Source organism: Phascolarctos cinereus, unplaced genomic scaffold, assembly GCF_003287225.1.
Source record: "Phascolarctos cinereus isolate Bilbo 61053 unplaced genomic scaffold, phaCin_HiC Scaffold_2;HRSCAF=192, whole genome shotgun sequence".
NCBI lineage: Eukaryota > Metazoa > Chordata > Mammalia > Diprotodontia > Phascolarctidae > Phascolarctos > Phascolarctos cinereus.
In genome coordinates, this window is record NW_027555625.1 from 11,603,061 (window position 1) to 11,743,707 (window position 140,647).

The 140,647-nt window shown below is 49.7% G+C and overlaps 3 protein-coding genes across 4 annotated transcripts; 1 reads left to right on the top strand and 2 right to left on the bottom strand.

Moving 5' to 3' along the window:
* Positions 1-268: 268 nt before the first annotated feature.
* Positions 269-30,557, bottom strand: STAMBP (STAM binding protein). Of its 2 annotated transcripts, XM_021007730.2 has the most exons (10): positions 30,449-30,556; positions 23,893-24,110; positions 13,842-13,917; positions 13,263-13,358; positions 11,595-11,952; positions 8,733-8,857; positions 7,655-7,792; positions 3,165-3,277; positions 2,602-2,701; positions 269-2,081 (listed from the first exon to the last, which is right to left on the bottom strand). In XM_021007730.2, exons 2-10 carry the CDS (start codon positions 24,093-24,095, stop codon positions 2,025-2,027), a joined length of 1,266 nt encoding a protein of 421 aa, XP_020863389.1. In that variant the 5' UTR covers positions 24,096-24,110; positions 30,449-30,556; the 3' UTR covers positions 269-2,024. The 2 variants fall into 2 exon arrangements, 1 of the variants encoding a protein (XP_020863389.1); XR_013484414.1 differs by lacking the exons at positions 269-2,081; positions 2,602-2,701 and adding an exon at positions 6,940-7,247 and having other exon boundaries at positions 3,196-3,277; positions 30,449-30,557.
* Positions 30,558-38,787: 8,230 nt separating this feature from the next.
* Positions 38,788-53,928, bottom strand: DUSP11 (dual specificity phosphatase 11). Its single transcript, XM_021007751.2, has 9 exons — positions 53,748-53,928; positions 50,975-51,050; positions 49,579-49,710; positions 47,550-47,673; positions 44,368-44,428; positions 44,157-44,203; positions 43,839-43,914; positions 43,441-43,689; positions 38,788-41,577 (listed from the first exon to the last, which is right to left on the bottom strand). Exons 1-9 carry the CDS (start codon positions 53,849-53,851, stop codon positions 41,316-41,318), a joined length of 1,131 nt encoding a protein of 376 aa, XP_020863410.1. The 5' UTR covers positions 53,852-53,928; the 3' UTR covers positions 38,788-41,315.
* Positions 53,929-66,411: 12,483 nt separating this feature from the next.
* CUNH2orf78 (chromosome unknown C2orf78 homolog) lies at positions 66,412-77,409 on the top strand. The gene is made up of 3 exons (XM_021007714.2): positions 66,412-67,013; positions 71,957-72,724; positions 75,354-77,409. The coding sequence occupies exons 1-3, from the start codon at positions 66,854-66,856 to the stop codon at positions 77,258-77,260; spliced, it is 2,835 nt and encodes a 944-aa protein (XP_020863373.1). The 5' UTR covers positions 66,412-66,853; the 3' UTR covers positions 77,261-77,409.
* Positions 77,410-140,647: the final 63,238 nt, after the last annotated feature.

Here is a 140,647-nt window from a genome sequence, read left to right on the forward strand (position 1 = left end):
GTGAGCAGGGAAGTCTGGTCAGGAGGCTGTTGTGACAGTTTAGACAACACACAATTGTGGGCTCGCAATGAACACTGGCAAAAATGGTAGAAATGGCAACAGCCAATGCTGAAGGGGCTGCAGGTGTGAACTGGCCCAGCGATCCTGGACAAGCACGCCGAGCTGTGCCAAAACCCCCGACGGTACTGCTCAGCCTCTTCAACACGGCGAGCCCAGAACTGGGCACGGACACCCTAAGGAAGTCAAAGAGGAAGAGGAAATCTCTCTGTAGTCTAGAAAACAAATCTGTTTATTAAGGGCATTTGTTCTGTGAAGCTTGGATTCAGTCAAAGGGCCACATTTGAGGATCTAGAGGGCCACGTGTGGCCGTGAGGCTGCAGGTTCCCCACCCCTGGAAGCTAGAATATTATGAGCAATGCTTTTTGTAGTAGCAAAGAAGTGTAAGCAAAGGGGGTGCCCACGAACAGCGAGGGGTGGCTGAACAAACTGGTATATCAATGTCATGGAATACTATGGGACTAGAAGTGACAAGTACGAGAATTTCAGAGAAAACCGAAGCTTTTTATGAAATGATGCACAGTGGAAGAAAGAGAACCAAAATAAGAGTGCATGCAATGACTAACACCAGTGTAAATGAAACCATTGGTAAAAGGAAGGCAGACTGTGAAGACAACCCCAGCCAAAGCAGACAAGACCAGAGCCCAGCAACAGTCCTGGAGCCCTCCTCTTAGCAGGGAGGTGGACAATGGCCAGGGCCGAAGGCTGGAGATGTCATCAGCTGAGCCACAGCACGGGTGCTTTTCATGAGCTTGTTCTTTGCTACAAGGGAAGGCTCAATTCCCAAGAAGTAGAGTTGGGGGAGCAGTACTCCCAGAAATAACTGCAATGTAAAAACAGAAGGCATCCAGAAAACTTTTTTTTTCTTTAAGAAAAAGGACAAAAAAACCAACAGCAGCTCTAAACTACCCCTTACTTGGGATACAATAAAGGTCAAGAGAAAAAAAGCCAAGGAAACGTGACCAAAGAGACGGCTGGGGCATGAGATGGTACAAGATGGTGCTTCTCGACAAAAGGTTAAATCTTGCTGACTGGGCATATGAAATCAACAAACAGAAGGATTCCTTGAGGCACAATAAAGGCTCCACATCTCAGGGAAAGGGCACCTCTCTTCCATCCTAGAACACACCTTCTGGCTCAGGAGAAAACAGAAGAAAGGGCATGACAGTGGGGGAAGTGACAGAGGACAAATGCCCCAGTTCTCTCCCAGCCCCGGGCCCAAGTCTTTCTTCCTAACAGTGTGTAAACACACTCCTGCTCTAGCTGGTTACTCCAGAGTGGAGGGTAATGGTTGAGTTTATTTAATCATTTTATTTTAGGGGGAAAAAAAAACTTCTCTGGAACCATTTGTTAAACAACAAAAATATCTCTGGCCAGCCACACAAAAGTGTTTTGTGAGCTATCCTGTTTTCCCTTGATCCACCTGGTCAGATTTCTCTGCCCTCCCCTTGCTCCGTCCTAGCCCTGAGTCAAGGCCAATCTCGGCAGGGAAGCAATCTCCCCAAAGGAAGTGACTCCCTGCCATGGGACACGGTATCATATTTTTAAAGTGTCCATGTGTTTAACCCTTTCAAAATCGCAGGAGGGTAGAAAAGACCCTTAAATGGGTCAGCACAGTTCTGCTCGTACACATGCCCTCAGTCTGTTCAACTGGAAACAAATCAACCAGTGACAATGAAAGAGAGAAGCAGGGAGCTAAGTTAGAGAAGTTAGATTAGTACTGTCAGTGAAAAACAGACTCCAACCCCCCCCTTGCACTGTGTTCTGGCATTTCTTTTTCAGCTCAAAGTACAGAACAGCCAGCTCTCCCTCGGCTGACGTCAGATTCCTTTTTGCAGTTAGAAGTCCCCGAAACCTAAAGGCAAACCTCCCCTGAAGCTCCCGAGCATTTCTGGAGGACAAAGAGAAGGGGCTACAGTGTGCGGAGAGCTCTTTTACAGTAACTGGAAGGTGTGAAGGTCGACATCTCATCGAAGGTCAGTGATGACGACTGCTCGGTCCACAACGGTCACATGACTGCAGGTCTACAAAGGAAGAAAGCACGAGCCTGAGAACACTGGAAAGCCCCTTTTCTCTAACAGCAGCAGGCCCAGGCCTCTGTTGTGGGCACACAGACTGAGCTCAGGCCCAGGCACCACAGAACTAGAGGCTGCTCTTGGCCCTGAGCTTCCCCGGGCTCCCAGACAGCCAGGCTCTGGAGGAGGAAGGAGAGCTGAAAACAGCTTTCCCAGCCCTTCTCAGGGAGCTCCTTGGGCCTTGCTGGTTTTAGAATAGCTGCATGCTCACGTGGCAGGGAAGCCTTCTCAGGAAGGCCACTGAAGCCATCCTACCTGTCAAGCTGGGAAATCCCAACCAGCTCAAACTAGCCTGGCCCCTGAGCCAGTCTACTGGCTGAGGGTCGTCCCCCCAGACCTCGGTGATTCAGGCATCGGCCCAGAACCGCTTCTACTGGCTGGGGGAAGGGGGCTGCAGAGGTAGCTCTTGAGCCTGTCCTCTCACTCCTTGCTAAGTCCCAGCCCCGCTCTGCTCAGCACTGCCACTCACACAGAACAGAGGGGGATCCTTGCAGTGTGGATGAAATCCTTTTTGGCGACAGGAAGAAATCTCCTCCAATCCATGGTCTGTCAGCCTAAAGAATCCTGTTCTGAAATGAGACAAGGGGGTCCTGGGTGAACTCCAACTGCCTGGACACACCCCACCTTCTCCTTGCTCACCGGCTCTGGTGCCACTCTGTACCCCCTTGGCTTGCTCCTGGCAAAGAGGGGCAAAGCCAGAGCCACGGGGCCCCTCCTGCCCCCACCTAAGCTGACCCTGCTTAGAGAAGCCAAGCCAAGGACAAATCCTGTGGGAAGAAAGGACGATGGGTGTACCGGATGCTTGGGGGAGGGGGCTGGTTCTCTCCCAGTCCTATCTCCAGCCCCTTTTCTGGCTTTCCTTTGGCTGAGCCTCCAAACTGCTGCTTATGGAAAGCCTCCCCAAAGGGGCTCCGTTATGGTACCCAAATATTCACAGGCAGAGCCAAGAGACACACCACAGGATGGAACCTATGGGCAGACCAGAGGGCCAGGGGCCCCTTCAGAGCCCGGAGCCCAATCTCCTCTACTCACTCCTGAAACTTGGGGGAGCAGACGATGGCAATCGACTCTGGCAGCATCATCTGATACGAGCAGTGTGTGTGCAGGTCCACGCTGGAGAGGAAGGCCGTCTGCGTGGGGTGAGTCTGTGAGCAAAGAGACAAAGCAGATAAGACCGGTGGGCCAAGGCACCGAGGTTGGCTGCTGCAGCAAGAGCCACACCCGGCTCTAGGTAAGTGGCCGGATATAGGGCCTCCTTCAAAAAGGGACCATCGCTTCTGCGCACGTACTCGGATATGCGGAGCACATCAGCACAGTGGATGAAGCACCGCCCTGGAGTCAGGAGCTGAGTTCAAATGCAGCCTCAGACACTTGACGCCTACTAGCTGTGTGACCCTGGGCAAGTTGCCTAACCCCAAATGCCCAGAAAAAAAAAAGTGGGTACCTGTACTCTAGTGCGTATAAGCCACTTGAAAAGAAAGAGGAAAAGCCTCAAACCCCAGAGAAGCTTCTTGTAAAGCTGAGATGTCCTGGGAGCCTCACAAGCTCCCTGACCTGGGCTCTGGAGCAAATGAATATCTGGCCACCAGAGTGGACCAACCAGGCTCCAGGAGCCAGCCACCCTGGCCTAGAGGCCTAGAAGGAAACTGAGGAGCTCCCTCATCCCTGGATGAGGGCGTAAGCCAAAGACCTAGAACACTAGAGAGAGGGATGAAGCTAAGGCTGGTCCAGACGGGGGGGGGGGGGGGGGGGGGGGGTGATGTCCTTCTAGAGAAAGGTTTCTAAAGGTTATTCATAAGCCTCAGGCAGCAGGGCACTACTGAGGAGGAATTCCTTAGGCCCGGGCTCACTTCAAGTCTGTAGTTAAAAGGAGCTACTTGAAGCTTTTCTGCCAACTTTTTTGACAAGTGCTGAAAGTGCATCATTGTCCTAGTCACGTGTGTGTGTGTGTGTGTGTGTGTGTGTGTGTGGTGTGTGTGTGTGTGTATCTGTTTCTGTGTGTAGCGGGGGAAGGGGGGAGTAGAGAGGGGTCAAGGTTGAAAGCTTCAAGCTCTGGAAGGTCTATTGTTTGGAAGAGGGATTTCAGCTGGGCCCCAGTGCAGAAATCAGGACAAAGGGGATTCTTGTTCAGGGCAGGCTGAACCAGATGGCCTTGAGGAGGGCTCTCCTTCTACCTGGGAGATTCTGGGTGTCACTGAGCACCGATGATGTCCAGAAGAAACAGCCCCTTGGGGCAGCTAGGTGGCGCAGTGAATAGAGCACCGGCCCTGAAGTCAGAATGACCTGAGTTCAAATCTGGCCTCAGACCAAACACTTGACATTTACTAGCTGTGTGACCCTGGGCAAGTCACTTAACCCCAATTGCCTAAAAGCAAAAAAAAAAAAAGAAGAAACAGCCCCTTCCGGGGAGATTTCTGGGTGAGACAGGGGAAGGGCCTATGGACATTGGCAGAATTCTAAGCCTGCCAGTGCATGACCTAGGGAGGAAGGGGAGAAAAAGAGCCTTAGGTCTCAAGGTCATGAAAACAATGCACCCCACTTTCTTTGTTACAAGAGAAGGCTCACTGTGTAGGTGAAAGGATATATTTGGAAATTAATATAAATAATAATGCTAGGAGTGATAACAGCTAACATTTACATGGTGTTTATTATGTGCCAGGCATTGGGCTAAGGGCTTTACAAGTATCATCTCATCTGATTCTCCCAACAACCTTGGGAGGAAGGCGCTATTATCATCCCCATTTTACAAATGAGGAAACTGAGGCAGGCAGAGGTTAGGTAACTTGCCCAGGGCTACCCTGCTAGTGAGTATCTGAGGTCGAATTTGAACTCAAGTCTTCCAGACTCCAGGCCTGGCGACGACTAGGTGCCCAGTAAAGGTGGTCCAAAATAAGAGACAGCAATACAGAGATTTTTAAAAGGAAAAAAGAATGCTCTCAGCCTCATTACAGACTTTTCTCAAAGCAGAATCTGCAGCTGCACCGAAAATCAATAGGGATGAAGGAAAATGCCCCGGAGGGCCTCATGTTCTCTTCTGATAGCACTTCAAATCCCTTTTCTAGGCTTTCCTCAGCTACGTCTCCAAACTGCTGGATATACAGTCTTTTAAGTGAGGAAATAACCCCACGGGGTGCAGGGCGCCCAAATATTCCCAGACGGGCTTGACTTGACAGAGAAAGCTAGCACGCACCAAGGGAGGGATGAGGTATTTGTAGGAGGGACGTGTCAGGCCCATGAGGAATGGATTCTCATAAAGTCTCTGTGAGCTGGGAGGGTGGACGTGAGGACCTCTGGCTACAAAGAGCCACCCTTACCTATGCTGGACAAGGGGAATGTGTGAGAAGGAGCAGGATTGGTCGGTCATCCTAAATGGGAGCAAAGCCAGGACTCAAACCCGGATCGCACCTTGAGCTGGGTCAGCCCAGATGGCAGAAAGACAGACGGACACAAGGGGATCAGAAACGGGAGGCAGCTGGGCCTTCGGAAAGGGCTGAGGCCCAAGGCCAGGGCCCAGGGGAGGATGCTGGCTACAGAGGGGGCTGCCTTCTGGGGAGCCTTGTCAAGTCCACTCGGCAGCCTGGGTCCATCCCCCAGGACACCTTGGCTCTCCGACTCATGGCTGGTCCCAGCTCCCACCTGCCCACCTCAAGCAGGGACAGGAAGGCCATAACAGAGGTCACCTGGAGGCCAAGTGTGCTGAACTACAGGGGTCATGGGAGGATAATAAGAAAGAAGGCTAGTAACCCAGGTTGTGAGGGACTCTGCACAGCAGCAGGCAGTCGGTTTTGTGATCCTCTTAAGGTTCATCCGGCAGCAGTGTGCCAAATGATTAGAGGAGGGGAGAGACTGAGGGCAGAAACATGGGGAACAGGCTACTGCAGCAGCCTGGGTAGGAAGTAAGAAAAGGCTGGTGTGCCAGGAGGGCGGCTGTGGGCCTGGAAAGAAAGGGCCACACACAAGAAGCGCTGAGGAGAAGATCAAAGACGTCAGGAGGGAAGCTCAAACATCCAGGAAGAAGCCACGTCTGGCGGGCTGGCAGAACAGTGGTGCCATTTGGAGAAATCGGGCAGTGAGAGGGCAGGTGACCCAGTTGAGTTCCACTTTAGGCCAGCAGGACATGGAGTGGAGGGTGGGGTGGCAGTGGGAATGGAGAGCCCAAGGACAGAGGCCAAAATCCAAGCACCATTAACCAGGACAGACAATTCAAACCCTGAGATCGATGAGATCCAATAGGAAAGAGTGACCTGAGCAAAGGGAAGGGCGGCTGAGGACGGAACCGGAGAGGATACCCACTCAGAAGGGATGAGAGGAAGCCACGTGGTGTTGCATCCCATGCCGGGAGAGTGAGAAAGACAGCCTGGACATAGGGGGAGGACCCGGGGCTGATCAGGAGACAATCAGGGAGTGGCCGCCTTCTATCTAGAACTCTTAGGGTCACCCAACATTTACTGTACCTGGGTTTTTTCTCAACAACTTTGTGAAGCAAGTACAGCTGGCATCATCATCCCCATTTTACAGATGAGGAAACTGAGCCTTAGAGAAGACAAGTGATGACAGAAGCACAGGCTGCCTGTGTCCCTGCCCAGCTTAACAAACTTGGGAGTGTCCCCCTGCCTCAGGACCCCTCCAAACTCCTTGGTCTGACATTTCCAGCCCATCCCCTTCTGGCTCTACTCTCTCCCTTCGGCCTCCATGACTCTGCCCAGACATCCCCCAGGCCTGGAGCTCCTTCTCATCTTGGCTACAGCGTCCCCCAGCTGCGAGGCTGCCTCTCCCCTCAGCCAGACTGAATGTCTTTTGTGTGTACCAGTATGCGCGCATCTCCCGCGAGCACACAGACTCCTTAAAGGCCAGGAGTGCTTTATCTTCATCTAGGTTCCCCAGCGCCCACAGTAGGTGCCTGACTGATGCCTGTGGCCTGACTGGCCCATGTTTCTAGAGCAGGGTGGGATTGGAATCCAGGTCTCTCCAGCCTCCAATTCAGTGCCTTCAGGGCTGTGGGGACAAACAACTGGAATGGAGGCAGGGAGGCCACAGGAAGAAGGCTGGAGGTCCACGTTGTAGGAGAAGCCAGATGCTGCTTGTGACAACGAAGGGAAGGCGTTATGTGCGAACCTGAAATGGACGAGCAGCTCGCTCAGACCGTGAGGAGGCGGCACCCCAAACACCACCTCCTTTACGTGGCCGTGTAACAAGCCCCCTGAAGAGGACAAACCGAGGAAGAGCCACAGAGAAGCCACACCAAGGCGCCAGGTCAGCGTGCACACTCCTCAGGACCGTCCGTCTTCATGTGGTGTCCCTGGAGTGGTTAGTAGCGCCCTTCACGGCCCTCCTGCCACCTCTGGATTTCTGAGTACAGTTCCTGAGAAATCCCCTAGTGTCACACTCCCAGGGAGAGAGGGACTGCGATACTCCAGCCAGCCCCAGCACCCCGTGAGCCCAGAAGCCTGCATGCCCCCAGGAAGGAAAGCGGTGTGAGCGTCTGCCACGGGGCAGGGTGGCACGCCGCGGGTGGCACTTACGTGTATCCAGCCCAGAGTGATGAGGCCCTGCTGATCCTGGATGAGGAACAGCTCCTCCTCGTTCTCTGTGTTGCAGTAATCAGGGCCTGAGCTCTGCTTGGGGATGAGGACGTGGGTGATGGTGAACTCATTCTTCATCTGTCACAGGGGAAGGAAGAAGCAGCGATTATGATTGGCAGAGCAACTAGCATGGCAGCTCCTGGGGCCTGGCGGAGGCGAGCTGTGCCAGTCTGGTGTCCTGACCCCCCAGTGCTCCTGTACAGACCCTGCGCTCCGGGCCAACTGGCCAACCCCAGACCTTAAAGCTGGACAAGACCTAAGAGACTGTCTGGCCCGGGATCTTAACAGTTTTGTGTCCTAGACCTCTCTGGATTCCTTCTCAGAAAAATGTTTTTAAATGCTTACAATAGAATACACTGGATTACAAGAGGAGCTAAATACACTGAAATGCAACTACCCAAATATTTTTTTAAAAACAAGTTCATGGACTCCAGGATAAGAGCCCCCAATCTAGTCCAAAGCCCCAGTTCACAGACAGGAAAACTGAGGCCCAGAGGAGGAAGGCCTTCTTGCACACGGTGCCCGCCCCCCAGTGTCTGATGCCCTGGGTGCCCGCCATCTTCACACATTTGTTCCCTGCCAAGTGCAAGGCATCAGCCTCGCACAGTACCCAAAGAAGAAATGTATAGGTGCACTCTTTGGGTATTCTTTATGCAGGCCACGGGCACTTGATAACCTTTGCTGACAATGCCAATGACTTGGTATTTTAAGAAAGAACTGGAGATTCAGTGTCCCTGACTAATGAGCACATCACGGCGGACGACTGTGATCGCACGAGGAGGATACATTTAAAATACGGAAAGGTGGACAACGGCAACATCTAGGAGCATCCACTTCTGAGGGGGGACCAGTGTGAAGGGAGGGAGGCCTCCGGGGGGAGGCCCCCATCGCTGCAGCTCTGTAAGCAGAGGCTGGGGGCCCTCACGACCAGCACATCTTTGGTCAGGCACAGGGTGGATTAGGTGACCTCTGGCAAAGGGCCACCGCTGAGGGGAGACCTGGGAGGAGTTTACTTTACCAGCTTCCCACAGAGGATCCCACACGTCTCCACACCACGGACGGTGTTGGCATCTGCCAACTGGAGAAACTGTGGGCAGAGCATCTGGGGCACCACCATATGGCGAAGTCCATCTACTGTGGGTACTGCAAAAGGTAAGAGGGGAAAGGTCAGAGGCTACAAGCCTAGGATGTTCTGAGGGATGTGCGGCCTTAGCCCCATTACTAAAGCCCCAAGCTAGGCTCTGCCTTACAAAAACAAAGGTTACTCAAAGGGGAGACCAGCTACTGAAACCTCTTCTTTCCACTCCTTGTCCATGGGCTCCCAGAGAACAGAAATGGAAACCGAAGGTCTGTTTTATCAGTCGATATCAACAAAGGGTTCAGCTACTTGTATCAATGGGAAAACAGTCCAGCTGCCCAGTGACCCCCAAGCCAAATCAGGTTGGCCTCATTTTGCTGGACAGCCACATGTTTATTTACTTTTCTTTTCCATTCTTGTTGAGGTTTAAATACTAGTGAAAGGGACTGCCTCCGTGGCAGCACGAGGTGACTGGGGGAGACGCCTATCTCCCGATTTAGTTATTTTGGGGAGCTCCAGGCAAGTTAGAAGATGGAGGGGCCCAGGTAAGTCACACAGTGCATCGAAGGCTGAAATCACTCCAGAGGTCGGGGCTCTGTTAATCTGAATTCAAGACTCCAAGACTGGCCAAGTCTCAGGCTCTGAAGAGAATTTCCCAGGGGAGTCAGCTTCAGGGAGACTTGGGGTCATGGAGGTATTGCTGGGGGATGGGGTGGGCAAGGATGGTCCCTCCAGGAAACGTGTTCAATGAGATTCGGCTTTCCCTTGGTTCTGACTCATCTGTTAGCACATAACCACGGATGTTTAGAAAGTGGTCCACGTTCTAAGTCTGCTTGTTTCTCGTGTGTGACTACGGAACCCCGAAGAACAAAATGCTACACTCAAAGCCACAGAAACAAGGAGGTGCCGCAGCCCTCACAAATCATACAATGAGGGGGCCTGGGCCTGAGAAGCTCCTGCAATGGCTCTGCCTCTGCCTCCCTTTTTCTCCTCCTCTTCTTCCTCTACCTCGCCCTCTGTTGCTACGCTGGCTGCTTCCTCCAAGACCTACTGGGTTCATGTTGCCAGTCTGCAAACTCTTCACCACGGATCCGCCTTCATGGTTCATTCTGCACTCACGACCTCTTGTTGCCTACAAGTTCTGTTGCTGGGACTAGACTGTAAGCTCCTCGAGGGGAGGGCTGTCTGCCTTCTTCTTCTTTGCATCTCTAGCACCCAACACAAGGCCTTGTGCCCAGAAGGTGCCTGGAAGATATCTGCAGAGGAAGTGATGCAGTGGCATGAGTGCTGGACTGGGATGCCAGGAAGATCTGCGTGTGAATCTGGTCTCAGATACTCACTGTCTGTGTTGTGTGACCCTGGGCAAGTCACTTTGCCCCCTCAGAGCCTCAGTTTCCACATCTGTAAAATGGGGATAATAAAAGCCCCTCTGTCCCAGGGCTGAGGACCACAGGAGATGTCATGTGTCAAGAGCTCTGCATCCAGTAAAGTTCTACACAAATGCTCGTGGTCTCTCCCACCTCGACCCTCATTCGCCTGCTGTGTGACCCTGGGCACACAACTTAGGGTCTCTGAACCTTAGCTTTCTCCTCTGAAAAATGGAGAAGACAACAGTTGCGGCAAGTACTTCATAGCACTGAAGGGTGGAAAACATCTTATCTTCTGTGAAGCAGCCACGCTGTGTCCACTATTACTCTTATCTAAGTCAGAGACGATCTCTACAAGATCAAACTCAGAGCCAGCTGGCCATTAGCCTGAAAAAGTACAAAAACAGGAGCCAGAAGCCAAGAGGGAAAAGGGAAACCTTGCTGTTTCTCGCCTTTTCTGCACAAATATCCGAACTGCTGTAAAATTCGAATGACCAGAAGTTCAGAAAATGAGAGTATGAGGAACAGAGCCCAATGCAGCCTGAACGATAGCCAGTTTGGGCACATGGAATGCAGAGTTCTTCCAGATTCCCCTCTCCTGAGCATCTCGCTGTAACTCATACAGTACTTCCTTAACTGGGGCTCCAGGACACCTGGCTCAGTCTGAATTTCATTGGATTTCCTTAAATGGCAGGTTGGAGGGAGGTTTCCACCAATCCTGGCTTCCATGCCAACGGCATGCCTGTGATTTCTGCACCTACTCAGGTAGCTGGGCCCGTGACCACCATGCAACAATGGGAATCTGTGAGGCCAGCATTGGACGGTCAAAAAATGGCAAGAGGCCGTGAGCTGTTTTCCTGAGCTGATCGTCCAGAATGTTTATTTTAGTTGAGGCCCTTAGGGATCAAAAGTGCTTTCAAGGGGAAAACAATTCTTTGGCCTCACCAAAAAAAAGTAAAACCAGTCAGGTGCTAGGAGGTACAGAATGATGGATGTAGTGAGAAAAACTCAAATCCCAGGGGCAGCTAGGTGGCGCAGTGGATAGAGCACTGGCCCTGAAGTCAGGAAGACCTGAGTTCAAATCTGGCCTCAGACCAAACACTTGACACTTACTAGCTGTGTGACCCTGGGCAAGTCACTTAACCCCAACTGCCTAAAAAAACCCCACCAAAAACAAAAAACTCAAAACCCCCCACAACCCTTAGGTTACTCCCCAACAGTGCTGGCTTTCATGCCAAGGATGCTGAGACTACCTAGAAAAACAACTGGGTTTCCCCCCAGCCACGTGGCCTAGAGTAAAGGCCTGTAGCCACAATGACTAGCGGCACAACAAGTCGCTGAACTTTTTCAAGTGGGTTTCTGTCACCTCCCTCTTAGCCAGTCCCTCTTTTGACACAAACCCAGGCTCTACCACAAAGGTTGGGGAAAGACTCACTATGCTCTGGGCTGCTCAGAGCTCCGGGCTTCAAGGACCTGTCCACCGCCGGGGGCTTGGCTGGCAGGGACCCCAGGCTAGGGAGGCCAGGCGCTGGAGGAAACACTTCTGTCGGGGGCCTCTCTACACCAGGTACCAGGGGACCACCCGGAACCTCGGGACCTGCGTCTGGCCTCCCAAACTCCTGCACTATCCGGAGGCGCTCCTTTTCCAGCTCCTGCCGACGGATCATTTCTTCAAAGGCATGAAACTGTTCCTGTTCTGCTTGCTGCTGCTTCTGCTGGGCTACTCTCTGTCGTTCCTCTTCCAGCTGCTGCTGGATGGCCAAGTTCCGAGCAAACTCCTCTGTTTCCCTCTTCTGCAAAGAAAGAAAGTGATCTGGGCTCACACTGCAGTGGTCCCAAACCTCAGGAAGACTACCCAATAGACACGCTCAACCGCAGCTGGACTGGCCTTCTTACTGTGCTCCGCCCCATCACCACCACGCACACATCTCGCCTACACCCTCCGTGTTTCTGGAGCTGGTCCTCATCATCGCTTGGCTGGCAACCTCTAATTGGCCTCTTCCCACTACACTCGTCTGCCAACGGGCTTTTCCTGAAGCACTTTCTGACCACGTCACCCCTTTCTCAATGAGGTTCCATGGCTCCCTATTACCTCTAGTGTCAACTATAAAGTTCTTTGGGGGGCATTTTACACTTTCCTCCCCTCTGTTTACTCCACGATTTAGCCAGTGGCAGCCTTGCTGTTCCCTGCCCACTACAATCCATCTCTCCTCTCTGTACCTTTGCCTTGAGGCTTCTCCCAGGCCTTCCTCCCCCATCCCCGCTCCAGGTCAGTGCTAGAGGCTTCCTCTTTAAAGCCACCTTCTCACTCAGTGTACCTAATGATTATCTCCTTCCCACTGGAATGTGAGCTCCTTGAGGGAAGGGACGGCTCATGCCTTTCTTTGCATCACTTACACTTCACACGAGGCTGGACACCCAGTCAGAGCCTCCTAACAGCTGCTCCCCCTCCCCGTTTGGGTTCATGGGGCCCATCGTGCTGCTAGTCCTCCGGGAGCAGCCCTCCCCTCTGCCAATCCAAGGCTTAGCGCAGAGTTCTGAGGACTCCATCCCTGCTTCCCTGAATTCCTATGGCGTTTCTTGTGGGTATTTATCCCCTATTTCAGCATTTTGCTGTCGACACACACCTTGGAAACAGGAAGCACAAATATTCTGTCCTCTTTTCTACAATCAAGGAAGCAGACTCAGAGAGGCGATTGCCCCCCAGTGTCCAAACAACCACTGGAATACCACCACTACCTGAAGACCCCACTGCCTTTTCCATAACATAGAGGAGGTCGTGGAGACAGCGCCAGACTTTGAATCAGGAAGACCTGGGTTCAAATCCAGCCTCAGAGAGTTACTGGCTGTGTGACCCCGTGCAAGGTACTTATCCTCTGCCTGCCTTGGTTTCCTTATCTATAAAATGGGAATAATGGGAACGCCTACCTGCCAGGGTTCTTGTGGAGCTCAAATGAGAAAACAGACCTTAAAGCGCAATAGAGATGTATGAGCTATTGTGACGACTACTGCATCATGGCCACCTCCTGGCAGAAGGAGGCAGCAGGCCAGGCTGAGCCACCATCCTGAGAGGTCAGCAGAGGCTCCCAGCTGCCACACTGACCTTTCTCCCATTGTATTCCACATACTCTTTGGTATATCTCTTTAGCAGCTCCTTCTTCAACTCTTCTGCTTTGGGAAAAGCGATCTCTTTTAGTTTCTGGGACACAACAAAGAGAACAAAGAGAAGGGATGTTAAGGGGCATTCTCGTCTTGTCTCATTGTGAAGCTGAGTGCACAGCATTAACAATGGATTACAGAAGGCATGAAGACATGAGTGCGACTACAAAAAAGCAACCAGAGACCTCTCCCCGGCTCCTCTGCAGAGCCAGGCAGCCCACTGGGAGGGGGACCTCAGCTTGTCACCATTCTGATCAGCTCTCCTTTTTGGCTTTTCCTCTTCCTCCTCTTTTTCTTTTTAAACTTCTTTGCTATGAGGGGTGGCCCTTGAGGAGGGGGAGGAAGAGTGACAGGGGGGAAATGAAAAGACCCCAGTGTGGATAAAAATAAACAGAAGGCCAGCCTGCTCCAGGATGGCTGTGGCAGGACAAAGCAGCCGCGGCAGACCCCACTTTGCAATGGCAGGCCGGAGCCTTTCACAGGGAGGGCAGTGCTGGGGGCCCTGCACGAGTGAGGAGCTCACCTTCACAGTTTCTTTCTTTTCAGGGATGACCGCCGTCTTGTAGTCTCTGTGCTTTGGTAGCTTCTCAAGAAAAAGCCTAGGAGAGAACAGAGCAGACTGAGTATGCCTCCAGGAGGAAGGCAGAGGGACCCAGACCTGCCGTGCCTCCGGTCTCTGTGGGTCAGCGTGAGCACTCAGCATCGGCACTGGTGGGCAAGAATGGGGACACGCAAGCAGGCGGCAGGCAAAGGCCCCCCTCGGCAACGCCTCCCTGTAGAAGGGCTCTCCTTCGGGCCCGGAAGGGTGAGCACAGCCCATCAGCCCAGGCCTGCCCCACACAAACACGCCACTGCCTGTTCTGAAGCAGCCAGACTCATGCCTGTCCAGTTGTGGTACTCTGGCCTCCAAGCCAAAGAGATGCATTTCTGAAAGGGAGAACTAACTGGCAAAAGGAATTTTCCCGGATATGGTTCTGTGGCTATGGGTGCTGGCTGGACTCTGGCCAGCCCTGGGTTCTGCGGCAACATGGGCCTTATGCGGGTCCCGCGCTCCTTCAGAGGCTTCCGTGGTCTGCACCACACACTGCTCCTTGTCTCGTTCCAATCTGGGGTCTGACCCCATGGGCTGGATGGGGTATTGAGCACATATTTGTCATGTGCTCTTCAAAGCAAGCCTGTCTCTCTTGAGGAACAAAAGCGGTAGAGAGTCCCTTCACCTCTCCTCCAAAGGGAGGCAAGGCGCTTACAGAGCCTCCTTAGCTGCGATCAAGTCCCAGCCTTGGGAAGCACTGTTTACTCCAGGCATCAGGAAGCGATTACGAAGGACTTACTTTGAAATGTTCAACAAGGGTCGCAATTTTGCTCCACATGGAAATCTGCCTCCAGCGGTTAGTGGACACGTTAGAGGACCTCAGAATGGAGATCGCTTTTAATAGGACTGAAGCCAAATGAACAGAAGCAGAGGCCAAAACAAACAGCTGGAGCATGAGCTGCCAACAGCCAGTGTACGTTGGCCAGCCAGCCTTCCCTCCATCCTCAGGAGTAGAAGCAGGGGAGGTGTGGGAGGAGCCTCGGCCCGGGCCAGCAGAGCAGGCAAGGAGCAAAGGCTCCCGCCCATCACCTCGAGAGCACAGACGCTGCCTCAAAGGAAACCAAAGCAAGGAACTGGGTCAGCGTGCCAGCCTCGGTGCCCCTACCCGCTGACCCACTTCCTTATCTCTGACTATGGCAGCTGCTGCCTCTCCAAAGACAGGTTTCAAAGAAAGGCAAAAACCTGGTCCCTGCCCTCAAGGGGCTCACAATTGAATGGGGAGACAAACAGCCATGTATGTATAAGATCCTTACACGTGAAATGGGAGATACTCTAGGCACTGAGGTGGTGTCAAGGAGATGAGGGGAGACCTAGAGTCAGAAAGACCCGAGTTCAAATGTAGTTGCAGACACTTACTGTCTCTGTGACCCTGGGAAGTCACTTGATCGCCATCTGCCTCAGTTTCCTCATCTGTAAAACAGGTATGGCAATAGGACCTACTGCCCAGAGCTCTTGTGAGGGGAGGGGCACCCCTCAGGCCGCTCCTTGCCTCTGACTGGACAGGGCAGACATCAGAGAGCTCCTTCCACAGCCTCCATTTAACAACAATAATATAATAATGATGATGAAGATGGTGACAGCTATCATTTATATGGTGCTTACTGTGTGCCAAGCACTTTACAATTATCTCACTTGGTCCTTACAACAACCCTGGAAGGCAGGTATGATCATTATCCCCATTTTACAGATGAGGAAACTGATGCAAACAGAGGTTAGGTGAATTGCCCAAGGTCATACAGCCAGTATGTGTGTGAGGTCACATTTGAACTCAGGTCTTCCCCACTCCAGGCCTGGAACTCTAACCACTATACCACCTGTCCAGCTGTCCCAAGGTACACCACTTGAGGAGTAGGCCCAGGCAGACACCTTGTCATTTCTCACTAGGCTGCTCCCCTGTCTCTAGAAACTCAGCATCCTGAAGGATCAAATAATTTCTGAAACTCATGTCCCTTCCTCTGACTGGAGGGGGTGGAGGGTGGACATCGAAGAGTTCCTCCCAAACCCTCAACTTCAGAACGGGGGCCAGGCTAGACATCTCATCATTTCTCCCCTGAAAGGGGGACTTTCTCATGCCTTTGTGCTGGGTACTGTCCCTCCCCTCAGATTCTTTTTGGGGTTCTCCTCCATCAGTTGGGAGCCCCTTAAGAGCAGGGACTCCTTCCTGGGTTTGAAGCCTGCAGGAAGCCTTGCCCAGCATTTTCACTTTCTCCTAGTAACCTCAACAGAATGGCTACCACATGCCACTGATGAAAACCATGAGCGGCTGCCCCCAGAAAGGTCGCATGCCTGGTGGAGGTGGGGTCCTTGACTTGCAACCCAGTCCTCTGAGGGGAGTATCCTACACACCGCTGTGTGTCCCTCAGGAAGGCCAATGGTAGACAAAGGCTTTAGGCTCGGGGTACTTGTTACTGACCAGCTGTCCTCCAGACAAACTGAACAGTCCTCACAGTTTCCCCAACAGTCCCTCTTCCACCTCTGCTCCTGCTTTTCAATCATCTTTCAGAATCCTATCAATCCTTCGATGCCACAACCTCACCTCCCAGGAACTTTCTGGAAAGCTCATACCTGAGAATGAGCTCCTCTTGCTCTGACTGGAGCACCTACTGTCTTCACTACTCCTGGAGCCTGTGGGGTAGACTAGACTCTAACACAGCGTACCGTTCATCTGCCCCACCACACCACTCCTTCACCCCCCTGGCATTGTGCATGGTGCAGGAACTCGGGAAGACACAAAGATAATGTGACAGTCTCCATCTTCAAGGAATCTAACATCTAGCCAGAGCAGATGAACATGCCACAAATGAGATTAGAAGCTCAGGAAGTTACAAACTGCTGTGAGGTTGGACAAGGAAGAAATCGATCCTTTCAAGCTAGGGGAAGCCAGGAAGGCTTCCTAGATCTGACAGGGCTTTTGACCTGGCAGTCTGCCAGCCTGAGAGGACAATGAGGTTATTATGAAGCCAAAATGAAGGGAAGGCAGTCTTGGAGTAGGGAACAGTGTAAGCAAAAGTCTGGAGGTGAGAAAGTGCAGGGCATGTTTAGAGAACAGCAAACAATCTGGTTTCATTCTAGTGTGGCACAGGTAAAGGAAGGGAATGTGAGATAGGGGTACAATGGAAGGCCAGAGTCAGAGGGTGAAGGGCCTTGAATGCCCTCCAAAGGAGACCCCCCAAAAGCATTTGGGTCACAGAGACCAATATGCAGCAGGAGGATGAATCAGAGGGGAAGAAGAGTGTTGGCATGGAAGGGTGGGTAATAAGGGCCTCGATGAGTCTGGTGGCAGGGCGGCTAGGGAGGCAGGAGTGACTCTGTAGGCAGATGCCCACTGAGCGGCGGAGGGACAATGGAAGGTCTCTGAGTGGTCCCAGGGAGGTCACTGGGAGAACAGCGAAAGTTAGGACAAGGAAGAAGATTCAGAGGGAAAATGAGGAGGTGGGCTGCTGGCAGAAGGAAGGAACCGAGGGCCTGGAAGGCAGGGATACCCCTTGCCACTCTGAGATCTTCCAGCATGCTCAGAGCTATTCCTTCACTGCAGCGGGCACCCAGAAAGGAGCAGCCGAAGGGATGTAGACTCTTGCCCCCCGCCAGAATCTGCCAATGCCGTGGATGGACCTTAGGGCTTGTTTGCTTAATCTCCATCTGAACAAGTCTAGAGGTTATTTCAATTCCACTTGAAACAGTCCCTTGGACAGGGATGCAAATAAGTGCCTACTATGTGCAAAGCAGTCCAATTGCCTGAGTTCAAATCCTGTCTTAGACACTTGCTCCCTGTATGACCTTGGACAACTCACCTCCTATTCCTGGGTCTCAGTTCCCTCATCTATAAAATGAGGAGGTTACTTTAGATGGTCTCTGAGGTTGCTTCCACCTCCAGAATCACAATCCTGTCAGACAAAGATACTGAAGGATCTGTGACTTCTCTGGGCACAAGTGTGAGGGAATGAAACACGAATCATGGAGCTCCCTCCCCTAACAGAACACAAGCCCTCTCCCACTTAGGAGATGTTCTTTGAGAATTGTTGTGGCTAAAAATGTGGTCAGCTCACAGCCGACACAGCCAGGAAGCTTGAATTTAGCAAAGATCTCTGGCCCAAAGCCACGCAGTCCATCTATGCCTGGGCCCAGACCTCAAAAGCTTACAGCCAGAACCTCTGCTGCAAAAGCCTTGGAGAAACCAAGCCCTATGAAGCCAGACCTTGTCCCTGCCTTTAAGGAGCTGAGGCTATGACAGGTCTGCCTACCTGGCCGTGCTAACAACAAAGAGAGGCCTAGGCAGCCCCTCGGGGCACCAGTGCACTGGGCAGGGCTTTGGAATGGGCAGAGTGGTCACTGCATACGTAAATATGTATGTCCATGTGTACACGTGTACACACACACATGTGTGTGTGCGTGCATATCACGCTTAGCAAACCCTTCTGACATCTGGGCAACCAAAGGACAATCTCCCTGAGGGGAGCAACCATGTCTCTGGCCTCTCTGTAGCCTCTACCATGCACAGCAGAAGATCACAAAGTGTTTCCAGCATGAACTAATAAATCTTTCAGCACAGTTCTGGCTTTCCTCCTGAGTGCCAGGTACGGGGAAAGAAAACCACAAGACGATCTCGTGCCCACTTTCAAGGCACTTCGACTCTAACTAGGGAAGTTTGGAAAAGGGTGGACAGTCAAGTTACAAAGGTAAAGCAGTTTTGATGTGGTGATAGCCAGAGAATGACTTGCCCAAGGCTACTAGAAGAGTCAGCTGTTAATGGGAAAATAGTACCCAAGAGTCTTGGGGCAGCCAGGCGGTGCAGGGGACAGGGCACTGGGCTCAGAGTCAGAAGGACTAGAGTTCACATCTGAGCTCAGACAAGTAATACTAGCTCTGTGACTGAGCATGTCACTTAACCCCCAACTAAAACTGGAGAAGGAATGGCAAAGCCCTCCTGCACCTCTGCATGGATAGCCGGTCCAGGGGACACAGGGAAGAGTCAGATAAGACTGAACTACAATGAGGATTAGCTCCCAGAGATTCACAGATTTAGAGGTAAGAGGAGCATCAGAAATCCCCTGATCCAACCTCTCCATCCCATAGATCCAGGAAACTGAGGCTCAGGGAGTGGAAGGCAACTGCTCAAGCTTATGTAACTAGTCAGTGGCAAAGCTGAGGCTCATAGTGGGAGGTGGCAGCTCCCCCTCCACAGAGATCTCCAAGCAGACCTTACAGCTGGGATGCCTTTTCCACATGGGTTGGACTACATGGTCACTGAGCTCCCATCCCCTGATGCCTAGGCCAGGACTCCACTGCTAAGCCATAGAGAAAGCGTCCTATGCAGGCAGCCTCCCTAGCCAGGGAACAGAGCACTCCAAGTTTCAGCCTCCCAGCCGCCCCCACCACAATGACGATCACCCTAAGAACGGGCCGATTCATGTTAGCAGTGCAGCAGGTACTGAATAGCTGCAGCCCAGATGTGTACAGAGAAGGCAGGGTCACGTCTGGCTGGGGCCCCGGGAGCGCAGACATGTCAAAGAGAAAAGAGCTTCATTAAAAGCAGCACCAAAGCAGCACGGGGCACCCTCCTCCACTGCAGACAGGGAGGGGAGGATGGGAGCCGGCCGGGCAGCAGAGCCCCAGCACGTTTGGATTAGGAGGCTTGGCTGTGAGAGGCTCTCAGAGCCCAGAGAGGAGCTGCCTAGGTACTTCATAGATCCCTTCCCTGTAGGCTCCCCCGATGCCCATAAAAAGCTCTGAAAGTGTCCACGGCAGGAGTGGCTACTGCTCATGTTCATCAGGGAAAAATGCACTGAATTCATTCTGCTGAGGATCCGTCCCTTAAACTCGGGTCTACAAAAGGCAGCACATTCCTAGAGGAAGAGGGTAGAGGGAGGGGTTGGGGAGGGGGGGCTGCTGGGAAGCCACTGGCTCCGGGCTGGGGGAGGCTCATCTAGCCTTCATCTACTGCCAACCTGTCATGAAAGTATCTCTGACGCTCCAAGCAGGGCTTTTTTTACCTTCTTTGGGGCCTGGACCCCTTGGACAGTCAGTCTGGCCAAGCTGGGGTATCCGGCTCACAATCATGTTTTAAGGGCATAAAATAAAATGCTGAGGGTTACAAACAAAACCAAGAGTTAGTAAAAATAGAGGTAAGGGCGTGGTTTTTTTTCCCCATCCAAGTTCACGGACTATCTGAAACATCCCTATGGACTCTGGACCCCAGGTTAAGAACTGTCTGGCTTTGGAGCCTATTTGCAGTTGGTGAGGCTAGGGTGGTGAGCAGAGGCAGGGGCCTGGTACGCCAGCCATAAGGAATGCAGGGTGCATTCCCAGCAGCTCCCAAGCAGCTCTCATGAAGGGCAGTAGAAAGAGCACTGGATTTGAGGCCAGGGGGTCCATCTCATCGACCCCCTGACCAAGGCCCAGCACTGGGGCTCTCTGGGTCTGAGGGGAGGCCTGCCAGTAGAGCTCGAGCCCCGATACAGCAGGGAGCCTCTTACTTTTGTCTGTCTTATTTCCTGCACCTATCACAGTGATGAGCACACGGCCTCTATCTGCAAGAACTTGGACAAATGCAAGCCAGCTGAACCCCATTCCCTCACTTATTTCCCAGCTTCCTTCAAGACTACAAATAAGAAAAAGACAGTCCCTGGCCTCAAGGAACTTACAGTCTAACCTGGGAAGACAGCACGCAGAAGGAAGCTGGGAAGGGAGGGGTATCGGGGGTACCTGGCATGGGACTACGTCCCGTGGAGTCCAAACCGAGCAGAACTGTAGATGGGAAGTGGAGAGTGAGCTGGAGAGTCCAGATCACAGCCCTCTCCAAAGGAAGGCTGATGTACAAGCAACCAGGTGATCACCCAGCATTTAGTAAGCACTCACTGTATGCCAGGCTCTGGGGTAAGATACAAAGAAAGGCAAGAAACCAGCCTCGGCGCTCACTGCAGTGTCTGGCACACAGCAGGTGCTTCATAAAGGTTTACTGAGTTGAGTCCTACCTCGCCAGGCTGCTGGGACCAGCGTGCTTTGTAAACCCAGAAGCATTCGAGGAACGTGAATGATCAGGTTCAGAAATCTTCAGAATTTCTACAGTGAAGTGAGTATCCTGGTGACCTTGCTGGCAGCACTTGCCAGATGCCCACCAGGCCGGAGTCTAGGGCCAGAGTCCTATGCGGGGGAGCGGAGCCACTTGGTCCTCCGTCATCCCTTCTCAAGTCCAAACTGCCCAAAAACCCTTCCTTTAGCACTTGATCGCTCCAGGCTTTCAGACTAGCCCAGAGGAGCTGAAGCACCGCTCCGTGCCCTACCGAACTACAGGGAAGTCAGGACTCGCTAGGGTGGCCTGCAGGAGGCCTCAGCAGCGGCTCTCTCCAAGAAGCTCCCCTGTGGCCACCTAGCAGGGGCGGGTCCGCGGCGTCAGCAATGCAAGTGAAGGAAAGGTGTCGCTAAAAAGCTTCTAGCTGGTGGTCTCTTTCTGGCAAGAATCTGTCCTTAGAGCAGAGGTTTCTGAGCTTTTTTGTGAGGTGGATCTGTGGACCTCTGCTCATACCAGTTTCTAAATGTCTAAAATAAAATACATTGGGTTACAAAGAAAACCAGTCATATTGAGATGTGATTAAAATACAGTAAAGACAAACTGAGAGAGACAGAGGGGTGAGCGTGTGTGAGTGTGTGTGTGTGTGTGTGTGTGTGTGTGTGTGATACGTGGTGGTGTGGGAAAGGCAGCAGCGCCCAGCCATAACAACTGCAGGCAGCTTCACTCTTTGAGGGTGCGTGACCACCAGGGCAAGGCTCCATGGCAAAAACCCAAAGCCAACAAACAACATTTTTTGGGGTCATGGCTCTTCGCCTCTGTTGTGTCCTGGAACCCTCGGGCCCAGAACTGTCACTCTGGTGCAGCGTATGGAACCCTTCTTGGAATGACATTTTTAAATGCATAAAATGAAGCAGACAGTACTATAAAGAAAACCAATTCTGCTGAAATACCGAGATCAACCCAATTGTAAGAAAAAGCAGTTCCTGGATCCCCCAATGAGAACTTCTGCTGGTCATTTGCATTGTAGTGCCCTTTGTAACCCTCTTCCCAGAGCCTTTAAAGTACTGCTAGACATCCCAAGCCACTGGCAGAAAGAGAACAGAGCTCCTGGCTGGAAAAGAGTGCAGTCAGATGAACTGATGAACTCATGAAGGCTGCCTTTATGCCAGTGGGTAGGTGCCCACAGAGAAAGGCCTAGAGGAAAGGACAGAAGAGGAAAAGCAGGGCACTGAGGCCCTGACAGCATAATGACTTCCTTAATAATATTTGGAATTATAGAGCACTTTGAGTTTTGAAAAACACCTAGCATCCAGGATCTCATTTGTTCTCCATGAAAAAAACTGGGAAAGGAGGCAGCACAGGTTATTGACCCCCTTTTACAGATAAGGAGACTGAGGCTTAGACAGATAATGAGTGTTGGAAGCAGTATTGACCCCAGATCTCTCCTGATTCAGTCTCAGGCTCTCTCCATGACAACTCACTGCCTTCTCTTCCATATTATTTCATTTTTTTTCACAAGCAATACTGAATTTCTCCTAGGGTGCTGTCTCACCCTGAGATGGTATGCTCCTTAAGTGTAAAGGCTGGCACACTGTTCATAAGCAATGATGTTCTATGATTAGGGTGACTGAGATAAAGGACGTAGGAGAGAATCTACCAGAAAAATGGGAAAGCCGTTATAGTTGGAGTCCTTCATCTGAGGTCCACAGATGCCCCGAGAGGACCATGGAGAGATTTCAGGGGCTCTGTGAAAAGAATACCTCTTCCTTTTTCCTAGCCTCTAACTAGAACCTAACCTTTCCTTCAATTATTTAAAATCAGGATGCTGAGAAAACCTCTAGGCTTGACCAGACTGCCAAAGGCAGGAATTCTTGTAGAATCCAAGATCTAGAACCAAATCCCATCCCATCCCCACTTCCCACCTCTCTGGGCCTCGGTTTCTTTGTCAAATGGATGGAGTGGACAACCAGATCTCTAAAACTTCTTCTAGTTCTAAACCTAGAACCCTCCCAACAACTTGGCAAGAGAGGTCATGCCTGTCGAATCCACTTAGCCTCAAAGCAAGGAGAATTTGGACTCCTAAAAATTTTGGCTGGAAACCCTGGCCTAGCTTCAATCCCAGAATGGCTGTATTAAAAGCCCTCGTCAGTAGATGAGCCCAGCAGCCTGGCCACCCTCCCAGTGTTGGGCCATGCAGTTGCAACCCTAAACGTCTCTCGGCACACCCCCTTTTCTACAGTCAGCCAGCCATCGCCCTGGTCCAGGCCTCATCACCTGAAATAGTCTTCTGAGGGCTTGAGGCAAGGCGACCCTATGTGTCCGCTACATTCCCACCTGCCTAGGTGTTCTTCCCAAAGCTCAGCTTTAACATGAGACCCCAGGACACAGTGAGCTGCAGGGCTTCCTTCTCACCTCCAGCATGAGGCACCAATGCCTACGTTTGTTTGGCCCCAAAGCCTAACTTCATTTTTGCCCTCAACAAAGCAGGTATCCTGGCATTCTTGCTATTTCTCACACACGATAACTTCATTTCCCACCTCTGAGACTTTGTCCTGGTGGTTCCTCCTCAGTTCTGCCTTTTCTCAATGTCTAGTCTCCTTCAATACTCTTGTCTCGGGCCTCTTCGGCCCCCAAGCTGGTGATGTCTTTCCCTCCATTCTCTCCCTGCCCTTAAAGGCTCCTGCAGTGGAAGAACAATTTGTGTCCTGGTATCCCCAGCACCCAAGAGAGTGCCTGGCACACAGAAGGTGCTTAATAAGTGTTCACTGACTGATCAATGGATGCTACTGGTATATGAAGTTCAACCCATGGAAATATTACCTTCCACGGTAATATCAACAAGAAAAGAAGAGGATCTACTGCAAAGACATATTCGTATCGCAAAATAGGCTCTCCAGCGAGAGGGATCATGAGGAAATGAGTAGCACTGAGGCTGGAGCCCGCCCCGGGGAGGTGAAAGAAAGGTGTTCTTACGTGATATATTTGTTGTAGAGGATGAAGGCATTCTCGATGTTGCCTTCCTCAAAGTAAACAGACGCCATGCGGATGATCTCCACTCCTGAACGAAAGTATCGGCGGGGGGGAACATCTTCGTTGACCTCCACTGCGCTGCCTACCTGGATGAGGGCTCTGACCCTCTCGTCCGGGGGGAGGCTCACATCTCCGTGGTCAGGCATCAGGGCTGGGTTGTTCTGGAGTGGGAAAGAGAAAGCAAGTGCTCCTTAGAGACTTCAGCCACCTTGCTCACCCTCGTAATCAGACTCCCCAGAGGGGTCACTAGTCCAGCCTTGGCCTGAATCTCTCCTGGGAGGCTCCCAAGGAAGCCCATCACCATTTGGAGCAGATCCAATGGCTAGAAGTCTTTCCTTACATCAATAACCATCTCCACCACCACCACCATTAAGGACAGCCAATATTTTTACAGTGCCCACTCTGTGCCAGGCCCTGGGGCAGGGGCTTTACAATGATTATCTCATGGGACCCCCACAACACCTGGGAGGGAGGGGCTGTTATGCCAAATGTCTCTCCCTGCAACTTCCCCCAGCTGATCCCTGGGGAGTCGGGCAGAACAAGGCTAATGCCTTGATAGAACAGCTCTTCCAAAGCTTCCAGAAAGCTGCCACATTCCCCGCTTGGCCAGTCCTCCCAGGGTCTCTTGGATCTTCTCCCAGCAGGCTGTCCTGCCCTGGAAGCACTGTGGTCTGTCAGGGTTACCCCAAGTGTGGTCTGGGCAGGCTAGGGCACAGGGAGGAGTCACAGTCATCAGCTCCTCCCTCTGCACAATGGTCCTATTTATTCAGCCTCTGTCGGCTGCTGCGTCACACTGATGCCTTGCTAAGCTGGCTGTCCACTAAAACCCTGAGATCTTTTTCAGAACCGCTGTGCAGCTTGCCTTCTCTACAGTTGACAAGCATCAATCCTTCTCACCTTCTCATCCATAAGTAGATATCACAAGCTGAAGAGGACCAATCATCACTACTAGGAAGAACATGGATAAGGGAACCAGGGAAGAGGAAAGGGGGGGATGATGGCAGCCTTCACGCAGAAGAGGGTTTGTCTTCTCGGCCCCAGCGAGCGGAGAAGTTGAGTCAATAGATGGAGTTTCAGGAAGGGGGATTTAGGCTTCAGGCAGGAAGGGCCTTTTCTGACATTTTGGGCTATCCTGAAGTGTGACGGATGGCCAGGCTGTGTGACCCTCGTCAGGTGTGTTGGAGTACAGTGTTCAGACAGGGCTTGGTCTGGACTCTGGACAGCATCTACCAGGGCCCCCACCCTGAGATGCTGTGATCAGAAAAGGAGGAATCTCCCATTGAAGGGGCTGGAGTAGGAAGGGCACCTGCCCCAGGCATAAGGACAAAGAAGGTAGTTCTTTCTCCCACTCCCCTTCCTTAGGCATCACAGGGCTCGCACCCTTCCCCGATCGCAAGGTCAGGAACAGTGTTCAATTTCTCCAGGGTCTCCTCACAGTGGGCTTTCAGTGTACAGTGCATGGCACTATCTGAGAGGAAGATTAAGCCACTTTATTTAGTCTGCTGAAGGCTGGATTTCTCTGTGGATAATTTTGTAAATTTGGGCAGAGGGGGAAGCAGAAGAACCAGCTCTGACTAGGTCTTGCTATTCCTCTGTCCACTCCCTCCAACATCACCCATCTTAGCACAGCAAGGCATTTAAGACTTGGAAATGAGATTTCAGTCAAGTTTGTCTCTGTTAAGTGATCTCTGAAGAGCAAAAGGACAGGTAATTGCCTTGGAACGCAAGACACTGTCCTCTGCCTCAGACCCCAACGAGGCTTGACAGAGAACATCAAAACATCACTGCAAAGATTATGATACCCAGACCGCCTTTGGGATTGAATGCTGAAGTCACCGATAAGTCTTGGGGATTCTATTTGAAATTCCGCACTGAAGGAGATTGGCTCCTGAAACTAGATGGAAGTGCCAGTAAGTGGAACTACTCTCTCTACCAGCTTGTTCTGCTAAAGATTTACAATGCATGAGTTCTCACCCTGGCATTCAATGCCTTCTATGGACTGGCCCTGCCTTAGCACTTCAGCCTTGTTCCCACTTCTCCCTAAACTAGAAGGGCTCTCCGTCAACCTCATCTCCTTTTCATCTTTCAGTTCTAACTGAAGCTGGACTCCACACAGCTTCCCACCAGAAAGTCTTTTCTTTCCCAAGCCAAATTCCACTTCTTCTGATACCTAGTTCATATGTCCTCCAGGAAGGCTCACTAGTCCAACTGTAGGGGTACTGGCTGGGAGGAGAAGGGACCTCAGAAAGCATTTAAACAATGCCCTTCCTTCTACCAATGAGCAAACTTGGGCCCTGAGAAGGAAAGGGATTTGGCTGAGGCTATGCAGCTAATAACTGACATTCCTAGGCACAGCCTCGTCCCAGTGGACTTTGGACAAGTCACTGCTTGAGCCTTGGTTTTCGCTCTGTAAAAGGAGAATATAGGACTAGATGTCTTCTAAGGTCCCTTCACGTCTCATTGCTATGATTCAGCAAAAGTCACTCTAACTTCAAATGTGTTTTTCAATGAAACAAACCACTTGGGATTTGTACAAGTGCTTAGAAATAAACATGCCTGCAGAGAGTTCGGTGGGGCATCTGAGACTAAGGTCACTTACAGATGAAGCTTGAGCAGTGTTACATACACACTGTAAAGATTGGGGTCAAAGGACCTGGGCTCAGATCTGGACTGTACTTATTATGTGTGTTCCTTTGGGCAAGCCACTTCAGCTCTGGGCATTGGTGTCCTCACCTGCAAAATGAGCTAAGCTGAGAAATCTCTAAAGGCCTACCTAGCTGTAAGCCTATGATCCTGTGGAAGGAGAACGCCAAAAAGATGGAAGGCGGAAGAAATGGGACAGGGCTGCAATGTTATCTCTGAAGTCTCCCCATTGCTAAGAGTGAAATCACCACATTCTACTCTACACCTCAGTTCAGCATCCTGTGTGCCATAAGAGAAAGAAGAAACAGGACTCAAGCTGAAGTAACAAGAAGTGGTTAGACCCAAGCAAGTAGAGAGGAGAAATGTGTGCTAGCATTATTTTGAAAGCACTGAAGGATGAGTTTGCAAGCTAGCTATCTCAAAGGGAAGTCAGGAAGCAAACAACAAGAAAATCACAGACAGTGTTACTCTCTGAAAAAGGACCTCAGCAGCCCCTGGCTCACCTGAGCCTGCTCTGTCATCTCTAGACAAACTTTCTGAAAGATCTTCTCCCTCTTGGCAGAGAAGTGGAGGACCGAGTAGGTGAAGATGGGTGGGCAGTCAGATGCAGCCACCACATCTGTGGGTCTGGCTTTAGTAAACAAGGGGGGTTTATTTAATGCTAGGGGAGGAGACAAGGAAGCTTATCCAGAGATGACAGTGATGTAAAAACAAAAGGCAGGGCAGCTAGGTGGCACAGTGGATAGAGTACCAGCCCTGGAGTCAGGGGGACCTGAGTTCAAATCCGACCTCAGACACATGATACTCACTAACTGTGTGACCCTGGGCAAGGCACTTAACCCCACTGCCTTGCCCAAAACAACAACAACAACAACAACACCAAAAACCCAAAAGGCACGGATAACTTTTTCAAATAAAGATCTTGGTGAGAACGATTCGTGCATATACACAGAGGGTACTCTTGATGAAAAGGTGAGATGGCTGGTTTGTAGACCACAAACAAGCCACAGAAGTAACTGAGTAACATAGAAAATACAAGAAACTATGGTTTGTCTACTGATTACAAAGCTGTGTTTGAGGAGGCAGAAGAGGCAGCCTTCAAGGCTTTCCTCCAACACCTTCCAGGCACATGTGAAGATTAAACTCCGAAAAGCTTTAAGAAAGGCACCTTATTCTGGGCTCCTCTGCTGACCGACCCACAAGGACAACTTTAAAAGGGAGACAGCTGGAAGCTGGCCCAATACGCTCGCCACCATCCTGGACGACGTCCAGCACAGAGTGAGACGGAAAGAGGATCCCCTGGGGACGGTGGGGTCCTCCAGGTGCCCTTTGCGGAGACGCTGTGCGAGGGCGTCAAGCCCCAGAGGATGCCTACGGGGTACCTTCAAAGGTCACTCAAGAGACCAATCCAAAGACACAGACGAGAAAACTAGACAGATGAAACAAGCCTACGTCCAGACTATGACAAACTGCTGTTGGCTGAATTAGTCCGTCAGCCAACAAGTATTTATCAAGCACTTACTACGTGCCAGGCACCGCGGGGGATACAAAGAAAGGCAAAGGCAGCGTCTGCTGTCGAGGAGCTCCCCGTCCACCAGGGAGGATAAGATGGAAGCAGCCACGCACAGGTGACACACTCAGGATAGACGGGAACTAAGCCACAGAGGACGGCGTGAGAATTAAGGGGGCTCAGAAGAGGCTTCCTGGGCCAGGCTGGAGGCAGCCAAGCAGCTCAGGAGATGCAGATGAGGAGGTAAAGAGTACCAGCCACAGGAGACCGTGAGGGAGAATGGCTCGGCTGGGAGATGGAAAGTTCTGTGTGAGGATCAGTAATGAGGGCAGTGCCTGCATCACGGAGTCTGTGAGGGAGTAAAGTGTAAGAAGACTGGAAGGGGGGAGGGGTCAAGCCGCAAAGGGCCTGAGAAGCCAAACCGTTGTGGTTGGCCAATTGTTTCAGTCACGTCCATCTCTCCACGACCCCATTTGAGGTTTTCTTGGCAAAGATACTGGAGCAGTCTGCCATTTCCTTCTTCAGCTCATTTGACAGATGAAGAAACTGAAGAAAACAGGGCAAAGTGACTTTCCCAGGGTCACACAGCTAGTAAGTAACAGAGGCCAAATTTGAACTCAGGTCTTCCTGACTGCAAGTCCAGTGCTCTATCACTGCACCACCTAGCTGGTAAAGAAACCAAACAGGGCATTTTATATGTGATCCTGAGGGTAATAGGGAGGCACTGGAGTTTTATTATAGGGGGGGAAAAGGGAGGGGTGACACTGCCACACCTGCAATTTAAGAAGAATAGCTGGGAAGGAGGCCTGTTATAGTGTGGTAACAGTGTCACAAGGACGTTGTTATGAAGTCAGAACCAACTGGGCTTGCCAACAGATTAGATACGTGGGCGGGCAAGAGTGAGGAATCAAGGATGACACGCGGTATCCTCAAGGGTCAGAGCGAAATGAGGAGGGGCAGGGCTTGGGAGAGAGGACAACAAGTGTGGTTCTGCACATGTCGAGTTTAAGACATCTGCCAGGCAACATCCAGTTTGAGATGTGCAACAGGCAGCTAGAGATGTGAGACTGGAGGTTAAGAGAGAGGTCAGGGCTGGAAAAGGCAATCCAAGAATTACTAGCATTAGAAATCATCATGGAATTTATGAGAGCTGATAAAATTACCAAGCAGAATAGTATCGAAAGAGAAGGAAAGGGGGCCCCAGGAAAGGGCCTTGCAGGTCACTGCATCGAGAGTGATCGGCTGAAGATGCACCAGCTTGTACATCTGAGGTAGATGCCACTGAGGACAGGAGCTGGTGCCAGAACTGAAGAGCAGCAGAACAGACAAGATGGTGCTGGGGAAACCACACAGGCCTTTCCAAGGCCCCAAGCCTAACCTTTGCAACGCCAGTCTTCTTCAGGGCACGCTGAAGGATGACTTCCTGGTACGGGGAAAGGGCTGCGAAGTGGAGGTGGGCCTACACCTGCATGGCATGTCTGGAGGTTCCCAAACACCTTCAGCATGGCCACCTGGGGCCTCCTACTGGGAGCTCTGAGCTCGGGCTCTGCACATAGTAGGTGCTTCGAGGCCCTCAAAGTGACGCTTGGAAGGAAGGAATCTTACAGGGAGCCAGGCCAAACCTCTCATTTTACAGATGGGGAAACTGAGGGAGGTGGAGGAGTGAAGGTGATAGATAGGCCCAAGGAAAATGGGGAACATGAGGGAGAGGGAGGTGGAGCCTGACAAGGACAGGATGGGGAAGGGAGACAGAGACAGAGAGAGAATGGAGACAGATGGGGGAGAGAGGGAGAATGGCAGAGGGGCAGAGACAAGACACAGGAGATGGAGAGGAGAGAGACAGGCAGACAGTGGAGGAGAAAGGGAGAGACAGAGAGACTCAGAGAGAGACAAGAGACAGACTTAGAGAGTGAGAGAGATGAGAGACAAGGAGAGACAGGGTGAGGAGAGAGATAGAGACAGACAGAGAGATGAGAGACAAGGAGAGACAGGGTGAGACTAGAGAGAGGCAGAGAGAAGAGAGACAGACAAGGACAGAAAAGAGATGGAGACAGAGACAGAGAGAAACAGAGATGAGAGACAAGGACAGAAAAGAGACGGAGACAGAGAGACAGAGAGATGAGAGACAAGGAGAGACAGGGTGAGACTAGAGAGAGACAGAGAGACAGAGAGATGAGAGACAAGGAAAAACAGGGTGAAACGAGAGAGAGACAGAGATGACACAGAGACGGAGAGACAAGAAGCAGGAGACACCAGAGAAGGGCCCAACAGATGCCGGGCCCGGCAGGTGTCGCGTTCCCCCCAGCGCTGCCTCCTCCCCTCCCCCTCCCAGGCGCCCCCACTCACCCGCCTCTCCGCTTCCGCGCTCCGGGCCTCCCCCAGCCTCGATCTGGTTCTCTCCGCGCCCCGCCCCCGAAGCCGGCGGAGACGCACTAGTGACGTCACATCCGGCCTCGGGCGGAGGGGCCTTCTCTACACCTTGCGGGCGAGAGAGTAGGGAATCGTGGGCCCGCCTCCGCTGCGCGGCCGGACCAATGGGGAGTCGCGGAGCGGAGGCCATCTTGGTAAAGGAAGGCCAACGGAGAAGTGTTGTTCTTGAGTCCTTTCAGTTGTGTCTCGCTCTCCGTCACCCCATTTGGGGTATGCTTGGCAAAGATATCGGAGTGGTGTGCCATTTTCTTCTCCAGCTCACTTTACAGATGAGGAAAACTGAGGTAGACGGGGTTAAGTGACTTGCCCAAGGGCCACACAGATAGGAAGTGTCAGAGGTCACATTTGAACTCAGGTCTTCCGGACTCCGGGGCCAGAGCTAAACCGAGTAGGACGAGCTATTTCTTAAAGGGGCCGGAGGAACTTCCCAGCTCCTCTGGAGAACAGCCTTCAATATAATTAAATAGTAGCGCTTATTCACCTAGCGTTTTAAAGTTTGCAAAGTGCTTTACAAGTGTTAACTCATTTATGAAGCGCCTACTGTGTGCCGGGCACCGTGGGGGACGCTGGGGAGATAAAGGCAGTAAAACCGTCCATGCTCTCAGGGAGCCCCCAGGCTAATGGGGGCGCCCACATGCAAACAAATGCACCCGAGCGAGCCTTCCCCACCGAGGGGCTGGGGTGGCTTCCTGTACTGGGGGTCCGTCCGGAGGAGGGGGTGAAGGGTGGGTCTGACCCTGGGGGGAGGGGGGCTCTGATCCTGGGGGGGAGGGTCGGGGATGGGGAAGGGCTCTGCCTGGGATGGGGGCGGGGGACTTAGGTCCAGAGGGAGCGGATCGTCTGCCCCACCCCCTCAGCACCTTCTCCTCTGATCCCCCACATCCACCGGACCTTCAAGGCTCCAGTGTCAATTCCTTCCTGACGTCCCTTCCACCTCCTCTTCTCTCCTGAGGACCGTTCTTATGTCTCTGCCGGTCCTTGAGATAGTTTCCACTTTCTCACGTACAAATCTTATTTGTTCATAGTGGTTTTCATGTGGTCTCCACCGTTAGACTGTGAGCTTCCTGAGGGCAGACAGCCTTTTGCCTTTCTTTGTATCCACAGGCTCTAGCACAGTGCCTGGCACATAGTAGGCACTTAATAAATGCTTATTGACTTGCCAAAGACTCCCTCCTCCACCCCCACCAGGATACCTGGCCCTGTTCGTTTCCAGCTATGTGAGCACGAGGCAGGAGAGTTCAACCACTTTGAGCCTCAATTTTCTCATCTGTAAAATGGTACTAATACTATTTATACTCCCTCACTTCCTCCTGTTTGAAGAAAGTCATTTTGAAAATGCTGTTGAAATATGCTGTCATTAAAACTAAAAAGATGAAAATAAAACTTGATTCATCAACTACAGCACAAAGATCAATCCATTAATATTTTTCTCATTACTTATTAAGAGACTGCCAAGGCCTTTATCACGATGGGCAAAAGCACTTTATAAACACACCCTTCCCAACACACCCTTTTGAAGTGAGATTTACTGGTGACCCAAAGGTCAGGAAGGCCACCGACTGCCCAGAGCTCAGCTTGCAGCGGCTGGGAGAAAAGCCAGGCCCCAAGAGGGTCTGTCCCAGCGGCAGGAGCCCAGAGAAGACAGCCAAGATACCTGGGCCAAAGCCTCCTTACTGTTCTACCAGCGAGGAAGGCTTTGCGCCTGTCATTTGACCACCAACTTCATCACAGGCAAGGAGGTTTGTCACCAGGGTGGGCAAGGAGTAAAGGATGTTTTGGCCACAGAAATGTGGGAAGGACATCTTAGTCATAGGGAGCGGCCTCTCCTGGCCTGACTGAAAAGCATTCAGAGTGTGTCCTCTGGGCCTCTCCAAACAGTTTGCTAAGTACAATTTACTCCTCGATACCACGGGATCTGACAGAACTTGTACACTTCTGTGTTAACAGGAGGAAAAATTTATTGGCAAACAACAGGAAATACAAGAAACAAAATAAAGATTGAAATGTGCATGAAATACAAATCTGCACAGATAGCCCGATCCTAATATAAGCTCATTGAGGGGAAGGATTGTGTCATTTGTTTCTGCATGCTCAGCCCAGGGTCACACAGCTACGAAGTTTCCCGAGGCCAGCTGTGAACTCCTGTCTCCAGGCCAGGCACTCCATCCACTGTGCCTCCTAGCAGCCCCTCCGCGGAGCCCTCTCTAATAAAAGAGTTCAACCAGTCAGTTAATCAAGAAGCATTTATCAAATGCCTGCTCCGTTGTAGGTGGTGACAGAAGGCTCTGTCCCGAAAGCTGAGGCTACAAAAGCAAAAGGAAAACATTCCCTGCCCTCCAAAGGAGTGCCAGACCCTTAGGGAGGGAGGAGGGCTTGAGGTCGAAAGGAATCAGAAAAGGCTTCCCGTGGAAGGTGAGACTTGGGTGGAGTTTTGGTCAGCCTCTCCTATCTTCCTTTAGCACTTTGGAGTTCTCCTTTGCCGGTATCATATTCTCTGTCATAGAATATTGATCAGTGTGGCTGTTGTAGCCACATACTCACATAATAAAATGGAAGTTCTTGGAAGTTTCTTTATATTGTCAGTATTGGAGGTGCTCAATGTTTGTTCAATTTGATAAACATTTATTATATTTTAAAAATAAAATTTATTTTTACATCACTTTCTTCTCTCTCACATGAAGAGTTACCCCTTACAATGAAGAATAAACAAGGGGAAAAAAATTTCGGCCATGTTAACCAACATATCAGTGAAGTCCAACAGTATAAGTAATATTCTTTGTTCACAGCTCTCAGTTGTAAAAAGGTAGCAGCTAGGCCTAGGCCCAGGAAGACCTGAGTTCAAATCTATCCTCCAGATACTGACCATGTCACTTCACCTGTGCCTCAGTTTCCCCATCTGTAAGAGATGGGGATAATAATGGCACCTACCTCTCAGGGATGTTGTGAAGACCAGATGATAGTATTTGTAAAGCACTCTGCCAACCTCAAAGCATCATATCCTTGCTATCTATTATAGTTAAGAAAGTGCATTCTCGTGTTTTTGGCTTGGTCATTGCAAGGACAAGACATTCAGTGCAGATGTTGCTTTCCTGGTTCTACGCTCTGCAACAGTTAATCTAAGTCTTCCCACATGTAAGAATGATAACAGACATTTTGAAGCTTTCAGATTCATTGTTTCTTATGGTAATATTCCACATGCATTCATGTAACAAAATTGATTTTGTGTTTCCTTATGGATGGATATCAACTTTGCTTCCAGTTTTTTACTACCACAAAAAGGGCTAATAAAAATATTTTGGTGTAAATGGGGCCTTGTCATTGGACTCCTTGGGACAAAGGCACAGCAGTTACTTTCTTAGCATAAAGCTTGATGGATTTCCGAATGGTTGTATCCATTCTACTCACCCAGCACTCAGGAGGGCATTGTGCTGGGGGGCTGAGGATACAAAAATGAAGCCAAAAACGGAATCTTAGCCCTCAGGAGGCTTACTATTGGGGTGAGCTTTTAAAAGGACAAAGAGAAGGCCTTTACTGTGCTGGAAGATTTAAAAGATGTGAACAGTGATCGGTCAAGATCTCAAGGGTTTGTGAAGTTGTGACCTTTAGAAGAAATGCCCAAATTTAGGTGACAGAAATGGTTAGCAGGTAAGGGCTGTGGTCAATGGAAATATCTCCCTATCACATTTCAAAACTTTAACTGGCTCCATCTACTGGACTAAATGTTAATATAAGTTCAGAAGAGGCTGACAAGAGAGCCTTGCTTTATGGAATGGACTAAGTAAGTGCAGGGGTGGGAAACCAGCCACGTGTGGCCTTGAGGCTGCTGGCTCCCCACCCCCAGACTAAGGTATACCTGGAGAGCCTATACTTACGGGATCCTAGTGTTAACTCATTCCCCCCCCCCCAAGAGAATTGTCATCCCTTAATTTAACTCAATCTCTTACCTATCTGGCTACCTAAGGAAGTGAACAAGAGATCAGAGCTGTGTCTTTTTCCTGGGCCAGATAAAGACCAGATTTTTTCAAAAGCGAAAGTCCTCAGAGGGGCTACAGAACTTCTATCATTTAACAACAACTCACCTTTACATGTAAACGTTAAGTTTTTGCAAAGTGCTTTTCTCACAAGGTAGAGCAACTATTATCTCCACTTTACAGAGGAGGAAACTGAGGCTCTGAGGTGCCTTGCCCAGGGTTACCTTGGCAGTAAAGGGCAGAGCAGCAATTTGGTTTTTTTTTTTTTAGGCAATTGGGGTTAAGTGACTAGCCCAGGGTCACACAGCTAGTAAGTGTCAAGTGTTTTGGTCTGAGGCTGGATTTGAACTCAGGTCCTCCTGACTTCATGGCCGGTGCTCTATCCACTGCGCCACCCAGCTGCCCCACAGAGCAGCAATTTGAACGGAGATCTTCTGACTCCAAGGCCAGTATTTTTTGTCATTATATCATGTAACATATAACATGAGACATGAGAAATATAAGGTAGGAAATGAGTTTATGACCTAGTATTAGGCCTGTACTTAGGAAGACCTAAGTTCAAATCTGGCCTCACATACTGATCTTCTACCTTAGTTTCCTCAATTGTAAAATAGGGATAATAATAGCACTTCCCTCTGATGGTTTTTGTGAGGATCAAACAATGTAATATTTGTAAAGAACTTTGCACAGTAGCCCAGACTGGAGGGACAGAGGCCTCCTCAGTTAGTTTCAGTATTTCATTGACCAGCCTCCTTGAATCTCACAGTGTCCTAAAATGGTTTTAAGTGATACTTGAGATAGACCACTGTATTTGAATTTCATCTCTTTCTCCCCTCAAGAAGTAGGTACTCAAATTCATTTGGGAAAGAGGGTGAGGATCCAGCATATCTCACCAATGCTATGTAAAAGACACAAGCAGTATAAAAGGGAGGTAGTCAGAGGAATGTCTTTGGGGAAAGGGATGGGGTGGGGTAGGGAGACCTGTAAAAGCTTGTGGATAGAAGGATTTGAACTGAGTCTTGAAGGAAATGAGGGAAGCCAAGAGGTGGAGGTGAGGAGGAAGAGCATTCCAGGTATGGGGACAGGGTACCAGGGACAAGATGGAAGACCTTTACAAAATGCAGTCACTTTGGTTACATTGCTACCTACAGTTATCTAGTTTATTGAGTTCAACAGCAAGGGAGCCCCATCCACAAGGGCAGAGACTTCCAGAAGGAACAAAAGGACAAAGCTTATATAGGTTTTAATTTAGGCAGGAGGTTGAATTGGATATGGGGTACCTCAGGATTGGATGGGGCCTCTTGCTGGTAAGAGGAAAAAGTCTTCTTCAGGTTAGCTATCTCTTGTAAGCCTGCCCTAATAGATAGGACTACCCTTGCTGTTTAAGCGGAAAGGTCCAATACAGGGTGGGGGTTGCAATACAAACAGTCAGAGACAAGGTTGGAGAAGTACAGGTAAAATGGGGTTGCTTTAATTTTCTCAGCTACCCACAACATCTGGTGAAACGGCACAGAGGTAAAGAAAAAAAAAAAGAACTTTCCACTGTCCTGGCGCATAGTAGGTGCTTAATCAATCCCTGTTCCTTCCCACCCCAGAATCAGGAGATTTGGGTTTTTATCCTGGCTCTACCACTAACTCATGGTGAGACCTTTCCCAAGTCATTTCACAGCTTCGGGCCTCACTTTCCTCCTCTATAAACACAGGGTTTGAACTTGGTCTCTTTGAACTGATTTCAAGGGAAAAACCAAAGTCCAATTGATCAGCATCTTAAACGGCTCAAAGTATTGAAGCCCGATACTTAAATTAAAAGCCGTTTATCATTAAGTTTAAAGCAAAAACAAAGTAGCAGCACACCAAGGAGGGGAGAGAAACACTTGGTTCCAAGACGTTGTCCCAGTGGAGTGCCACCCCGCCATTACCTTCATCTCCTCAATTTGTATCTAATTACTTACAGGTCTCTCACTTTCATTCGAACGGGAGCTCCTTGAGGGCAGGGCTTGATTTTGCCTTTCTTTGTACCCTCAGTGCTTAGCATGGTGCTGGACACACATTACGGCCTTAATAAATAATTGTTCCAAGAACAAGTACCCTAATCTAATCCAGAGCACAGACTTGTTTCCAATTTCATTTCTGATGTATGTATGAATGGAGGGGGAAATGTATGCAAGATCAGAGGAAGATAGAGAACCTGAGTGATTTCTGGGGCAGCACACTCCAAAGTCCTTGTTAGAGAGACGAGCAAACTTGGGGAAATGGATCACAGAAAGGGTGACAGAGGCAGGATCTGAACCCAGATCTTTGGCCTCCTGGGCAGAACTCTTCCCACTTATGCCACACTGCCTCCAATGGTGTTCAAATTGAATTTAGTCTAATGGCATCGTTTTAACAAAAAGTACAAGGTCCAGAGAGGAGGGACAGTAGAGACACGTGTCTGGCTCCAGACCCCATGGTCTTTGTCCTGAAAGGTTCATGGAGTGAAATTTGAGAAGAAACTAAGCAGTCGGGGCAGGGACTCTACGCTGCGGAGCTTGATGAACTCATCAGCTCCCACGGAACTATCTGTTCAGCGGTGATTCTCAAATCTGCTCGTCCAGCCCTAAACTCTCTTAACTACACTCAAGTCTCCGACAGCCTGTTGGACATCAGCACAGGAAATCCTATAAACGTCTGAAACTCAACACACCCAAAACTAAATTCAACTCCCCCCTCCCCACAAGCCTTCTCTTCTGTTTCCTGAATACTGTGGAGGCTACTCGCCACTCGCCTCCCAAGCTCTCTGTCCCTGACCCCTTACCCTCTTCTCCTCTCCCTCTCCCATCTGCCACCACATCCTTTCTACTCCTACCTGCATAACACCTCTTACTACAGGCCCCTTTCCTCCCTCTCGGCACTGCCCAGCTCTGCTGGTGGGGACCCTCGCCTCAAGTCTCATCCTGTTGCAGTCTATCCTCCACTCAGATGTCAGCGAACTTCAACCTAGGCCTGCCAGTCACCTGTCTCCTCCTCTCTCCACCCCAATTTAATCAGCTGAGGCTCTGCATCATCTTCAGGATCAAACATAAAGCTGCTACTTTTAAAGCCCTTCTGAACATGGTGTCCTCTCACACTTCCCGTCTGCTCACACCTATTCCTCTTCATGCCACTTCCAGACTGTGCAAAATCTTCAGGCTGTCCACTTTGCCTCCTGGTTTCCCAGCTAAAATCCCACCTTCCACAAAAAGCCTTTTTGAATCTCTGTCAAGATGCATTCTGCTCATCTTTCTCAATCACGTTTGTACGTAATTGTTTTTATGCTTTGTCTCCCATCAGACTGTGAGCTCCCGGAGGGCAGGGGCTGTTTTTGTTTGCCTTTTTTGTATCCCTTGTGTAGGTATGGCGGCACATAGTAGGCGCTTAATAAATGCTTGCTGAATCACTATTTTTCAAATGTGTGTAGAGGCTGTTGTGATTAATAAAATGCCAGTTTATTTAAAAATCTCAGTGAATTCATAGCACCTTTAGGTCATGATGTTTTCTTAAAGGATACTAATAGTACAATTGCTATTGCGAAGTTTTTTGGTTTTTACATTAAAAAGAAGCAAGCACTCATTCTTGAAAAAGTTGGCAAGCACCAGTATAGGCGAAGTTGGAGACAAACTCATTAGCTAAAGGACAGGGTCATGACACTTTGCTGAGCTCTTCATTGGGGACCTGGAATTCCTCAGCTGTCATCCCAGGATACAGGAGGAGGTTTCCCTAAGTGCTCCCCAAATCTCAAACACGAGGAAATTTAGGAAATGGCCCAAGGTCTGATGGATGTTTCCTTTCCAAGGTAGCCTGGACTAGAAGACTTAAGAGCCCTTGACTTTGATATGTCTTCCTAAGGACAGTGAGAGTAGTGGAGCGTCCTGGACTTGGGAGCCAGGAGATTTGGCCTTAATTCAGAACTAACGCTAAATGTAGGGCTCTGGGCCAAACACTCAACCTCTTTCCTCATTCAGAAAATAGGGTTACTCATGCCTTCAGAGAACCCTAGATCATTACAAAAAGGTGTGGATGATTTCTGCTCACCCATGGCCACACATACACCAATCCCAATCCTACAGCTGATCAGTTATTTTTTCAGCTCAGCTTTACAAAAACCAATGAGAGGGAAAGAGAAGGGCAGGAAGAGGGAGAGAGCTGGAGGGAGGCAGAGAGAGAGGAAAAAGAAAAAGGGGGGGAAGAAAGAGACAGGAACAGAGAGAGGAGGAAGGGGGAGGAGGAGGTAGGGATAGGGGTGGGAAGACCCAAGAGACCAATCTGTTAAGCTCGGCAATGTGATTCTTTAATTTTAAGGCTTCTACAGGGTCTTTAAGAACTCAAATGAAAGCACCAATTATTTTCAGTTTTCTAAACATTCCCTTTGTCCCTTCACTTCTATGTCTCCTGATCACATTTTTGACAGCAGTAATTTCTCTTCTTCTAGGAGGCTGCCACTGGTGGGCTCCTTTAAGAACCTGGATTAGAATTGCAGCCTTTTTCATATTTCTCCCATTTGCTTCCAGTCCTGAACCTTGTGGAATCCCAGCTAAGTTCTGGCACAGCTGGAGGGTCATGGCTAGCAGGACTCCCTGGTAAGGCCACTTTTCTGCAGCCACCACTATAAAAGATGCACAGCAAGCCAAGTACGCCCAAGCTGGGTTCTTCGGTGCTGTGTGGCTGGCTTGGTGGGGGACTTACATGCACTGGGCAGAGGTCTGGTTAGATGCTGGCTTGTGAAGAGCTGACATCTCACACGTGCAAACACAGTGGCTCTGCCTTCTCTCCTGAGCTTATGCAGGTGACTTCCTGAACACAAGTGTTAAGACTGAACTCATCCTCACGTCCATCTACATTATCAGAAGTGACTGCTGAAAGATCTGAGCTCCTCCAGATGTAGGCCAGGAAAAGAGGAAAATAAACCGGCCAAGAAGCAAGGAATTGAAAGATAGTTTTCCTTTTGGAGGCAATGGCAAGATTCCGTCAGTCCAACATAAACTCCTCCTTGGCTGAGGCGATGGGAGGAAGGTCCAAGGTAATTTTTCATCATTATCAGTTTGCTCATCTGTAAAGTGAGAACAGTGCTTTAACAGGTAGTTGTGGGGGAAGTGCTTTGTAAAGCTTAAAGCACCACAGGAGTGTGAGCTCTATCCATGGTCAGCATGACTCAGGAGCCACCAGAGGCTGGCCAGGACATCCCAGCAGCTGACATTCTATGCAGCTCTTCATGGTTTACAAAGCACTTGAGACAGAAGATCACTATCTGGGCCTGTGAGGTAGGGGGCAGGTATCATTAGCCCCATTTTACAGAGGAGCAAACGGGTCTAGAAGTTACCTGAGTGGGAGACAGCTTGGCACATCGGAATAAACAGGCACTGACACCAGGGTCAGAGGACCTGGGTTCACAAACCACCTTTGATGATTACTCCCTGTGTGTCCTGGGGTAAGGCCCTTCAGCTCTGGGCCTTGGCTTCATCTGTAAAAATCCCAAACGGCCTCCAACGACCTATCTCTTCACCTGGCGTGCTATGACAGGCCCAACGTCACACACTATCATGTTAGAAGCTGAGAGGATACAGGACAGGGGCCCCATTAGATGAATGGGGTTAACACACTGCCTGAGATTCCCCAGAAGCAATCTGCTTTAGGACAGAAACAGAAGATGAGCTCCTGACGAGCTTAGAGCCACCCTTAAATTTCATCCTGAAGCCACCAATTTAAGATGAATCGAATAAAAGATTAGCTCTACTCTTGTCAGTGCTGTGACCACCTAAGTTTTAAGTGACTGATTCAAAATATGTAAAGAGGAGAGAGCCCAAAAGAAAAGAAGCTGCCAGCTGGTGGGATATTCCTGGAGTGCAGATGTGCACTAGGCTAGACTAAATCTGACAGGACCATTTTTTTTGGCAACATCCAATTTCCCCTTGGGATTTCTTTTTCTTCTCTGAAAAATAACCTTATGACTTGTGATTTTGTTATTGTGTGGGATGACTCACTAGGACCACAGGTTCAGAGCTAGAAGGGTCTGTAGAAGTCACTGATTCCAACACCCTCATTTTAAAGATGAGGAAACTGAAGCCCAGGGAAGTTAGGTGATTGTCAAGGGTCACACAACTATGAAGTGCTTCACTTGCATTTGAACTCAGGTCTTCTTGACATCAAGACCAGCACAGCCTATCCACTGCACCACACTGCTGTCCCATGCCAATGGCAGGTGTCAGTTATGTTAGGAAGTCTATTTTCTCCTATAAACTAGTAATTTGGTTCATTTTGCTCTTTTACTAACAGGTGTTGTTAGCACACACCCAGTCAAGAGAACCTGAATATCTCTGGGTAAACTTATAGACTTGGACTTGTCGACCGGGGCATCACCATCCCAGAGCAGCCACGTTTGGAGGCCCTGCCAGAACACCCCCCACAGGCCTAACTCTGAGGAGACTGTCTCTTAGGCAGGTTGTAATCTGAATTCTGGACAAAATAAGAAAAATGGTGTTAGCGACAATGGGCCAATAAGTAAACATAATAAAGACCCCTTAAAAATGTCACCAAAATAATAAAACAAAAAAAAGTTTAACTGGCAAATCTAGATATGCATGTTAATTTTTGGTTATCTGCAGTGGAGGCTCTTTGCTCATTGGCCAAAATCTAAAACGCCATCTTGTTTGAAAAATTTCCGGTAAAACATGGGATTTAAAAAAATTCACTGTCAAACATACTTCAACCCCATCAGCAAAGTGGTAAAAAATATAATTTCTCCCTAAGCCTGCCTGGGAAAGCAATAAAAGATGGCGACCCTCCCTCGATTGACCTGACTAAATGTCATGCCAACTATTTTCCCCCGTTTGATTTCTACATATCTGTGGCTGTCTATCTGTCCCCCATTGGTCTGGAAAATATGGTCCATTATAACTGTTAAGTTTCTGTCTTTTGTTCCAAGGAGGGAGGTTATAGTTGGGTTTTAGATTCCAAGTATATCTGCTCTGAGAATAGTCCTCTCTAGGTGGGCCTGGAGGAGGCAAAGGGGGATGGCTTCCCACATTTTGGCAAGAGTAATTCCGTCTGTGTTGGTTTTTCCTAGAAAGAAGAGGCAAAGACAAACTATTAATAGAGATGTCACAGAAGCTGATGCAATGAGACTCATGAATTGTTAACACCAGTTAAGACAAATTATTTCTTCCAGGTGCCTAGTCAAGTCCCAGACAAACAGGGGGCTGGTGCCCAATTGATCAGTGTTGGAGTGGAGTGATTTTCTTGATTGGGCACTTTCTTCCCTTCCATTCAGTAGGTGGTTTCTTTGCAGAGGTCCTTTAATAGAGGAATGTGTCATATGACTTCCTAAGGTTATCGATTAAGAAACTCAAGAAAGACAACATTCAGCTGTCTCCACCATGTCACATGGAAGTGGGGGAAAGGGGGAAGGATTTATAAAAGTCAGGCTGCAGCCCTTAAGTTGAAAATTTAAATGAGGACAACATATTGCTCTAAACCCTTCACCTGCTAGAGAAACCACCCTGAAATTGTAGCGAAAGCTCATTTGTTTACAAGGGCAATAAGATGGGAGGTGCCACTCCAAGGTCTTCACAGAACAAAGCTTTTTGTCAGAGTACATATTAATATTGTGGGTGAGAAGTGCTATCTTTGGGCAACCTCAGCAATTCACATCTCTCTTTACCAAAAGTAGCTAAAGTTCAGTTTAAACTTTGATTCATAATCTGTTCTGAAGGAAGAAATGCATAAGTGATATAGTTCAATGGTGACCGGTAGAAAATGTGATTAGAGGTAGCTGGTGCCAACCTCCTTTGGATGGCTTTCCTAGCTCAACTGAAGTCCTTGGGAAGTCACGTGACACATCAGTATGAAGGCCTGAGGGAAAGCAGCATTCAGCACAGAAAACTTACAAGACCAAAAAGTTCATTTGAAAGAGAAGGGACCAGGCCCAGTGCTTGGCACACGATGAATGGTTGCTGAGTGAATGAATTCTGCTTACAGTGAACATCGAAGACCATGAATGGGCCAAGTGTCTTCTACAATCATGAAGAAACTTTCATGGCCTCAAAAGACCAAATGTGTACTTAAAGAGCAGTAATAAAACCCAATTTTGCCAAACCACTGCTACAGAATTTTAAAACTTCTAGGCCTAAGATTAGAAGTCCTAAGTGTGTTCATTTAACATTTATCTCAACATTTTACTCTAGAAAGGGGCAACACGATTTATTTAGGGCACAATATAAGTGATATATTACACGTAAAACACTTAACCCCTGAGGAGGAGCTATACACATTCAAAATACTGTTCTTTCCCACATAAATGACTTCACTTTTACCCTGTAACTTTATCAGAGGCAATAAAGAAGAGGTAAGATGGCACACTCTTCAAAGAAACTGATTTAGAATTCTCTGCCTCCCCGCCCCTTGGGCCCTCTCTCTCTCCCTGCATCCTTTGCTCTCCTTGGTGCCCGCCCCCCTCTTACCCTGTACTGACTGTACAACTTGGTGGTCAACAAACGTGATGACAAAGCCTCTCTCTACTCCGAAGTAAGCTGCTTGTCACTCTCCTGTCTGGTAGGGCTCAGTACTGAGATGCAGCAATACTGCACAGACAACACTACTCTTATCATTCCATTCTTTAAAAGGCTGGCTTTAATTACATTATTTACTTTAATAAATGTTTATGATTCAGGAACAAAAAACTTGTAGGCCACAATAAAACACCATTTTAACTACTACACAAAAAATAGACAAGTACTTCGTCGTTTTAAATAGTGACGTGATTTCTTTACCAACAGTGAACTGTGATGAAACAGAGATCAGTTTGTGTCATCACATCCAAAGAGAATTCTAAGCTCGGACAAAATGTGTGGAGGCTGGCCCTTTGGCACTATGCTTATTTATGAAGTCTGGGTTTCACCTTCATGCTAAAAAAAGGGAAGAACACACCTGGATGACTGGTAGAAATCTCGGGGCTGTGAGTAGAATTCTCGCCGATGGGATCGAAAGTCTCTGGGTTGAGCATGGAACTCCTGGGCCTGGTAGTGGAAGTCTTCTTGGGGCTGGGATCGGAAGTCTCGGGACCAGTGAAAGGTCCGTCTGGGTCTGTGATAATCAGTTTCATGGGTGTTGTAAAAGTTTCTCCTCTTGAAAAATGATGATTCTTCAAAACGGTCTGACCTTAAAGTACCATCATTCCTTAAAGACAAACATTTCACATTTCATATTACTGGTACCCAAACTAATTAAATAGCTGTTCCTGTTTTTGTTAAGAATTCTAAGCAGGTTAAAAAACAAACAAAAAAACCCCTCTCAAGTCTTTGACACAAATGAGATACAGGACTCACTTTCTGATTGGTCCATGCTGGAGGTCATCAATGTAATTCTGTCTTTCTATAGCATGTCCTCGACATCTATTGAACACTAAGGAGTAGAAGAAATACCAATAATCATAAGTGAACAGAGGATAAACCAAGGCTTTTTCACACAGCTAATTCTCTAATAATTCCAATTTCTCTTTGTCAATTTTTTCCCTTAACTCCAGAATGGCCTGCTTTCTAGGCTTTAGCCGAAGTGCGCTCTCTCTTTCATGCACCCAGGCTTCTGAACATGTCACACAAGGAATCCAATAAAAAGGACAAAGAAATGCAAATCTTCATACTTACGTTCTATTGCATCATTTGGTTTCATGCCTTCAACATCAATCAAATACCTGAACAGAGAAACACAATTCAAGTCAGAGACCTGATGGCTGGAAAAAAGGGAGGATAAGTATGACAGACAGTTGATTCTGGGTTGTTTGTAAGCTCGCGTTAAAAAGCTGACTTACATTCATGACACAGCCCACCCAGCCTGCCCCTGGACTTAAGAACTCACCGGCAAACAAGATATCCTGTTCTGTTTAAACCATGTGTACAGTGGACTCCAATAAGTTTGTCTATAAAATGGGAAATTTACAATTAAGGGAATGATGCTTCAACACTAGTAATAAGACAAACAGCACAGTTATCTTCCTCCAAGGCTCAGCTCTGATGCCACCTCCCCCCATGAAGCCTTCCTCCATCTCTTCCAGTTGTTAGTGAATTCTCCCTCTACAGGGTACTTTGTATATATTTTGTATTTATGCATCTCTGTTCAGGTCTTAGCTCCCTAGTAGAATGCAAGCTACTTGAGGGCACAGCCTCAGGCATTTTTGTGTTTTCAGCACTAGGACAGGGTCTGGAACACAGTACTATAGTAGGTGCTGAATATGTATGTTTGCTCCACATGTCTGAAGAACATTCACTAGTTACTCTCAGGAGCTTAAAAAGGAATTCCTTTTTTTGGGGGGGTAGATAATCAATCCATTATAGATGAAGACAAAGTGAATGTGAAGGAGGCCTCTAACACAAACTAGAAATCAAATGTTACAGGAAAGTGAACACACATTTCATTCCAATCTACTACTAAAGAAAAGTGAGCGACTAACTCATTGATGGAGAAACGAGTAGGGACTGTGCCTGGGATCTCCTGGAAGAGGGAATTCCAAGACACCTTTTCTGGCACCAAAGTCTTAGCTACCTTGAGCCTCGTACTGAAGGCACTTCCGAGGCCACAGCCAAGAGGAGTTAGAGGCAGGACTTCCTGGCTTTAAGCCCTGTCTACTCCTGTTCCTTCTCCACGATGCCATCCATAATTCATTTACAACGTGATCCTGTTCAACCTTGCAAAGGCTATGAGTGCACATGAGGCCCAGGAAAAGGGAAGGCACTGGAAGGAACCTCCACAATCCAAGGGCCAACTATGACAGGAAGGTGGCTCAGAATGGGGGAGAAGTGACTTAACTGGGTGCCCCTGGAATAAAGCATAAGGAAGAGGTCCTCAGAGGGCAGGTTTAGAATAGACAAACAGAGGAGTTTAAAGGGACACTAAGTTCCCAGAGGAAGCTTTCAAAAGCAAAGCTGCTCATTACTAAGGCTTCTAGGGACAATACTGATGGTCCTGCCTAGAGGAGGCTGGCAGTGCCAAGGACCCATCAAAGACTATTTCCTAACGTGCAGCACACTATGGTTCTATATTAATCCATGGGAGAAACACTGAAGCCAGAATGAAGATGCATGTGGGCATTCGGGAGCAGTACCTCCGCTGACTGAGCATAAGCCTAGTTGTGAAGCCCACTGGGTTTAGAAGAAAGAAGTGCAAGACCCACCTCCACCAGGAAGGGCTAGAAAGCAGTAGGAAACAAGAAAGAAAATCAAAGGCTGTCACAGAAATGCAGTGGCACAACAACCAAAGGTTAGAGAAGAATTCTTCTCTCCTAGTCCCCTTTGTCCTTGCTCATCTCCTGAGGCCAATGGCTTGAGAAGCACCTCATGCCGATCCCCACCCTAACCCCCCAAAGGCAGTGGAAACCTGTTCTCTTGAGGTGCCATTACAAGACAAATGGGGTGACTGTCATTTCAGCTGAACGATGGCCTGAGAGCTAAAGTCTCTGGGGAGCTCTCACTTTTAGAGGAAGAGATGGAGCAAATCTAACAATGGAGAGCAGAGGCAAGCGGATCCCTTTCTGGACCTTTTGCCTGACCTGACTTTTCTGTGTGCTGAAACCCCCAGAGGGGGACTGGAAAAGACACAGAGCCATCCCTTTCTTTTCTCTGTGTTTTTTTTCTTTTGTTGAGACCTTATTCTAGCTATGTTCCCTTTGATATAGGTTGTCTGGCATATCTGGCTTTGAAATGAGATATCCCCAAAGTAATCAACACTTATTTTAATCGCACATGTCCAATAAATAGACTAGAGACTGCTTCTGAGGAGAAATCTTTGTGTATCATTGGGTACAACTTGCCCAAGAAGCACTATTGCTGGGTCAAAAGACGTTGCTTACAAGGTATGCAAGCAAAACTATGGATCTGTGGAAAGTCAGTCTTGTTACCTGTAGTAATGGCCACGACTGATGAAACCTAATCCTAATCTGCCCATCCAACAGGCTTAAAGCAGAAAGCCCCTGAAAATACAGGGAGCAAGAATGGGCCAAGAGGTGCAAAGGGGGCAGCGAGATAGCCGGCTACAGGTGAAGTGAATTCAGGATCCACTGAGCCTTTTTGGAGCTCTCCCTGTCCTTTCTCTGCCAAGCCATTCCTTTCTTTCCACTTACCAAGCTCACAGGGAGGCTCTACAAGCTCTTTCCTATTCTAAGAGTCTATGATCCCTTTGGCTCTCCCTTGCCTCTCCCCTTCATCCCCACTTATCCAGCTGATAAAAAAATGAAGTTTGCATATGTATGTTCTGAGTATGTGCTTGTTAACCCTAACCCTTGTCATATTTTACTCTTAAAAAAAAAAACATTTCAGGGCAGCTAGGTGGGGCAGTGGATAAAAGCACCAGCCCTGGAGTCAGGAGGACCTGAGTTCAAATCCACCATCAGACACATAACACTTCTTAGCTGTGTGACTCTGGACAAGTCACTTAACCTCAACTGCCTCACATAAGGGCGAAAAAAATCATTTATAGGAGGCCCTGCACTTCGTATTCAGTGAGTAATGTAGATCTGAGGCACTGGCTTAACGTTACCCCACACGGAGGGAAGGCACACTTATAGCATATCCACTCTTACCTATAGTTGGGGAAACACAAGAAGGCCCTAAAGCGTTTATCTGTATTACCTCAGAGGGCCAAAGGATGGGGACATTATTCTGTAAAAATCTGTTTTCCTTTTAGTTTCTTTTGGATTTGTGAGGTTCTATCTCTCCCATGTCTGGTTTCTTTATTGCACCCTCCTTTTGTACAAAAGCCTACTTTTATGTAAGAAATTGTTTTAAGTTTTCTATTCTTAAGTTAAAAAGAGCCCAGCACAGTGAAAGGATCCCTACCCTACCCTAAGGTTTTCTCACACAATTTCTTAGAGTTCATCTCCATTAGCCCCACTTTGTATTTTGACTTTCACGTGACTCAGCACAATCCTTCTAATGCTAAGTCTAAATAACAATAGGCACAGATAGTATTTAATTTACAGCATCTTCCTATTAACATGTAAAGCAAACTTGGGAAAATTAAACAGTCCAGGAAAAAGTCAAACTCACCATTATCTTGGTTTTCTTTCAAGAATTTGTTCACGGCACATTTGAATTTAAAAATGGTGTCATCGTCAGGCACCTGGTGTCCAACGGTAAAAATCTTTAAGTAAGGAAGAGCCTCTGGTAATTCCTGCAAATCAAAGAGGGGGCAGGAGGCAATCACATTAATCTTTCCATCTTTTCCACAAATCAATGGCAACGGCAGAAAGGAGAATCAAAAGGCGAGTCAGAAATTCTCCTTTCAGGGCCATTTGCCCAAAGTCCATCACACCTAAGCGGCCTCGAATGCCACTTACTTTGCTCCCACCAGCCACACAAGCCAAGCCCAGAATCTCGCCCTCCTCACCTCTGCCTCTACAAAGCTCCCTGTTTCCTTCAGAGTGTGGCTCAAGCGTCACTTTGTCTACAGGAGGCTGCTCCTCATTTCCCTCAGCTGCTAGTGTCTGCAGCATCAAACGTTATCTTCTATTTCTTTGCATCCATCTTGCAGATACTGTACAATCCAGAGAACGTGACATTTCTGCAAAGGCCTATGGTTTGATCAGCAACTAAGGAACTGAGGGAACTAAGTGAAACCTTGCAGCCTCCTGGGAGAACAATGAAAGGCTTAGGACTCCTCAGTTTTGTAATTCCCTTTTTTTCTTTTGGGTGAGGCAATTGGGGTTAAGTGACTTGCCCAGAGTCACGCAGCTAGTAAGCGTTATGTGTCTGAGGCCGGATTTGAATGCAGGTCCTCGTGACTCCAAGGCCGGTGTTCTATCCACTGTGCCACCTAGCTGCCCCTCAATTTTGTAATTCTGATAACTGATCACCCATTGATTATTTTACCTTTCCCTGAATATTTCAATGGCTCCATCACCTTTGAATGTAACATGTGAACCATTCTCCTTGTAATACTCTACTTCCCACTTTGACTCTGTTCCTTGAATGTCATAAAAAGGCTGGCTCTTGCTAGCTGAGAGAGTTTTGCTCTCCAGAGCAGATAGGAGTTTGGAATGGGTCTCTCCTAGGTGGTTACATGTTAATCAAGGAAAGAAGTACACTTAGACCCCAACGGAGCAGAAGAGCAGGTTACTTTTCAAGAGTTCTTAGATAAGGGCTTTCATCGAGAGCCAGAAGGGACCTCACAGCTAGTTAGCCCAACTCTCTCATTTTACCAATGAGAAAACTGAGGCTGAGGGAGATGAAGTGATTCAACCAAGGTCATGAAGCAATCAGTTATCAAAGCGGGCTTTGCCCCCAAAGCTGCCAGCCGCAGAGCCATTCTCTTTCCCCTGTTCTACGCTGACAGAACACGAGCTTGAGGGTAGCGACGGTCTGTTTTGTCTCTGACCCTGTGGCACAGTGCGTGCCAAAGAGGCTTACTAAGCGCTTGTTGAACGTCCACTGACGGAACATTCTAACCTTGACCCGATGTTTTCGGGGTCACCAACCTCCCCTCCCCGTCCATGGACATTTCATTCTACCATGGAACGTAACAGGAGTGCCCAGAGGAGAAATGGTGCGGTCCCCTCAGAGGCCCCCCGCTAGCCCCTGCCCCACCCTGGCCTCTCCCACGGTCACTCTAGGGGTGGAGAGTGAGGGTCACAAGGCTGCAGACTGAGAGGATGAAGACCCTTCACTACCTGGTGGCTCCCACGTGGTGCCACCACACAACTGAGTGCTTTTTGAAGCAGACACAAAAAAAGGGTTTCTTCACTTTCCTCTGAGCCTTAACGGTTCAGCTAAGAGAAAGCTGAAAGCTCCAGGATGGCTGTATTCCAGCACAGACTGAACTGTGACAGGCAAGTGCCAAACACTAGCATGTAACCAAAAGAACAGCAGAGCTCAAATGTTCTGATCTTTGCGCAACTGGTGAAGCTGCAAGATTGGAAGAGAAATGAGGGCCACTTCCCGATTTCCACTTTGTTGAATACGTCATCTAGCCAGGCCTGCCGGGAAGGGAGAGTTCCGTGGACCAGGATCAATTACCAAGGAAGTGGCAGCAGAGAGCCAGCTGCTGGACTCCTGCTGTTTTCCCAGGCCCACCACTGACCTCTGGTTTATAATAGCGCTGAGTGTATGTTAAATCGATGATCAATCCAAGCTCTTCGTTCTGTTCTCGTACTTTGTTAACAAGATCCAAAGGGGAAAATCGTTCTTCTGGGGCAAGTTTTTCCTCAAAACTCTGTCAAGAAGAACCAGAATAAAAAACGACGACGAGCACAGCGTGACCACCTTATATCACTCCAGCATTTTCACCCAGCATCTCCTGGATTCTCACCCACAACCTTAGGAGGTAGAGGGGGAAGGGATTACTGTTGCCATTTTGCATATGAGGAGCCAGAGCTTCAGCCAGAGGCAGCTCTTCCCAGCCCAGCGTGATGCCCTTCACCACAGCCTGGCACCACTCCTCTCCTCCCCACTCCCACACTGTCTGCATCACTCATTTGATACTCGCTGTTCACCGCACTGTTTGCTCTATTTTTACGTTTAGGAGGTGACAACGAAATAAAGAGAACAATTTCCAAAAAAAGTCACACACAGTCTCTTCACTTTACTGTCACATCTAGTGTGAAGTCTTGTCTCTTGAATTAGCCTACAGGTGTCTACGCTGCTTGCCTTTGGACCGCTACAACCTACAAACCAAGTGCCAGTGTTGGTAAGTGTCAATGATCCACTAATAAAAGCTTCTCACAGTTAACTCTTGGGGTTGTCCTTTTCTGCCAGAATCCAACCAAGCCAGCTGCGTGGGTAATAAGTCAGGCCTCACCCAAGTGTAGAAATGTTAAGTACTGATGCCAAACCCTCAAATAAATGACTAAAACATCCGACTTGTATATATGTGGTCTACTCTGAGACTAACTTTCTGTTTGTAACCAAGACCATATACAAATGACTCTGAAGGCTACAACTCTTGTTTAGATCAAAGTAGCTATTGCTGAAATATTAGTAATAATCTTCCCTCCGAGGGATTCTTCTCCACAAGGGGTATGAGAAAATGTGCTACAGTGAGTTCTGGGATGGTAAGATCATTCATATGAATACATGAATGAAAGAAAGTCTTAATTTAGAGGGACTTCCTGAGATGAGATGTAGAAATACCAGAGGCACAGCTGTGTTTAAACTTGTATCAAGTGTCCTTTACTCACTTAAATACACACCAGTGGTCCTCATAGCACCAGGGAGGCCTAGAGAATACCATGGAAATGCAAATATTGAACTGAATTTATTATCTGCATAGAAAACTTGTTTTTTCTCATCTTCTACATCACAGATACTTTCCTTCTCACATTCTGTCCCCATCCATCCTCTTAATAAGTTCAAGCAAAAATAACCTAATTTTCAGAAATTCCCTGCTGCGAATATGGCTCTACTACATCAAAACAGCATTTTATCACTAGGTTCTGTATGTCTATTTCTGAAAAGAAACCTCATTAGCTTTTACTAACCTTTTTTAAAGGAACTTTAAAAGCAATGAAACGTGTCCCAGGCATCCGCTGTCCAACTGGGAGGTAGTCTTTCCACCTAGAAGAGAAATATTTACCTATTAGGCTTTCTAAGTAACCTGAAAGCTCCGAAATGAAGACCTCTACTTTATAGACTGCCCACTTTTCACTGTCCTGCTCTTTGGACACTGTCAAATACTTTACTTTATTTCCTGCTTTTACCTGCTTCTGGCCATTGTGTCATTCAATAATATCACATATGCTAGTTGGGTGCTTTAGGTTCATTGGAAAGAAAAAAAAATATGATGGAAATGAGACCGAACAACGCTCACCAGAGCAAACAGCCACATACACCAAATCTGAGTCCCCCTCTGCTAGCTATATAAAGCTGTTGGAACAACGACAAAGAGGAATGGCCACACCCAGTGCTCAACTACAACTAATCTAAACATGACTACAGTAAGAGCTGGCAGAGATCTTTCAGTAATCCAGGCCAGTCCCCACTTGAAGTATGAATCCTTTTAGCAAGATCTCAGGCAGATAACCAGCCACTCAACCTTCTCTTGGATACCTTTGGTGATAGGGAACTCATTATTACACCAATAAGCTTGTTCCACTTTGGGATAGTTCTCATTGTACTTGGAGCTGGAAGGCAAAACAACAGGGACCAAAATATGTTTCCTTATAACTTCTTGGTTCTCTCTTGAGGTTTAACAGAATTAAGTCTGACATCTTTTTGTGAAAAACTTTTCAGTTTTTCAAAGATGGGAATCCTATGTTCCTCACAGAGTCAGCAGGGAATCTGGAAGGGACCTTCGTGGTCATCTAGTCCAAATCTTCACCAAACAAAAGCCTCCTTTGGGCTTCCTCTGGTCCAAAGCCATTTCTTCTTATGGTGCCTTGGGGGTCATTTGGTCTGGCCTGCGCCTGAATGAGAAGAGCCACCCCAACACAACCAGCAGGCGATCCTTCACCTCTGAGAGCAGTCACTGGTAAAGGAATAAACCACTATCATGGTGAAGAGACCCAAGGCTTTTCAGGACACGGCCACACTCAGAGGAGACAGGTTCTCACCTAAGACCTAAAGGTTAGTTTCCCATTTCCCGTGTCATGGGCAGGGAAGGAGGGAAAGGCTGGAGACGAGGCCATCAAAGCCTGGTTGCATATGCAGGACAGGGAGAGTCCGGAGCAGCACCAGCCTGCTTCCAATGCTCAGAGACTTTCTGGATCATCACAAACTCCCACTTGCTGGTTCTAGCTCCACTCTCCAGAGCCAGGGAGAACACATCTAGTTTGAGGGCTTCCACATAACCCTTACAAAATGTATAGATGATTCCATTTCCCCCAAGTGTTCTGGGAAGTGAAATATTCCTGATTCCTCATAAGGCAGACAGTATAGTCAAACATTAAAAAGCACTGGCTCTGAAGTCAAGGGCCACGGGTTCCCGACCTGGCTCCAGTGACTTTAACTTCCTGGCTTCAATATCTGTAGAACAGGAGGAGAGACTAGATGATCTTTACGTTTCCCTCCAGCCTTCAATACTATGCTGTTACTCCATATATGATGGATACTATGCTATGCTATCTACTCTGATTCTATATTACCTTGAGATTAAATTAAATCTATGTATTTAGGAAAACTCCCCATGGAGAACCCTTTGGAGAGATGTTTTGAGGCTCATGCTGCCTGTGCCAACAGCTAGGTGGACATCAATCAAGCATTTTCTTACAAACCAGCCCCTATGAAGCGCTCAGTATGGGCCAGGCACCGGGAAAACAGAAGAAGCAAACAGCCCGTGTTCTCCCAGAGCTCGGGGTGTCGGCGCAATCTACACTCATCCGGCGGGGGATGAAGAGCCTTCCAGAACCCCAGGCACCGCTCTGGCATCATCCCGGCAGGACTTTCCCTGAGGAACAACAGCAGCTTACATCCACAGCTCCAGCTCGGCAGCCTGGCTCTCAATTATCTTCAGAACTGGCCAGCAAGGCGGCTATCATCAGCATCCTCTGCTGAAGGCTCCCACTGGCCTTACCCGAGGCCGAGACGCGGACCTTACACCAGATCCAGGGCCTCTCCGGCTACACCACTGGTCTCGGCCTCCCCTGAGAACACCGGGCCGGTATGATACCAGGCACGCCTCATGCCAGTCAATCACTCCACACTAGGCACTTACTTCGGGTGCCTACCTACCTGCCACGGCCCCGCACAAAGGAAAGACGGAGGGGACCCGGTCACCTGGGCCAACCCCGTCCAGGAAGCACGCCAGGTCCAGCGCGGTTCAGTGACCGAGCGGGGGCGGAGGCGGCATTTGAACCCAGACCCTCTGGTGCCACGCCCAGAAAGGGCAGACGCATCATCTCAACACGAGGGGCGGTGCCGGGGGGAGGGGACCCGAGGACCCCCGTTCACCAGCTGGAGAAGCCGAGGCAGGGGCTGACCACTGGGCCCCTGGTCAGCCTGACTTGGAGTGGCGGCGGGGGGAGAGGCAGGTTCCCCCCAACAATAAGGCCCTCCAGGGTCCCTCCCCCACCGGCTCGGCGCTGGACAGGGGCCTGGAGGCCGCTCGGGGCCACTACCTTCGTTGGACAAATAGGGAAACCGAGGCCCAGGGAGGGAGGACGCTAGGCCCCGACTCCAGACTCGGGCCACCCGAGCTCGCGGAATGAAGCGCCACGCACGGTCCCCGCCTCCCTCCCCGCCCCCGCCCCGCGGTCTGAGGCGCCTCGTCCGGGCAGCCCTGCAAGGCTTCAGGCCTTGTCCCGCTCCGGCTCTCACCTGTCCGGGAGATGGTTCACGCCCTTTCCCCGGCCGCCGCCGCCGCCCCTTCCCGCGGCGCTGGGGCCCCCCCAGCCGCCCCGCGCCTGCTGTCGGCGGCTCATGAGGCCCAGCGCCGCCGCCCGCAGCCCGCCCCGAGCCGCCACCTCAGCTCTGGGACCCGAGCCCACCCAGCCTTCCGCGCCTCCGGCGTCGGCCCTGCCGCACTGCGCCTGCGCGCCCACCACCACGCGCCTGCGCCTCCTGCGCGGCCGACCGCGGTTGCCGGCGGAATGACGTCACCACGCTGCGGTACGCGCCTGCCCGAGGGGCCGGGAGTCCAGAGGGGCCTACAGCACTCTCTGGTGGAGCCTGTCTGCATGTGCAGGGACCGTGTCCCAGCTCTCAGTGAAGGAGAAAACAAGGGATATTTAACCAAGATGTCAAACCTGTCCCATCTAGGGCTAGCGGAAGAGTTCGTGAACAAACCTTTAAAAAAAGAAGAGCTATTAATTTATAGCTAGAATTTATTGTATATTACGTTGAGCAAAGTGCTTTACAAATATCCCATTTTATCCTCACAACAATCTTGGAAGGGAGATGCTGTTATTTGACCCTGTTTTACAGTTGAGGAAAATGAGGCACAGAAAGAGCAAATGACTCGCTTCGGCTTATGCAACTAGTCAGTGTTTGAGGCTAGATTGAGCTTGAGACTTCCTGACCCCAAATATAGTGCTTTATTTACTGCATCAGCTGGCTGACTCTCTAAAGAAAATGAAAAGCACTTACACAAAGCCAATGCCACTAAAATTAGAAGGGAAGCAAGTAACTCTGATGAAGGTTTCATTTGCAAGAAAAATAAGAAAGTGATTCAAATGTTTAAGACTTAGATCCATTCTCTAATAGATAAATGGTCAAGCAGTTTTCAAAGAAGGAAATTTAAGCGATCAACAATTGTGTGAAAAAAAATACTCTTAGTCACAAATAATTAGAAAAAGGAAAATTAGAGCAACTTTGAGGTTTCACCTCATACCTTTCAAATTGTCAAAGACAGTAAAAGAGGAACTTGGAGGAGCTGTGGGAAAACAGTCAGCTGATAAACGTTTTTCAGTGTTTATCTATGTGCTAGGCAGGCATTAGGTGTCAAAACAGATAGTGCACTGGGCCTAGAGTCAGAAGGACCAGAGTTCAAATCTGACCTCAGATACTTATTAACTGTGTGACCCTGGGCAAGCCACCTCTTACTTCATTAAAAAAAAAAAAACGAAAACAAAACCAAAAAAAACTGGAGAAGGAAATGGCAAACTACGACAGTGTCTTTATCAAGAAAACTCCATGTACAGCATTAAATGCCGATAGACACGGTATCAGAAGATGAGCCCTTTAGGTCAGAAGGGCGTGGTGTGCTATGGTCCACAGGGTCATGAAAAGTTGGACATAACCTGACAACAAATGTAGGCAATGTGCTAAATATTGGGGATACAAATACGAAAAAAGAAAAATAGTCCCTGTTTTCAAAGAGGTTATAATCTTGTGGAGGAAGACAACACTCAAAAGAAGGAAGCTGAAAAGTGGGAAGGAGGGTGCAGGGCAAGTATAAATCAAGACTAGATCAGAATAGTTGACACTAGATGTGTGACCCTGTGTGACCCTGTGTAACCTCAATTGCCTAAAAAAAAAAAAGACTAAATCAGGACTCCACTACAAGGAGTGCAATTTGTAGGATCCGAAAGGATGACTGGTCTGGGAGACCCCTTTAGATAGAGGTTTTGGAAGGAGTCTTTGCTCTCCAGCCCTCTACTCAGAGGGCCAGAAAGTATTTAAGGTACTGATGAAGAGTGAATATTAAAGCTGATGAAATCTACATGATGATGAATTTCCTGATGAGGAGTTTTTTGAGAGGCGTGGTAGAGTCCAGCCCAAGCAGTGTGAGTTGGTAGGAAATGAAGAGGTACACTAGTGAATTGTTGGTAAAGCTGAGTTGGTTGGGTCATTCTGGAAAGCAACTTGAAACTATGGGCAAAAAGTCACTAAAATATGTGTAGCTTTTGACCCAGCTATACCACTATAATGCCCTAAAGAAATCAGAGAAAGAAGAAAAGAACCCATATGTACAAAACTATTGACAGCACCTCTTTTCATGGTAGCAAAGAACTGAAAACTAAGGGGCTATCTTCCTATCGGAAATGACTAAATAAACTGTGGTATATGAATGGTATGGGAATCAACTAGCATTTATTAAATGCATACTATGTGCCAGGCATTGTGATGAGTGTTGAGGACACAAAGAATGTTAAAAAAAATAGTACCTGTTCTCAAGGCTTTGTTTTTTTAGGGTTTTTAAAAAATTACTTAATGGGGGTTAGAGAGAGGGGCAGATAAATAGATAAATGAAGGAAGGAACAGAGGGAGGAATGGAAAGAGGTGGAAAGGAAGGAAAGAAGGAAGAAAAGAAAGAAGGAAAAAAGTATTGAGGACAAGAAGACGATAAATCCTAAGTGTGCTGGTGGTGATTGCCACACAGGACTCAAAGGGGGTGTAATGGACTTTCAAGAATGGTTAGCATGAGTGATACAAGGATCATTGAATAATCAAAGTCAAGCAATCAATCAACAAGGACTTTTACTGCCTCTACATGCCAGGACTATGTTGGGTGCTGGAGATAACAAAACCAAAGTAAAAGGGTGCCTGCCCTTGAGGAGCTTACATTATATTATATTATATTATATTATATTATATTATATTATATTATATTATATTATATTATATTATATTATATTATATTATATTATATTATATTATATTATATTATATTATATCATATTATATTATATTATATTACACCTACTGTGGTGAACAGGAATGGATTAAGGATTTTAGATTTTGATTTGGCAGGGCCCTCAGAGGCCATCTGGTCTAATTGCTTCATGTAATGGATCAAGATTGAAAGTGCCTGGAAAGTCAGTCTAGTGAAGAGGTAGAAACAGCAATTAAGGGCTATTTTTCTATGAGTTTAGCAGTGAAAATGGAGAGATAGTTTGATGGGATGACTTGAAAGTCACAAGAAAGTGCTTCAAAAAATCTTTTTAAAGGTTGACCTCTATTCAAACACATTTGTAGGCAGTGGAAAGGTGCCTGTAGATAGGGATAGGGATGGGAGCTGTGGTCATTAGTGTGAGGAGCTCCTAGATGAAGAAGCCCCCTCTGAAATTCTGTGTTTCTTTGATGCTGACTTCATGGCTTCTCCCAGTGACTTACTGCTTCTGATTTTGGTTAAGGTACTTTCATTACAATAGCCTCCTAAGTGGTCTTCTGCTTTGAGTTTATTCCCAATACACATATATGCCAAAATAATTTTCCTGAAGCACATGTCTGACCATGTCATATCCCATACCATACTTCACTGGCTAATTTCCAGTTGTTCCCTATTGCTTTTAGGATGAAATATAAACTTTGTTTGGCGTTTAGATCTCTTGTCACCTTGGCTTCTCTGTACTTTTTGTCTTCTTACACATTATTCTCATGCACACAACCTTCCATTCATACTGGCCTCTTTGCTATTCCTCCCACATGATGCACAGCCTCCCATCTTATAAGTCTTTCCACTGACTGTCTTCCATTCCTGGAATTCTTTTCTTCCTCACTTCTACCTGTTAAAGAGTCTTGGGCTTTCTTTAAGATTTAGCTCAAATGCCATTTTCTGTGGCAGGACCTTTTCTTGTAGGGAGACAGTCTCTGACAAGAACTATTTATATTTTTTTTGTAACTCCCAGAGTTTGGCCTAGTGTCTAGCACAAAGTAAATGTTTAATGAATGCTTGTGGATTAATTGAGTTCATTCAAAGTTTGTTTATACTCGGTCTTATCCTAATGCTCTAGAATAGCATGAAAGGGATTGCAACTCCTACTCTAATTCCCCAGTGATTCTTGTATCTATTGATGGTAGTATTGCTACAGTATTTAGCTAAAGAGGACAGCTAATCTACTCTCTCTTGGATGGCTCCTACCTCTTTATGGAAAGAGCCATTTTTCTCTAGTTATTACTTTTCTCTTCCTGGGTATGACTTTCTCTCTAGTCATCATCTGATGCACTCAGGAAGTAAGGCTGTGTGTGTGTGTGTGTGTGTGTGTGTGTGTGTGTGTGTGTGTGTGTAGGAAGGGGGCACATCAGCATGTGCAAAGAAGGCCAATGGAGGGGTGGCAAAAATTACCACTATTTTCCTTCTAACGCTTAAAAACTTTTTTAAAATGACTCATGATTTTGTTTAAGTTGAAAAACCAGGTTCATACTTTTACCCTATTTCAAAAAGTTATAAAATATAAATTAATAAAATTCTTTTTCATTTAGCTCAAAGTCCTAGCCAGTTTGATCTTTTAGTTTCTGACAGTATGTTTCCCCTAGTTCCTTCTCTCTTATTGTGCCTTTCTTTGCCAATCAGTACTACCTTTAAAGCCCTTATTAATGTCATCAACCTCTGAAAGACATTGTAGGAAATTCGAATAACACTCATTCTCCTGCCACTGCCAAAACTCAGAAGATTTGTACACCATATCTTGGGGCTATCATGAAGGTTGGACAGATGCAGGTTTTGAGGCAACAGATTGCCAATAAGCTAAATTATTCCTGTAGGTTTAATTCCAAATATCTGGAAGCAACTTTGGAAAATCTCAATAAGGCTATCTTAGTTGGTATTGAAGCTTACTTTCAGGACCCTTCATTTTCTTACCTTAAGGAATGCAATACACTGTTATATAAAATTACAGACTACCTGGAAGCAGCAGACATTCACAATCCACTGATATATGTGTGTGTGTATGTGTATGATGTATGTATATATAATGTGTATGTGTATGTATACATATATAAACACACAATGTATATGTATACATATACACATATGTAATGTATATGTATACACACATATACATGTACATATATGCACACACACACAGCATTTACCTATTCTTCTAAAGTTAACTTCCTGTTTTTAATTGATCAGCTGCCAAAGTTTCAGTACAATAAAAACCTGGGAAGGATTGGTTGAAAACCCCTAGACCCAGTTGCCTGCCTCTCCCTGGTCCTACTTCTGCCACTGCTGAAGAAGTTCCGTTCCTGATACACAGAACAATTTCTGGTTTGGATTGGCCATTTATCTGGTCCACAAGGGAGCGATGCACAAACCAGAAGAATCCAGACATACTGCTGATGTCGTAGGTGTTCTTCGGTTTCTGGAGCATTATATTCATTAAAAACTACCAAGGAGGGTTGCTGAAGCAAAAGAACTTACTTTCATTTAAAAAAATATTTTATTTTTCCCCTGTTACATGTCAAAATAATTTTTAATATTTGGTTTTTTTTAAATTTGAGCTCCAAATTCTGTTCCTTCTTCCCTTTCCCTCTCATTGAAAAGGCAAACAATATGATGTAGATTATACTTGTGCAGTCATACAAAACATATTTCCTTATTAGCTGTGTTGTGAAAGAAAACAGAGACCAAAAAGAAAAAAAATCGTGAAAAAAAGTAAAAAACCAGTATGCTTTGATCTGCATTCAAACTCCATCAGTTCTCTGGAGGTGGGTAGTATTTTTCCTAAGTCCTTGGAAATTATTTTGAATCTTTATATTGCTAAGAATAGCTAAATTATTCACAGTTAATCATCATAAAATATTGCTGTTAGTGTGTACACTGTTCTCCTGGTTCTGCTCACTTCTCTTTGCATCAGTTCATGTAAGTCTTTCAAGAACCTATTTTCATTTTTGGTGATTTCAGAACATTCCTGTGACTTTTAAAAAATAATAAAGAGAATATCCACATAAGCTTCCCACCATCATTGAACTTAGGATAAAGGAACAAAATTCAACAAATCATACAGCTGTACTTTTTCCCTTCATTGTATGGGAAACACTCTAGTCTGAACAACATGGAAATCTCAGCACTTTACCATAGTATAATCATGCTGTTATTTGCAATTTATTCCATATCACTGCAGAACATTTTTGTCTTTCATATTATAAAAGCTAAGTATGATAAAGTGCTATGGACAAAATAATTTAGTTTTACGTTCTTTTAAAAAAATTATTTTATTAATTTATTTTGATTTATCAACAATCACTTCCATATAATTTTGAGTTTAAAAGTTTTCTCCCCCTTCCTTCCCACCAGCCTCCCCAAGACGGCACACAATCTGATATAGGCTATACATTTACATTCCTATTAAATGTATTTTCACATTAGTGATGTTGTAAGTAAAAATTAAAACCAAAAGGAGGAACCATCAGAAAGAGGAAACAAAACTCAACAGATGAAAAAAAAAAAGATAGTGATTCAACTTCCATAGTTCTTTTTTTGGATGTAGATAGCATTTTCCATCACGAGGCCTCTGGAGATGTCTTATATCCTTGCATTGTCAAGAAAGGTTAAGTTTATCAATATTAGTCATCGAACAATGTGGCTGTTACTGTGTATGATGTTCTCTTGGTTCTGCTCACTTCACTCAGCATCAGACCATCCAAGTCTTTCCAGGTTTTTCTGAAGTCAGCCTGTTCATAGTTTTATGTTCTAAAGAGCTATTTTTACAATCTTAACTTTTCTCTGTCAATAAACAGTACCAAAATAAAAATAAAAGTGAGGCATATAGGAACACTTATTAAGGGTTAAAAACAGTTTAAGATACCAACAGTGAACAATTAAGAAACAGTTAGCCACTTAAAACTTTACAATCCCAAGTTAAAAATCCAATGTGAAAAACAACAAGAACAACAACGAAGGCTGTTTTCTGTTGGTTATTCACATTCAGCCTTTTCTAACCTCCTCCATCATTTGTTTGCACCTTTTGAAGACTCCTAGTCCTCTGGAGGCTATGGATACACTCCAGGTTCTTCAGTTCTCTCATCTTAATGTATCACTTTTTGAAGAAAATTATTGTAAGATAAATTTCCTTTCCCCAGGAGAACCTAACCCTAAAATTGCAGTGGTCAACCACAAAAGCTTACATTATGCTTACTGTAAACACTAGTTGAATCACCACATAAACAAACTTTAAAGAACAGATATGAATTGGATTTAGCTTAAAAGCTCTCTTGGACAATGACATGGTATAGAAGAGACAAGCCAAACCACCTTCTGGTATCAATTCTCTTGGGTGTTGGGTCTGCCCTGATTTTCCTCTTCTCATTGACCTCAAGCTGTTCTTCTGGCTGTGGAACCACCCTCATGTATTTTCTGTTTGCTGCAATCTCTCTCTCTCTCTGTCTCTGTCTCTCTGTTTCTGTCTCTGTCTCTGTTTCTCTCAAACCTCCCCCCCCTCTCCTCTAGGAATCCTAGCTCATCCTTGTGCCTCTTGAGAGAACTCTCCTTGATAGTGAAAGGAATAAACAAAACTCCTTCTTTAGGGTTCACACAGTACTCATAACTTTTGGAGGGTTAAGCAGCAGGAAAACATGGAGATTTTACATTTATCTAGACAACCAGGTTCCAGTGAAGTCAAGGCATGTCCTGGATATGCTCTGGTTGCTGTTCACTGACTGCTGTGATCAGATTAGATAGAAGAGCGAAATCTTTGAAGAAAAATCATATGATCATGTAGATTGAGAGTTGAAAGGGATCTTGGAGTCCAGAGAGTCCAAGCCTATCCTTTTATAGGTGAGGAAACTGAGACACATAGAGGTTAAGTGCTTTGCTTAAGGTCTTATAAGTTATGACAGATGAACAAATGAAAATAATATAATAGTGACAGACAGCTAGATAAAGCATTTTTAGGCCTTTGCTACATACCCTGGGTACTGTACTATAGGTTGGGAATGTGTACAAATACAAGTTTAAAAAATGACAAGCCTTACCCTCAAGGAGTTCATATTCTAATAGGGAAGATAGTATAATATAGGAGACCTGGAAACAAAGGATATTGGTGCTAACATTGGGATAAGGTGGAAAAGTTTAGAAAGAGTCAGAAGGGGAGCCAGTAGAGAATTGAACATGGATGGCCCGGGCTCTTAATCAAACAGTTATATCATGTTCCAGGAAATCATCAATTGGAGGATGGCTTGGAGGGTCAGACATGAAAACCTAATCCCCTTCCATATCACAGAAGACAGCTACTATGAAATTATAGGGTATGTTTTTAAAGCTGTTTTTAGACCTTAAAAAGCAATATAAACAAGTCAGGTGTGCTGACATAATGTTTAACAGAGAGATTTCTGGGGGAAAAAATGTAGGAATAACACACACTTTTAAATTTGATCAGCATTACTATAATTTTCTCCATCACTTTCTTGAGTCTAAACAATAAATGAAATGATAAATTAAGCCATGATTTGTAGCCATGCTTTCTAAGGTGTAAAGGCTCACATTGAAAATTTAATTATCAACTTTATTGGTCTTGAGTTGCTTGCAGCAAACCCCTGCCTACCCTTATATAATTATGTCACCCTATTCATCTCTTCTTCAAATTGACCAACGTTATTTCCTTCAATTTACCAACCTATGGCATGAATTTTAAGCCATCGACCATGCTAGAATCCCTAGGAGGACATTCCTCTCATCTCTGCCTTCCCTTTTTTTTTTCTGTGGGTCATTGAAAGATAATACTGGACTAGTTGCTTCTCTTCCCTTATCATTCCCTTTGGAGGCCTCCATGAGATGGCAGTCCCCCATGCCTTGAATGCACTTCCTTTCTCACCTCTGTCTCCTAGAATCTCTCTTCCTTCAAGACCTTTGCTCATGTGGCATGTAGGAATAGAGCACTAGGCCTAGAGTCAGGAAGTTGATGTTCAGTGGTTTCAGCCATTTATGACTGTTCATGATCCCATTTTGGGGTTTTCTTGCAAAAGGTACTGGAGTGGTTTGCCATTTCCTTCTCCAACTCGTTTTTGCAGATGATGAAACTGAGGCAAACAGGATGAAATGATTTGCCCAGGGTCACAGAGCTAGTAAGTGTCTAAGGCTGAATTTGAACTCATGAAGAGGAGTCTTCCTGATTCCAAACCCAGTGCTATTCACTGAACCATTTAGCTGCCTTTAGAGTCAGGAAGCCCTGAGTTCAAATCTGGCCTCAGACACTTACTAGTTGTTTGATTCTAGACAAATCACTTAACTTCTCTGTTTGCCTCAGCTTCTTCATAGGTAAAATGGGGACAATAACAGCACTTCCCTCTCAGGGCTGTTGTGAGGATAGAATAGGATAATGTCTGTCAAGTGCTTTGCAACTTAAAAGCACTATAGAAATAAATGCTAACTACTTATGGAGGCAGTCAGGTAGTATAGTGGTTAGAGCACTGGGCCTGGCATAAGAAAGCCTTAAGTTCAAATCTGGCCTCAGACACTGCTGCATGACCCTGGGCAAGTCCCATAACTTCTGTTTGTCTCAATTTCCTCAACCATCAAGTGGAAACAATAATAGCACCGGGCTGCAGTGAAGAACTAATGAGATACGAAGTGCTTAGTAGTAGTAAGTGCTGACTAAATGCCTTCTTCCTTCTGCAGAGATTTTTAAATTACAATGTGTCATCCATGTTCTTAACTATCCCTTCTACTGACCAGTCCTTTCCAATTTCCTTTTATTTGAAGATTTGATAACCATACATTCCAATCTCTGTGCCTACAGCCAACTCATTGGTAAGTCAACGCAAGAAATACTAGCCAGGCAGTGACAAGGTGAAGAAAAGAATGGAGTCTAGTCTATGCCCCCAAGGACTGTGCATTTATTGAGGAGAATTCTTCAAAATTTCATTCCCTCCTATCCAAAGAAAAGAATTATGCAGAATCCTCTCCACTAGACATCTCTCTTACCTTGATATCCATTTCTTAATTATTCTTATTTAGTCAATCAAATAAGCCCTACCCAACTCCACATTCAACTAAACTAATGCAATTAGCTAAAAGTAAACAATTAATCAGGTTACAAGATTAGGTAATGTGATTTTAAATTGAAAGAAAGATTAGGAACCTTCCAAGTTGGGATGGGGAGAGTGAACAGATGCAATTCCCTGAGATCAGAAAAAGAGGTATTCCAGTCCCCCAAGTCCACGTTTGTTTATCTTGGCCATGAGGACATTGTGGTAGAATAATACTAGCTGGCATCCATAAACCACTTTAAGGTTTACAAGACATTTATTATACATTATCTCAAATTTGATCACACAGTCCCATGAGGGAGAAACTGCAGATACCATCATCACCCATTTTATAGATGAGGAAAACTGGGCATCAGAGAAGTTATTTGCCTGAAGACATGCAGCTAGGAAGTAGCAATGGCAGGATTTGAACAGAGGTCTTCCCTTAGTCTACTTCTATTTCTTCACACGTGAGAGACTTTTTGGCTGAAATCTATTCCTGGCTATAGAATTCCCTGATTTGCCAGCCAACTCTTGTGAGAATGAACAGGAAATTAATACAGTGAGATATTTAATAAAAACATAAATCTTGACTGGTTCACAGTCATCACTGCTTCATTTCTATGTGTTTATGCTCCATCTCCTTTAAAAAATAAATCTATCCTAGAATTTTGATAAGAATAGATGTCAAGCTAAAGGAGTCAGATCAACAAGTGTTTAATCGTGGTAATTGAGTGAACCACATTGACTCCATCTTGTGACTCTATTCTGGTGCTATTTCAGCTTTCTTTCTATTACATTATGGATCTAGTCCAATTTCTGTCTTGTGAGAAAACTGTATTTAATTGTAGGAGTTGTGAGGAAATGTTATGTTGCATTTTTTGAACTTAGACCTGCATGGCTGGGAAACCGGACCCCCTCTCCTTACTCCTTAGAGACCCTTATCGAGACCTAGGTTATGCTGATCAGAAATCTGGTCACATCTGAAGATTGATGTAAGAAGTTTTCTCAGGATTATATATCTCAAGCAATTCATATGGCTCATCTGAAAATTGGCCATGTACTGGTTAATCAGTAATCATTTCCATGTTTCTTTGATTGAATACAAACACTTGGGGGAGTGTGACACCTCTTTCTCTGATCTCAGGGAATTGCATCTGTTCACTCTCCCCCTCCCAACTTGGAAGGTTCCTAATCTTTCTTCCAATTTGAAACCAGATTACCTAATCTTGTAACCTGGTTAATTGTTCACTTTTAGTTAATTGCTCTTGTTTGATTAATTGTTTTTAATGCATACTAATTTATCTCCCTCTATATTCAGGGTCCAGTGTCAGAGCTGAGAGACCTGGTTCTAATTCATTAGGCAATTGGCATGTATTCCTTAATAAATCAATACATGGTGCAGTTAGGTGGCACAGTGAATGAATGAAACACTAGCCCTGGATTCAGGAGGACCTGAGTTCAAAGGTGGCCTCAGATACTGACTATGTGACCTTGGGCAAGTCACTTAACCCCCTTGTCTCAAAAAAATTAATGTGCTCAAAAGCTCAAACCTTTGTTTCTTCAGTCATTTCATCTTTCATATGCCATAAAGATAACTAGCTTTTAGGTATTGTCACCCTCTCCCCATTCGTTTGATAAAGAACCCAAGAAATAGAGAAGTTCTGCAATTTGACTAAGGTCACAATTAATTAATGGCAGAAACTAGAATCCAGATGTCTGGACTACTAGCCCAGGTTCATTCTATTAGACAATCCTGTGCTGCCTTAGAAAAATGAATACAAGTACCATGTTCCAAGAATAATAGAGAAATCTAGGCTGATGGGATTTCTTCTACATCACAGAAAAATTTTGCAGCAGGTTTTCTCTAACTACCTGTTAACCAAGGGGCTAACTGCTTAGTCACTGGGTTGCTTGACAAACTAGTCTAGTGTTCCTAGTTGAGTGACACTCCTTCCCCCCCTCCCCCCACCCTACACACTGTAGGCTTTGGTTCAGGAACATCCAAAGAAAGAGAAGATGAGTTTGGAGCTTCCCAAGAAGATAAAGATGGGGTTCCTTGAGGGCAGGAACAGTTTTTTGTCTTTCTTTGCATTTCCTAACATTTAGTATGAGTGCTTGGCAAATAGTAGTTACATAATGAATGCTTGTTGACTGACTGGCTCCACCTAGGATCATATTGGGAACCTAGGAGTCCCAAGGTTCCAGGGAGGCGGTTGGCAGCGGGGGGAGGGGGATGTGATTAACTGGCAGATATGACAACCACACTGGGGTCCTCCCCTGGCTTCTAGGATACTCTAGTAGGGAAAAAGGAAACACCCCCAAGATGCCCCACACATGCAGAAAAAGGGGTGGTAAGGTGCCCTGCATGGTCCGAGGCTCAAGAGCCAGAGAATTCAGGAGAAGAGATGGGGGAACTCTACAGCAGAAGGAAAGCCAGAAGAGAAAGGATAAGCAACCCCTGACCCTGGCCATTTCTCTAGGGCCTGCTGTAGGAGTGATTGTCCTCAAAGAGAGGGGGAACTTAAGGGATCTAGAGGGGAAGCCACAGGGGTGAGGAGGGTGAGATTGCTTGCCTAAGACTAAAAGAAGGGGCAGAATTTATGATGAAGCCAGCAAAGAGAAGAAAAGCTAGGGAAATGCAGTGGGCCCAAAGATAGGATTCAAGGAGAGTAGGACCAGGGAAAGAAGTTAGTCTATATGTTCCTTCCCCAGAGATCAATATCAACAGGATTATGGGATTTTGGAAACTGGAAGGAGCTCAGAATTAAGGTCAGGCATATAGTTTAGCATCCTTCTGTTGCAGAAAAAAAAAAAACAAGCCCAGAGGGGCAAGTGATACTTTGCCCTTCTTTGGATGTGCAAAAGGGTGCAGGGCCTTATGGTTGGTCCAAATGACAGACCTGGTTTTCAGGACAGCTTTGCCTATTTAATATATCCTTAGCTGGATACAGGTTTTTTCCTTCAAATGAACCAATATGTCTAGTATTTCTACTCTACCTGAAAGGTGCTTTGAGATCTAGTAGAAAGAGGCTGGGGAAAAACCTGTCCTCATCAGCTGCCTTAGCCCCCTCCTTTCTTTGTTTCCCAGTCTTAGGAAGTTCTCTGTGGTAAGATACCCAGCTAGTAGACTTCTCCTTAGGGCTCAGAGTGCTTACTTACTCTTGCCTCTCCCTGGCTTGCTGCCAGGATTCTGACCTCGCGGTTGGCTGACCTATCCTTTTAAACTGACTGGCTTTGTGACCTCATTCTCCTGCCAAACCTGTTGCCCACCTGGTGGAATCTTTGGGGTTTCCATGGAGCTGCCCATAAATAAACTTGGACCATCGCAAGTGACCAGTCACATTCATACTGGACACGTGCTCTCTTTGACTTCAGTCACCTGGACAACTACAGGAGTAATTTCTTCATACCACTTGACCTTAGTTGATGTTTTCTCTTCTCTAATCATGGCAGGTAAGGGAAAAGATTATTTTGATCATCTTGAAGTCCTTTTTAAAGAGCAGAATTAAAACAATTAGGAGGACAAATGTTTAGAAATGAGATGAGGGCTTTTGGATGTTTTGTAGAGCAGCGGTCTAGTAAGAAGGGAAATCCAACTGAAGATTATGAGGGGTATTTTTTAATATACCAAGAAAATATTTTTTCTTTTGAAAAATATTTTTATTTTGTTATTTTAAGTTTCATCCAGTAATCCATCCTCCTTTCTGTCTCATCATAGAGATGATCTTGGGTTATTTTAATTGCTAGCATTTAAGCTCCATAAAGTCCCCTGTCAGCTGGAATGGTTTTGAACTATGGACCTGGTGTTGGGCTACATGTCTATTTCCCCCCAACTATCCTAGCTAAATATGCTGAGGTGCACTTCAGGTGTGGGTTTTCTTTCATCCACAAAAGTTCATGATGAAGCTAAAGCATGGGGAAGTCAGCAACCTGTCCCTCCTTTACTGATGAAATCCTATATTCTTGAAGTATCTGAGAGTGTTTTAAAATTTTGTCCTATTCATAAATAGTTACAACACAGATACTGTAAGTTTTAACTTAAATTAGGTTTAAAGTTGGAGAAACTAGGAAGAGAGGCTGGGAAAAGCCCATGGGAAAACATTGGGAAATGAAGGAATGCTTGGAGGGTTTGGATTCAGCACTGATTAGCTCCTTTAGGGTGGAGGAAAAGGACTTGGAGAGGTAGAGAAAATAAGAAGGAAAGAAAAATATAAAAAAGAGACAGACTTGAATGAAGACAGGGAGGGGGCAGGTAGATTCCAGAAGATGAGGTAAGATTTGGGATGAAATATTGAAGAAACCAAACATTTCAAACTGAAAAGGAAAAATGAACATGGAGAACTTTGTTCCCAGAAGGGAAGCTGAAGCCATTCTCAGCCAATAGGCTTTTTTTTTTGTCAGTGAACTGGAAAAGTTCAGATGGATAAGTCTCTGGGGGCGAAGGCAGCTTATTACAATGTTAATGTAATTCTGCAGAAGTATTGAATACTTTAGTTCAGAGCAAGTGTGTACATGGAAGGGTGTGTGTGTGGGGGGGGGCATACAACATTCAGAATCAGATTTGGGTTTGAATTCTGGCCCTGACACTTCCTAGCTGTGTGACCTCTGGGCACGTCTTTTCACCTCTCTCTGAGCCTTGATTTCTTTACCTGTAAAGTGGGGATAATAATAATTGTGTTATCTATTATTTTCTGGGGGAAACATTTTATAAATATGAAGAGTGTTGTCTAAGTTTTGATTACTATGTAAAGAGCTCTTAAAACATTTTTGTACAAATATAAACTGTAGCTATCACAGAGTACATGAGGCCTTGTGAAGAGTAACTGCTCAATTATTATTTTTTAATGAATGAATGAATATGCTAAGGTTTGGCTAGAATATATTTCAGAAGGGGTCCCTACTTACTTCCACTCTAGACGGATAAGCTGATTTTTTGGTGATGTCAAGTAGATACTAGGGAAAAGGGAAATTTCTTTCTTTGGATTTACTTCCTGAGATGATGAATGTAATAATAAGGACGATGATGACAATAATTCTATCTGAACTCCAGAAAACGAAAACAAGAAAATAATGAGGATAGACACATATGGTAGAGTATCCAAGCTATGACTGGCAATATTGTTTAGTCATATTCATATCCCACATTCCTGACTCCACAAATGGATCATGGGAGCATAGATTTAGAGATGGAAGGCACTGGAAGCCTTTAGAATATAACAACCTGCCCAAACAGTAAATGACAGAGGGAGGGTTTGAACCCACGTTCTCTGTCTCCAAATCTAGTCTTCTTTCCATTGAACAACAACGACTTCTTCACCCAGCTCAAAACAATTCTGAGGGGATTATTAAGTGTTTTTCACACTTTGAAAAGAACAGCTCTTGTTCATTTGTTTAGACAAGCTAGTCAAATAAAGATATGGGATACATCAAGGAGTGTGTGTGTGTGTGTGTGTGTGTGTGTGTGTGTGTGTGTGCGTGTCTGTGTGTGTGTGCTTGAAATAGGTAATACAGTCACTCCTACCTGCCTTTTTTTCTCTTAAAATAGCTATATTCTTGGGCTTTTGACTTAGGACTAGATAAGATATAATTGAAGAAGACAAGGGAATGCATGTCCCTTTAAATTGTCTACTGTATTGTAGAAATTCTTAACCTTCTCTGTATCATGGACCCCTTTGTTTCCTACTAGAACCTATGAGCTCCTCAGAAGTGTGTATTTTGATGGATAAAATATTAAGAATTGCAAAGGAAATCAATCATGTTGAAATACAGTTATCAAAATACTAAATTAAACAAGTTCCCAGAACTCCAGGTAAAGAAGCCCTGCTCTAGTGACCAGGTTGAAAAGGATGAACCCTATTCAAATCAAAGTGTAAGCCAAATTGCAAGTTGTCTGAATAAATTCAAAAGGACTGTAGGATTCTATTTGTTCCTCTTGATCCCTGAGAACAGAACTGCTTCCTCCTTTCCTCCAGGAGATCCAGGGAGACATCAAGAGGAACCAGGTTCAGATTCTAGCTCTGATACTTATTAGGTCTGGGACTGTGGAGTCAGTTATGTTACTTCTAGGAACCTCAGTCTCCTCAGCTACAGAATGAGACAATGGGTTAAGCAGTAGGCACTTGATAAATGTTGATCCTACATCATACTTATTACTATTAGTGAAGAGAAGTGGGTAGAAATTGAAAAGACACCAATTTAGACTAGATGTCCAGAAGAATTTCATAGTAATTAGAACTTGTCAAACAATGGGATGGACTGCATTAAAGATATGGTGGCTCCTATTTCACTGCAGGTCTTCCAGCAGAGAGGTGAGAGCTGGATATCTATGTACTTGTCAAGCATATTGTGTTCTAGAGTGTTCTCGGCCACATATAATTAGACTAGATGGCTGATAATCTGGGACTCTGTCCCATTGTGAGATTATGGAGACTGGCAAAATGAGTGACTATACACATACACATATGCATATGCACATGCATATACACATACATACCATATTTCACCACATAACTGCAGCAGATTTTATGCCAGATTTTTCTGCAAAAAAGCAGGGTGTGACCATTGTGTGAAGCTTTTAAAAATTCACTACGGTATTACTTATAAATAATTTATTACTGAACTGTCTTTGGTGCAAGATTAGGATGCATGAATACTTGTGAATGTATGTTAAAATTTAATACCGACAATGCATGTGTACTGAGAATTCTAGGCTCACAGCTCACAATGCATGAGAGATAAATATGTATCCATATGCCACAGATGAATATATTGCTGCTCTGTTTACCTTTTAAGTGGTATGATGAACACAATTATGCCATGCAATGATTACACAATGAAAGGTTATAAACAATTTTTTGGACTGAAAAAACAGGGTTTTGTGGTGGCAACAATTATGTGATGGAATATGGTATACACACAATGTTGTTTGTCCTTCATTCTCAAAGAGAACCATGACGTCAGGAAGGTGATGCCATGACTTTCAAGTGAATTGGATTTAAGTGAGGGAGGGCTGTGCAAAGTCACCAGACTCACTTTTCCCTTTGGAGACATCTGAGTCCAGTGGCAAGACATAGATCAGGATGACTGGAGATGGTCCTGGATAAGCAACACACACTATGTTCACATACAATATACATATACACATACAAATGCATATAATATACACATAATACAATGCACATACAATACACATACATATACATATACACATGCATACATATACAAGTATTAAAAAACATGGAATGCAATACATACATATGCACACACATATATGCACATGCGTTTACACATGCACACAATACACAGCACACACATAAATGCATAACAACACAACACTCATATATGTATACACATACACAAACATATATACATAAACATACACATACCGAACACATAATACGCACATATATACGCATACATATACAATACACGCCCACATACATATACATCCACATCCATATGTACATATACATACAATTTCTCTTTTGCCAATAAAGTTTCTTCAAGGGTTTTGGCGGCATAGTAGAGAGCCTTGGACTAGAAGAAGCCCTGGGTTAAATTCCTAGTTCTGCCAGTGACTGATCAAAAATCACTCTTGTCTTCAGGTATTTTTTTTAAAGTTAGAAAGGTATGGAGTTAGGATTAGTTTAATAAGCTTTCCTAGGTCTACTGGGCGTAAGGAAGGCCCTGTCTTATATAGTAATGTTTGTGTGTGTGTGTGTATGGGTGTTGGGGATAGAATGAAAAAATTGAAGGAGTTCATGGCTCTCTAGAGGCCACTGAGCAGAATCTTTATGATTCCATCTAATTCGTTAAGATATTAAGGTCCTAGTTGATGGCAGTGACTGTTTCATTTCTGTTTTTGCATCCCAGGCATATAGTACAGTGCTTGGCACATAGTAGGTGCTTAATAAATGCTTATTTGATTAATTGATTTGGAGTCAGAAGACTTAGGTTCAAATCCTTCTTCTGATACTACCTGTGTGACCTCAGGCAGATAATATAACTTCTCTAGGCCTCAGTTCCTCATCTGTAAAATGAGAAAGTTGGATTATAGGACCTTACAGTTTTTTCCAACCAGTGGTGTGTTGGTAAATGTTTAACAACCAGCTCTCTGGTGGGGAAAGAAGTATATTGGAAACAATTTTATTATTAACATGTTCTCCATCATTTTCTTAAGCCTAGACAATCAACAAGGCAATAAACCAGGCCATGATTTGTAGTATTTGCCAGTTTCTGAAGTATGACTGCTCACTGAACATTTAGCAGACTCTCCTAGCTGGCTCCAGCATATCCCTGGCACAGTGAACAGTTCTTTTAGCTAGAGATTTCTCCTGACCTAGGGCTGCTGTATCTGTGGCCTTATCAGCTTCCTCTCCCTCTCTTGTTTCCTTCAGAAAATTTTCAAAGTCCATCCATGCTTGGGACTCCCAATCCTCTGCATCTCTCCTTCCCAGTGGTGAACAGCACTGGCAACCTCTGCAATTTCTCCAGAGTCTCGGCCCCAGCCATTGGCTCTGCATGGCTCCTGCCCTCTACTTCTGGGGTGCCTTTCCCCCCACTCATGGGCAATACCTACCTCTACCAGCACTCCAGCACCACCATCCTGTCTGGAGTCCCTGGGCAGGGTCATCTTTCCACTCCAGCCACTTCTTCCTACCCAGGCATCTATGAGTGGGACGTGTCTGGAAGCAGTGGGGAGAAGCCATCCCTTGGAGACTTCACTATGACAGTTACTGGCCAGGACACACCTACCTCTTCGATACCAGCACCAGCCCAGTATGATAAAGCTGCAGGTGCCAACACCGTGGTGCCTCTCTACCCACAGCTGTCAGCCAGCCTCGTGCAGCAGGGGGCTTCCCCACAAATGCCAAGTCAGGTGCCAAACAATGTGTCTGTCCATTACCAGAATGGAAGTCAAGTTTATCACTACAATCAAGGAACCCTGGGGCCCCTCCTGGCGGGTGAGCTCAGCCCTTGTGTGCAGTCCTATGGTACTGTATCTTACAAGGGAGGTAGGACCCCTTCTGTGCCAGTGGCATCTCAGCCAGAGATGGTGATGGTGCTCAAAGAGGTCCATCCCCCTGGGTCAAGACCACCTGTCTCCACTTCAGGACTATACTACCCTGTTTGTGCCCAGTCAGTCAAAGATTCTGGCTTCCAAGGTAAGTGTTGTGCAAAAAGGAGAAGAAAGGTAAGGAGGTGAACATTAGAGGGAAGAGCCAAGCTGGGGCTGGGAAGGGATGAGTGTCTTTCCCATTGGGATTTGTCTTCTAAGCCTATCTGTGAGACTTTGGGAAAGTCTCCTAGCTTTACAGGGCTTCAGTTCTCTCATATATAAAATGAAAGGGTTGGACAATATGGTCCTCAGGAATTTTCTAGTTCAAAAACCTTGTGATTTTACAAAACTGGAGAACCATTGTCCTTTGTTATTCACATTGGGATTATTTCCTTGGATCAACCTTTCCTGTCCATACTTAGGAGGTTAAATAGAAGGAAATACCCTTTAATTCCAGTTCCTCAGCCAAGAGGCACTCTTGTCTGATTGTCCTATTGCTCCCTAATTTTTCTTACTTTCCCATGCTATTCTGGGTTTTGGGTCTTGTATTCAAGATAGTAAATCCCCCATCTAATAAATAAAAATTATTTATTTAACATATAGGGTACTGTGATAAGATGTTTAGATACAAAGACAAAAATGAAGTGGTTCCTGTCCTCAAGGAACTTACATTCTATCAGGGGAGATAATATATACAAATAGAAGTATAGCACCCTTACAGGGTGGGAAGTGGTACTTATTCAACTCCCGATCACATTGGTGGTCTGGGTGCCCAGAGTGGAGCTGTGAATCCATTTTGGGATCCTACAAGTAACTTTGAGGTGCTGAGATTATACTAATTTGCTCATAAGTCCCCATTTGTGTGATTCCCATTTATAATCAGTCGGTAGGCAACAACTAGGTTCTAGAAAAGGTATAGTAAAAACTGTTACTATAAAATATTTCTCCTTCAAAGTCTAGGGTAGGGGTGATAAACCTATGTCCTCAAGGCCACATGTGGCCCTCTAGGTCCTCAGATGCAATCCTTTGACTGAATCCAAAGTTCACAGAACAAATCCTCTAAATAAAAAGATTTGTCCTGTAAAACTTGGAATCAGTCAAAAGACCACATCCAAGGACCCAGAAGTCCACATGTGGCCCTGAGATGGCAGGTTCCTCACCCTTGGCCCAGGGCATACACTCTCACAAATTATCCACAGTCCAACGGAAGAGTGAGATTAAACTTAAAGTACAATGGTAGTGAGTTACACGTGTAAGTAATATGTGGTTATAGGTAACTCATAACTCCTGTATAGAAGTCCCTTTTTAAATCCCCAAGCCAACAGCCTTCAATGGCATACATGCTAATGCTTCTTGACTCTGCTTCATTCAATAGGTGACTATACTTCTGTGTCTATGTTTGTCCTTGGCATATCTGTCTTTGCTCCTGGGTATTGCATTTCCTTTCTTGGATGACTCTAGAATTTGCAGATGGCATGTCTTTGATGTTACTCTCAGCTAGATTCCTTGTTTCCTACTATTCCCTTCTCTCTGGGTACATGGTTAAGTGTGGGAGGGAAATGAGATAAAACTCCTCTGCCCTCTGTCCTCCCTCATAGTGTTTCTTTTTCAGAGATATGAACCTGGGATCCTTCAATACTGGGTAGGTATACCTCTTGACTGAACAAATGATTGACTCCCCCCCTCCCCCCACCATTTAAAACCCCTGAGGGGGTATTGATATCTTATTTTGTTACCCAGTTACACTCTTCCCTTCTTGATCCAATTAAAGGGTTCATATAAAGGGATCATAGAGTACAGACTATTTTACATACACATAATAATCCCAGCCATGACTATTAATTACAGTAAGGGGTATGGAACCCCCTCTATTAAATAAATATACACAAAATATATACGAAGTAAATGTAAGGGAATTTGAGGGTGAAGCATAAATAGCTTGGGAAATCAGAAGAGGCTTCCTTCAGGAGATGGTAGCTAAGCTGAGTTCTAAAGAAAACTAGGGATTCTAAGAAAGAGGTGAGAAGAGAGAGTACTCCAGCTTCCCTAGCCATCAGTTGGATGTGGAACTCCCATCATGTTCCTTGGGTGAGGCAAGCAAAATGAGTCACCCTTTCTCATTATGGACCAGGTAGCTTTCCAGGTCATCTAAATAGCATCTACAAACCCCAGACCTGTATTTCCTTTCTTTCCCTCCGCTGAATTGAATCCAGCTCCAAAATTTTCATATAAGAACAGTGTTCTGCTATAACAGCAGCTGCAGTGAAGAATATTATAGTAATTTTGCTCACTGGATTTGGACTCAGATGAACTGAATTCAAATCCCATATCTAACACTACTTGAATGACCTTGAACAAGTCAAAATATAGCTCTGGTCCAGGGGTGTAGGTGGGATGAAAATTTTTTTTAAAAATTGCTTACTGTTACCTTTGTCTAGTATTGTGTACTTTGTAGAGAACAGTCATGTAGGCTCCTCCTTTCATTCTCTTTATGATCCTATGGGGAAGATGGAATAATTGTTTTCATATTCATATTATGGAGGAGGTAACTAAGGCAGAGCACAGTGTGCCAATGATTGAGCCAAGATTAAACCCTGGTTTTATATTTGTTCAAAAGGTGATTAGACAATGTAGACATAGCTATTCTGTGACTGAGAAGAATGTCTGGTACTTCTTGGTGCCTAGGGAAAGGTCTCAGTTACTGGGCACTGATTCTCCATTTGGTTCCTTTGCAGTGATGGAGACTTCCCTGGGGCTGCAGCCTACTGCCCGAACATCTTCTTTGCCACAAACCCTTGAACTATCCAAGTCCTGGGGTAGCAATGGAAGCAACGTCCAGATTCTTGAAGGCACCCCACCAGCAGAGGTTGCTCCAGACAGTTCATTGGCTACCCCAGCACAAAATTCAGGCAATCTACTTGCTCTGCCTCCTGCCCCAAACATTGAGCATAAAGATAAGAAGAATGTGGCATGCCTTGAGAAGGAGAAATGGAAAGTGGAAGGAGTGAAAGCCAAGTTCTTCCAGTCCCTGGAAGCCTGTCATGTCCCTTTGGAAATACAAGATCTACCACTCCCTCCCTTGGAAATCCCTGATATTAATCAGCTTCTGGCCTGCATTGACCCTCTCTGCCCTGATGCTCTTAAGGAAGGGACTAGTCCAAGAGAATGCCATCTGGTGAGGAATGGCCTGAGTCTTGGTGACCAAGAGACACTAGAGAACGGGATGGAGTCCATTCCCAGTCTTACTGACATCAACAAACTGGTGGAAGATTTCCGACTTCCCCGTCTTCTGTCTCCCTTGAAGGAGGTTGACCAACCCAAAGGTCTCAGGGCCACCAAACCCAAAGTGGTCAAAACAGCTAAAGTGGTCAGAGTGCAGGGAAAGTCATGTACAGGGAAGGAGCCCTCAGATCCAACCAAGAAAACTAAACGTAAAGTACCTGAGCTGATTGCCACTGTACCACCAGCCAAAGCCTTGCCAAGGAAACCAGACTGCCTGCTTGCTGGGGATATTTCAGGTGCCTCTGATTCTATGGCTAATGAGTTGTCTCCCCTGGATATGGCAAAGTCAACCAGCAGCAAGTCCCGAAAAGCCCCCAGCAGCCGGACCATCAAAGCCAAAGGCCCCAGCCGGGAGAAAATGGAGGGAATTGGAGACACCTCTTATGAGAAAGTGGAAGGGAATGAGCCACCTGGGGGCCGAGCTAAGCCAGAGAAGCCAGCCCTTCCCAAGATGAAGCGCAAGAAGAACCATCCTGAGCTCAACCAGGAAGCCTTTAAGAAGCCTCGGAGCTTCCTGGGTATGCACATGCTGGAGTCAGTTCAGGTGTTTCATGCTCTGGGCAAGAAGAATGACAAGATGGCTGGCCAAGTCCAAGTCCCCCAGCCAACTCCAGGGATCAAACAGTGGTTAGAAACACCAGCAGAAGGCCATAGTCCCATGAAAAACCAGATTAGTCTACTTGCAGCTGCAAAAGCCAAGGTGTGGAAACCAGAGGGCAGTGCTGAGAACCAGTGTCCATCTCCATCTCACACCAAGCCACCACCTCTGGGAAAAGTCAGGTTGGTGCCTTTGCCTTTTCCTACCTTAGACAGGCCTTTGACTCGGCCCATTCCTCGAAAGCCACAACCTTTGGCTCCCCACCGGCTTTTCACCACCAACCCTGCCCGCTTGGGCAATCCAGATCAGCCTGGTCCTTCCAACCCAGCCAGGCCTGTGTCAGCTGTGCCTCCTAAGTCAGCTCCTCCTCGGCCCATGCTTCTGAAATCGGTGCCTTGCCCTTCTCCCCAGCTGCAGCCATGTCTCCCAAGTCACCTGGTTCTGTCCATATCCCCGGACTCAGCTACTACAAGTTCATCCAAACAGGCTGTGGTGATCATGACACAGCCCCAGCCCCAGGCCCAATTCCAACCTCAAGATTTCTGCTTTCAACCAATCCCATGGAGGAAGCCTAATGTCCCTGAGCCTGTGATGTCAAAACCCATCACCAAAGAGCAGAGGCCTGAGCGGGAGGCCATGAAGAGGCAGGCTCAGTGGGAGCGAGAGAATGCTGCCAAATACACCTCCCTGGGCAAGCTGCAATTTTTCATTGAACGGGAAAAGGACTTGGAAATTGCAAGGCACTATGGCTACATGATCTGATCAGAGCAGCTAGGACTCTTGGGCCGTCTGAGCATCAAATGTTTGTACATATATATAGATACACATGTACCTATTTATTCTGATACTTCAGTAAACCATTAATAGAGCTGTTCTGGTCAGGGACAAGATGGATGAGCAATGAAAAGACTTCCCAGATATCTGACCTTGGGTTCTTTGAGTTTTGGGTGCTATGCTATTCTATCTATCTATCTATCTATCTATCTATCTATCTATCTATCTATCTATCTATCGCATATATACATATATACATGCATACATATACACATACCTATATTTTGGTGGGGAGGGGGCTGGAACCAAAGGTTGGGGAATTAATGGGAAAAGAGAGAGAGGAAAGTGGTAATTGCAAGGATAAAGTAAAGCTGCCTAACCTTGTCCATAGAAGGAGGAAGGAAGAGAGGGGCTAGGGCAAGTGAAGGGGAAACAACAAGAATAAGAAGTAAAGTCTGAGAGGGCTGGTTGGGTAAGGCATTAGACTTGTGGTCAGGAAGACCTGGCTTCAAATCCCACCTCAAATCCAACTCATGTGGGCAGTTGGTGGCACAGTGGTTAGAGTGCCAGGCTAGAGTCAGGAAGACCTAAGTCCAAATATGGCCTCAGATGCTAGCTGTGTGACTGGGCAAGTCACTTAATATTGTTTGCCTTAACTTCCTCATTTGTAAAATGAGCTGGAGAAGGAAATGTTCACTTAATCCAGTTATCTTTGCCAAGAAAACCCCAAAAGGAGTCACAAAGAGTTGTGTATAACTGAAAATGACTAAACCACAAAGCTTTGTGACCCTATGCAGAAGTCACTTTACCTCTCTGTGCCTTGATTTCTTCATCTGTAAAATAAGAGGGTTGGATTTGATAACAGCCAAGGTCCCATCCATCTCTAAACCTATAATTTTATGAAATGAATAAAAGCTGCATAGTGCTTGTAGAAGGTGAGAAGGATTTGGGATAATTAGGCATCAAAATTTCAATGTATCCATGAATACCTCAGTATGGGTGTTTCCTCCATTTGTAGATACTCCTTTGATCAGCAAGCATTAAGCACCTACAGTGTGCCAGTCAATGGTAAGGATAAAGGCTAAAATGAAATAAGTCCTGCCCTCAGAGAGTTTGTTTGAGAAAGCTCTATTGACTCATCACTCTTCTATGTCTTCTCATCCTTGATGATTGTTATCTTTCTAAGAATCTCCTGCTGAGTATCTATCCAAAGTGCTGGAGGCCTTTGCTGGTTTTTAAAAAGTAAATTGTGGGTTCCAGTGAAGTTCTCCTAATCAGACACAAGTAGCGGCTTAGAAATATACAATTCAAAGAGTTAGCAGGAGACAGAACGCATCTTTCATCCTTAACCTCATTGTTCATTCCATGATGATCTATATGTATGGGGAGTAGAGGAAAGTGTGGATGGGAAGAGGGTACTCCAGCAGTCAAGTTCCAACCCACCCCTATCCAAAATGTAGTACTACTTGTTGTTATGCCAAGTCCCATATGTGGTGCTGGGACTCCAAAAGTTCCACAGAGTAGCAGTATGGATTGTTTTTTTTGCCAATTCCAAGTATACTATCATTTGCTTACAGCATAAACACCCCCTTCTTGCTACTGACTCAAGACTTTCAGATTGGTGTGTCTATCACCAATCCATCTACAATGATTCTAGGGTTACTTCACGAAGCACCTAAATACTCCCCTGCCCCAACCATACCTCCCCTTCTAAATTAGTTCTAGAGTCCAATTCTAGAGGGTTCATTGATAATAGGCATACCATTGATAGTACCTACAGAAAGAATACAGGGATTTATGTTTCAGTCGACTCTGCCAGCCACCCACAGTCTCAGCTGTTTTTCTTGTTCCTGAGCAGCAAAAGTAGATGCAGGAGATCAAGGAAATCCCTAAGCCTGCCCAGAATTATAGATTTGTTATGAATGGTGGTAGCATCCAGAAATAACCCTGCTTTATCCTCAAGAGAGCAAAGACAGCTTTCTTCAAATGCACTGAAGACCTTCAAACAAGCTTCTAACCTTCACTATATCTCCCAATCATGAGTTAGTTATTAAAGATGCACATAGGGCATGGGATAGATTTTTTTTTTTGTGGTCATGGGATGAGAAGATGGGACGGGGCTGCACTCAGCGATAATATCAGTTATTCTAGCTAAAGCTAGCTGTGGAGGAGAGGGCTAGCCTATATCACTCCCTCAATGGCAGACACCTACTTCCCTTACAACCTCTTCCAATAAGGGGGGAGTCACAGAATCTCAGCTGAAGGTATCTGATCTGAACTGAACATGGATTTTCTCTACAGCATACCTGACAAGCAGTTATCCAGTTTTCAACTGAAGAGCTCTAGGGAGGAGCCCACTACATGCTTTTACCTTTGTGTCTCTAGTGCTTAGCCCAGTTGCCTGGAACCAGCTAAAAGTAATAAATGCTGACTTCCATGAAATCACAGAATTAAAAGTTGGAAAGAATCTCAGAGGCCATCTAGTTCAACCACCTCATTGTATAGATAAGAAAACTAAAGCTTATATGAAAAGACTTGTTCATGGCTACAAGGGTAGACCTTTAGCCACTATGCATTGTCTCTCTTTTAGACATTTCTAATTGTTGGGAAGCTTTCCCTTCTATTCAGGCAAAGGAGAAAGGTAAAGGATTCTTCTTGGAAGGGTTGGTCTCCTACTTCCTCCTCTTGGTCCAGCAGTGTCCTATCCTGCAGCCATCTGTTGTCTCATACCTTTGCTCCATAACTGGCCTACTTCATAGCTGGCCATGACTGTCTTTGATGATGCCTTTTCCAACACTTCTTAAATGCAAGCTTTCATTGGTAATATGCTGCTTGTGGCACCAACATGTTGGTCTCTGGCCCTGGAGGGGCACCTAGGATGATATTTTTTTACTTTGGTCTGCTATTTCCTTTGTATAAAAAGCTCCCCACGAGTGAAATCCATCTACCAATGCAGACCAGCACATTCTCTGCAACTTACTGGGGTGTTGCAAGGTAAAGAAGTTGCTCCAGGGCTATAGAGTCAGTATATGTCTGAGACTGGATTTGAAGCTACATCACCTTGACTCTGAGGCCAGGTATCTATCCTACCATTTTCTTTGTCAGGAAGAAAACTATTGTCTTTCTCCTTACATTGCTACTCTCCATGGTCCATGGCTCATTAGGTAGACACACTGGGACATGAGAAAGCATTTGTGACATAAAATTATCCAGAACACACAGATCATATACCCTTTTGTACAGAAGCAGGTGTTGAGTACAAGCAGTGCTCAGTTGTGAAAGACTCTGATGATTACAGGAATGTTTGCATTAAAGGTGTTCCTGGGCTCCCTGATTGAAATGTCTTTCCCACATGGGTGGCAGTCATATAGAAGAGGGTTAGATTTATTCAGCTTGGCTCCAGGTGACAGAGCTAGGATGATGAAAGACTTTGAGTTCATGCCCTGTGAAGACTGGAGGTTGAAGGAACTGCAGAAGTTTAACTAGGAGAAGAGAAGACTTCAGAATTTTCAAGAATTTGAAGGGCCCTCTGCCATGTGGAAGAGTTTAGGCTTTCTCTCTCTCTCTCTCTCTCTCTCTCTCTCTCTCTCTCTCTCTCTCTCTCTCTCTCTCTCCCTCTCTCTCTCTCTCTCTCTATCTGCTTGGACCCAAAGGGAACGGCTAGGAGCAGTGAAAAGGAAGTTACAGAGACAGATTTGGACAGGATGTTAGGAAGAACTTCCTAACAAAGAGAGCAGTCTTGGGATGGGCTGCTTGAAGTGGGATGGGATGTATGAAGAAATAGTGAATGAAGGAGTGAAAACATATTAGCTGCTTAGGGACCAACACAGGTAGAAATGATGGAGAAAGAAATAATAGAGAGATGGTTTCTGCTTAAGGAGCTGATATTCTTACTGTGGGAAATAACACCCCAAAGAACATTTGACCACAGGGTGCATAGAAAAGCTTGGACATGTCAGGGTAAGTCAGTGGCAAGTCCCAAGTCACTTAGGTACACTGTCAGAATTCAGTGCAGAGGGGCTGGAGAAAATAAAGGAAGAGCAAATGATAAGACTTGGAAGATCTCAAGGAGGTAGTGGTTGGAAATAAGGTAAGCCTCATAGAGAACCCTCATCTCATCGAAAGGAATAGAATTGGTAGTTTCCATCTCATTTAATCAGTGGGAGCGGTCAAGCAGTTCAAATGGGTTCTGGGTTTAAGAAAGAGAGAGGATTCAAAGGTAAAGCAAGGGGAGAAGGGTGTCAGGAGACATCTTCAAAGGTTGAATTACCAGGTGTTAGAATAGTGCAGTCAGGGTTTGTGCTCAGGTGCCAATTGCACCTGATGCTTTCAGGGGTAGCTTCTATCTCTGAGATTTTAGATTTATGCGGTCATGTGTGGGTCTTCCAGGAGGGCTGAGAGTGGGATCTAGGGCATCTCGTTTCTCTCCTACAACCTATTAGACCTCCTATCCAAGCCTTTCTTAAAGTTATTCTTCTTGAATGTGCTTAAAACAAAACAAAACTGCCTGATCTACTCCCCAAGAGATCACCACAGGGAAGAAGTCAATCTAGTCTGGATAGTGTGAAAGCACGCCTGATTAATAGGTTTGTTATCTGTGAATTACCAGGCAGCTTCACTGGACACAGAGTAAATTTGCTTGCTGAAATGAATCAATCAGGAACATGCAGTGAGCCAAAGTCTTGCTCACTCCCAATGCATTTGCTGTTGTTCAATGGCTGACATTGTTGAGATGAACACAAAAAACCAACCTAAATAGGACTTGCAGTCAATTATTACTGTAAAACAACCTACTTCTGTGAATCTGTTATTTCACCTGTTTCAGGAAAAAATGTCCATTCTTTATTTTAACCCTGCCTGAACTTCCATTTCGTGGTTTTCAAGCATAAATTGCTCTTCTCTGTTCTATGTGGGGGGGATTATAGTATTTTTTACAGGAGCGCCTTTGCACTATTATTTGATTTTACTAATAATACAACATATCTATTTTCAAATCCAATAAGACTACTCTGCATACTGAGAGGTAGGCTCCATCTAGTTGACATTTTCTGGTTTCATCAAAATGTAAGAAGTGTTGAAAATGTGGAGGAAGCAGAGTTGGGGGGCAGATTGAGAAAGATGCCTTGAGAAGTCAGGGACAGCAGGAGGGACAGAATGCTGCCAAGTACACTTCCCTGGGCAAGCGGAACTTTTTCCTTGACCGGCTGAAGGACTTGGAAGTCGCAGAGCACTATGGCTACATGATCTGATCAGAGCAGCTAGGACTCTTGTGCCCTCCTGGCACCACGTGTTTGTACACAAAGTGAAGTGAGATCTCTTATGACGTCTGAGTTCTGGTAAATTTTGCTGACCGCTGCAACTCCACGAGAGGAAAAATAAGTGTATCCAACACTCAGCTGTGATTAGTGAAACTTGCCATTTGAGGTAAAGGCTCTTGGGATGGTTACTGGTATTGTCTGCAGTTTTGAATTCAGGTATAGTTGTCTCATGGGTCATGAAGTCAGTAACCCACCATTTGAGAGAAGTGCCAGAAGCTGCTCAGAGGAGATGTGATGGTGAACTGTTACAGGTGGTGGTCTGCATCTGGGGAAAAAAAGCCGAGAGGACGACCTTGGCACAGCCTAAGCAAGGATTCCCCCTGGCTTAGTCTCCCCAGCGTATGACTTCCTTTTGAAGGGAAATGTTTCCCACCTGGCTATTCCTGAGTTTGGCTATGAGGTGGAAGAGTTACTGTGTGATTGGTGGTCCACTCTGACTCTTACCCGAAGTCAAAGAGAGCTAAGGATGCTGTTACAATCGAGTTCCCGCTTTTGCCTTCCGCAGCAAATTTCTATAATCGGAGCAAGTGGTCAGAGCACAGTGCAAGCACGTGAGATCCCACTGTTTTCGATCTGAATCTGTAGGCATTCCGTATCCTGAACAGCTAGGCACGTTAATACTCGCGCCTGGCGTCTGCCTGCTGATGCTTATCTAGTCGCAATGCTTACACAGACGTCTGCTTTCAGCTGATCCCTACATGGAGGAAGGTCAACATCCCTGAGCCTGTGATATGGAAGCCCATCCCCAAAGTGCAGAGGCCTGAGCGGGACGCCAGGAAGAGGCGGGCCCATGGAGAGCCACAGAAGGCTGCCAAGTACACCTCCCTGGACAAGAGGCACTTTTTCCTCCAGTGGCAGGGCACTATGGCTACATGATCTGATCAGAGCAGCTAGGACTCTTGGGCTCTCTGGCCACCCAGTGCTTGTACGGACAGATTGAGATGTAGATACTCGTGACCTTATTTATTCCGATATGTCAACAAAACCATTAAAGTAGCTCTTCTGGTCAGGGACCAGATGGCTGAGCAACGAAAAGCCTTCCCAGTTGTCTGATGTATTGCACTTTGAGTTTTGGGTGCTCTGCTATGAAATGATATACACATAGCTGAAGACGTACTTAGACGTGAGTATGTTAGGATGTGAGTGTGAGTCCGTGGGTACTGAGCACGCTGGTTCCCACAATAGTATTTTGGTGAGGAGGAGCCTGGAATGCAGGGTTAGGAAGACTTCGTGGGGAAGGAACAAGGGAGGGAGGAGAGAAAGGGAGGTGCGAGCTACAAGGATGCGGGAAAGCTGCTGAGCTTTCGGTAAGCAAAAGTGTTCAAAGCGTGGAACAGAGGGGCTAGGGCAAGTGCAGGGGAAACAACAAGGATCAGAAGCAAAGTGTGAGAGGGCTAGTTGCGGGAGGACTAGTTGAACTTGAGGTCAGCAAGGCGTGGCTTCAAATCGGGCCTCACATCCAATTTACTAGCTGTGTGAGCCTGGGCATAAGTCATGTCACCTGTGAGGCAGGTTCTCAGAGGGGCTTCTCCTAGCAGCTCTGCTTTTCTGGTTCAGGACACTTTCCTGTTAACAGGGAGGGCACGGGTGTAAGTTGACTGCGATGGGATAGCAGAAAATTGTGTTTTTGGCACGGGCGGATTTCTCCCTATTGCCGGTTGACGGCGAGAGCCTGAGAAGGGGAAGGCAGATTTGGGAAGTGAACAGCTGCTGCTCAAGAAGATGGTGCCAAAGGAGAGGGTGGGCTTTTGGATTCCTGCACTGTGAGGAGGGGCCCCTGCACTCGTTTCCTTGAGGTGCCCTATTTTCCAGAGATGAGGCCCCCTTGATCAAAAAGAACTGTGATCTTTGGCAAGTGAACTCTCTTAAACTCTCGGGGCCCTTGAAACTGGGTCGGCTACAGTCCTGGCTCAGACCAGTCCCACCCAGCCTGCGAAACCCTTTGTGCCTCTGGGACTTTCCAGATAAGCTAGAGCATCTTAGCTTCTGGGTCTAGCAGTTGTGGGCGGTGGTGGGGATGGGGGGGTGGGGGCTGGGGTGTGTGTGGGGGGCGCAGCCATGCTTAGATTTTCTCCGACCCGAGCCGACTCTGAGGAATTTCCCGATTTCCCCTTCCTTCTCCTCCTGCAGCCTCCTCTGGTGGCTGTGGCAGAAATCCTCGGGCCCCGGTTTTGCCTGCATTGGCGGGCTCCTTTGGACTTGGTCTCAGGAGTTTCCCCCATGCATGCATGCACCTTTGTCTGGTAATAAATCAAGTCACTCCTCCTGTCTTGTGGGGTCGAGGCTTTGGGGTGACCGAAGAGGGATAGGGGGAGAGAAAGGGACTCAGCCCGCTGAGAGGCTCTGGTTTTGGGGCTAAGTAGCAGCACGGGGGCCCTTTTGTGTCCCACCTGTCTCTGATCTCTGGTGTGCTCCACCCATATCTGGGACTGCCGCCTTCTTTGGTTTATTGCAAGAGAGATCGGCCATCTGTGGCTACGGGGAGGAAGAAGCCCGATTGGGGAGACCTTCTCAAGGAAGGTACTCTGTCCCTTTAGAGCGTTTCTCCCAGTCGAGGGGTGCGCCAAATCTGCTCCAGGTCTTAGTATTTCCCGGCTGGAAGCAGCGTAGCCTAGCCCAGGCAGGCCACGATCGGGCTGCTCCAGAGCTTAGGTTTGGCTGGCTAGAAGACCGGTGGACGTTAACCCTTGCTTTGGCCTCAGGACTAGGTAGTAGAAAGGAGAAACCCTCCTAAGTTAAAGACAAGCAAATCCAACGCGGAACAAATGAGTGGAGCGTGTTACATGAACAGCTCTGTCTTTTTTCTTTTACTTTTTGTTTTTGTTTTCATTTCCATCATTATTGGTTTTTGGTTCACCATGGCTGATGAGATGCTTAAAGATGGCATTCTCTCCAAGCCAGGGCCATGGCCGAGGGCCACACCTTAGAACTTCCAGGCCCCTGGGCCCCCAGCGACTGAAGGCCTTGGCAGGAAATTGAGAACTGCCTTGGCCCCACCCCTGGGCCTCCTGCTTCTACAAAAGGCCACGGGCTCAGGGAGACTTCACTAGTCAGTCTTCCGTGGGAGAGAGCGTGTGGTTTTTCTCTTGCGGAATTGCTGGCACTGCTTGGTGTGTTGACACCCTTGCAGTGACGGAGACTTCCCCAGGGCTGCAGCCAAGTGCTCCATCGTTCCCTTTGCCTCCAACCCTAGAACTGTCCGAGTCCTGGGCTGGCAACGGAAGCAAGCTGCAGATTCCTGAGGGCACTCCACCCGCCGAGGTTGCTGGGGTCAGCTCACTGGCTACCCTGGCACAGAATTGGGGCAACCAAGGTTCCCTGCCTCCTGTCCAAACCTCGGGGCACAGAAACAAGAAGACTGTGGCACGCCTTGAGGAGGAGGAATAGAAGGGGGAGGAGGTAAAAGCCAAGTCCTCTCAGACCCGGAACGCCTTGGACCTGCAGCACAGCAAGCGCCTTCCGTTGCAAATCCCCATCATGAACCAGCTTCCTGGCTGCATTGTCCAACTCTGCCCTGATGCTCTGATGGCAGGCACCAGCCCAAGAAAATGCCATCTGGTAAAGAACGGCCAAAGTCTTGGAGGAGAAGAGGAACTAGAGAACGGGGTGGGACCCATTCCCATTCTTGCCCAGGAGAACCAACTGGGAGAAGACTTCCACCTTCCCCAGGAGAGGGGCGTGTCTGTCCGGGTAGCCCAGGCAAGCCCCAAGGTAGAAGATCGTGTACAAGCACCGGAAAAGGATGTGGAAAAGATACTGGAAATGACGCACTTTCCCCCACTTCTTTCTCCTTTGAGGAAGGTGGAGCAGCCCAAGAGTCTGACGGCTCCAGACCAAGACAGCGTCCTGAGAGAGGAAGGAGTGCCCCAGATGCAGGGCAAGCCTGGTCCAGGGAGCAGGCCCTCAGAGTGTGGAGCTGAGCTAGAGAAGAAACAGGTCGCCACAGCAAGAGAGAGTAAGAAGGACCATCCCAGGGTCAGCGAAGATGCCTGGGAGAAGCCCCGGGGCATCCTGAGAAGGTACATGCTGGAGTCAGTTCAGGTGTTACATGCTCTGGGCAGGAGGCATGAGAAGATGTCTAGCTCTGTCCCAGCCCCCCGGCCAAGTCCCAAGGTGGAGGAGCGTCTGCAAACACCGGCTAAGGACGTGGAAAACATACTGGAAATGATGCGCCTTCCCCCACTTCTTTCTCCTTTGAGGGAGGTGGAGCAGCCCAAGAGTCTGACGGCTCCAGACCAAGACAGCGTCCTGAGAAAGGAAGCAGTGCCCCAGATGCAGGGCAAGCCTGGTCCAGGGAGGAGGCCCTCAGAGTGCGGAGCTGAGCTAGAGAAGAAGCAGGTCGTCACAGCAAGAAAGAGTAAGAAGGACCATTCCAGGGTCAGCGAAGATGCCTGGGAGAAGCCCCGGAGCATCCTGAGCAGGAGCATGCTGGAGTCAGTTCGGGTGTTACATGCTCTGGGCAGGAGGCATGAGAAGATGACTGGCTCTATCCCAGCCCGCCAGCCACGTCCCAAGGTGGAAGAGCGTCTGCAAACTCCAGAAAAGGACGTGGAAAAGATACTGGAAATGATGCGCCTTCCCCCTCTTCTTTCCCCTTTGAGGGAGGTGGAGCAGCCCAAGAGTCTGACGGCTCCAGACCAAGACAGTGCCCTGAGAGAGGAAGGAGTGCCCCAGATGCAGGGCAAGCCTGGTCCAGGGAGGAGGCCCTCAGAGTGCGGAGCTGAGCTAGAGAAGAAACAGGTCGTCACAGCAAAAGAGAGTAAGAAGGACCATCCCAGGGTCAGCGAAGATGCCTGGGAGAAGCCCCGGGGCATCCTGAGAAGTACATGCTGGAGTCAGTTCAGGTGTTACATGCTCTGGGCAGGAGGCATGAGAAGATGTCTAGCTCTGTCCCAGCCCCCCGGCCAAGTCCCAAGGTGGAGGAGCGTCTGCAAACACCGGCTAAGGACGTGGAAAACATACTGGAAATGATGCGCCTTCCCCCTCTCTTTCCCCTTTGAGGGAGGTGGAGCAGCCAAGAGTCCCACAGCTCCAGACCAAGACAGCATCCTGAGAAAGGAAGCAGTGCCCCAGATTCAGGGCAAGCCCGCTAGAGGGAGGAGGAGCTCAGAAGGCCAAAAGGAGGTCCCGGAGGAAGAGGTCGTCAGGGAAACGAAGCACAAGAAGGCCCATCCTGGGGTCAGCCAAGAAGCCTGGGAGAAGCCCCAGAGCATCCTGAGAACGAACATGCTGGAGTCAGTTCAGGTGTTACATGCTCTGCGCAGGAGGAATGAGAAGATGACTGGCTCTGTCCTAGGCCCCCATCCAAGTCACAAGATGGAAGAGCGTCTGCGAGCACTAGAAGAGGATGTGGAAATGATACTGGGAATCCTACACCTTTCCCTTCTTCTTTCTCCCTTGAGGGAAGTGGAGCAACCCAAGAGTCTCGGTGCCCTGGAAGAAAGCAGCGTCCTGAGAAAGGAAGAAGTGCCCCAGATGCAGGGCAAGCGTGGTTCAGGGAGGCGGCTCTCAGAGGGAGTTGAGCCAGAGGAGAAACTGGCCATCAAGGAAAAGAAGCCCAAGAACGACCATCCTGTGGTCAGCCAAGATGCCTGGGAGAAGCCCTGGAGCATCCTGAGCAGGAGCATGCTGGAGTCAGTTCAGGTGTTTCATCCTCTTGGCAGGAGGAAGGAGAAGATGACTGACTCTGTCCTAGGCCCCCAGCCAAGTCACGAGATGGAAGAGCGTCTGCAAGCACTAGAAGAGGACATGAAAAAGATCCTGGAAATCATGCGTCTTCACTCTCTTCTTCCTCCCTTGAGGGAAGTGGAGCAGCCCAAGAGTCTCAGGGCCCTGGAACAAGACAGCGTCCTGAGAAAGAAGAAGTGCGCCAGATGCAAGGCAAGTCTGGTACAGGGAAGCAGCCCTCAGAGGGCCTAGCTGAGCCAGAGGAGAAAGTGGTCCTGCTGAGGACAAAGCGAAAGAGGGATCAATCTGTGGCCAGCCAGGAGGCCTGCAAGAAGCCCCGGAGCACCTTTGGCAGGCACACGTTGGAGTCAGTTCAGGGGTTGCATCCTCTTGGCAGGAGGAACGAGAAGATGGCTGGCTCTGCCCCAGCCCCAGAACCAACTTTTAAGATCCAAGAGCAGTTGGAAACACCAGCAGGTCACGGCCCCATGAAAACAGAATTCTGCTTTCCGATGATCCCGACATGGGGAAAGCCCGACGTCCCTGAGTCCCTGATATCGAAGCCCATCTCCAAAGTGCAAAGGCCTGAGCGGGACGCCATGAAGAGGCGGGCCCAGTGGCAGCGACAGAATGCTGCCAAGTACACTTCCCTGGGCAAGCGGAACTTTTTCCTTGACCGGCTGAAGGACTTGGAAGTCGCAGAGCACTATGGCTACATGATCTGATCAGAGCAGCTAGGACTCTTGTGCCCTCCTGGCACCACGTGTTTGTACACAAAGTGAAGTGAGATCTCTTATGACGTCTGAGTTCTGGTAAATTTTGCTGACCGCTGCAACTCCACGAGAGGAAAAATAAGTGTATCCAACACTCAGCTGTGATTAGTGAAACTTGCCATTTGAGGTAAAGGCTCTTGGGATGGTTACTGGTATTGTCTGCAGTTTTGAATTCAGGTATAGTTGTCTCATGGGTCATGAAGTCAGTAACCCACCATTTGAGAGAAGTGCCAGAAGCTGCTCAGAGGAGATGTGATGGTGAACTGTTACAGGTGGTGGTCTGCATCTGGGGAAAAAAAGCCGAGAGGACGACCTTGGCACAGCCTAAGCAAGGATTCCCCCTGGCTTAGTCTCCCCAGCGTATGACTTCCTTTTGAAGGGAAATGTTTCCCACCTGGCTATTCCTGAGTTTGGCTATGAGGTGGAAGAGTTACTGTGTGATTGGTGGTCCACTCTGACTCTTACCCGAAGTCAAAGAGAGCTAAGGATGCTGTTACAATCGAGTTCCCGCTTTTGCCTTCCGCAGCAAATTTCTATAATCGGAGCAAGTGGTCAGAGCACAGTGCAAGCACGTGAGATCCCACTGTTTTCGATCTGAATCTGTAGGCATTCCGTATCCTGAACAGCTAGGCACGTTAATACTCGCGCCTGGCGTCTGCCTGCTGATGCTTATCTAGTCGCAATGCTTACACAGACGTCTGCTTTCAGCTGATCCCTACATGGAGGAAGGTCAACATCCCTGAGCCTGTGATATGGAAGCCCATCCCCAAAGTGCAGAGGCCTGAGCGGGACGCCAGGAAGAGGCGGGCCCATGGAGAGCCACAGAAGGCTGCCAAGTACACCTCCCTGGACAAGAGGCACTTTTTCCTCCAGTGGCAGGGCACTATGGCTACATGATCTGATCAGAGCAGCTAGGACTCTTGGGCTCTCTGGCCACCCAGTGCTTGTACGGACAGATTGAGATGTAGATACTCGTGACCTTATTTATTCCGATATGTCAACAAAACCATTAAAGTAGCTCTTCTGGTCAGGGACCAGATGGCTGAGCAACGAAAAGCCTTCCCAGTTGTCTGATGTATTGCACTTTGAGTTTTGGGTGCTCTGCTATGAAATGATATACACATAGCTGAAGACGTACTTAGACGTGAGTATGTTAGGATGTGAGTGTGAGTCCGTGGGTACTGAGCACGCTGGTTCCCACAATAGTATTTTGGTGAGGAGGAGCCTGGAATGCAGGGTTAGGAAGACTTCGTGGGGAAGGAACAAGGGAGGGAGGAGAGAAAGGGAGGTGCGAGCTACAAGGATGCGGGAAAGCTGCTGAGCTTTCGGTAAGCAAAAGTGTTCAAAGCGTGGAACAGAGGGGCTAGGGCAAGTGCAGGGGAAACAACAAGGATCAGAAGCAAAGTGTGAGAGGGCTAGTTGCGGGAGGACTAGTTGAACTTGAGGTCAGCAAGGCGTGGCTTCAAATCGGGCCTCACATCCAATTTACTAGCTGTGTGAGCCTGGGCATAAGTCATGTCACCTGTGAGGCAGGTTCTCAGAGGGGCTTCTCCTAGCAGCTCTGCTTTTCTGGTTCAGGACACTTTCCTGTTAACAGGGAGGGCACGGGTGTAAGTTGACTGCGATGGATAGCAGAAAATTGTGTTTTTGGCACGGGCGGATTTCTCCCTATTGCCGGTTGACGGCGAGAGCCTGAGAAGGGGAAGGCAGATTTGGGAAGTGAACAGCTGCTGCTCAAGAAGATGGTGCCAAAGGAGAGGGTGGGCTTTTGGATTCCTGCACTGTGAGGAGGGGCCCCTGCACTCGTTTCCTTGAGGTGCCCTATTTTCCAGAGATGAGGCCCCCTTGATCAAAAAGAACTGTGATCTTTGGCAAGTGAACTCTCTTAAACTCTCGGGGCCCTTGAAACTGGGTCGGCTACAGTCCTGGCTCAGACCAGTCCCACCCAGCCTGCGAAACCCTTTGTGCCTCTGGGACTTTCCAGATAAGCTAGAGCATCTTAGCTTCTGGTCTAGCAGTTGTGGGCGGTGGTGGGGATGGGGTTGGGTGGGGCTGGGGTGTGTGTGGGGGGCGCAGCCATGCTTAGATTTTCTCCCGACCCGAGCCGACTCTGAGGAATTTCCCGATTTCCCCTTCCTTCTCCTCCTGCAGCCTCCTCTGGTGGCTGTGGCAGAAATCCTCGGGCCCCGGTTTTGCCTGCATTGGCGGGCTCCTTTGGACTTGGTCTCAGGAGTTTCCCCCATGCATGCATGCACCTTTGTCTGGTAATAAATCAAGTCACTCCTCCTGTCTTGTGGGGTCGAGGCTTTGGGGTGACCGAAGAGGGATAGGGGGAGAGAAAGGGACTCAGCCCGCTGAGAGGCTCTGGTTTTGGGGCTAAGTAGCAGCACGGGGCCCTTTTGTGTCCCACCTGTCTCTGATCTCTGGTGTGCTCCACCCATATCTGGGACTGCCGCCTTCTTTGGTTTATTGCAAGAGAGATCGGCCATCTGTGGCTACGGGGAGGAAGAAGCCCGATTGGGGAGACCTTCTCAAGGAAGGTACTCTGTCCCTTTAGAGCGTTTCTCCCAGTCGAGGGGTGCGCCAAATCTGCTCCAGGTCTTAGTATTTCCCGGCTGGAAGCAGCGTAGCCTAGCCCAGGCAGGCCACGATCGGGCTGCTCCAGAGCTTAGGTTTGGCTGGCTAGAAGACCGGTGGACGTTAACCCTTGCTTTGGCCTCAGGACTAGGTAGTAGAAAGGAGAAACCCTCCTAAGTTAAAGACAAGCAAATCCAACGCGGAACAAATGAGTGGAGCGTGTTACATGAACAGCTCTGTCTTTTTTCTTTTACTTTTTGTTTTTGTTTTCATTTCCATCATTATTGGTTTTTGGTTCACCATGGCTGATGAGATGCTTAAAGATGGCATTCTCTCCAAGCCAGGGCCATGGCCGAGGGCCACACCTTAGAACTTCCAGGCCCCTGGGCCCCCAGCGACTGAAGGCCTTGGCAGGAAATTGAGAACTGCCTTGGCCCCACCCCTGGGCCTCCTGCTTCTACAAAAGGCCACGGGCTCAGGGAGACTTCACTAGTCAGTCTTCCGTGGGAGAGAGCGTGTGGTTTTTCTCTTGCGGAATTGCTGGCACTGCTTGGTGTGTTGACACCCTTGCAGTGACGGAGACTTCCCCAGGGCTGCAGCCAAGTGCTCCATCGTTCCCTTTGCCTCCAACCCTAGAACTGTCCGAGTCCTGGGCTGGCAACGGAAGCAAGCTGCAGATTCCTGAGGGCACTCCACCCGCCGAGGTTGCTGGGGTCAGCTCACTGGCTACCCTGGCACAGAATTGGGGCAACCAAGGTTCCCTGCCTCCTGTCCAAACCTCGGGGCACAGAAACAAGAAGACTGTGGCACGCCTTGAGGAGGAGGAATAGAAGGGGGAGGAGGTAAAAGCCAAGTCCTCTCAGACCCGGAACGCCTTGGACCTGCAGCACAGCAAGCGCCTTCCGTTGCAAATCCCCATCATGAACCAGCTTCCTGGCTGCATTGTCCAACTCTGCCCTGATGCTCTGATGGCAGGCACCAGCCCAAGAAAATGCCATCTGGTAAAGAACGGCCAAAGTCTTGGAGGAGAAGAGGAACTAGAGAACGGGGTGGGACCCATTCCCATTCTTGCCCAGGAGAACCAACTGGGAGAAGACTTCCACCTTCCCCAGGAGAGGGGCGTGTCTGTCCGGGTAGCCCAGGCAAGCCCCAAGGTAGAAGATCGTGTACAAGCACCGGAAAAGGATGTGGAAAAGATACTGGAAATGACGCACTTTCCCCCACTTCTTTCTCCTTTGAGGAAGGTGGAGCAGCCCAAGAGTCTGACGGCTCCAGACCAAGACAGCGTCCTGAGAGAGGAAGGAGTGCCCCAGATGCAGGGCAAGCCTGGTCCAGGGAGCAGGCCCTCAGAGTGTGGAGCTGAGCTAGAGAAGAAACAGGTCGCCACAGCAAGAGAGAGTAAGAAGGACCATCCCAGGGTCAGCGAAGATGCCTGGGAGAAGCCCCGGGGCATCCTGAGAAGGTACATGCTGGAGTCAGTTCAGGTGTTACATGCTCTGGGCAGGAGGCATGAGAAGATGTCTAGCTCTGTCCCAGCCCCCCGGCCAAGTCCCAAGGTGGAGGAGCGTCTGCAAACACCGGCTAAGGACGTGGAAAACATACTGGAAATGATGCGCCTTCCCCCACTTCTTTCTCCTTTGAGGGAGGTGGAGCAGCCCAAGAGTCTGACGGCTCCAGACCAAGACAGCGTCCTGAGAAAGGAAGCAGTGCCCCAGATGCAGGGCAAGCCTGGTCCAGGGAGGAGGCCCTCAGAGTGCGGAGCTGAGCTAGAGAAGAAGCAGGTCGTCACAGCAAGAAAGAGTAAGAAGGACCATTCCAGGGTCAGCGAAGATGCCTGGGAGAAGCCCCGGAGCATCCTGAGCAGGAGCATGCTGGAGTCAGTTCGGGTGTTACATGCTCTGGGCAGGAGGCATGAGAAGATGACTGGCTCTATCCCAGCCCGCCAGCCACGTCCCAAGGTGGAAGAGCGTCTGCAAACTCCAGAAAAGGACGTGGAAAAGATACTGGAAATGATGCGCCTTCCCCCTCTTCTTTCCCCTTTGAGGGAGGTGGAGCAGCCCAAGAGTCTGACGGCTCCAGACCAAGACAGTGCCCTGAGAGAGGAAGGAGTGCCCCAGATGCAGGGCAAGCCTGGTCCAGGGAGGAGGCCCTCAGAGTGCGGAGCTGAGCTAGAGAAGAAACAGGTCGTCACAGCAAAAGAGAGTAAGAAGGACCATCCCAGGGTCAGCGAAGATGCCTGGGAGAAGCCCCGGGGCATCCTGAGAAGATACATGCTGGAGTCAGTTCAGGTGTTACATGCTCTGGGCAGGAGGCATGAGAAGATGTCTAGCTCTGTCCCAGCCCCCCGGCCAAGTCCCAAGGTGGAGGAGCGTCTGCAAACACCGGCTAAGGACGTGGAAAACATACTGGAAATGATGCGCCTTCCCCCTCTTCTTTCCCCTTTGAGGGAGGTGGAGCAGCCCAAGAGTCCCACAGCTCCAGACCAAGACAGCATCCTGAGAAAGGAAGCAGTGCCCCAGATTCAGGGCAAGCCCGCTAGAGGGAGGAGGAGCTCAGAAGGCCAAAAGGAGGTCCCGGAGGAAGAGGTCGTCAGGGAAACGAAGCACAAGAAGGCCCATCCTGGGGTCAGCCAAGAAGCCTGGGAGAAGCCCCAGAGCATCCTGAGAACGAACATGCTGGAGTCAGTTCAGGTGTTACATGCTCTGCGCAGGAGGAATGAGAAGATGACTGGCTCTGTCCTAGGCCCCCATCCAAGTCACAAGATGGAAGAGCGTCTGCGAGCACTAGAAGAGGATGTGGAAATGATACTGGGAATCCTACACCTTTCCCTTCTTCTTTCTCCCTTGAGGGAAGTGGAGCAACCCAAGAGTCTCGGTGCCCTGGAAGAAAGCAGCGTCCTGAGAAAGGAAGAAGTGCCCCAGATGCAGGGCAAGCGTGGTTCAGGGAGGCGGCTCTCAGAGGGCCGAGTTGAGCCAGAGGAGAAACTGGCCATCAAGGAAAAGAAGCCCAAGAACGACCATCCTGTGGTCAGCCAAGATGCCTGGGAGAAGCCCTGGAGCATCCTGAGCAGGAGCATGCTGGAGTCAGTTCAGGTGTTTCATCCTCTTGGCAGGAGGAAGGAGAAGATGACTGACTCTGTCCTAGGCCCCCAGCCAAGTCACGAGATGGAAGAGCGTCTGCAAGCACTAGAAGAGGACATGAAAAAGATCCTGGAAATCATGCGTCTTCACTCTCTTCTTCCTCCCTTGAGGGAAGTGGAGCAGCCCAAGAGTCTCAGGGCCCTGGAACAAGACAGCGTCCTGAGAAAAGAAGAAGTGCGCCAGATGCAAGGCAAGTCTGGTACAGGGAAGCAGCCCTCAGAGGGCCTAGCTGAGCCAGAGGAGAAAGTGGTCCTGCTGAGGACAAAGCGAAAGAGGGATCAATCTGTGGCCAGCCAGGAGGCCTGCAAGAAGCCCCGGAGCACCTTTGGCAGGCACACGTTGGAGTCAGTTCAGGGGTTGCATCCTCTTGGCAGGAGGAACGAGAAGATGGCTGGCTCTGCCCCAGCCCCAGAACCAACTTTTAAGATCCAAGAGCAGTTGGAAACACCAGCAGGTCACGGCCCCATGAAAACAGAATTCTGCTTTCCGATGATCCCGACATGGGGAAAGCCCGACGTCCCTGAGTCCCTGATATCGAAGCCCATCTCCAAAGTGCAAAGGCCTGAGCGGGACGCCATGAAGAGGCGGGCCCAGTGGCAGCGACAGAATGCTGCCAAGTACACTTCCCTGGGCAAGCGGAACTTTTTCCTTGACCGGCTGAAGGACTTGGAAGTCGCAGAGCACTATGGCTACATGATCTGATCAGAGCAGCTAGGACTCTTGTGCCCTCCTGGCACCACGTGTTTGTACACAAAGTGAAGTGAGATCTCTTATGACGTCTGAGTTCTGGTAAATTTTGCTGACCGCTGCAACTCCACGAGAGGAAAAATAAGTGTATCCAACACTCAGCTGTGATTAGTGAAACTTGCCATTTGAGGTAAAGGCTCTTGGGATGGTTACTGGTATTGTCTGCAGTTTTGAATTCAGGTATAGTTGTCATGGGTCATGAAGTCAGTAACCCACCATTTGAGAGAAGTGCCAGAAGCTGCTCAGAGGAGATGTGATGGTGAACTGTTACAGGTGGTGGTCTGCATCTGGGGAAAAAAAGCCGAGAGGACGACCTTGGCACAGCCTAAGCAAGGATTCCCCCTGGCTTAGTCTCCCCAGCGTATGACTTCCTTTTGAAGGGAAATGTTTCCCACCTGGCTATTCCTGAGTTTGGCTATGAGGTGGAAGAGTTACTGTGTGATTGGTGGTCCACTCTGACTCTTACCCGAAGTCAAAGAGAGCTAAGGATGCTGTTACAATCGAGTTCCCGCTTTTGCCTTCCGCAGCAAATTTCTATAATCGGAGCAAGTGGTCAGAGCACAGTGCAAGCACGTGAGATCCCACTGTTTTCGATCTGAATCTGTAGGCATTCCGTATCCTGAACAGCTAGGCACGTTAATACTCGCGCCTGGCGTCTGCCTGCTGATGCTTATCTAGTCGCAATGCTTACACAGACGTCTGCTTTCAGCTGATCCCTACATGGAGGAAGGTCAACATCCCTGAGCCTGTGATATGGAAGCCCATCCCCAAAGTGCAGAGGCCTGAGCGGGACGCCAGGAAGAGGCGGGCCCATGGAGAGCCACAGAAGGCTGCCAAGTACACCTCCCTGGACAAGAGGCACTTTTTCCTCCAGTGGCAGGGCACTATGGCTACATGATCTGATCAGAGCAGCTAGGACTCTTGGGCTCTCTGGCCACCCAGTGCTTGTACGGACAGATTGAGATGTAGATACTCGTGACCTTATTTATTCCGATATGTCAACAAAACCATTAAAGTAGCTCTTCTGGTCAGGGACCAGATGGCTGAGCAACGAAAAGCCTTCCCAGTTGTCTGATGTATTGCACTTTGAGTTTTGGGTGCTCTGCTATGAAATGATATACACATAGCTGAAGACGTACTTAGACGTGAGTATGTTAGGATGTGAGTGTGAGTCCGTGGGTACTGAGCACGCTGGTTCCCACAATAGTATTTTGGTGAGGAGGAGCCTGGAATGCAGGGTTAGGAAGACTTCGTGGGGAAGGAACAAGGGAGGGAGGAGAGAAAGGGAGGTGCGAGCTACAAGGATGCGGGAAAGCTGCTGAGCTTTCGGTAAGCAAAAGTGTTCAAAGCGTGGAACAGAGGGGCTAGGGCAAGTGCAGGGGAAACAACAAGGATCAGAAGCAAAGTGTGAGAGGGCTAGTTGCGGGAGGACTAGTTGAACTTGAGGTCAGCAAGGCGTGGCTTCAAATCGGGCCTCACATCCAATTTACTAGCTGTGTGAGCCTGGGCATAAGTCATGTCACCTGTGAGGCAGGTTCTCAGAGGGGCTTCTCCTAGCAGCTCTGCTTTTCTGGTTCAGGACACTTTCCTGTTAACAGGGAGGGCACGGGTGTAAGTTGACTGCGATGGGATAGCAGAAAATTGTGTTTTTGGCACGGGCGGATTTCTCCCTATTGCCGGTTGACGGCGAGAGCCTGAGAAGGGGAAGGCAGATTTGGGAAGTGAACAGCTGCTGCTCAAGAAGATGGTGCCAAAGGAGAGGGTGGGCTTTTGGATTCCTGCACTGTGAGGAGGGGCCCCTGCACTCGTTTCCTTGAGGTGCCCTATTTTCCAGAGATGAGGCCCCCTTGATCAAAAAGAACTGTGATCTTTGGCAAGTGAACTCTCTTAAACTCTCGGGGCCCTTGAAACTGGGTCGGCTACAGTCCTGGCTCAGACCAGTCCCACCCAGCCTGCGAAACCCTTTGTGCCTCTGGGACTTTCCAGATAAGCTAGAGCATCTTAGCTTCTGGGTCTAGCAGTTGTGGGCGGTGGTGGGGATGGGGTTGGGTGGGGGCTGGGGTGTGTGTGGGGGGCGCAGCCATGCTTAGATTTTCTCCCGACCCGAGCCGACTCTGAGGAATTTCCCGATTTCCCCTTCCTTCTCCTCCTGCAGCCTCCTCTGGTGGCTGTGGCAGAAATCCTCGGGCCCCGGTTTTGCCTGCATTGGCGGGCTCCTTTGGACTTGGTCTCAGGAGTTTCCCCCATGCATGCATGCACCTTTGTCTGGTAATAAATCAAGTCACTCCTCCTGTCTTGTGGGGTCGAGGCTTTGGGGTGACCGAAGAGGGATAGGGGGAGAGAAAGGGACTCAGCCCGCTGAGAGGCTCTGGTTTTGGGGCTAAGTAGCAGCACGGGGGCCCTTTTGTGTCCCACCTGTCTCTGATCTCTGGTGTGCTCCACCCATATCTGGGACTGCCGCCTTCTTTGGTTTATTGCAAGAGAGATCGGCCATCTGTGGCTACGGGGAGGAAGAAGCCCGATTGGGGAGACCTTCTCAAGGAAGGTACTCTGTCCCTTTAGAGCGTTTCTCCCAGTCGAGGGGTGCGCCAAATCTGCTCCAGGTCTTAGTATTTCCCGGCTGGAAGCAGCGTAGCCTAGCCCAGGCAGGCCACGATCGGGCTGCTCCAGAGCTTAGGTTTGGCTGGCTAGAAGACCGGTGGACGTTAACCCTTGCTTTGGCCTCAGGACTAGGTAGTAGAAAGGAGAAACCCTCCTAAGTTAAAGACAAGCAAATCCAACGCGGAACAAATGAGTGGAGCGTGTTACATGAACAGCTCTGTCTTTTTTCTTTTACTTTTTGTTTTTGTTTTCATTTCCATCATTATTGGTTTTTGGTTCACCATGGCTGATGAGATGCTTAAAGATGGCATTCTCTCCAAGCCAGGGCCATGGCCGAGGGCCACACCTTAGAACTTCCAGGCCCCTGGGCCCCCAGCGACTGAAGGCCTTGGCAGGAAATTGAGAACTGCCTTGGCCCCACCCCTGGGCCTCCTGCTTCTACAAAAGGCCACGGGCTCAGGGAGACTTCACTAGTCAGTCTTCCGTGGGAGAGAGCGTGTGGTTTTTCTCTTGCGGAATTGCTGGCACTGCTTGGTGTGTTGACACCCTTGCAGTGACGGAGACTTCCCCAGGGCTGCAGCCAAGTGCTCCATCGTTCCCTTTGCCTCCAACCCTAGAACTGTCCGAGTCCTGGGCTGGCAACGGAAGCAAGCTGCAGATTCCTGAGGGCACTCCACCCGCCGAGGTTGCTGGGGTCAGCTCACTGGCTACCCTGGCACAGAATTGGGGCAACCAAGGTTCCCTGCCTCCTGTCCAAACCTCGGGGCACAGAAACAAGAAGACTGTGGCACGCCTTGAGGAGGAGGAATAGAAGGGGGAGGAGGTAAAAGCCAAGTCCTCTCAGACCCGGAACGCCTTGGACCTGCAGCACAGCAAGCGCCTTCCGTTGCAAATCCCCATCATGAACCAGCTTCCTGGCTGCATTGTCCAACTCTGCCCTGATGCTCTGATGGCAGGCACCAGCCCAAGAAAATGCCATCTGGTAAAGAACGGCCAAAGTCTTGGAGGAGAAGAGGAACTAGAGAACGGGGTGGGACCCATTCCCATTCTTGCCCAGGAGAACCAACTGGGAGAAGACTTCCACCTTCCCCAGGAGAGGGGCGTGTCTGTCCGGGTAGCCCAGGCAAGCCCCAAGGTAGAAGATCGTGTACAAGCACCGGAAAAGGATGTGGAAAAGATACTGGAAATGACGCACTTTCCCCCACTTCTTTCTCCTTTGAGGAAGGTGGAGCAGCCCAAGAGTCTGACGGCTCCAGACCAAGACAGCGTCCTGAGAGAGGAAGGAGTGCCCCAGATGCAGGGCAAGCCTGGTCCAGGGAGCAGGCCCTCAGAGTGTGGAGCTGAGCTAGAGAAGAAACAGGTCGCCACAGCAAGAGAGAGTAAGAAGGACCATCCCAGGGTCAGCGAAGATGCCTGGGAGAAGCCCCGGGGCATCCTGAGAAGGTACATGCTGGAGTCAGTTCAGGTGTTACATGCTCTGGGCAGGAGGCATGAGAAGATGTCTAGCTCTGTCCCAGCCCCCCGGCCAAGTCCCAAGGTGGAGGAGCGTCTGCAAACACCAAGGACGTGGAAAATACTGGAAATGATGCGCCTTCCCCCTTCTTTCTCCTTTGAGGGAGGTGGAGCAGCCCAAGAGTCTGACGGCTCCAGACCAAGACAGCGTCCTGAGAAAAGGAAGTGCCCCAGATGCAGGGCAAGCCTGGTCCAGGGAGGAGGCCCTCAGAGTGCGGAGCTGAGCTAGAGAAGAAGCAGGTCGTCACAGCAAGAAAGAGTAAGAAGGACCATTCCAGGGTCAGCGAAGATGCCTGGGAGAAGCCCCGGAGCATCCTGAGCAGGAGCATGCTGGAGTCAGTTCGGGTGTTACATGCTCTGGGCAGGAGGCATGAGAAGATGACTGGCTCTATCCCAGCCCCCAGCCACGTCCCAAGGTGGAAGAGCGTCTGCAAACTCCAGAAAAGGACGTGGAAAAGATACTGGAAATGATGCGCCTTCCCCCTCTTCTTTCCCCTTTGAGGGAGGTGGAGCAGCCCAAGAGTCCCACAGCTCCAGACCAAGACAGCATCCTGAGAAGGAAGCAGTGCCCCAGATTCAGGGCAAGCCCGCTAGAGGGAGGAGGAGCTCAGAAGGCCAAAAGGAGGTCCCGGAGGAAGAGGTCGTCAGGGAAACGAAGCACAAGAAGGCCCATCCTGGGGTCAGCCAAGAAGCCTGGGAGAAGCCCCAGAGCATCCTGAGAACGAACATGCTGGAGTCAGTTCAGGTGTTACATGCTCTGCGCAGGAGGAATGAGAAGATGACTGGCTCTGTCCTAGGCCCCCATCCAAGTCACAAGATGGAAGAGCGTCTGCGAGCACTAGAAGAGGATGTGGAAATGATACTGGGAATCCTACACCTTTCCCTTCTTCTTTCTCCCTTGAGGGAAGTGGAGCAACCCAAGAGTCTCGGTGCCCTGGAAGAAGCAGCGTCCTGAGAAAGGAAGAAGTGCCCCAGATGCAGGGCAAGCGTGGTTCAGGGAGGCGGCTCTCAGAGGGCCGAGTTGAGCCAGAGGAGAAACTGGCCATCAAGGAAAAGAAGCCCAAGAACGACCATCCTGTGGTCAGCCAAGATGCCTGGGAGAAGCCCTGGAGCATCCTGAGCAGGAGCATGCTGGAGTCAGTTCAGGTGTTTCATCCTCTTGGCAGGAGGAAGGAGAAGATGACTGACTCTGTCCTAGGCCCCCAGCCAAGTCACGAGATGGAAGAGCGTCTGCAAGCACTAGAAGAGGACATGAAAAAGATCCTGGAAATCATGCGTCTTCACTCTCTTCTTCCTCCCTTGAGGGAAGTGGAGCAGCCCAAGAGTCTCAGGGCCCTGGAACAAGACAGCGTCCTGAGAAAAGAAGAAGTGCGCCAGATGCAAGGCAAGTCTGGTACAGGGAAGCAGCCCTCAGAGGGCCTAGCTGAGCCAGAGGAGAAAGTGGTCCTGCTGAGGACAAAGCGAAAGAGGGATCAATCTGTGGCCAGCCAGGAGGCCTGCAAGAAGCCCCGGAGCACCTTTGGCAGGCACACGTTGGAGTCAGTTCAGGGGTTGCATCCTCTTGGCAGGAGGAACGAGAAGATGGCTGGCTCTGCCCCAGCCCCAGAACCAACTTTTAAGATCCAAGAGCAGTTGGAAACACCAGCAGGTCACGGCCCCATGAAAACAGAATTCTGCTTTCCGATGATCCCGACATGGGGAAAGCCCGACGTCCCTGAGTCCCTGATATCGAAGCCCATCTCCAAAGTGCAAAGGCCTGAGCGGGACGCCATGAAGAGGCGGGCCCAGTGGCAGCGACAGAATGCTGCCAAGTACACTTCCCTGGGCAAGCGGAACTTTTTCCTTGACCGGCTGAAGGACTTGGAAGTCGCAGAGCACTATGGCTACATGATCTGATCAGAGCAGCTAGGACTCTTGTGCCCTCCTGGCACCACGTGTTTGTACACAAAGTGAAGTGAGATCTCTTATGACGTCTGAGTTCTGGTAAATTTTGCTGACCGCTGCAACTCCACGAGAGGAAAAATAAGTGTATCCAACACTCAGCTGTGATTAGTGAAACTTGCCATTTGAGGTAAAGGCTCTTGGGATGGTTACTGGTATTGTCTGCAGTTTTGAATTCAGGTATAGTTGTGTCATGGGTCATGAAGTCAGTAACCCACCATTTGAGAGAAGTGCCAGAAGCTGCTCAGAGGAGATGTGATGGTGAACTGTTACAGGTGGTGGTCTGCATCTGGGGAAAAAAAGCCGAGAGGACGACCTTGGCACAGCCTAAGCAAGGATTCCCCCTGGCTTAGTCTCCCCAGCGTATGACTTCCTTTTGAAGGGAAATGTTTCCCACCTGGCTATTCCTGAGTTTGGCTATGAGGTGGAAGAGTTACTGTGTGATTGGTGGTCCACTCTGACTCTTACCCGAAGTCAAAGAGAGCTAAGGATGCTGTTACAATCGAGTTCCCGCTTTTGCCTTCCGCAGCAAATTTCTATAATCGGAGCAAGTGGTCAGAGCACAGTGCAAGCACGTGAGATCCCACTGTTTTCGATCTGAATCTGTAGGCATTCCGTATCCTGAACAGCTAGGCACGTTAATACTCGCGCCTGGCGTCTGCCTGCTGATGCTTATCTAGTCGCAATGCTTACACAGACGTCTGCTTTCAGCTGATCCCTACATGGAGGAAGGTCAACATCCCTGAGCCTGTGATATGGAAGCCCATCCCCAAAGTGCAGAGGCCTGAGCGGGACGCCAGGAAGAGGCGGGCCCATGGAGAGCCACAGAAGGCTGCCAAGTACACCTCCCTGGACAAGAGGCACTTTTTCCTCCAGTGGCAGGGCACTATGGCTACATGATCTGATCAGAGCAGCTAGGACTCTTGGGCTCTCTGGCCACCCAGTGCTTGTACGGACAGATTGAGATGTAGATACTCGTGACCTTATTTATTCCGATATGTCAACAAAACCATTAAAGTAGCTCTTCTGGTCAGGGACCAGATGGCTGAGCAACGAAAAGCCTTCCCAGTTGTCTGATGTATTGCACTTTGAGTTTTGGGTGCTCTGCTATGAAATGATATACACATAGCTGAAGACGTACTTAGACGTGAGTATGTTAGGATGTGAGTGTGAGTCCGTGGGTACTGAGCACGCTGGTTCCCACAATAGTATTTTGGTGAGGAGGAGCCTGGAATGCAGGGTTAGGAAGACTTCGTGGGGAAGGAACAAGGGAGGGAGGAGAGAAAGGGAGGTGCGAGCTACAAGGATGCGGGAAAGCTGCTGAGCTTTCGGTAAGCAAAAGTGTTCAAAGCGTGGAACAGAGGGGCTAGGGCAAGTGCAGGGGAAACAACAAGGATCAGAAGCAAAGTGTGAGAGGGCTAGTTGCGGGAGGACTAGTTGAACTTGAGGTCAGCAAGGCGTGGCTTCAAATCGGGCCTCACATCCAATTTACTAGCTGTGTGAGCCTGGGCATAAGTCATGTCACCTGTGAGGCAGGTTCTCAGAGGGGCTTCTCCTAGCAGCTCTGCTTTTCTGGTTCAGGACACTTTCCTGTTAACAGGGAGGGCACGGGTGTAAGTTGACTGCGATGGGATAGCAGAAAATTGTGTTTTTGGCACGGGCGGATTTCTCCCTATTGCCGGTTGACGGCGAGAGCCTGAGAAGGGGAAGGCAGATTTGGGAAGTGAACAGCTGCTGCTCAAGAAGATGGTGCCAAAGGAGAGGGTGGGCTTTTGGATTCCTGCACTGTGAGGAGGGGCCCCTGCACTCGTTTCCTTGAGGTGCCCTATTTTCCAGAGATGAGGCCCCCTTGATCAAAAAGAACTGTGATCTTTGGCAAGTGAACTCTCTTAAACTCTCGGGGCCCTTGAAACTGGGTCGGCTACAGTCCTGGCTCAGACCAGTCCCACCCAGCCTGCGAAACCCTTTGTGCCTCTGGGACTTTCCAGATAAGCTAGAGCATCTTAGCTTCTGGGTCTAGCAGTTGTGGGCGGTGGTGGGGATGGGGTTGGGTGGGGCTGGGGTGTGTGTGGGGGCGCAGCCATGCTTAGATTTTCTCCCGACCCGAGCCGACTCTGAGGAATTTCCCGATTTCCCCTTCCTTCTCCTCCTGCAGCCTCCTCTGGTGGCTGTGGCAGAAATCCTCGGGCCCGGTTTTGCCTGCATTGGCGGGCTCCTTTGGACTTGGTCTCAGGAGTTTCCCCCATGCATGCATGCACCTTTGTCTGGTAATAAATCAAGTCACTCCTCCTGTCTTGTGGGGTCGAGGCTTTGGGGTGACCGAAGAGGGATAGGGGGAGAGAAAGGGACTCAGCCCGCTGAGAGGCTCTGGTTTTGGGGCTAAGTAGCAGCACGGGGGCCCTTTTGTGTCCCACCTGTCTCTGATCTCTGGTGTGCTCCACCCATATCTGGGACTGCCGCCTTCTTTGGTTTATTGCAAGAGAGATCGGCCATCTGTGGCTACGGGGAGGAAGAAGCCCGATTGGGGAGACCTTCTCAAGGAAGGTACTCTGTCCCTTTAGAGCGTTTCTCCCAGTCGAGGGGTGCGCCAAATCTGCTCCAGGTCTTAGTATTTCCCGGCTGGAAGCAGCGTAGCCTAGCCCAGGCAGGCCACGATCGGGCTGCTCCAGAGCTTAGGTTTGGCTGGCTAGAAGACCGGTGGACGTTAACCCTTGCTTTGGCCTCAGGACTAGGTAGTAGAAAGGAGAAACCCTCCTAAGTTAAAGACAAGCAAATCCAACGCGGAACAAATGAGTGGAGCGTGTTACATGAACAGCTCTGTCTTTTTTCTTTTACTTTTTGTTTTTGTTTTCATTTCCATCATTATTGGTTTTTGGTTCACCATGGCTGATGAGATGCTTAAAGATGGCATTCTCTCCAAGCCAGGGCCATGGCCGAGGGCCACACCTTAGAACTTCCAGGCCCCTGGCCCCCAGCGACTGAAGGCCTTGGCAGGAAATTGAGAACTGCCTTGGCCCCACCCCTGGGCCTCCTGCTTCTACAAAAGGCCACGGGCTCAGGGAGACTTCACTAGTCAGTCTTCCGTGGGAGAGAGCGTGTGGTTTTTCTCTTGCGGAATTGCTGGCACTGCTTGGTGTGTTGACACCCTTGCAGTGACGGAGACTTCCCCAGGGCTGCAGCCAAGTGCTCCATCGTTCCCTTTGCCTCCAACCCTAGAACTGTCCGAGTCCTGGGCTGGCAACGGAAGCAAGCTGCAGATTCCTGAGGGCACTCCACCCGCCGAGGTTGCTGGGGTCAGCTCACTGGCTACCCTGGCACAGAATTGGGGCAACCAAGGTTCCCTGCCTCCTGTCCAAACCTCGGGGCACAGAAACAAGAAGACTGTGGCACGCCTTGAGGAGGAGGAATAGAAGGGGGAGGAGGTAAAAGCCAAGTCCTCTCAGACCCGGAACGCCTTGGACCTGCAGCACAGCAAGCGCCTTCCGTTGCAAATCCCCATCATGAACCAGCTTCCTGGCTGCATTGTCCAACTCTGCCCTGATGCTCTGATGGCAGGCACCAGCCCAAGAAAATGCCATCTGGTAAAGAACGGCCAAAGTCTTGGAGGAGAAGAGGAACTAGAGAACGGGGTGGGACCCATTCCCATTCTTGCCCAGGAGAACCAACTGGGAGAAGACTTCCACCTTCCCCAGGAGAGGGGCGTGTCTGTCCGGGTAGCCCAGGCAAGCCCCAAGGTAGAAGATCGTGTACAAGCACCGGAAAAGGATGTGGAAAAGATACTGGAAATGACGCACTTTCCCCCACTTCTTTCTCCTTTGAGGAAGGTGGAGCAGCCCAAGAGTCTGACGGCTCCAGACCAAGACAGCGTCCTGAGAGAGGAAGGAGTGCCCCAGATGCAGGGCAAGCCTGGTCCAGGGAGCAGGCCCTCAGAGTGTGGAGCTGAGCTAGAGAAGAAACAGGTCGCCACAGCAAGAGAGAGTAAGAAGGACCATCCCAGGGTCAGCGAAGATGCCTGGGAGAAGCCCCGGGGCATCCTGAGAAGGTACATGCTGGAGTCAGTTCAGGTGTTACATGCTCTGGGCAGGAGGCATGAGAAGATGTCTAGCTCTGTCCCAGCCCCCCGGCCAAGTCCCAAGGTGGAGGAGCGTCTGCAAACACCGGCTAAGGACGTGGAAAACATACTGGAAATGATGCGCCTTCCCCCACTTCTTTCTCCTTTGAGGGAGGTGGAGCAGCCCAAGAGTCTGACGGCTCCAGACCAAGACAGCGTCCTGAGAAAGGAAGCAGTGCCCCAGATGCAGGGCAAGCCTGGTCCAGGGAGGAGGCCCTCAGAGTGCGGAGCTGAGCTAGAGAAGAAGCAGGTCGTCACAGCAAGAAAGAGTAAGAAGGACCATTCCAGGGTCAGCGAAGATGCCTGGGAGAAGCCCCGGAGCATCCTGAGCAGGAGCATGCTGGAGTCAGTTCGGGTGTTACATGCTCTGGGCAGGAGGCATGAGAAGATGACTGGCTCTATCCCAGCCCGCCAGCCACGTCCCAAGGTGGAAGAGCGTCTGCAAACTCCAGAAAAGGACGTGGAAAAGATACTGGAAATGATGCGCCTTCCCCCTCTTCTTTCCCCTTTGAGGGAGGTGGAGCAGCCCAAGAGTCTGACGGCTCCAGACCAAGACAGTGCCCTGAGAGAGGAAGGAGTGCCCCAGATGCAGGGCAAGCCTGGTCCAGGGAGGAGGCCCTCAGAGTGCGGAGCTGAGCTAGAGAAGAAACAGGTCGTCACAGCAAAAGAGAGTAAGAAGGACCATCCCAGGGTCAGCGAAGATGCCTGGGAGAAGCCCCGGGGCATCCTGAGAAGTACATGCTGGAGTCAGTTCAGGTGTTACATGCTCTGGGCAGGAGGCATGAGAAGATGTCTAGCTCTGTCCCAGCCCCCCGGCCAAGTCCCAAGGTGGAGGAGCGTCTGCAAACACCGGCTAAGGACGTGGAAAACATACTGGAAATGATGCGCCTTCCCCCTCTTCTTTCCCCTTTGAGGGAGGTGGAGCAGCCCAAGAGTCCCACAGCTCCAGACCAAGACAGCATCCTGAGAAAGGAAGCAGTGCCCCAGATTCAGGGCAAGCCCGCTAGAGGGAGGAGGAGCTCAGAAGGCCAAAAGGAGGTCCCGGAGGAAGAGGTCGTCAGGGAAACGAAGCACAAGAAGGCCCATCCTGGGGTCAGCCAAGAAGCCTGGGAGAAGCCCCAGAGCATCCTGAGAACGAACATGCTGGAGTCAGTTCAGGTGTTACATGCTCTGCGCAGGAGGAATGAGAAGATGACTGGCTCTGTCCTAGGCCCCCATCCAAGTCACAAGATGGAAGAGCGTCTGCGAGCACTAGAAGAGGATGTGGAAATGATACTGGGAATCCTACACCTTTCCCTTCTTCTTTCTCCCTTGAGGGAAGTGGAGCAACCCAAGAGTCTCGGTGCCCTGGAAGAAAGCAGCGTCCTGAGAAAGGAAGAAGTGCCCCAGATGCAGGGCAAGCGTGGTTCAGGGAGGCGGCTCTCAGAGGGCCGAGTTGAGCCAGAGGAGAAACTGGCCATCAAGGAAAAGAAGCCCAAGAACGACCATCCTGTGGTCAGCCAAGATGCCTGGGAGAAGCCCTGGAGCATCCTGAGCAGGAGCATGCTGGAGTCAGTTCAGGTGTTTCATCCTCTTGGCAGGAGGAAGGAGAAGATGACTGACTCTGTCCTAGGCCCCAGCCAAGTCACGAGATGGAAGAGCGTCTGCAAGCACTAGAAGAGGACATGAAAAAGATCCTGGAAATCATGCGTCTTCACTCTCTTCTTCCTCCCTTGAGGGAAGTGGAGCAGCCCAAGAGTCTCAGGGCCCTGGAACAAGACAGCGTCCTGAGAAAAGAAGAAGTGCGCCAGATGCAAGGCAAGTCTGGTACAGGGAAGCAGCCCTCAGAGGGCCTAGCTGAGCCAGAGGAGAAAGTGGTCCTGCTGAGGACAAAGCGAAAGAGGGATCAATCTGTGGCCAGCCAGGAGGCCTGCAAGAAGCCCCGGAGCACCTTTGGCAGGCACACGTTGGAGTCAGTTCAGGGGTTGCATCCTCTTGGCAGGAGGAACGAGAAGATGGCTGGCTCTGCCCCAGCCCCAGAACCAACTTTTAAGATCCAAGAGCAGTTGGAAACACCAGCAGGTCACGGCCCCATGAAAACAGAATTCTGCTTTCCGATGATCCCGACATGGGGAAAGCCCGACGTCCCTGAGTCCCTGATATCGAAGCCCATCTCCAAAGTGCAAAGGCCTGAGCGGGACGCCATGAAGAGGCGGGCCAGTGGCAGCGACAGAATGCTGCCAAGTACACTTCCCTGGGCAAGCGGAACTTTTTCCTTGACCGGCTGAAGGACTTGGAAGTCGCAGAGCACTATGGCTACATGATCTGATCAGAGCAGCTAGGACTCTTGTGCCCTCCTGGCACCACGTGTTTGTACACAAAGTGAAGTGAGATCTCTTATGACGTCTGAGTTCTGGTAAATTTTGCTGACCGCTGCAACTCCACGAGAGGAAAAATAAGTGTATCCAACACTCAGCTGTGATTAGTGAAACTTGCCATTTGAGGTAAAGGCTCTTGGGATGGTTACTGGTATTGTCTGCAGTTTTGAATTCAGGTATAGTTGTCTCATGGGTCATGAAGTCAGTAACCCACCATTTGAGAGAAGTGCCAGAAGCTGCTCAGAGGAGATGTGATGGTGAACTGTTACAGGTGGTGGTCTGCATCTGGGGAAAAAAAGCCGAGAGGACGACCTTGGCACAGCCTAAGCAAGGATTCCCCCTGGCTTAGTCTCCCCAGCGTATGACTTCCTTTTGAAGGGAAATGTTTCCCACCTGGCTATTCCTGAGTTTGGCTATGAGGTGGAAGAGTTACTGTGTGATTGGTGGTCCACTCTGACTCTTACCCGAAGTCAAAGAGAGCTAAGGATGCTGTTACAATCGAGTTCCCGCTTTTGCCTTCCGCAGCAAATTTCTATAATCGGAGCAAGTGGTCAGAGCACAGTGCAAGCACGTGAGATCCCACTGTTTTCGATCTGAATCTGTAGGCATTCCGTATCCTGAACAGCTAGGCACGTTAATACTCGCGCCTGGCGTCTGCCTGCTGATGCTTATCTAGTCGCAATGCTTACACAGACGTCTGCTTTCAGCTGATCCCTACATGGAGGAAGGTCAACATCCCTGAGCCTGTGATATGGAAGCCCATCCCCAAAGTGCAGAGGCCTGAGCGGGACGCCAGGAAGAGGCGGGCCCATGGAGAGCCACAGAAGGCTGCCAAGTACACCTCCCTGGACAAGAGGCACTTTTTCCTCCAGTGGCAGGGCACTATGGCTACATGATCTGATCAGAGCAGCTAGGACTCTTGGGCTCTCTGGCCACCCAGTGCTTGTACGGACAGATTGAGATGTAGATACTCGTGACCTTATTTATTCCGATATGTCAACAAAACCATTAAAGTAGCTCTTCTGGTCAGGGACCAGATGGCTGAGCAACGAAAAGCCTTCCCAGTTGTCTGATGTATTGCACTTTGAGTTTTGGGTGCTCTGCTATGAAATGATATACACATAGCTGAAGACGTACTTAGACGTGAGTATGTTAGGATGTGAGTGTGAGTCCGTGGGTACTGAGCACGCTGGTTCCCACAATAGTATTTTGGTGAGGAGGAGCCTGGAATGCAGGGTTAGGAAGACTTCGTGGGGAAGGAACAAGGGAGGGAGGAGAGAAAGGGAGGTGCGAGCTACAAGGATGCGGGAAAGCTGCTGAGCTTTCGGTAAGCAAAAGTGTTCAAAGCGTGGAACAGAGGGGCTAGGGCAAGTGCAGGGGAAACAACAAGGATCAGAAGCAAAGTGTGAGAGGGCTAGTTGCGGGAGGACTAGTTGAACTTGAGGTCAGCAAGGCGTGGCTTCAAATCGGGCCTCACATCCAATTTACTAGCTGTGTGAGCCTGGGCATAAGTCATGTCACCTGTGAGGCAGGTTCTCAGAGGGGCTTCTCCTAGCAGCTCTGCTTTTCTGGTTCAGGACACTTTCCTGTTAACAGGGAGGGCACGGGTGTAAGTTGACTGCGATGGGATAGCAGAAAATTGTGTTTTTGGCACGGGCGGATTTCTCCCTATTGCCGGTTGACGGCGAGAGCCTGAGAAGGGGAAGGCAGATTTGGGAAGTGAACAGCTGCTGCTCAAGAAGATGGTGCCAAAGGAGAGGGTGGGCTTTTGGATTCCTGCACTGTGAGGAGGGGCCCCTGCACTCGTTTCCTTGAGGTGCCCTATTTTCCAGAGATGAGGCCCCCTTGATCAAAAAGAACTGTGATCTTTGGCAAGTGAACTCTCTTAAACTCTCGGGGCCCTTGAAACTGGGTCGGCTACAGTCCTGGCTCAGACCAGTCCCACCCAGCCTGCGAAACCCTTTGTGCCTCTGGGACTTTCCAGATAAGCTAGAGCATCTTAGCTTCTGGGTCTAGCAGTTGTGGGCGGTGGTGGGGATGGGTTGGGTGGGGGCTGGGGTGTGTGTGGGGGCGCAGCCATGCTTAGATTTTCTCCCGACCCGAGCCGACTCTGAGGAATTTCCCGATTTCCCCTTCCTTCTCCTCCTGCAGCCTCCTCTGGTGGCTGTGGCAGAAATCCTCGGGCCCCGGTTTTGCCTGCATTGGCGGGCTCCTTTGGACTTGGTCTCAGGAGTTTCCCCCATGCATGCATGCACCTTTGTCTGGTAATAAATCAAGTCACTCCTCCTGTCTTGTGGGGTCGAGGCTTTGGGGTGACCGAAGAGGGATAGGGGGAGAGAAAGGGACTCAGCCCGCTGAGAGGCTCTGGTTTTGGGGCTAAGTAGCAGCACGGGGGCCCTTTTGTGTCCCACCTGTCTCTGATCTCTGGTGTGCTCCACCCATATCTGGGACTGCCGCCTTCTTTGGTTTATTGCAAGAGAGATCGGCCATCTGTGGCTACGGGGAGGAAGAAGCCCGATTGGGGAGACCTTCTCAAGGAAGGTACTCTGTCCCTTTAGAGCGTTTCTCCCAGTCGAGGGGTGCGCCAAATCTGCTCCAGGTCTTAGTATTTCCCGGCTGGAAGCAGCGTAGCCTAGCCCAGGCAGGCCACGATCGGGCTGCTCCAGAGCTTAGGTTTGGCTGGCTAGAAGACCGGTGGACGTTAACCCTTGCTTTGGCCTCAGGACTAGGTAGTAGAAAGGAGAAACCCTCCTAAGTTAAAGACAAGCAAATCCAACGCGGAACAAATGAGTGGAGCGTGTTACATGAACAGCTCTGTCTTTTTTCTTTTACTTTTTGTTTTTGTTTTCATTTCCATCATTATTGGTTTTTGGTTCACCATGGCTGATGAGATGCTTAAAGATGGCATTCTCTCCAAGCCAGGGCCATGGCCGAGGGCCACACCTTAGAACTTCCAGGCCCCTGGGCCCCCAGCGACTGAAGGCCTTGGCAGGAAATTGAGAACTGCCTTGGCCCCACCCCTGGGCCTCCTGCTTCTACAAAAGGCCACGGGCTCAGGGAGACTTCACTAGTCAGTCTTCCGTGGGAGAGAGCGTGTGGTTTTTCTCTTGCGGAATTGCTGGCACTGCTTGGTGTGTTGACACCCTTGCAGTGACGGAGACTTCCCCAGGGCTGCAGCCAAGTGCTCCATCGTTCCCTTTGCCTCCAACCCTAGAACTGTCCGAGTCCTGGGCTGGCAACGGAAGCAAGCTGCAGATTCCTGAGGGCACTCCACCCGCCGAGGTTGCTGGGGTCAGCTCACTGGCTACCCTGGCACAGAATTGGGGCAACCAAGGTTCCCTGCCTCCTGTCCAAACCTCGGGGCACAGAAACAAGAAGACTGTGGCACGCCTTGAGGAGGAGGAATAGAAGGGGAGGAGGTAAAAGCCAAGTCCTCTCAGACCCGGAACGCCTTGGACCTGCAGCACAGCAAGCGCCTTCCGTTGCAAATCCCCATCATGAACCAGCTTCCTGGCTGCATTGTCCAACTCTGCCCTGATGCTCTGATGGCAGGCACCAGCCCAAGAAAATGCCATCTGGTAAAGAACGGCCAAAGTCTTGGAGGAGAAGAGGAACTAGAGAACGGGGTGGGACCCATTCCCATTCTTGCCCAGGAGAACCAACTGGGAGAAGACTTCCACCTTCCCCAGGAGAGGGGCGTGTCTGTCCGGGTAGCCCAGGCAAGCCCCAAGGTAGAAGATCGTGTACAAGCACCGGAAAAGGATGTGGAAAAGATACTGGAAATGACGCACTTTCCCCCACTTCTTTCTCCTTTGAGGAAGGTGGAGCAGCCCAAGAGTCTGACGGCTCCAGACCAAGACAGCGTCCTGAGAGAGGAAGGAGTGCCCCAGATGCAGGGCAAGCCTGGTCCAGGGAGCAGGCCCTCAGAGTGTGGAGCTGAGCTAGAGAAGAAACAGGTCGCCACAGCAAGAGAGAGTAAGAAGGACCATCCCAGGGTCAGCGAAGATGCCTGGGAGAAGCCCCGGGGCATCCTGAGAAGGTACATGCTGGAGTCAGTTCAGGTGTTACATGCTCTGGGCAGGAGGCATGAGAAGATGTCTAGCTCTGTCCCAGCCCCCGGCCAAGTCCCAAGGTGGAGGAGCGTCTGCAAACACCGGCTAAGGACGTGGAAAACATACTGGAAATGATGCGCCTTCCCCCACTTCTTTCTCCTTTGAGGGAGGTGGAGCAGCCCAAGAGTCTGACGGCTCCAGACCAAGACAGCGTCCTGAGAAAGGAAGCAGTGCCCCAGATGCAGGGCAAGCCTGGTCCAGGGAGGAGGCCCTCAGAGTGCGGAGCTGAGCTAGAGAAGAAGCAGGTCGTCACAGCAAGAAAGAGTAAGAAGGACCATTCCAGGGTCAGCGAAGATGCCTGGGAGAAGCCCCGGAGCATCCTGAGCAGGAGCATGCTGGAGTCAGTTCGGGTGTTACATGCTCTGGGCAGGAGGCATGAGAAGATGACTGGCTCTATCCCAGCCCGCCAGCCACGTCCCAAGGTGGAAGAGCGTCTGCAAACTCCAGAAAAGGACGTGGAAAAGATACTGGAAATGATGCGCCTTCCCCTCTTCTTTCCCCTTTGAGGGAGGTGGAGCAGCCCAAGAGTCTGACGGCTCCAGACCAAGACAGTGCCCTGAGAGAGGAAGGAGTGCCCCAGATGCAGGGCAAGCCTGGTCCAGGGAGGAGGCCCTCAGAGTGCGGAGCTGAGCTAGAGAAGAAACAGGTCGTCACAGCAAAAGAGAGTAAGAAGGACCATCCCAGGGTCAGCGAAGATGCCTGGGAGAAGCCCCGGGGCATCCTGAGAAGATACATGCTGGAGTCAGTTCAGGTGTTACATGCTCTGGGCAGGAGGCATGAGAAGATGTCTAGCTCTGTCCCAGCCCCCCGGCCAAGTCCCAAGGTGGAGGAGCGTCTGCAAACACCGGCTAAGGACGTGGAAAACATACTGGAAATGATGCGCCTTCCCCCTCTTCTTTCCCCTTTGAGGGAGGTGGAGCAGCCCAAGAGTCCCACAGCTCCAGACCAAGACAGCATCCTGAGAAAGGAAGCAGTGCCCCAGATTCAGGGCAAGCCCGCTAGAGGGAGGAGGAGCTCAGAAGGCCAAAAGGAGGTCCCGGAGGAAGAGGTCGTCAGGGAAACGAAGCACAAGAAGGCCCATCCTGGGGTCAGCCAAGAAGCCTGGGAGAAGCCCCAGAGCATCCTGAGAACGAACATGCTGGAGTCAGTTCAGGTGTTACATGCTCTGCGCAGGAGGAATGAGAAGATGACTGGCTCTGTCCTAGGCCCCCATCCAAGTCACAAGATGGAAGAGCGTCTGCGAGCACTAGAAGAGGATGTGGAAATGATACTGGGAATCCTACACCTTTCCCTTCTTCTTTCTCCCTTGAGGGAAGTGGAGCAACCCAAGAGTCTCGGTGCCCTGGAAGAAAGCAGCGTCCTGAGAAAGGAAGAAGTGCCCCAGATGCAGGGCAAGCGTGGTTCAGGGAGGCGGCTCTCAGAGGGCCGAGTTGAGCCAGAGGAGAAACTGGCCATCAAGGAAAAGAAGCCCAAGAACGACCATCCTGTGGTCAGCCAAGATGCCTGGGAGAAGCCCTGGAGCATCCTGAGCAGGAGCATGCTGGAGTCAGTTCAGGTGTTTCATCCTCTTGGCAGGAGGAAGGAGAAGATGACTGACTCTGTCCTAGGCCCCCAGCCAAGTCACGAGATGGAAGAGCGTCTGCAAGCACTAGAAGAGGACATGAAAAAGATCCTGGAAATCATGCGTCTTCACTCTCTTCTTCCTCCCTTGAGGGAAGTGGAGCAGCCCAAGAGTCTCAGGGCCCTGGAACAAGACAGCGTCCTGAGAAAAGAAGAAGTGCGCCAGATGCAAGGCAAGTCTGGTACAGGGAAGCAGCCCTCAGAGGGCCTAGCTGAGCCAGAGGAGAAAGTGGTCCTGCTGAGGACAAAGCGAAAGAGGGATCAATCTGTGGCCAGCCAGGAGGCCTGCAAGAAGCCCCGGAGCACCTTTGGCAGGCACACGTTGGAGTCAGTTCAGGGGTTGCATCCTCTTGGCAGGAGGAACGAGAAGATGGCTGGCTCTGCCCCAGCCCCAGAACCAACTTTTAAGATCCAAGAGCAGTTGGAAACACCAGCAGGTCACGGCCCCATGAAAACAGAATTCTGCTTTCCGATGATCCCGACATGGGGAAAGCCCGACGTCCCTGAGTCCCTGATATCGAAGCCCATCTCCAAAGTGCAAAGGCCTGAGCGGGACGCCATGAAGAGGCGGGCCCAGTGGCAGCGACAGAATGCTGCCAAGTACACTTCCCTGGGCAAGCGGAACTTTTTCCTTGACCGGCTGAAGGACTTGGAAGTCGCAGAGCACTATGGCTACATGATCTGATCAGAGCAGCTAGGACTCTTGTGCCCTCCTGGCACCACGTGTTTGTACACAAAGTGAAGTGAGATCTCTTATGACGTCTGAGTTCTGGTAAATTTTGCTGACCGCTGCAACTCCACGAGAGGAAAAATAAGTGTATCCAACACTCAGCTGTGATTAGTGAAACTTGCCATTTGAGGTAAAGGCTCTTGGGATGGTTACTGGTATTGTCTGCAGTTTTGAATTCAGGTATAGTTGTCTCATGGGTCATGAAGTCAGTAACCCACCATTTGAGAGAAGTGCCAGAAGCTGCTCAGAGGAGATGTGATGGTGAACTGTTACAGGTGGTGGTCTGCATCTGGGGAAAAAAAGCCGAGAGGACGACCTTGGCACAGCCTAAGCAAGGATTCCCCCTGGCTTAGTCTCCCCAGCGTATGACTTCCTTTTGAAGGGAAATGTTTCCCACCTGGCTATTCCTGAGTTTGGCTATGAGGTGGAAGAGTTACTGTGTGATTGGTGGTCCACTCTGACTCTTACCCGAAGTCAAAGAGAGCTAAGGATGCTGTTACAATCGAGTTCCCGCTTTTGCCTTCCGCAGCAAATTTCTATAATCGGAGCAAGTGGTCAGAGCACAGTGCAAGCACGTGAGATCCCACTGTTTTCGATCTGAATCTGTAGGCATTCCGTATCCTGAACAGCTAGGCACGTTAATACTCGCGCCTGGCGTCTGCCTGCTGATGCTTATCTAGTCGCAATGCTTACACAGACGTCTGCTTTCAGCTGATCCCTACATGGAGGAAGGTCAACATCCCTGAGCCTGTGATATGGAAGCCCATCCCCAAAGTGCAGAGGCCTGAGCGGGACGCCAGGAAGAGGCGGGCCCATGGAGAGCCACAGAAGGCTGCCAAGTACACCTCCCTGGACAAGAGGCACTTTTTCCTCCAGTGGCAGGGCACTATGGCTACATGATCTGATCAGAGCAGCTAGGACTCTTGGGCTCTCTGGCCACCCAGTGCTTGTACGGACAGATTGAGATGTAGATACTCGTGACCTTATTTATTCCGATATGTCAACAAAACCATTAAAGTAGCTCTTCTGGTCAGGGACCAGATGGCTGAGCAACGAAAAGCCTTCCCAGTTGTCTGATGTATTGCACTTTGAGTTTTGGGTGCTCTGCTATGAAATGATATACACATAGCTGAAGACGTACTTAGACGTGAGTATGTTAGGATGTGAGTGTGAGTCCGTGGGTACTGAGCACGCTGGTTCCCACAATAGTATTTTGGTGAGGAGGAGCCTGGAATGCAGGGTTAGGAAGACTTCGTGGGGAAGGAACAAGGGAGGGAGGAGAGAAAGGGAGGTGCGAGCTACAAGGATGCGGGAAAGCTGCTGAGCTTTCGGTAAGCAAAAGTGTTCAAAGCGTGGAACAGAGGGGCTAGGGCAAGTGCAGGGGAAACAACAAGGATCAGAAGCAAAGTGTGAGAGGGCTAGTTGCGGGAGGACTAGTTGAACTTGAGGTCAGCAAGGCGTGGCTTCAAATCGGGCCTCACATCCAATTTACTAGCTGTGTGAGCCTGGGCATAAGTCATGTCACCTGTGAGGCAGGTTCTCAGAGGGGCTTCTCCTAGCAGCTCTGCTTTTCTGGTTCAGGACACTTTCCTGTTAACAGGGAGGGCACGGGTGTAAGTTGACTGCGATGGGATAGCAGAAAATTGTGTTTTTGGCACGGGCGGATTTCTCCCTATTGCCGGTTGACGGCGAGAGCCTGAGAAGGGGAAGGCAGATTTGGGAAGTGAACAGCTGCTGCTCAAGAAGATGGTGCCAAAGGAGAGGGTGGGCTTTTGGATTCCTGCACTGTGAGGAGGGGCCCCTGCACTCGTTTCCTTGAGGTGCCCTATTTTCCAGAGATGAGGCCCCCTTGATCAAAAAGAACTGTGATCTTTGGCAAGTGAACTCTCTTAAACTCTCGGGGCCCTTGAAACTGGGTCGGCTACAGTCCTGGCTCAGACCAGTCCCACCCAGCCTGCGAAACCCTTTGTGCCTCTGGGACTTTCCAGATAAGCTAGAGCATCTTAGCTTCTGGGTCTAGCAGTTGTGGGCGGTGGTGGGGATGGGGTTGGGTGGGGGCTGGGGTGTGTGTGGGGGGCGCAGCCATGCTTAGATTTTCTCCCGACCCGAGCCGACTCTGAGCCCGATTTCCCCTTCTTCTCTCCTGCAGCCTCCTCTGGTGGCTGTGGCAGAAATCCTCGGGCCCCGGTTTTGCCTGCATTGGCGGGCTCCTTTGGACTTGGTCTCAGGAGTTTCCCCCATGCATGCATGCACCTTTGTCTGGTAATAAATCAAGTCACTCCTCCTGTCTTGTGGGGTCGAGGCTTTGGGGTGACCGAAGAGGGATAGGGGGAGAGAAAGGGACTCAGCCCGCTGAGAGGCTCTGGTTTTGGGGCTAAGTAGCAGCACGGGGGCCCTTTTGTGTCCCACCTGTCTCTGATCTCTGGTGTGCTCCACCCATATCTGGGACTGCCGCCTTCTTTGGTTTATTGCAAGAGAGATCGGCCATCTGTGGCTACGGGGAGGAAGAAGCCCGATTGGGGAGACCTTCTCAAGGAAGGTACTCTGTCCCTTTAGAGCGTTTCTCCCAGTCGAGGGGTGCGCCAAATCTGCTCCAGGTCTTAGTATTTCCCGGCTGGAAGCAGCGTAGCCTAGCCCAGGCAGGCCACGATCGGGCTGCTCCAGAGCTTAGGTTTGGCTGGCTAGAAGACCGGTGGACGTTAACCCTTGCTTTGGCCTCAGGACTAGGTAGTAGAAAGGAGAAACCCTCCTAAGTTAAAGACAAGCAAATCCAACGCGGAACAAATGAGTGGAGCGTGTTACATGAACAGCTCTGTCTTTTTTCTTTTACTTTTTGTTTTTGTTTTCATTTCCATCATTATTGGTTTTTGGTTCACCATGGCTGATGAGATGCTTAAAGATGGCATTCTCTCCAAGCCAGGGCCATGGCCGAGGGCCACACCTTAGAACTTCCAGGCCCCTGGGCCCCCAGCGACTGAAGGCCTTGGCAGGAAATTGAGAACTGCCTTGGCCCCACCCCTGGGCCTCCTGCTTCTACAAAAGGCCACGGGCTCAGGGAGACTTCACTAGTCAGTCTTCCGTGGGAGAGAGCGTGTGGTTTTTCTCTTGCGGAATTGCTGGCACTGCTTGGTGTGTTGACACCCTTGCAGTGACGGAGACTTCCCCAGGGCTGCAGCCAAGTGCTCCATCGTTCCCTTTGCCTCCAACCCTAGAACTGTCCGAGTCCTGGGCTGGCAACGGAAGCAAGCTGCAGATTCCTGAGGGCACTCCACCCGCCGAGGTTGCTGGGGTCAGCTCACTGGCTACCCTGGCACAGAATTGGGGCAACCAAGGTTCCCTGCCTCCTGTCCAAACCTCGGGGCACAGAAACAAGAAGACTGTGGCACGCCTTGAGGAGGAGGAATAGAAGGGGGAGGAGGTAAAAGCCAAGTCCTCTCAGACCCGGAACGCCTTGGACCTGCAGCACAGCAAGCGCCTTCCGTTGCAAATCCCCATCATGAACCAGCTTCCTGGCTGCATTGTCCAACTCTGCCCTGATGCTCTGATGGCAGGCACCAGCCCAAGAAAATGCCATCTGGTAAAGAACGGCCAAAGTCTTGGAGGAGAAGAGGAACTAGAGAACGGGGTGGGACCCATTCCCATTCTTGCCCAGGAGAACCAACTGGGAGAAGACTTCCACCTTCCCCAGGAGAGGGGCGTGTCTGTCCGGGTAGCCCAGGCAAGCCCCAAGGTAGAAGATCGTGTACAAGCACCGGAAAAGGACGTGGAAAAGATACTGGAAATGATGCGCCTTCCCCCACTTCTTTCTCCTTTGAGGAAGGTGGAGCAGCCCAAGAGTCTGACGGCTCCAGACCAAGACAGCGTCCTGAGAGAGGAAGGAGTGCCCCAGATGCAGGGCAAGCCTGGTCCAGGGAGCAGGCCCTCAGAGTGCGGAGCTGAGCTAGAGAAGAAACAGGTCGTCACAGCAAAAGAGAGTAAGAAGGACCATCCAGGGTCAGCGAAGATGCCTGGGAGAAGCCCCGGGGCATCCTGAGAAGGTACATGCTGGAGTCAGTTCAGGTGTTACATGCTCTGGGCAGGAGGCATGAGAAGATGTCTAGCTCTGTCCCAGCCCCCCGGCCAAGTCCCAAGGTGGAGGAGCGTCTGCAAACACCGGCTAAGGACGTGGAAAACATACTGGAAATGATGCGCCTTCCCCCTCTTCTTTCCCCTTTGAGGGAGGTGGAGCAGCCCAAGAGTCCCACAGCTCCAGACCAAGACAGCATCCTGAGAAAGGAAGCAGTGCCCCAGATTCAGGGCAAGCCCGCTAGAGGGAGGAGGAGCTCAGAAGGCCAAAAGGAGGTCCCGGAGGAAGAGGTCGTCAGGGAAACGAAGCACAAGAAGGCCCATCCTGGGGTCAGCCAAGAAGCCTGGGAGAAGCCCCAGAGCATCCTGAGAACGAACATGCTGGAGTCAGTTCAGGTGTTACATGCTCTGCGCAGGAGGAATGAGAAGATGACTGGCTCTGTCCTAGGCCCCCATCCAAGTCACAAGATGGAAGAGCGTCTGCGAGCACTAGAAGAGGATGTGGAAATGATACTGGGAATCCTACACCTTTCCCTTCTTCTTTCTCCCTTGAGGGAAGTGGAGCAACCCAAGAGTCTCGGTGCCCTGGAAGAAAGCAGCGTCCTGAGAAAGGAAGAAGTGCCCCAGATGCAGGGCAAGCGTGGTTCAGGGAGGCGGCTCTCAGAGGGCCGAGTTGAGCCAGAGGAGAAACTGGCCATCAAGGAAAAGAAGCCCAAGAACGACCATCCTGTGGTCAGCCAAGATGCCTGGGAGAAGCCCTGGAGCATCCTGAGCAGGAGCATGCTGGAGTCAGTTCAGGTGTTTCATCCTCTTGGCAGGAGGAAGGAGAAGATGACTGACTCTGTCCTAGGCCCCCAGCCAAGTCACGAGATGGAAGAGCGTCTGCAAGCACTAGAAGAGGACATGAAAAAGATCCTGGAAATCATGCGTCTTCACTCTCTTCTTCCTCCCTTGAGGGAAGTGGAGCAGCCCAAGAGTCTCAGGGCCCTGGAACAAGACAGCGTCCTGAGAAAAGAAGAAGTGCGCCAGATGCAAGGCAAGTCTGGTACAGGGAAGCAGCCCTCAGAGGGCCTAGCTGAGCCAGAGGAGAAAGTGGTCCTGCTGAGGACAAAGCGAAAGAGGGATCAATCTGTGGCCAGCCAGGAGGCCTGCAAGAAGCCCCGGAGCACCTTTGGCAGGCACACGTTGGAGTCAGTTCAGGGGTTGCATCCTCTTGGCAGGAGGAACGAGAAGATGGCTGGCTCTGCCCCAGCCCCAGAACCAACTTTTAAGATCCAAGAGCAGTTGGAAACACCAGCAGGTCACGGCCCCATGAAAACAGAATTCTGCTTTCCGATGATCCCGACATGGGGAAAGCCCGACGTCCCTGAGTCCCTGATATCGAAGCCCATCTCCAAAGTGCAAAGGCCTGAGCGGGACGCCATGAAGAGGCGGGCCCAGTGGCAGCGACAGAATGCTGCCAAGTACACTTCCCTGGGCAAGCGGAACTTTTTCCTTGACCGGCTGAAGGACTTGGAAGTCGCAGAGCACTATGGCTACATGATCTGATCAGAGCAGCTAGGACTCTTGTGCCCTCCTGGCACCACGTGTTTGTACACAAAGTGAAGTGAGATCTCTTATGACGTCTGAGTTCTGGTAAATTTTGCTGACCGCTGCAACTCCACGAGAGGAAAAATAAGTGTATCCAACACTCAGCTGTGATTAGTGAAACTTGCCATTTGAGGTAAAGGCTCTTGGGATGGTTACTGGTATTGTCTGCAGTTTTGAATTCAGGTATAGTTGTCTCATGGGTCATGAAGTCAGTAACCCACCATTTGAGAGAAGTGCCAGAAGCTGCTCAGAGGAGATGTGATGGTGAACTGTTACAGGTGGTGGTCTGCATCTGGGGAAAAAAAGCCGAGAGGACGACCTTGGCACAGCCTAAGCAAGGATTCCCCCTGGCTTAGTCTCCCCAGCGTATGACTTCCTTTTGAAGGGAAATGTTTCCCACCTGGCTATTCCTGAGTTTGGCTATGAGGTGGAAGAGTTACTGTGTGATTGGTGGTCCACTCTGACTCTTACCCGAAGTCAAAGAGAGCTAAGGATGCTGTTACAATCGAGTTCCCGCTTTTGCCTTCCGCAGCAAATTTCTATAATCGGAGCAAGTGGTCAGAGCACAGTGCAAGCACGTGAGATCCCACTGTTTTCGATCTGAATCTGTAGGCATTCCGTATCCTGAACAGCTAGGCACGTTAATACTCGCGCCTGGCGTCTGCCTGCTGATGCTTATCTAGTCGCAATGCTTACACAGACGTCTGCTTTCAGCTGATCCCTACATGGAGGAAGGTCAACATCCCTGAGCCTGTGATATGGAAGCCCATCCCCAAAGTGCAGAGGCCTGAGCGGGACGCCAGGAAGAGGCGGGCCCATGGAGAGCCACAGAAGGCTGCCAAGTACACCTCCCTGGACAAGAGGCACTTTTTCCTCCAGTGGCAGGGCACTATGGCTACATGATCTGATCAGAGCAGCTAGGACTCTTGGGCTCTCTGGCCACCCAGTGCTTGTACGGACAGATTGAGATGTAGATACTCGTGACCTTATTTATTCCGATATGTCAACAAAACCATTAAAGTAGCTCTTCTGGTCAGGGACCAGATGGCTGAGCAACGAAAAGCCTTCCCAGTTGTCTGATGTATTGCACTTTGAGTTTTGGGTGCTCTGCTATGAAATGATATACACATAGCTGAAGACGTACTTAGACGTGAGTATGTTAGGATGTGAGTGTGAGTCCGTGGGTACTGAGCACGCTGGTTCCCACAATAGTATTTTGGTGAGGAGGAGCCTGGAATGCAGGGTTAGGAAGACTTCGTGGGGAAGGAACAAGGGAGGGAGGAGAGAAAGGGAGGTGCGAGCTACAAGGATGCGGGAAAGCTGCTGAGCTTTCGGTAAGCAAAAGTGTTCAAAGCGTGGAACAGAGGGGCTAGGGCAAGTGCAGGGGAAACAACAAGGATCAGAAGCAAAGTGTGAGAGGGCTAGTTGCGGGAGGACTAGTTGAACTTGAGGTCAGCAAGGCGTGGCTTCAAATCGGGCCTCACATCCAATTTACTAGCTGTGTGAGCCTGGGCATAAGTCATGTCACCTGTGAGGCAGGTTCTCAGAGGGGCTTCTCCTAGCAGCTCTGCTTTTCTGGTTCAGGACACTTTCCTGTTAACAGGGAGGGCACGGGTGTAAGTTGACTGCGATGGGATAGCAGAAAATTGTGTTTTTGGCACGGGCGGATTTCTCCCTATTGCCGGTTGACGGCGAGAGCCTGAGAAGGGGAAGGCAGATTTGGGAAGTGAACAGCTGCTGCTCAAGAAGATGGTGCCAAAGGAGAGGGTGGGCTTTTGGATTCCTGCACTGTGAGGAGGGGCCCCTGCACTCGTTTCCTTGAGGTGCCCTATTTTCCAGAGATGAGGCCCCCTTGATCAAAAAGAACTGTGATCTTTGGCAAGTGAACTCTCTTAAACTCTCGGGGCCCTTGAAACTGGGTCGGCTACAGTCCTGGCTCAGACCAGTCCCACCCAGCCTGCGAAACCCTTTGTGCCTCTGGGACTTTCCAGATAAGCTAGAGCATCTTAGCTTCTGGGTCTAGCAGTTGTGGGCGGTGGTGGGGATGGGGTTGGGTGGGGGCTGGGGTGTGTGTGGGGGGCGCAGCCATGCTTAGATTTTCTCCCGACCCGAGCCGACTCTGAGGAATTTCCCGATTTCCCCTTCCTTCTCCTCCTGCAGCCTCCTCTGGTGGCTGTGGCAGAAATCCTCGGGCCCCGGTTTTGCCTGCATTGGCGGGCTCCTTTGGACTTGGTCTCAGGAGTTTCCCCCATGCATGCATGCACCTTTGTCTGGTAATAAATCAAGTCACTCCTCCTGTCTTGTGGGGTCGAGGCTTTGGGGTGACCGAAGAGGGATAGGGGAGAGAAAGGGACTCAGCCCGCTGAGAGGCTCTGGTTTTGGGGCTAAGTAGCAGCACGGGGGCCCTTTTGTGTCCCACCTGTCTCTGATCTCTGGTGTGCTCCACCCATATCTGGGACTGCCGCCTTCTTTGGTTTATTGCAAGAGAGATCGGCCATCTGTGGCTACGGGGAGGAAGAAGCCCGATTGGGGAGACCTTCTCAAGGAAGGTACTCTGTCCCTTTAGAGCGTTTCTCCCAGTCGAGGGGTGCGCCAAATCTGCTCCAGGTCTTAGTATTTCCCGGCTGGAAGCAGCGTAGCCTAGCCCAGGCAGGCCACGATCGGGCTGCTCCAGAGCTTAGGTTTGGCTGGCTAGAAGACCGGTGGACGTTAACCCTTGCTTTGGCCTCAGGACTAGGTAGTAGAAAGGAGAAACCCTCCTAAGTTAAAGACAAGCAAATCCAACGCGGAACAAATGAGTGGAGCGTGTTACATGAACAGCTCTGTCTTTTTTCTTTTACTTTTTGTTTTTGTTTTCATTTCCATCATTATTGGTTTTTGGTTCACCATGGCTGATGAGATGCTTAAAGATGGCATTCTCTCCAAGCCAGGGCCATGGCCGAGGGCCACACCTTAGAACTTCCAGGCCCCTGGGCCCCCAGCGACTGAAGGCCTTGGCAGGAAATTGAGAACTGCCTTGGCCCCACCCCTGGGCCTCCTGCTTCTACAAAAGGCCACGGGCTCAGGGAGACTTCACTAGTCAGTCTTCCGTGGGAGAGAGCGTGTGGTTTTTCTCTTGCGGAATTGCTGGCACTGCTTGGTGTGTTGACACCCTTGCAGTGACGGAGACTTCCCCAGGGCTGCAGCCAAGTGCTCCATCGTTCCCTTTGCCTCCAACCCTAGAACTGTCCGAGTCCTGGGCTGGCAACGGAAGCAAGCTGCAGATTCCTGAGGGCACTCCACCCGCCGAGGTTGCTGGGGTCAGCTCACTGGCTACCCTGGCACAGAATTGGGGCAACCAAGGTTCCCTGCCTCCTGTCCAAACCTCGGGGCACAGAAACAAGAAGACTGTGGCACGCCTTGAGGAGGAGGAATAGAAGGGGGAGGAGGTAAAAGCCAAGTCCTCTCAGACCCGGAACGCCTTGGACCTGCAGCACAGCAAGCGCCTTCCGTTGCAAATCCCCATCATGAACCAGCTTCCTGGCTGCATTGTCCAACTCTGCCCTGATGCTCTGATGGCAGGCACCAGCCCAAGAAAATGCCATCTGGTAAAGAACGGCCAAAGTCTTGGAGGAGAAGAGGAACTAGAGAACGGGGTGGGACCCATTCCCATTCTTGCCCAGGAGAACCAACTGGGAGAAGACTTCCACCTTCCCCAGGAGAGGGGCGTGTCTGTCCGGGTAGCCCAGGCAAGCCCCAAGGTAGAAGATCGTGTACAAGCACCGGAAAAGGATGTGGAAAAGATACTGGAAATGACGCACTTTCCCCACTTCTTTCTCCTTTGAGGAAGGTGGAGCAGCCCAAGAGTCTGACGGCTCCAGACCAAGACAGCGTCCTGAGAGAGGAAGGAGTGCCCCAGATGCAGGGCAAGCCTGGTCCAGGGAGCAGGCCCTCAGAGTGTGGAGCTGAGCTAGAGAAGAAACAGGTCGCCACAGCAAGAGAGAGTAAGAAGGACCATCCCAGGGTCAGCGAAGATGCCTGGGAGAAGCCCCGGGGCATCCTGAGAAGGTACATGCTGGAGTCAGTTCAGGTGTTACATGCTCTGGGCAGGAGGCATGAGAAGATGTCTAGCTCTGTCCCAGCCCCCCGGCCAAGTCCCAAGGTGGAGGAGCGTCTGCAAACACCGGCTAAGGACGTGGAAAACATACTGGAAATGATGCGCCTTCCCCCACTTCTTTCTCCTTTGAGGGAGGTGGAGCAGCCCAAGAGTCTGACGGCTCCAGACCAAGACAGCGTCCTGAGAAAGGAAGCAGTGCCCCAGATGCAGGGCAAGCCTGGTCCAGGGAGGAGGCCCTCAGAGTGCGGAGCTGAGCTAGAGAAGAAGCAGGTCGTCACAGCAAGAAAGAGTAAGAAGGACCATTCCAGGGTCAGCGAAGATGCCTGGGAGAAGCCCCGGAGCATCCTGAGCAGGAGCATGCTGGAGTCAGTTCGGGTGTTACATGCTCTGGGCAGGAGGCATGAGAAGATGACTGGCTCTATCCCAGCCCGCCAGCCACGTCCCAAGGTGGAAGAGCGTCTGCAAACTCCAGAAAAGGACGTGGAAAAGATACTGGAAATGATGCGCCTTCCCCCTCTTCTTTCCCCTTTGAGGGAGGTGGAGCAGCCCAAGAGTCTGACGGCTCCAGACCAAGACAGTGCCCTGAGAGAGGAAGGAGTGCCCCAGATGCAGGGCAAGCCTGGTCCAGGGAGGAGGCCCTCAGAGTGCGGAGCTGAGCTAGAGAAGAAACAGGTCGTCACAGCAAAAGAGAGTAAGAAGGACCATCCCAGGGTCAGCGAAGATGCCTGGGAGAAGCCCCGGGGCATCCTGAGAAGATACATGCTGGAGTCAGTTCAGGTGTTACATGCTCTGGGCAGGAGGCATGAGAAGATGTCTAGCTCTGTCCCAGCCCCCCGGCCAAGTCCCAAGGTGGAGGAGCGTCTGCAAACACCGGCTAAGGACGTGGAAAACATACTGGAAATGATGCGCCTTCCCCCTCTTCTTTCCCCTTTGAGGGAGGTGGAGCAGCCCAAGAGTCCCACAGCTCCAGACCAAGACAGCATCCTGAGAAAGGAAGCAGTGCCCCAGATTCAGGGCAAGCCCGCTAGAGGGAGGAGGAGCTCAGAAGGCCAAAAGGAGGTCCCGGAGGAAGAGGTCGTCAGGGAAACGAAGCACAAGAAGGCCCATCCTGGGTCAGCCAAGAAGCCTGGGAGAAGCCCCAGAGCATCCTGAGAACGAACATGCTGGAGTCAGTTCAGGTGTTACATGCTCTGCGCAGGAGGAATGAGAAGATGACTGGCTCTGTCCTAGGCCCCCATCCAAGTCACAAGATGGAAGAGCGTCTGCGAGCACTAGAAGAGGATGTGGAAATGATACTGGGAATCCTACACCTTTCCCTTCTTCTTTCTCCCTTGAGGGAAGTGGAGCAACCCAAGAGTCTCGGTGCCCTGGAAGAAAGCAGCGTCCTGAGAAAGGAAGAAGTGCCCCAGATGCAGGGCAAGCGTGGTTCAGGGAGGCGGCTCTCAGAGGGCCGAGTTGAGCCAGAGGAGAAACTGGCCATCAAGGAAAAGAAGCCCAAGAACGACCATCCTGTGGTCAGCCAAGATGCCTGGGAGAAGCCCTGGAGCATCCTGAGCAGGAGCATGCTGGAGTCAGTTCAGGTGTTTCATCCTCTTGGCAGGAGGAAGGAGAAGATGACTGACTCTGTCCTAGGCCCCCAGCCAAGTCACGAGATGGAAGAGCGTCTGCAAGCACTAGAAGAGGACATGAAAAAGATCCTGGAAATCATGCGTCTTCACTCTCTTCTTCCTCCCTTGAGGGAAGTGGAGCAGCCCAAGAGTCTCAGGGCCCTGGAACAAGACAGCGTCCTGAGAAAAGAAGAAGTGCGCCAGATGCAAGGCAAGTCTGGTACAGGGAAGCAGCCCTCAGAGGGCCTAGCTGAGCCAGAGGAGAAAGTGGTCCTGCTGAGGACAAAGCGAAAGAGGGATCAATCTGTGGCCAGCCAGGAGGCCTGCAAGAAGCCCCGGAGCACCTTTGGCAGGCACACGTTGGAGTCAGTTCAGGGGTTGCATCCTCTTGGCAGGAGGAACGAGAAGATGGCTGGCTCTGCCCCAGCCCCAGAACCAACTTTTAAGATCCAAGAGCAGTTGGAAACACCAGCAGGTCACGGCCCCATGAAAACAGAATTCTGCTTTCCGATGATCCCGACATGGGGAAAGCCCGACGTCCCTGAGTCCCTGATATCGAAGCCCATCTCCAAAGTGCAAAGGCCTGAGCGGGACGCCATGAAGAGGCGGGCCCAGTGGCAGCGACAGAATGCTGCCAAGTACACTTCCCTGGGCAAGCGGAACTTTTTCCTTGACCGGCTGAAGGACTTGGAAGTCGCAGAGCACTATGGCTACATGATCTGATCAGAGCAGCTAGGACTCTTGTGCCCTCCTGGCACCACGTGTTTGTACACAAAGTGAAGTGAGATCTCTTATGACGTCTGAGTTCTGGTAAATTTTGCTGACCGCTGCAACTCCACGAGAGGAAAAATAAGTGTATCCAACACTCAGCTGTGATTAGTGAAACTTGCCATTTGAGGTAAAGGCTCTTGGGATGGTTACTGGTATTGTCTGCAGTTTTGAATTCAGGTATAGTTGTCATGGGTCATGAAGTCAGTAACCCACCATTTGAGAGAAGTGCCAGAAGCTGCTCAGAGGAGATGTGATGGTGAACTGTTACAGGTGGTGGTCTGCATCTGGGGAAAAAAAGCCGAGAGGACGACCTTGGCACAGCCTAAGCAAGGATTCCCCCTGGCTTAGTCTCCCCAGCGTATGACTTCCTTTTGAAGGGAAATGTTTCCCACCTGGCTATTCCTGAGTTTGGCTATGAGGTGGAAGAGTTACTGTGTGATTGGTGGTCCACTCTGACTCTTACCCGAAGTCAAAGAGAGCTAAGGATGCTGTTACAATCGAGTTCCCGCTTTTGCCTTCCGCAGCAAATTTCTATAATCGGAGCAAGTGGTCAGAGCACAGTGCAAGCACGTGAGATCCCACTGTTTTCGATCTGAATCTGTAGGCATTCCGTATCCTGAACAGCTAGGCACGTTAATACTCGCGCCTGGCGTCTGCCTGCTGATGCTTATCTAGTCGCAATGCTTACACAGACGTCTGCTTTCAGCTGATCCCTACATGGAGGAAGGTCAACATCCCTGAGCCTGTGATATGGAAGCCCATCCCCAAAGTGCAGAGGCCTGAGCGGGACGCCAGGAAGAGGCGGGCCCATGGAGAGCCACAGAAGGCTGCCAAGTACACCTCCCTGGACAAGAGGCACTTTTTCCTCCAGTGGCAGGGCACTATGGCTACATGATCTGATCAGAGCAGCTAGGACTCTTGGGCTCTCTGGCCACCCAGTGCTTGTACGGACAGATTGAGATGTAGATACTCGTGACCTTATTTATTCCGATATGTCAACAAAACCATTAAAGTAGCTCTTCTGGTCAGGGACCAGATGGCTGAGCAACGAAAAGCCTTCCCAGTTGTCTGATGTATTGCACTTTGAGTTTTGGGTGCTCTGCTATGAAATGATATACACATAGCTGAAGACGTACTTAGACGTGAGTATGTTAGGATGTGAGTGTGAGTCCGTGGGTACTGAGCACGCTGGTTCCCACAATAGTATTTTGGTGAGGAGGAGCCTGGAATGCAGGGTTAGGAAGACTTCGTGGGGAAGGAACAAGGGAGGGAGGAGAGAAAGGGAGGTGCGAGCTACAAGGATGCGGGAAAGCTGCTGAGCTTTCGGTAAGCAAAAGTGTTCAAAGCGTGGAACAGAGGGGCTAGGGCAAGTGCAGGGGAAACAACAAGGATCAGAAGCAAAGTGTGAGAGGGCTAGTTGCGGGAGGACTAGTTGAACTTGAGGTCAGCAAGGCGTGGCTTCAAATCGGGCCTCACATCCAATTTACTAGCTGTGTGAGCCTGGGCATAAGTCATGTCACCTGTGAGGCAGGTTCTCAGAGGGGCTTCTCCTAGCAGCTCTGCTTTTCTGGTTCAGGACACTTTCCTGTTAACAGGGAGGGCACGGGTGTAAGTTGACTGCGATGGGATAGCAGAAAATTGTGTTTTTGGCACGGGCGGATTTCTCCCTATTGCCGGTTGACGGCGAGAGCCTGAGAAGGGGAAGGCAGATTTGGGAAGTGAACAGCTGCTGCTCAAGAAGATGGTGCCAAAGGAGAGGGTGGGCTTTTGGATTCCTGCACTGTGAGGAGGGGCCCCTGCACTCGTTTCCTTGAGGTGCCCTATTTTCCAGAGATGAGGCCCCCTTGATCAAAAAGAACTGTGATCTTTGGCAAGTGAACTCTCTTAAACTCTCGGGGCCCTTGAAACTGGGTCGGCTACAGTCCTGGCTCAGACCAGTCCCACCCAGCCTGCGAAACCCTTTGTGCCTCTGGGACTTTCCAGATAAGCTAGAGCATCTTAGCTTCTGGGTCTAGCAGTTGTGGGCGGTGGTGGGGATGGGGTTGGGGGCTGGGGTGTGTGTGGGGGGCGCAGCCATGCTTAGATTTTCTCCCGACCCGAGCCGACTCTGAGGAATTTCCCGATTTCCCCTTCCTTCTCCTCCTGCAGCCTCCTCTGGTGGCTGTGGCAGAAATCCTCGGGCCCCGGTTTTGCCTGCATTGGCGGGCTCCTTTGGACTTGGTCTCAGGAGTTTCCCCCATGCATGCATGCACCTTTGTCTGGTAATAAATCAAGTCACTCCTCCTGTCTTGTGGGGTCGAGGCTTTGGGGTGACCGAAGAGGGATAGGGGGAGAGAAAGGGACTCAGCCCGCTGAGAGGCTCTGGTTTTGGGGCTAAGTAGCAGCACGGGGGCCCTTTTGTGTCCCACCTGTCTCTGATCTCTGGTGTGCTCCACCCATATCTGGGACTGCCGCCTTCTTTGGTTTATTGCAAGAGAGATCGGCCATCTGTGGCTACGGGGAGGAAGAAGCCCGATTGGGGAGACCTTCTCAAGGAAGGTACTCTGTCCCTTTAGAGCGTTTCTCCCAGTCGAGGGGTGCGCCAAATCTGCTCCAGGTCTTAGTATTTCCCGGCTGGAAGCAGCGTAGCCTAGCCCAGGCAGGCCACGATCGGGCTGCTCCAGAGCTTAGGTTTGGCTGGCTAGAAGACCGGTGGACGTTAACCCTTGCTTTGGCCTCAGGACTAGGTAGTAGAAAGGAGAAACCCTCCTAAGTTAAAGACAAGCAAATCCAACGCGGAACAAATGAGTGGAGCGTGTTACATGAACAGCTCTGTCTTTTTTCTTTTACTTTTTGTTTTTGTTTTCATTTCCATCATTATTGGTTTTTGGTTCACCATGGCTGATGAGATGCTTAAAGATGGCATTCTCTCCAAGCCAGGGCCATGGCCGAGGGCCACACCTTAGAACTTCCAGGCCCCTGGGCCCCCAGCGACTGAAGGCCTTGGCAGGAAATTGAGAACTGCCTTGGCCCCACCCCTGGGCCTCCTGCTTCTACAAAAGGCCACGGGCTCAGGGAGACTTCACTAGTCAGTCTTCCGTGGGAGAGAGCGTGTGGTTTTTCTCTTGCGGAATTGCTGGCACTGCTTGGTGTGTTGACACCCTTGCAGTGACGGAGACTTCCCCAGGGCTGCAGCCAAGTGCTCCATCGTTCCCTTTGCCTCCAACCCTAGAACTGTCCGAGTCCTGGGCTGGCAACGGAAGCAAGCTGCAGATTCCTGAGGGCACTCCACCCGCCGAGGTTGCTGGGGTCAGCTCACTGGCTACCCTGGCACAGAATTGGGGCAACCAAGGTTCCCTGCCTCCTGTCCAAACCTCGGGGCACAGAAACAAGAAGACTGTGGCACGCCTTGAGGAGGAGGAATAGAAGGGGGAGGAGGTAAAAGCCAAGTCCTCTCAGACCCGGAACGCCTTGGACCTGCAGCACAGCAAGCGCCTTCCGTTGCAAATCCCCATCATGAACCAGCTTCCTGGCTGCATTGTCCAACTCTGCCCTGATGCTCTGATGGCAGGCACCAGCCCAAGAAAATGCCATCTGGTAAAGAACGGCCAAAGTCTTGGAGGAGAAGAGGAACTAGAGAACGGGGTGGGACCCATTCCCATTCTTGCCCAGGAGAACCAACTGGGAGAAGACTTCCACCTTCCCCAGGAGAGGGGCGTGTCTGTCCGGGTAGCCCAGGCAAGCCCCAAGGTAGAAGATCGTGTACAAGCACCGGAAAAGGACGTGGAAAAGATACTGGAAATGATGCGCCTTCCCCCACTTCTTTCTCCTTTGAGGAAGGTGGAGCAGCCCAAGAGTCTGACGGCTCCAGACCAAGACAGCGTCCTGAGAGAGGAAGGAGTGCCCCAGATGCAGGGCAAGCCTGGTCCAGGGAGCAGGCCCTCAGAGTGCGGAGCTGAGCTAGAGAAGAAACAGGTCGTCACAGCAAGAGAGAGTAAGAAGGACCATCCCAGGGTCAGCGAAGATGCCTGGGAGAAGCCCCGGGGCATCCTGAGAAGGTACATGCTGGAGTCAGTTCAGGTGTTACATGCTCTGGGCAGGAGGCATGAGAAGATGACTGGCTCTATCCCAGCCCGCCAGCCACGTCCCAAGGTGGAAGAGCGTCTGCAAACTCCAGAAAAGGACGTGGAAAAGATACTGGAAATGATGCGCCTTCCCCCTCTTCTTTCCCTTTGAGGGAGGTGGAGCAGCCCAAGAGTCTGACGGCTCCAGACCAAGACAGTGCCCTGAGAGAGAAGGAGTGCCCCAGATGCAGGGCAAGCCTGGTCCAGGGAGGAGGCCCTCAGAGTGCGGAGCTGAGCTAGAGAAGAAACAGGTCGTCACAGCAAAAGAGAGTAAGAAGGACCATCCAGGGTCAGCGAAGATGCCTGGGAGAAGCCCCGGGCATCCTGAGAAGGTACATGCTGGAGTCAGTTCAGGTGTTACATGCTCTGGGCAGGAGGCATGAGAAGATGTCTAGCTCTGTCCCAGCCCCCCGGCCAAGTCCCAAGGTGGAGGAGCGTCTGCAAACACCGGCTAAGGACGTGGAAAACATACTGGAAATGATGCGCCTTCCCCCTCTTCTTTCCCCTTTGAGGGAGGTGGAGCAGCCCAAGAGTCCACAGCTCCAGACCAAGACAGCATCCTGAGAAAGGAAGCAGTGCCCCAGATTCAGGGCAAGCCCGCTAGAGGGAGGAGGAGCTCAGAAGGCCAAAAGGAGGTCCCGGAGGAAGAGGTCGTCAGGGAAACGAAGCACAAGAAGGCCCATCCTGGGGTCAGCCAAGAAGCCTGGGAGAAGCCCCAGAGCATCCTGAGAACGAACATGCTGGAGTCAGTTCAGGTGTTACATGCTCTGCGCAGGAGGAATGAGAAGATGACTGGCTCTGTCCTAGGCCCCCATCCAAGTCACAAGATGGAAGAGCGTCTGCGAGCACTAGAAGAGGATGTGGAAATGATACTGGGAATCCTACACCTTTCCCTTCTTCTTTCTCCCTTGAGGGAAGTGGAGCAACCCAAGAGTCTCGGTGCCCTGGAAGAAAGCAGCGTCCTGAGAAAGGAAGAAGTGCCCCAGATGCAGGGCAAGCGTGGTTCAGGGAGGCGGCTCTCAGAGGGCCGAGTTGAGCCAGAGGAGAAACTGGCCATCAAGGAAAAGAAGCCCAAGAACGACCATCCTGTGGTCAGCCAAGATGCCTGGGAGAAGCCCTGGAGCATCCTGAGCAGGAGCATGCTGGAGTCAGTTCAGGTGTTTCATCCTCTTGGCAGGAGGAAGGAGAAGATGACTGACTCTGTCCTAGGCCCCCAGCCAAGTCACGAGATGGAAGAGCGTCTGCAAGCACTAGAAGAGGACATGAAAAAGATCCTGGAAATCATGCGTCTTCACTCTCTTCTTCCTCCCTTGAGGGAAGTGGAGCAGCCCAAGAGTCTCAGGGCCCTGGAACAAGACAGCGTCCTGAGAAAAGAAGAAGTGCGCCAGATGCAAGGCAAGTCTGGTACAGGGAAGCAGCCCTCAGAGGGCCTAGCTGAGCCAGAGGAGAAAGTGGTCCTGCTGAGGACAAAGCGAAAGAGGGATCAATCTGTGGCCAGCCAGGAGGCCTGCAAGAAGCCCCGGAGCACCTTTGGCAGGCACACGTTGGAGTCAGTTCAGGGGTTGCATCCTCTTGGCAGGAGGAACGAGAAGATGGCTGGCTCTGCCCCAGCCCCAGAACCAACTTTTAAGATCCAAGAGCAGTTGGAAACACCAGCAGGTCACGGCCCCATGAAAACAGAATTCTGCTTTCCGATGATCCCGACATGGGGAAAGCCCGACGTCCCTGAGTCCCTGATATCGAAGCCCATCTCCAAAGTGCAAAGGCCTGAGCGGGACGCCATGAAGAGGCGGGCCCAGTGGCAGCGACAGAATGCTGCCAAGTACACTTCCCTGGGCAAGCGGAACTTTTTCCTTGACCGGCTGAAGGACTTGGAAGTCGCAGAGCACTATGGCTACATGATCTGATCAGAGCAGCTAGGACTCTTGTGCCCTCCTGGCACCACGTGTTTGTACACAAAGTGAAGTGAGATCTCTTATGACGTCTGAGTTCTGGTAAATTTTGCTGACCGCTGCAACTCCACGAGAGGAAAAATAAGTGTATCCAACACTCAGCTGTGATTAGTGAAACTTGCCATTTGAGGTAAAGGCTCTTGGGATGGTTACTGGTATTGTCTGCAGTTTTGAATTCAGGTATAGTTGTCATGGGTCATGAAGTCAGTAACCCACCATTTGAGAGAAGTGCCAGAAGCTGCTCAGAGGAGATGTGATGGTGAACTGTTACAGGTGGTGGTCTGCATCTGGGGAAAAAAAGCCGAGAGGACGACCTTGGCACAGCCTAAGCAAGGATTCCCCCTGGCTTAGTCTCCCCAGCGTATGACTTCCTTTTGAAGGGAAATGTTTCCCACCTGGCTATTCCTGAGTTTGGCTATGAGGTGGAAGAGTTACTGTGTGATTGGTGGTCCACTCTGACTCTTACCCGAAGTCAAAGAGAGCTAAGGATGCTGTTACAATCGAGTTCCCGCTTTTGCCTTCCGCAGCAAATTTCTATAATCGGAGCAAGTGGTCAGAGCACAGTGCAAGCACGTGAGATCCCACTGTTTTCGATCTGAATCTGTAGGCATTCCGTATCCTGAACAGCTAGGCACGTTAATACTCGCGCCTGGCGTCTGCCTGCTGATGCTTATCTAGTCGCAATGCTTACACAGACGTCTGCTTTCAGCTGATCCCTACATGGAGGAAGGTCAACATCCCTGAGCCTGTGATATGGAAGCCCATCCCCAAAGTGCAGAGGCCTGAGCGGGACGCCAGGAAGAGGCGGGCCCATGGAGAGCCACAGAAGGCTGCCAAGTACACCTCCCTGGACAAGAGGCACTTTTTCCTCCAGTGGCAGGGCACTATGGCTACATGATCTGATCAGAGCAGCTAGGACTCTTGGGCTCTCTGGCCACCCAGTGCTTGTACGGACAGATTGAGATGTAGATACTCGTGACCTTATTTATTCCGATATGTCAACAAAACCATTAAAGTAGCTCTTCTGGTCAGGGACCAGATGGCTGAGCAACGAAAAGCCTTCCCAGTTGTCTGATGTATTGCACTTTGAGTTTTGGGTGCTCTGCTATGAAATGATATACACATAGCTGAAGACGTACTTAGACGTGAGTATGTTAGGATGTGAGTGTGAGTCCGTGGGTACTGAGCACGCTGGTTCCCACAATAGTATTTTGGTGAGGAGGAGCCTGGAATGCAGGGTTAGGAAGACTTCGTGGGGAAGGAACAAGGGAGGGAGGAGAGAAAGGGAGGTGCGAGCTACAAGGATGCGGGAAAGCTGCTGAGCTTTCGGTAAGCAAAAGTGTTCAAAGCGTGGAACAGAGGGGCTAGGGCAAGTGCAGGGGAAACAACAAGGATCAGAAGCAAAGTGTGAGAGGGCTAGTTGCGGGAGGACTAGTTGAACTTGAGGTCAGCAAGGCGTGGCTTCAAATCGGGCCTCACATCCAATTTACTAGCTGTGTGAGCCTGGGCATAAGTCATGTCACCTGTGAGGCAGGTTCTCAGAGGGGCTTCTCCTAGCAGCTCTGCTTTTCTGGTTCAGGACACTTTCCTGTTAACAGGGAGGGCACGGGTGTAAGTTGACTGCGATGGGATAGCAGAAAATTGTGTTTTTGGCACGGGCGGATTTCTCCCTATTGCCGGTTGACGGCGAGAGCCTGAGAAGGGGAAGGCAGATTTGGGAAGTGAACAGCTGCTGCTCAAGAAGATGGTGCCAAAGGAGAGGGTGGGCTTTTGGATTCCTGCACTGTGAGGAGGGGCCCCTGCACTCGTTTCCTTGAGGTGCCCTATTTTCCAGAGATGAGGCCCCCTTGATCAAAAAGAACTGTGATCTTTGGCAAGTGAACTCTCTTAAACTCTCGGGGCCCTTGAAACTGGGTCGGCTACAGTCCTGGCTCAGACCAGTCCCACCCAGCCTGCGAAACCCTTTGTGCCTCTGGGACTTTCCAGATAAGCTAGAGCATCTTAGCTTCTGGGTCTAGCAGTTGTGGGCGGTGGTGGGATGGGGTTGGGTGGGGGCTGGGGTGTGTGTGGGGGGCGCAGCCATGCTTAGATTTTCTCCCGACCGAGCCGACTCTGAGGAATTTCCCGATTTCCCCTTCCTTCTCCTCCTGCAGCCTCCTCTGGTGGCTGTGGCAGAAATCCTCGGGCCCCGGTTTTGCCTGCATTGGCGGGCTCCTTTGGACTTGGTCTCAGGAGTTTCCCCCATGCATGCATGCACCTTTGTCTGGTAATAAATCAAGTCACTCCTCCTGTCTTGTGGGGTCGAGGCTTTGGGGTGACCGAAGAGGGATAGGGGGAGAGAAAGGGACTCAGCCCGCTGAGAGGCTCTGGTTTTGGGGCTAAGTAGCAGCACGGGGCCCTTTTGTGTCCCACCTGTCTCTGATCTCTGGTGTGCTCCACCCATATCTGGGACTGCCGCCTTCTTTGGTTTATTGCAAGAGAGATCGGCCATCTGTGGCTACGGGGAGGAAGAAGCCCGATTGGGGAGACCTTCTCAAGGAAGGTACTCTGTTCCCTTTAGAGCGTTTCTCCCAGTCGAGGGGTGCGCCAAATCTGCTCCAGGTCTTAGTATTTCCCGGCTGGAAGCAGCGTAGCCTAGCCCAGGCAGGCCACGATCAGGCTGCTCCAGAGCTTAGGTTTGGCTGGCTAGAAGACCGGTGGACGTTAACCCTTGCTTTGGCCTCAGGACTAGGTAGTAGAAAGGAGAAACCCTCCTAAGTTAAAGACAAGCAAATCCAACGCGGAACAAATGAGTGGAGCGTGTTACATGAACAGCTCTGTCTTTTTTCTTTTACTTTTTGTTTTTGTTTTCATTTCCATCATTATTGGTTTTTGGTTCACCATGGCTGATGAGATGCTTAAAGATGGCATTCTCTCCAAGCCAGGGCCATGGCCGAGGGCCACACCTTAGAACTTCCAGGCCCCTGGGCCCCCAGCGACTGAAGGCCTTGGCAGGAAATTGAGAACTGCCTTGGCCCCACCCCTGGGCCTCCTGCTTCTACAAAAGGCCACGGGCTCAGGGAGACTTCACTAGTCAGTCTTCCGTGGGAGAGAGCGTGTGGTTTTTCTCTTGCGGAATTGCTGGCACTGCTTGGTGTGTTGACACCCTTGCAGTGACGGAGACTTCCCCAGGGCTGCAGCCAAGTGCTCCATCGTTCCCTTTGCCTCCAACCCTAGAACTGTCCGAGTCCTGGGCTGGCAACGGAAGCAAGCTGCAGATTCCTGAGGGCACTCCACCCGCCGAGGTTGCTGGGGTCAGCTCACTGGCTACCCTGGCACAGAATTGGGGCAACCAAGGTTCCCTGCCTCCTGTCCAAACCTCGGGGCACAGAAACAAGAAGACTGTGGCACGCCTTGAGGAGGAGGAATAGAAGGGGGAGGAGGTAAAAGCCAAGTCCTCTCAGACCCGGAACGCCTTGGACCTGCAGCACAGCAAGCGCCTTCCGTTGCAAATCCCCATCATGAACCAGCTTCCTGGCTGCATTGTCCAACTCTGCCCTGATGCTCTGATGGCAGGCACCAGCCCAAGAAAATGCCATCTGGTAAAGAACGGCCAAAGTCTTGGAGGAGAAGAGGAACTAGAAGAACGGGGTGGGACCCATTCCCATTCTTGCCCAGGAGAACCAACTGGGAGAAGACTTCCACCTTCCCCAGGAGAGGGGCGTGTCTGTCCGGGTAGCCCAGGCAAGCCCCAAGGTAGAAGATCGTGTACAAGCACCGGAAAAGGACGTGGAAAAGATACTGGAAATGATGCGCCTTCCCCCACTTCTTTCTCCTTTGAGGGAGGTGGAGCAGCCCAAGAGTCTGACGGCTCCAGACCAAGACAGCGTCCTGAGAAAGGAAGCAGTGCCCCAGATGCAGGGCAAGCCTGGTCCAGGGAGGAGGCCCTCAGAGTGCGGAGCTGAGCTAGAGAAGAAGCAGGTCGTCACAGCAAGAAAGAGTAAGAAGGACCATTCCAGGGTCAGCGAAGATGCCTGGGAGAAGCCCCGGAGCATCCTGAGCAGGAGCATGCTGGAGTCAGTTCGGGTGTTACATGCTCTGGGCAGGAGGCATGAGAAGATGACTGGCTCTATCCCAGCCCGCCAGCCACGTCCCAAGGTGGAAGAGCGTCTGCAAACTCCAGAAAAGGACGTGGAAAAGATACTGGAAATGATGCGCCTTCCCCCTCTTCTTTCCCCTTTGAGGGAGGTGGAGCAGCCCAAGAGTCCCACAGCTCCAGACCAAGACAGCATCCTGAGAAAGGAAGCAGTGCCCCAGATTCAGGGCAAGCCCGCTAGAGGGAGGAGGAGCTCAGAAGGCCAAAAGGAGGTCCCGGAGGAAGAGGTCGTCAGGGAAACGAAGCACAAGAAGGCCCATCCTGGGGTCAGCCAAGAAGCCTGGGAGAAGCCCCAGAGCATCCTGAGAACGAACATGCTGGAGTCAGTTCAGGTGTTACATGCTCTGCGCAGGAGGAATGAGAAGATGACTGGCTCTGTCCTAGGCCCCCATCCAAGTCACAAGATGGAAGAGCGTCTGCGAGCACTAGAAGAGGATGTGGAAATGATACTGGGAATCCTACACCTTTCCCTTCTTCTTTCTCCCTTGAGGGAAGTGGAGCAACCCAAGAGTCTCGGTGCCCTGGAAGAAAGCAGCGTCCTGAGAAAGGAAGAAGTGCCCCAGATGCAGGGCAAGCGTGGTTCAGGGAGGCGGCTCTCAGAGGGCCGAGTTGAGCCAGAGGAGAAACTGGCCATCAAGGAAAAGAAGCCCAAGAACGACCATCCTGTGGTCAGCCAAGATGCCTGGGAGAAGCCCTGGAGCATCCTGAGCAGGAGCATGCTGGAGTCAGTTCAGGTGTTTCATCCTCTTGGCAGGAGGAAGGAGAAGATGACTGACTCTGTCCTAGGCCCCCAGCCAAGTCACGAGATGGAAGAGCGTCTGCAAGCACTAGAAGAGGACATGAAAAAGATCCTGGAAATCATGCGTCTTCACTCTCTTCTTCCTCCCTTGAGGGAAGTGGAGCAGCCCAAGAGTCTCAGGGCCCTGGAACAAGACAGCGTCCTGAGAAAAGAAGAAGTGCGCCAGATGCAAGGCAAGTCTGGTACAGGGAAGCAGCCCTCAGAGGGCCTAGCTGAGCCAGAGGAGAAAGTGGTCCTGCTGAGGACAAAGCGAAAGAGGGATCAATCTGTGGCCAGCCAGGAGGCCTGCAAGAAGCCCCGGAGCACCTTTGGCAGGCACACGTTGGAGTCAGTTCAGGGGTTGCATCCTCTTGGCAGGAGGAACGAGAAGATGGCTGGCTCTGCCCCAGCCCCAGAACCAACTTTTAAGATCCAAGAGCAGTTGGAAACACCAGCAGGTCACGGCCCCATGAAAACAGAATTCTGCTTTCCGATGATCCCGACATGGGGAAAGCCCGACGTCCCTGAGTCCCTGATATCGAAGCCCATCTCCAAAGTGCAAAGGCCTGAGCGGGACGCCATGAAGAGGCGGGCCCAGTGGCAGCGACAGAATGCTGCCAAGTACACTTCCCTGGGCAAGCGGAACTTTTTCCTTGACCGGCTGAAGGACTTGGAAGTCGCAGAGCACTATGGCTACATGATCTGATCAGAGCAGCTAGGACTCTTGTGCCCTCCTGGCACCACGTGTTTGTACACAAAGTGAAGTGAGATCTCTTATGACGTCTGAGTTCTGGTAAATTTTGCTGACCGCTGCAACTCCACGAGAGGAAAAATAAGTGTATCCAACACTCAGCTGTGATTAGTGAAACTTGCCATTTGAGGTAAAGGCTCTTGGGATGGTTACTGGTATTGTCTGCAGTTTTGAATTCAGGTATAGTTGTCTCATGGGTCATGAAGTCAGTAACCCACCATTTGAGAGAAGTGCCAGAAGCTGCTCAGAGGAGATGTGATGGTGAACTGTTACAGGTGGTGGTCTGCATCTGGGGAAAAAAAGCCGAGAGGACGACCTTGGCACAGCCTAAGCAAGGATTCCCCCTGGCTTAGTCTCCCCAGCGTATGACTTCCTTTTGAAGGGAAATGTTTCCCACCTGGCTATTCCTGAGTTTGGCTATGAGGTGGAAGAGTTACTGTGTGATTGGTGGTCCACTCTGACTCTTACCCGAAGTCAAAGAGAGCTAAGGATGCTGTTACAATCGAGTTCCCGCTTTTGCCTTCCGCAGCAAATTTCTATAATCGGAGCAAGTGGTCAGAGCACAGTGCAAGCACGTGAGATCCCACTGTTTTCGATCTGAATCTGTAGGCATTCCGTATCCTGAACAGCTAGGCACGTTAATACTCGCGCCTGGCGTCTGCCTGCTGATGCTTATCTAGTCGCAATGCTTACACAGACGTCTGCTTTCAGCTGATCCCTACATGGAGGAAGGTCAACATCCCTGAGCCTGTGATATGGAAGCCCATCCCCAAAGTGCAGAGGCCTGAGCGGGACGCCAGGAAGAGGCGGGCCCATGGAGAGCCACAGAAGGCTGCCAAGTACACCTCCCTGGACAAGAGGCACTTTTTCCTCCAGTGGCAGGGCACTATGGCTACATGATCTGATCAGAGCAGCTAGGACTCTTGGGCTCTCTGGCCACCCAGTGCTTGTACGGACAGATTGAGATGTAGATACTCGTGACCTTATTTATTCCGATATGTCAACAAAACCATTAAAGTAGCTCTTCTGGTCAGGGACCAGATGGCTGAGCAACGAAAAGCCTTCCCAGTTGTCTGATGTATTGCACTTTGAGTTTTGGGTGCTCTGCTATGAAATGATATACACATAGCTGAAGACGTACTTAGACGTGAGTATGTTAGGATGTGAGTGTGAGTCCGTGGGTACTGAGCACGCTGGTTCCCACAATAGTATTTTGGTGAGGAGGAGCCTGGAATGCAGGGTTAGGAAGACTTCGTGGGGAAGGAACAAGGGAGGGAGGAGAGAAAGGGAGGTGCGAGCTACAAGGATGCGGGAAAGCTGCTGAGCTTTCGGTAAGCAAAAGTGTTCAAAGCGTGGAACAGAGGGGCTAGGGCAAGTGCAGGGGAAACAACAAGGATCAGAAGCAAAGTGTGAGAGGGCTAGTTGCGGGAGGACTAGTTGAACTTGAGGTCAGCAAGGCGTGGCTTCAAATCGGGCCTCACATCCAATTTACTAGCTGTGTGAGCCTGGGCATAAGTCATGTCACCTGTGAGGCAGGTTCTCAGAGGGGCTTCTCCTAGCAGCTCTGCTTTTCTGGTTCAGGACACTTTCCTGTTAACAGGGAGGGCACGGGTGTAAGTTGACTGCGATGGGATAGCAGAAAATTGTGTTTTTGGCACGGGCGGATTTCTCCCTATTGCCGGTTGACGGCGAGAGCCTGAGAAGGGGAAGGCAGATTTGGGAAGTGAACAGCTGCTGCTCAAGAAGATGGTGCCAAAGGAGAGGGTGGGCTTTTGGATTCCTGCACTGTGAGGAGGGGCCCCTGCACTCGTTTCCTTGAGGTGCCCTATTTTCCAGAGATGAGGCCCCCTTGATCAAAAAGAACTGTGATCTTTGGCAAGTGAACTCTCTTAAACTCTCGGGGCCCTTGAAACTGGGTCGGCTACAGTCCTGGCTCAGACCAGTCCCACCCAGCCTGCGAAACCCTTTGTGCCTCTGGGACTTTCCAGATAAGCTAGAGCATCTTAGCTTCTGGGTCTAGCAGTTGTGGGCGGTGGTGGGGATGGGGTTGGGTGGGGGCTGGGGTGTGTGTGGGGGGCGCAGCCATGCTTAGATTTTCTCCCGACCCGAGCCGACTCTGAGGAATTTCCCGATTTCCCCTTCCTTCTCCTCCTGCAGCCTCCTCTGGTGGCTGTGGCAGAAATCCTCGGGCCCCGGTTTTGCCTGCATTGGCGGGCTCCTTTGGACTTGGTCTCAGGAGTTTCCCCCATGCATGCATGCACCTTTGTCTGGTAATAAATCAAGTCACTCCTCCTGTCTTGTGGGGTCGAGGCTTTGGGGTG

Excerpts from the sequence above, each read along its gene's own strand:
- STAMBP (XM_021007730.2), bottom strand. The coding sequence starts at position 24,095 with ATGCCTGACCACGGAGATGTGAGCCTCCCCCCGGACGAGAGGGTCAGA. Across the intron at positions 13,359-13,841 it reads AAAAGAAAGAAACTGTGAAG|AAACTAAAAGAGATCGCTTT; the intron begins GTGAGCTCCTCA and ends GTTGTGTCCCAG. Across the intron at positions 3,278-7,654 it reads TCACTCTGGGCTGGATACAC|ACTCACCCCACGCAGACGGC; the intron begins GTAAGTGCCACC and ends CTTTGCTCACAG.
- DUSP11 (XM_021007751.2), bottom strand. The coding sequence starts at position 53,851 with ATGAGCCGCCGACAGCAGGCGCGGGGCGGCTGGGGGGGCCCCAGCGCC. Across the intron at positions 47,674-49,578 it reads AGCGCTATTATAAACCAGAG|GAATTACCAGAGGCTCTTCC; the intron begins GTCAGTGGTGGG and ends TTTGATTTGCAG. Across the intron at positions 44,204-44,367 it reads ACAGGATATCTTGTTTGCCG|GTATTTGATTGATGTTGAAG; the intron begins GTGAGTTCTTAA and ends TTCTCTGTTCAG.
- CUNH2orf78 (XM_021007714.2), top strand. The coding sequence starts at position 66,854 with ATGGAGCTGCCCATAAATAAACTTGGACCATCGCAAGTGACCAGTCAC. Across the intron at positions 67,014-71,956 it reads CTCTTCTCTAATCATGGCAG|AAAATTTTCAAAGTCCATCC; the intron begins GTAAGGGAAAAG and ends TGTTTCCTTCAG. Across the intron at positions 72,725-75,353 it reads CAAAGATTCTGGCTTCCAAG|TGATGGAGACTTCCCTGGGG; the intron begins GTAAGTGTTGTG and ends GTTCCTTTGCAG.